At 40.9% G+C, this 144,179-nt stretch overlaps 4 protein-coding genes across 18 annotated transcripts; 1 reads left to right on the forward strand and 3 right to left on the reverse strand.

The window, feature by feature from the left end:
* Positions 1-16,042: 16,042 nt before the first annotated feature.
* On the reverse strand, positions 16,043-29,344 carry CASP3 (caspase 3). Of its 2 annotated transcripts, XM_082051001.1 has the most exons (9): positions 29,204-29,323; positions 26,749-26,801; positions 24,889-25,041; positions 23,545-23,637; positions 21,649-21,773; positions 21,013-21,141; positions 18,961-19,136; positions 18,340-18,457; positions 16,043-17,441 (listed from the first exon to the last, which is right to left on the reverse strand). In XM_082051001.1, the coding sequence occupies exons 4-9, from the start codon at positions 23,616-23,618 to the stop codon at positions 17,215-17,217; spliced, it is 849 nt and encodes a 282-aa protein (XP_081907127.1). In that variant the 5' UTR covers positions 23,619-23,637; positions 24,889-25,041; positions 26,749-26,801; positions 29,204-29,323; the 3' UTR covers positions 16,043-17,214. The 2 variants fall into 2 exon arrangements, with proteins under 2 accessions (XP_081907127.1, XP_081907126.1); XM_082051000.1 differs by lacking the exon at positions 26,749-26,801 and having other exon boundaries at positions 29,204-29,344.
* On the forward strand, positions 29,274-47,789 carry PRIMPOL (primase and DNA directed polymerase). Of its 12 annotated transcripts, none has more exons than XM_082050991.1 (15): positions 29,421-29,891; positions 30,267-30,423; positions 30,513-30,626; positions 32,388-32,572; positions 33,701-33,792; positions 34,779-34,920; positions 36,299-36,446; positions 40,577-40,864; positions 42,554-42,716; positions 43,988-44,085; positions 44,489-44,575; positions 44,652-44,760; positions 45,762-45,844; positions 45,924-45,970; positions 46,980-47,789. In XM_082050991.1, exons 4-15 carry the CDS (start codon positions 32,393-32,395, stop codon positions 47,277-47,279), a joined length of 1,737 nt encoding a protein of 578 aa, XP_081907117.1. In that variant the 5' UTR covers positions 29,421-29,891; positions 30,267-30,423; positions 30,513-30,626; positions 32,388-32,392; the 3' UTR covers positions 47,280-47,789. The 12 variants fall into 12 exon arrangements, with proteins under 12 accessions (XP_081907115.1, XP_081907113.1, XP_081907120.1 ...); XM_082050992.1 differs by having other exon boundaries at positions 30,584-30,626; XM_082050989.1 differs by lacking the exon at positions 29,421-29,891 and adding an exon at positions 29,274-29,409 and having other exon boundaries at positions 30,267-30,626.
* Positions 47,790-47,943: 154 nt separating this feature from the next.
* On the reverse strand, positions 47,944-58,022 carry CENPU (centromere protein U). 2 transcript variants are annotated; one of them, XM_082050998.1, is made up of 12 exons: positions 57,720-58,022; positions 57,402-57,547; positions 56,299-56,452; positions 55,014-55,119; positions 54,054-54,162; positions 53,458-53,530; positions 52,290-52,407; positions 51,820-51,898; positions 50,929-50,976; positions 49,581-49,642; positions 48,830-48,986; positions 47,944-48,144 (listed from the first exon to the last, which is right to left on the reverse strand). In XM_082050998.1, exons 2-12 carry the CDS (start codon positions 57,450-57,452, stop codon positions 48,007-48,009), a joined length of 1,095 nt encoding a protein of 364 aa, XP_081907124.1. In that variant the 5' UTR covers positions 57,453-57,547; positions 57,720-58,022; the 3' UTR covers positions 47,944-48,006. The 2 variants fall into 2 exon arrangements, with proteins under 2 accessions (XP_081907124.1, XP_081907125.1); XM_082050999.1 differs by having other exon boundaries at positions 53,458-53,503; positions 57,720-58,019.
* A 1,793-nt stretch (positions 58,023-59,815) lies between these two features.
* On the reverse strand, positions 59,816-101,867 carry ACSL1 (acyl-CoA synthetase long chain family member 1). 2 transcript variants are annotated; one of them, XM_082051884.1, is made up of 21 exons: positions 101,750-101,867; positions 92,421-92,648; positions 85,584-85,698; positions 85,128-85,192; positions 83,785-83,886; positions 79,984-80,083; positions 79,637-79,815; positions 75,688-75,720; positions 75,457-75,508; positions 74,551-74,624; positions 73,464-73,541; positions 70,071-70,205; positions 68,813-68,947; positions 67,790-67,885; positions 66,941-67,013; positions 66,157-66,245; positions 63,356-63,472; positions 62,940-63,083; positions 62,275-62,376; positions 62,125-62,196; positions 59,816-61,440 (listed from the first exon to the last, which is right to left on the reverse strand). In XM_082051884.1, exons 2-21 carry the CDS (start codon positions 92,613-92,615, stop codon positions 61,300-61,302), a joined length of 2,097 nt encoding a protein of 698 aa, XP_081908010.1. In that variant the 5' UTR covers positions 92,616-92,648; positions 101,750-101,867; the 3' UTR covers positions 59,816-61,299. The 2 variants fall into 2 exon arrangements, with proteins under 2 accessions (XP_081908010.1, XP_081908011.1); XM_082051885.1 differs by lacking the exon at positions 101,750-101,867 and adding an exon at positions 97,479-97,550.
* Positions 101,868-144,179: the final 42,312 nt, after the last annotated feature.

Below are 144,179 nucleotides of genomic sequence, written 5' to 3' on the forward strand. Positions count from 1 at the left end.
GTATTACTGACTCTGACCAGAGTGGAGGAGGTTACTATGCCAGCTGTGATTAGAGAGCAGTAAAGAGATTGAAAGCAAGAAATTTCTAACCAACTTGTTCCCACTCAGAAATAAGATCTTATAGTCATAATAACGCTGTGGAAGGATCGGTTTGACGCTCAGAAACTGTCACAAAGCTGTTGGGACATGCCAGGACAGACCTCAACTGAGATAATGGGGAGGGCTGCAGCGTGCCTGCCTCTGGTGGCTCTGGTCCATGTGTAACAGAAATGGCAAATATCCAGAGAAGAGCAGCAAATATAACTAAAAATATGGAGCAGCCTCAATATTAGAGTGATTCAAGGATTTGAGTGACAAGGGGTTCTTAGGCTGGAGAAGTGATAACCAACAGAAAATGGTCAGACAAGAGAGAATACACAATCATGAGTACAGAAGACTAGGGGTGAACTATTTGCTTTCTTTTCTAATATGAGAACTAGAGAGCATCACATGAAACTAGCAGGTGGCAGATTTAAAGCAAACAGAAGGAGGTGGAGCAGGTAATTAAACGGTGGGACATCCTGCTTTGAGGTGCCAAAAGTTCATCACAGGGGATCCAAAAAAAAGCATCCTAACACATTCATAGAAGAAAAAAGAAAAAAAAGAGGTGCTATTAAATGTAAAGACACCAACTCCACATAAAGCAGCCCCCTAAGCCACAAGTTTATAGGGCCTAGAAGCAGTTGGGAGGATGCCCTTGTCCTAAACCTTGAAAAAGGCCTGACTGGCAATGGAAATGCCTGCAAATGGCTCAGGACAGGGGAGGTGCTCAAGTGCTGCTTCCTCCCTGCCTCTTAGCAAAAGGAAGAGTGTCTTGAGGTGCCTTTGCAATGTTCTGTGGCTGTTGTCGTTTCTGTTATGTGCTTTTAATTGTTTACAGAGTGAGCCAGCCGTGAAGTTTATCTATCAGCAGATATTATGGGGAAAAAATGCTTACCATCATATTGATAATTTAATACCACACTCAGAGGACTGTTTATTCGCAAAGTGGCAACGCCATGAATGACATACGTTTTGGTCAAATATAACACAGTTGTCTTCCTTGAGAAACACTAGCCAAACTTTGAGCCGAATTTACAACTCGCTCTTGCCATTTCTTTCCACCACCTTCAGCTGATCGTGAGGGAGCACAATGTTCAAAGAGCTCCATGGGGCACATTCAAGGCATTAATGAAGGCATTTCCCTCTGCCTCTTCTAGGACCACAAGTTCACAGGATATAATAGAAGTTAAATCTTCTGTTGCAATTCTTTTTTTTTTTGATGATGAAAGGTAATGGGAATGGGCAGCTTTTGTTTTCTAAACCTAACTATCAGCAGTGACTCATTCTCTCCAAAAAGAGACTTTTACCTCTCATGACTTTACTGTTTTAGTTAAGACCTGGCAGCTTTAAAATCAGATAATTTAACTGAGAAACATCAAATATCCCCAGCTTTTTCTCTGCAGAATTGCCAAAGTTTGCAACATACACTTTTAATCACCTTCCTTAGGGATCCAGCTACTGGAATTGTCTGTTGCCATTAGTGTCCCGCCTTTCCTTCACAAATGAGTCACTGTTCTGGCATAGGCTTCGTTTATGTGAGGAAAAAAACTTGAAACTGGGAATTCTTTAAGTTGCAAAAGGTAAATGAGCCACACAGCTTATTTTAAAGCTTAATCGTATTTTTGAAAAGTTTAATATTATTTATGACATTTTCTCTTTTTGTTTTTGTGGGACTTCACGCTGTCTTTATGTTGGGCTGACTATGCCATCATTTTGGTTCTTAAAACCACTGTCACAGGCATTGTGACTTTTCATCTGTAGAACTGGAGCAGTTGAATTTGCTCATGGAGTTGGGCCCCAAGCTTATGTACTCACCCACAGCTGATCTGTGTATTTTTTCTAGTACGTTAAAGTATGAAAGCTTTCCAGCAGAAACCATGTTGGTAATTTGCGTTACAGGTCTGTGCTTATAAAGAAAATAAATCTATTGCAAGAGTCCTATAATTCTCACTTGAATATTACTACCCATGTCTTCCTGAGTGCCTGCACTCATTTTTAATTATGATGCACAGTGAAATATGTTTCAATTTTAATTTGTTCTGTGTAAAACATTCTGATGCTGATGTAACCTGTAGCACTGATATTTTTAGATAGGAATGGCACCTTTCTTATTAAAAAAATTTCTGAGTATAGTTAAGAATTTAAATATGTTTCAATTTTAATTTGTTCTGTGTAAAACATTCTGATGCTGATGTAACCTGTAGCACTGATATTTTTAGATAGGAATGGCACCTTTCTTATTAAAAAAATTTCTGAGTATAGTTAAGAATTTAAAGCATTTGTATATAACTCTAACACAAATAATCACCCCAAGGTAAAATGGAAAAAATGTTGGCTAATGCTTTAGCATTTTGTAGTTAATTTCTCCACTGAAATCAGTTTTATTCATTGGAGAGTTTTTGTTTGTTTGTTTTACTTTTGGTTTTTACTGTTCTAAACAAAAGGGCTGTCTGGTCTTCCGTGTTTCTGCAGTGTTCTAAATGTATTTATACTTACGTAATAATTAATAGAAACTAAAGAGTGTTTCTGCTTTGTTGCTTTCTGCTGTGACCCCAGCCTTGGCATGGTGAGGGGGACTGGCAGAGCAGTGGCCATCAGGAAGCATCTGCAAGCTGGTTCAGGTGGAGCCCTGGAGATACATCTGGGTCTCACCTTCTTTACCCAACATCTGGGGTGGGGAAAACTAACTCAAGTACCAATTGAGCAAATACTTGAGTATCTGCTTAAATGTAAGGACACGAGCAATTCCTCTTGAGTTCAGAGGGAGCCTTCACATACCTGAAGATGCATGTGCATGCAGGACTGTGGATGGGGAGAACCTCCTGGCTCAGTCTTGCTACCTTCATTTTCCCCAGGTTCCTTAATGTTTTTGTGGTCTTTCTTCTTTTTTTTTTCCCACTCTAACAGATGCAGGATGGCATATAGATTGCTGAGGCTGCTTCCATGGGGTGTGGTCTCCTGTGTGTGCCTGGTGGGGCTTGGCCATGTCATCTCAGGGGACAGAAGCACGGCCTGAGAGCCTCGTGGCCACCCGCAGCAGGAACCCATCAACAGCAGCAATACTGTATGTCAGCAGCACCACCCAATGCCATTCACAGAAAAAAAAGAAAAAACAAACAAACAAAGATGAACAACTTCTTTAATATACTTAAGAGCAAATCCAGCCCTGGGGTAATTTGTTTTTGGTTGGGTTACACCAGTGGGGAGACCTGCCCTTGAGAGGCTGAAGAGGGTGTCTAAATTAGTGAGTACTTCTCAGCCATCTCATATTCCAGCTGTGCTGATCTTTTGATTTCTAAGAATTTAGCTGGTGAGAGTGTTGCTTTGGTTTTAGTGGTAATAATTAAGGCAATAATTACAGAAAACTGTTCCGGGATGGAAAAATCTATTTGCTCAGAACAGAACTCTGAACAATGTCTTCTCAAGCTGGCGAAATGAAACTTTTCCATCACAACTCAAAGCCTTGTATACTTTCAGTAAAGACAAGTGTGCTTATTAAGGTGCTACTTTATCCAGCCCTTAGGGAATTAGGTCAGAAAGAGACAACATGATAACCCACAACAGACATCTTTTCTACTAAGGAATCTTTATACCTTCTGATGGTATTGGTCTGGCTGCACCCAGGTGCTCCAGGAGGATGGGTAAGTGGGGAGACCCTGTCATCTGAGTCATATATACAACACAGAAAAATGCCGAGGGCTAGATTGCCTATTCATTTTACTTGACACTGCTTTTATTTGGCTCCAGTACTTCAGCCCCATCGCTCTGCCAGCTCAGCTGTGTACGTAAGTTAATTTTCTTTAGCAGGAGGGAAGAGAAGGAACAAGGAATTTGCTTAACACCAGCATTATAAGACATTTTTAGTTACTCACGTCTCTTGGCCCTTGCAGCAAATTCTAGGGAGGAAAGCAGTCCTTTAAAAACATATACAGCATCTTGACATTTCAGGGCTGGAGTGGAGCTTGGCAGAGAAAACCTGGATGGGAGCCAGGCTGCTTCAGCAGATCCTACCTGAAAATGATCCTGCTTAGCCCTGCTTTAATAGAGTGTTTCACTGAAGTGGAAGCTTTTATGGCAATTTTCCCAGTGAAACTGAGGTAGAATAAAAAGATAAGTGATCTGTCGCCTATTGGCTTGACAAAGCAGAGCAGGTACTTTTTCTTCTGGATAATGATGAGAAATTAAGAGCTTTGCTTCATATCATGTGTAAACACAGGCTTTGATTTGTTAATTCAAAATGTATTTATTATTAAAATCAGGTCAATTCTCTTTGCTGTTTTTCTCTTTTCACTTTCTGTTTGTAGTGGATTTTCATATATAAAGAAGTCTTTCCAGGAACTCTTGTCACAGAAATGCACACCAAGCATATTCCCTTATCAATCACCATCTGAAACAGACAACACTCTTCTATGTACTTCGCCAAGGTCCCCGGCTTTGGTGGGGAGAAAGGTCCCACCCCATGCTAGGGGTGTTTTCCTCCCCTCCGGAGCTGGGGGATGGGAGAACAGATGGAGCCAACCAACTCGTTGGACCTTCCCCAGGCTGCCCTGGGCATCACCTGGCAGATGCACCTGTGTGGGTGGACCAGCATCCCACCTCCCATCACTGCCTCCCACGATTCAAGCCACCATGTCCTTGTGCTGGGCAGTGGCTGAGCAGTAGGACCGTTGCCCAGCTCAGGAGGAGAGGCAGGAGGCGCTGGGATGTGGACACCTCACCAACCCTTTCAAGGGTGGCAGAGAGGTGCCAAGAAAGGAGGGTTCCCTCTCAGAAGGTCTCCTGCTGGCAAAACAAGCAGTGCTCTGTGTGCCCCCACCCTGTCTGCCCCCACAGCAGCCTCTGACACTACGTGTCTGGGAGGCCACTTAAATATAGCTCAAGCCTTTCCTCTTTGGTGTGGTCCCCAGCTCACACTGCAGCACAGCCTGGGTGACAGAGCAATGTGACTCCTAGGAGAAGGAGAAAAACAAACAAACAAACAAACAAACACCCAATTATGAATGTTAAATTTCAGACTCTTCTACCTTAAGTTAAAATAGTCACTGCAAGTTACAGATCCTTTTCCAACTCAGCACCCTCTTTAAAGCTTTGGCTCTTTTGCCTTTCCTAATCAGTGTTTAATTATTAACAGAAGAGTAATTTTTGGATAATGAGTCCCATCTGCTGACTGCCTGAGTGTATTTGGCCTGGCAACCCCCATCTCCAGAAAGCTTACCCATAGCCTCTACACACCCGGCTGCCCATCCTCCCAAAGCAAGAGCAGATGCAACATCTTTTGAATGCACAGGAGTATCTGAAGCTGATATCCTCTCTTGCACTTTTGGTGCTAGCCTGTCGAGTCCAGCAAGTTCATTTTCTGAAAGGCCACAGCTGGCCCTGCTGAGCTGTTTCTGGAGCGCAGCTCACCCGTGACTCATCTCTCCTGCAGCCCATCTCGCTGCACTTCTCCTTTGACAAGTCATTTCTGTCACTCTGACCGTTGCCCCACTCTCAGGTTTGCTAAGCCCATGTAACGGAGGAGACACTCTTTCAGAGGCGAGAGGATAATCAGTGTCAGAAAGTGCCAAGAAACCTTTCATAGTGTAGTAAAAGGTGACATAAATTTTAAGTCATCTGTTCCTAGAATTTGCCATTGCTACCAGAGTATTGATGAGGCATATTTATGAGGAAACCACCTTGGGGAATGTTGCTGTAATGCAGCTGGAAAGGAGATGAGATGGTATTTGAATGCAAGAGATCTCAAAACCCTGGGCAGGGTTGCTTATCTCTTTAAAAGAAAGTTTGTGGGAGGGGAGGGAGGAGGAAAGCTGTTGGCTATTAATAGAGAATATGAGTAGGAGCTTTGTTTTGAATGGCTTCTTCAATTAGAGACATGCAATGCAGAAGCAAGGCTCTCCACACACTCTACCTGCTAACTTCCCAAGTGCGGATCAGGGACAGGCAGACAGATAAAAAAGCATTGCCATGCAGGGGAGTTATAAATAGGCTGAGCTGAAATGCTCAAATTAAAAAATAACCCAGAGATCAATCAGCCTTGATATTCAGAGAGACGGTCTCTGAATGTAGGCTAGTGGAGTCAGTGCCAGCTCAGACTTGGGAAATTTGAGTTGCCTTCCCAGCCTTACCTGCCTGCTGTGAGGTTTCCCCATTACTCTTATTTCTCACAGATTTTGTCTTCTTTGTCTATGTGGATTATATGCTCCTGGAGATAACAGCTGTTTCGTCTTACTCAGTGTTAGAGTGCCTGGTACAAATGTGTCTTGCTTTCTCAGGAACCCTGCTCTTGTATGGTACTACAAGAAATAATATTGCTCTGTACAGTGGTTCTCCAGTAGGGCAATTTATTTGTACTGGAGTTTTCAGTATCTCAAAGAAATAAAAACCAATGACAATCAGAAGCAGCTATTTAGGTGATTTAAAGCTAGGAGAAGGCTTGCTGCTTTAGCTCTGTAAGACAGCACAGCAGCTGGACCCATGAACCCAGCTGGGCTTCAGTAGTACATTAAATTAGTGGGACTATTTTGAAAAACATAATGCAGATGCTTGTGGCTACTATTTGCCTATTTGCACCTTGCTTTAAATAATTACGTGTGGGGTGGCAAATCCACCTTCTAATGAAAGAAAGGAGTACTCCACAGGTATGCATGTTATGGCTGATACGCCGCAGGCAGCCTTGCAGGAAAGGTTTTAGTATGCAGGTATCAAAAGCAGAGGTGAGGACCGAGGGCTGCCAGGCCCGGGCAGAGCTCCTCCCTTCCCAGTAAAGTAGTTTTATGGGAATGCTGACTCACCTGCTCCCTGTATCATAGAGGTGGAGAAAAAGCAATTATGCGTAATTTCACTGCATTCCTTTTCCTCCACCACCATTTCACTTGTGGAGTGGAGCTGGCTGAAGAGTCAGGAGTTCTCTGTGTTGGAATGCCTTATAAAATTATACCTTGGGCTAGATATGTAAAAACCTGATAAGCAGGTGTTAATAGTTCCAAATCAGCTTCAAAGAAAGCGTAATGTTTCGTTGCTTGGCAAGCCAACACTTAATGCACATAAACCAGTTGTAAATAGTTTGTGGAACAGTTGCAGAGCACATTTACACAGAAGCTGTTAGCAGATCTGATGGTGGTGTTTACACAGGCCTCCTCTCTTTTTTTTCTGTGTATTTAAAGTTCTCATCACATTATCTCCCCTTTCTTCCCAACCAGGGGTATCTTGTTCCTTAAGAAGAACATTTCAGCTCATCTACAAGTACTTGCTCCTCCACACAGTCCAAAGCCGTGCATACAAGAACGGCTTCTGTCCTTTGGCCAAAGCCAAATGCTACTGCATTAAATGGTTTCAGGTGCAAAGGGGAACAGCCATGGAGGGTGGCTCTGAGAAATGCTTTGTTACTTGGCCTGTTGTCCCATCCGATTGCTCACATGTCGTACAGTACTTCAACTCTGTCACTTTTCTGCCCCTTGACCTGACAGCACGGCTAAACTAAAAAGAAGATTGAGGTGCACTATTGCAGTAGCCATTATGAGCTGAGGATTTTAGAAAGGCAAAAGAAGGTGGGTTGCTCAAAATGCCTCTTTCTCCCACTTCGTTAGTGGTTCTGGTGAAAGACATGACCTCTCTCTACAAGCCCAGCACTGCAAGATTGTTCCATGTCTTCTTATCTCCCACTTCCCACCAGAACTCAGACGCTGTTGCTTGCATGCAAAGCTGCTGGTTATTTTGCTAACTTGAAGGAAATACCAAAAGCCAGGAGGCTTGGAGGGCTCGTTGAGTGTCCATCATTACACAGGGCTCCTTCTGCCCACAAGCCACCCCCATTATTCCATGCTTAGGGCAAACTGGGAATGACCTGACCCAACACAGCTCTCTTGGTTTTGGCAGGCCATAGCCAACTATTCTCAGCTGGAAAATAAACCCTGAAATACAGTAAGCCCTGATGCACTGCCAGGTTCCTCAGCAGTGAGTGGGGGCATGCAGGTAAGACCTCTCTTCCCTGACCAGCGCAATGCCAGTGAGTCTGGGTGCACCTTAAAACAACATGGAAAATCCTGGGCTAAATTCTTTACTTTTTTTTTTTTTTCTCCTTCCTCCAGATATCACTTTAATCTCATTTGATCTGAGTTTCAGTTTTCCCATTTCCCAGCCAAAATCCCTGCAGGACCTCAGCAAGTTGAGTTGCCCAACTTTTGCTGTGGCTATGTTCCTCCATACATGTTTCCAAGACATGGAGTAACAGCAGTCTGGAAATGGGCGACACCTGCAGTGATGGTGACTTATGCCTGCAATCAATGTTTGGAGTGTTTTACATAATTTTACAAGATGGCAAAACAAACAATCCTCTGTTTTAGAAACAAGGTAAATGGTGAACTCCACTGCAGATACCTTACCTCTTGCTATCATGGATAGACCAGGACACAGTCAAAACAAGAAGACTAAGGCAGAGGAAGCTTGCCTCTGTATTTTTACACTTTTCACATCATATCCTTGGGTTCCAGAGATGTGTGACATTTTGCACTGACCTTTTGCAGTTTCCTTGCACAGAGCTGCCTCATCACTCAGTGCCAGCATCTACACGTGCATCCATGCTGGAATCTCATTTCCCAGCTTAAGCTTGATACCAGCGTGGTTTTATTCCCCTGCTATCATGACTAAGCTGCAGGTTTGATTATAAGCCATGTGGCTTTCAGCTTAAACTCAGAGTGAAGCCAGTCAGTGAAATAAATTAGTGGTTCCCTGATATGTTGTACCTTTAACCTAAATGCTAGATAGCAAAATAAAGGTGGTTGATTTGATGGGCTTATTATCAATCTTGTGAAATGTAGGTTTGGTTTTCTTTTTAAATTACCTCCAACATTAAGGCAAATGAATCATAGAAGGTTGTGCTCCCTTTGCACTGCTTTCACTCTGCTACACTGTCCATTTCAACACCACATTAATCTCTGGGGCACTGGAGACCCCTGTCATAAGCAGTAAAAGAATAAATCACCCATGGCAGCTGTCACTGACACCCTTTCCCCAGAGAAGAAACATGTGTGCAGGAGTCATTTGTTTTGAGAAAAGTTTGTGGTTTGCTTTTATTTTGTGGTGGGTTTTGTTTGTTTGTTTTTTCCAGCTTTCCTAAAGGAAAGAGCCCACGTTTGTGACCGGGCTTTGTTAATTCCCCTTCTCCCTGGCTCTCAGCTTCCCACCCAGCTACATCATCCACTGCCTGGCATGAGCAGAGCAAGGAGGAGAGGTGTGGAGGAACTGCAGTGCTGGACAGGCAGGATGGTGCAGGGTCCCCAAGAAACCCTGAGGAGACCTCACCCCTCGTACGTATGGCATGAAAGGAACGTAAACAGGAAGCATAAAGCCACAGGAAATTCAACGACAGAAGTTTCACTGTTCATAGAAGCATGGTTTTTACTAGCTCTATCACTATTTCTTATGTGAGTAAAGAGTGTTTGTTTTCTCACCCTGCTCAGACCTTGGGTGGGAAAAATATGGTCCTTTTAGGCTATGGATTGCTTTATGTTCTGCCTGCCACAATGTTACAGCCTGGTAACACTGAGCGCTGAAAATTCACAGAAGAGAATGCTGAAGTCCAGCTGCAGGGACGCAGCTCCTGGCAGAACTCGTGAAGAGTGGCTCAGGGGGAATATTCAATTGATTTAAGTGGGGTTTTAGAACTTGGCATCTGTGAAAGCTGCTGCTGTCAGGTTGTGCATGCATTCAGGTGTCAGTAATAACACATCCTTCACTTGCTTTCTATGCATTTCAGTCACTAGGAAAAGGCTGATAACTGCTGCTTTGTTGGGAAGTGAGGGGAAGAAAATAACATTATTTGTAGCATCTCTTGGAGCACTCCTTTTTATCCTTCATAACTTTTTTTTGCTGTTCCTCTTTGTAAAATTCTCCCATCTATAATTACACAGATGAGCAATTTTTCTTGTAAATTCTCCTGTTCTCAGCAGTGAACAAGGGGTGCTCCATGCTTACCTCCTCCTCTTGTCCTCACACACCTCTCCTCAGGGATTTTTTCATCCACAGACACAAACCCCACTCCATCACCTGTGCTGCTGACTAATGGATCCACTCTCTCCTCCAGCACCATTCTCCTGTCAAACCTGAGGTGGTCCTCAGAGGCAGGACAGAGAGAAACCTGAAGCTTCTAGGCCTGTCTGTCCTGAATGATGTCTGTCTGTCCATCTGCCTGCACTGTGAGCTGGTGGAGAACCAGCGTGGGGGGACCTCAGCACCTCTCCACATGCAGGAGCAGCCCACGAGGGACACAGGTAGAGCTCACCTTACCTAACAACTCACCTGCAAAGAAGGATTCTGTGACCGGCCCTTTCCAGGGCATCCAAGCAGCTACAACCCTTGCTCAAGAGCTCCACATCTTGGCCACTACCAATAATTTGCCGGGCCCTCATGCAGGTGGTTTTCTCCACAGACACCTTCCAGGAGGTGGCTGTACCAGTGGCTTTCCCTACCCACTGCTGCTCCATTCCCCTTGCATCTCTCTGCTGCTTCACCAGTCTCTTACAAATACGGTTTTCTGACACAGCCCGCCTGCCTTTGCTTTCAAGGCCTTTCCTGATCCCCATCGCCCACCAAAGCTGTCCTTGCTCTGCTGCCCAACAGGTGCTCCTCCGCTTTCTTTCTAGCTGCCACCCCCATTTGGTTGATGCTCTATGGCAGCATCTTGCACAGTTCCTGGCATCTTTACAGTTTGTCCTTCAAACTCTTCATCGTAACAGCGGAAAACCCCACAGCAGGTTGATACCGCTGCCTCTTACATTGCCCAGCACCACCTCTGTGCCTCTTCTGCCTGCCCCATTGGACCCACCTGCTGTTTGCTTCCCCATCCTTCACTTATGAAGTCTTTGAGGTTGTAAAGTTTCAGGCTTTCAGGAGGCAGTGCCTTTCCTCCACTTGCTGGGACAGCACAGGTCTGGCGGCAACTCCTGCCCAAACTCGTGGGTGACATGATTGGCCATTCCTGGGGACATTTTGTGCCCATTTCAAGGTGCTGCTGCAGCTCTTGGATAGAGCAGGTGCCTTGACCTGCTGGGTCACCCAGCACTTGCACTTCTTCTTCCCCAACTCCCTTGCCCTCTCTCCCAAGCTCCATCACACACTGCCACCTGAATGCAAATTAACACCGATGTTTTACCTGGAGGTTTTTACTTCTGCTAAATATGGCATTCCCCCTGATTTTATGGTTTTGCTGGTTTAGCCTTTTTCCTTGCAGGATGGTTTTGTTTTGTAGCTCCAAGTCCCATGTCTGGACCACAATCACTTGCACTGACTGTCCTCTCTCCTACTTCATTTTCTCTGTCCCTGGCCCATTGCCCCTTGTCCCTCACCCCCAGTTTTGTAAGCTAGGCTGCTTCCTCCTTCCCCCCTCTCCCTGGAATCATTTTCTGAGTGTTTTCTTTAGCCACTTCCCTTTTTCAGGCTTGCCGTACAGCCATAGATGACTGGGGGTGCAGCATCCTGGGCACACACTGGAGTAACCCTCTGCTCCCAACCGCCTGCTGCAGCACATTTTGGTCTTGTCAACAACTGCACCAACTATTTATAATCAGCTCTCTGATTACATTCCTAAGGTCAATGTCCAACTTAAAAACTCAGAGTAGCTGACACACTGCTGCAAAGCCTCCTCTCTCCCAGGTTTTCAGAGCCACTGAGCAGTGTTTAAAGGCTGCAGTCAGACATGCCACCTCTCTCTTGGGTCTCCCACCCCCCTGCTGCCCCTCTCACTACCCCAACCCTCGCTGATGCCTCCCACAGAGGTACCTTTGGAAAAACTGATCAAAACATACCTGCATTGATATGCCCCAGAGGTCAAAGCCCCACGCACCATATACCACAGCAAGGGCTCCCCAGCTCACCCAGCCTGTGTCCAGCCTCAGGGGGATGCAGTCCTCACACCACCCAGCTGGGGACCAGCGGCACAGGTGGTGATGCTCACTGGGATCCTGTCCCTCCCTTCTGCTTGGGGTTTTTGCAGTAGGTGGGAGTCGTCCCTGCTGTCATCACAGACCCAGGTCACTTTGGGTAGCTAACCCACCTCTTTTTCTTTGGCTGATTTCAGCATGACTCAAAACTCCACAGTTTTTCCATTACTTTCTTACAAAAGTAAGCCAGTATCATCACCCTTTGGGCTTACCTACAGAAATCTGGAATCTGGTGGGTCACCAAGCCCTGCACAGCACTTTTCTTTAGAGCTGGTCTACAGTGGGACCAGGAAGCCACAGTATGGCAGTAGCCAGAGGGACTTACACGTCACATACAGCTCCTGGGAGGATTGCAGACACAAAATACGGGAACTAGTGAAAGGGAGAGAAGAGTCTGGTTTTCATTTCACCCCTAGATGCTTTCAACTAGCAGCCCTTCAGCAAGCAGCAAATACTAAATATAAGGCAGCAACAGCAGCATCCCCATCATCTGAGGGTCAACCCTCATCCAGAAAGCTCATAGCCCCAGCTGAGGCAAGGTGGGAGAGCTGAGCACGGGGAACCAGCTGAGGATGAGAAGGCAAAGAAGGGCGAACAGGCTCTGCAGAGAACCACTCTACCCAGAGAAGGTTACATCTGTCTTTAACCAGCCTTTTGCATTGCATCATACAGGAGAGGGGTGGGCTGTGTGTTTGAGGAAGCTGCTTTTAGCTGAATGGGATAAAAGGGAACCCAAAGTGTTCTGGCTTTGGTACCAAAAGTAGACAGTGAGCAAAAGAGGAAACTCCTGTGTCTGTTAAGAAGGATCCTACAAAAACAAACCCCTCTTCAAGTCAGCTGTCAAAGTTTAGTATTAATTATGTTTTGTACAGACAAGTGTAAATTGCACAGTGGTAGTTGTTTCCACTGCTCTCTTTATAGGTCTTGTGGTTAAATAAATAGAATATTTTCTTAATGGCTGCGGAACGCTACGGTAGCACTCTTCATCCATAGGTACATCTTTGCATCAGATACTCTCAAACACTCAAATAATATTACTATAACTTTACGCATATGCAGGTAAACCCGTTATCTGGTCCTGTGTTAGAGGTAGTGAGATGGCTTTGCATGACCCCTTTCTGTGTACAATTTGAAGCTAGGAGAACCTATTAGAACATTTAAGTTGGTCTTTTATATACCCCATGCTATTGAATTTCACTGGATAAGTCCCTTATCAAGCTGACCATGTTAATCTAGGCAGAAATATTTAGGTCTTGTGTGCAGCAGACAGAGACAGTGTCATTGCTGGTCCTCTGAAGTTGATGGCAGCTGTAGTGAGCTATTGAATCCAATGCCAAATCTTACCTGCAAATGCTAAACAAAAACACTTAGAAAATGACTGCTGTGCACCTTGTTTTCTTTTGAGGCACTTTAATTATGCTACTGTCTTCATGGCAGAACATCTTGGTCTCTAGCAAGAAAAGAAAAAAAAAATGGCATTTGGTTGGAAAAGTCAGGTCTTAATTTTTTGCTTTGTGGTTATCCAGGAATATCCCAACTTAAGAATTTGATTTTTGACACATAAAAATAAAATCTAAGAGCTTACAAGGCAAGTTCTTCTCTCTGTTTCCAGTAATCACCTTTCATGATGCAGGCAAAGCAAGCTATTGCATCATCCTTCTGCTTAAAGACCATCACCACAGCTATAGCAGAAGCTTTTTTGGGGGGTGCTGTGGGATTTTTTTTGTTAAATGTTAGAGGACTATCAGTGGTACAGCAGTGGGATCTTCAGGGGGAAATGCTACCTAGTCGGAAGTGTTCTCTAGGACAGCAGAGACAACTCTTTTTGTCTCAAAATGAGCCAATTCTGGTTTACTCTGACATGCAACGAAAAAGACAGAGAGGTTTTCTTGGGAAGCAGCAACGTGATGTTCTTGCATACTTTAGGGTGCAAGTCCTAGGATGTAATAAATGCTAAAGCTAAAAGCGAGCAACCATTGAGTTGTGAAAGGGTTGTTGCTTCATTCAGGAGGCTTTTGGTTTTGAATTCCCTCATTAATGTGAGTTTTGGTGCTATCTGCAGTGACACCATGTGGTGATGAAGTAGTAGTTTATCTTTGTAATCTCAAAAAAATGTTCTGCTGCAACTGTCCTGCTGCCTGCAAGCATTAGCAGGAGGAAATATACAGCTGAAAGGTAGTTTTTGCTGGTAATGATAAGCATTCCTTATAGGATAGGAGAAGACAAGTCTTCTGCTGTTACTGTTATAATTTAACCATTCTTATTCATACTGTTAATATTTCTAAAAGTGATTTCATATGTATACTGCCTTGCTTTAGCAGAAAATAAAGAAGCGTGAAATTATAGTTAAAAATATAAATTGCATAAGAAAGTATAGTAAATTACTTTAAAAGGTCAGGAGAAACCATACATACTTCCAAGAGGAATGCATCATGTCTGAAAAAGGACCTAGTAACTTGTTAACCAGTGTATATTTTGAGTAAGTTGCATGGGTTTTCTTCTGTTATGGAGTATAAGAAGTCTGGATTCTGTTGTCAAGGACAGACTGTTTCCAAGGGACTTACCAGCACCAGTGTCTGCCTTGCCTTTTTTTCCTTTAACAGAAACAGGTTTGGAATATGCACTCTCAGAGGTGGTTGTGGGGAGAGGGCAGACTGACCGCACTGCATGCAAGGATCTGCTTAGCCAGAAGGGAGTGCTTCACCTGGTATAAACCAGGCAGCATGAATTGCCTCCCCAGTTTCAGACTAGGTCTTTATTTTCTTCTTCCTTCCATTGCTTAGCATCAAATGCATTAAAAGAAAAAAAAAAAAACAAAACAAAAAACAGTTTTGCTAGAAAGCAAACATTAGACAAATGTGGACACATGCAGGCAGAGAGCTGGCCAGGACTCTCCTGGTCCCTGTCCCCCCAGCATCCAGCTCCTCCCATGGCCTTGCATGTATACATCCCACATGGCTGGAGGGGTGTAATGACCAGCAAACTATTTACACATGACCAGCCTTTTTTATCCCCTTACACCTCTATTTTCTCCACAGTTGATCCTCCACAAATCACCTAAAATCCATCCCTTTCCCTGCCTTACTTGATGACATTTTCCCAACTATCATGAGCTCAGCACAGGTGCCACCAACTGGTACATGAGAACACCAGCCCTCAGCCAGAAACACCCAGAAGCCTTCCTGGCACTGTGATGAATTTACTCACTTGGAGTAAAACACAGTTCTTGTCCTGAAAGAACTGACAGGAATATTACCTCCTTCTGTAAGCCCTGCCTCTATGTTTTTCTAAATTACTCATTTTTCATTGTAGCTTAGCTTTGATTTAGTTTTGTTCTATTTTAAAGACTATTGGAAAAACTGTAGAATCATTTTTCTTTAAAAGGACCAAGAGAGATCAAGACCAGAACGTATTAAATCTATGGGAAGGTTAAACTCAGTGACATGGCTTTCTCACAGCAAAATAACAAATAATTCAAGGAACATTCCTATTCTCAATTACTTTGAAGTAGATTAGTCCTGTCAGTCATTTATAACATATAGCTCTGCAGATACTTGTTGTAATTCACAACCTACAAGAAGACATCTACATATAGGTCTTCGTAAATGTTATTTTTAGGTATGTTTAACAGGGCCCTGTTTAGTTTTTCAACAGAAGCATGGGTAATAAATCCACTGGAACTCATTTCAGTCGGTTAAGATAGACTAACCCTCTCTCACAAAACATTTCTACAAGAGGAGACAAGGTTCCTCCTACTCACCAGACAGTCATCAGAGAACTCATCCACGATGTTTAAAATTGCATCCTCTGTATGACTTTTGAAACTGCATTTTCCATGTCTCAATCACCACTCTTATTACCTGACTATACAGTACATAATGTTTTAAAGCAGTTTCTTTTCAACTCCAGGTGGTAAAGCAGATGGGAAAAAATTAGGGAAAGCAGTATTTTGAGAAAAAGGGATGTAAATAAAGTTTAAATTAATTTGCAAAAGCTATCAGATCCTAAACAAATAATACACATGATACAAATTAGGAAACAGTATTTAATTTAAGTTAAAAAACCCCAAATGCCTCTGGAAGTGAACATCAATTTGCTAACATTGTTTATGCTACACAGTTGAAAGAGTTTGAAGTCTTGCTTTGCCAGCACCCTATGGTCATTTACTGTTCTGTCCTCCTCTGATCTTAATAAGACTGCCACGAGCTGAAATGTCAATAACAATGTTACAATTTTGTAAAAACCTGCTTCACAAAATTTGGAGTCAAGAGATAAATTTACATTTTGTTAATATATTTTAGCTAAAAGCTTAGAATTAATCAGTATTCGGCTTCAGAAGTTAAATTTCTCCAGTACCACAAATCTAGGTTTCCACACAGATTAAATGTGGTACACACACAGCACAGAGCAAACCCACTCTATGGCCAAAAAGAGGAAAGCAGACTACTCAGAATGTAGACTTCCTTTTGCACTGATTCTTATCACCCAAAATATGCCTCAACAGCTCCTCCCTTTGGGAGCTGCAGAAAAAGAAGTTTTGCAAGACTGGTCCCTTTGTCACTCAGCTTCAGGGTCAGTAATACAAAATTCATTTTGAAACAGCTTCCAGGCTGATACAATTGCAACATAAAAAAAGTTATGTAAGGAAAAAAAAAATGTAAAAAAATGCAATGGCTGTTTCCCACAGTTTATGCCCTAAGCCATAAAAACAGTTTAGGTTGGTTTGTAACCTAAATTTAAGAACTCGAGTTAAGAAGAAATGTATGACTATGCTACTATCACATTACCATTATTAGTAAACATAACACATTCTGAATCTTCTTCCTATTGGCAAAGATATGAAACCAAACTATTTACAGTAACTGTTTCTTTTCTCTGCCCCTTCAAGAAAGTGAAATGTAGCACCAAATAGTTCTGATAAGTGATCTGACCTTTCTTCAGTCTCTTCTTCCTAAGTTTCCAAGCTACTAGAGCACTACTTTCAAATTTGCCAGTGCTTCAGCTACTCAAGTTTGCATTTCTAACATAGCCAAATTATGTTTTACTTCTAATAACAGACATATCTAACTTTGAGACAGTTCATTATGCCACACACAGCAGTGAACAGTAATTCAGATTTAAAAGTGATATTCCATAAAAACATTGTGTATAAATTACAGATAAAATATTAACTGAAAAATTACAACGTGAAATTCTTTTAGCAAGGGAAGTAAAATTCTTTGGTGAGCATAGAGACAATGCACGGAATCTGTTTCTTTGCATTAAAATCCTGCCGAGTTGAGCAAGACTCATATTCTGCCACTCTGCGATTTACACGAGTTAAAATCTGCATGAGTTCAAGCTTTCTTGCATGTTCCTTCAGCATTTTACACAGTGACTGAATAAACCAGGAGCCTTCAGCTGAATTCCTCCAGGAGTAATAGCCTGTGGAAGAGAGAGACACCAAATTGATCAGACGGAGCCGCCGCTGATACAGGACAGCACAGATTAAGGGAACAATGCATTGTTTCCAGTAGCAATGTTTAAACTACAAACTCAAAACCACTAATGAAAGTAGTTTAGATTTGATAATCTCCCCAAATGCCTACTGGAAAGATTTTTCTAATCCTCTCATTCGTTCTAATCTAAGAAAACCTTAAGTAGGTAGAAAATCGAAAGGCAGGAAAACTATCTCCTGCTGCAACAGTCTTAGCTACTAATCATTTACTTTATAGAATATGCACATATGAAGAAGAGGTGACAGTATAGATGAAGACAAGACACAAAATGGATTTCAGAGTCACTATCTTCAGGACTACATGCATGAAGACTGGAGCCTATTTCTGCTGGCTGATAATGTAAAGTGCACGCTACAGGCTCTGCCACTGCTAATTTTGCTTAGGAACACAATCAAAATAGAGGTGACAGCCAAATAACATGCATGTACAGAAGTGGTGATAGATGCCAGCATCTGCAGATATCCGATTGTTCTGTTCTCTCAGAACTAACAATACTTTTTATTTCCTGCTGTAAAATATTTGCAGAACTCAGATTAACTGAATTTACAGCAAACGGACACTTGAGGGTTTGCAACTGAGAAAGATGTATATTCAGGGTTGTTTTTTTTTTTTTTTTTTTGTGGGAACTAAGAGTAGCGATTACCTCAAAAGGAAATCAAACCAGGGAGAAAAAAAGATTGAGGGAACAAAATTCATATTTCCATGAAACAGAACAAATGAAGTTGTCAGCTACTGACTGGACACAACTGCAAATTGTCACTTATGGTACCAATACAAGCTGATATATAATTTCAGAAACAAAAATTTCTTTGCCAGTCTCTCACCTGGAGCTGTAGAATACGCATAGAGGAAGTCTGCTTCTACTGGTATTTTTTGACACATTGTTTCCTCTGATCCACTGTCCGCCTCAATACCTGAATCTAATTCTGTCCCTCTACAAGCCTATTGATGGAAAGAAGAATGGAAAATAAAATAAAAAATGAGAAACAAAGGCAGCAATCATGATCAGAATACTGTTGTTGTTTTTTTTTTCCAGTTTTAAGACAACAACATCTCAAAAAAAACCTACAAAAATAACAAGAATTTATGTGTCACGTTTCCATTAGACTCAGAAGAAAAGTAAGTAGCATTTATTTAAATTAACTACATGGTTTGCTTAAGACAGATATTAATTCAAAATTGCATTCAGAAACTCACTGAACTATTGGCTAGTGTTCAGAAAGATTTGGCCTTACCTTAATTGTATGGATTAAGTAATCTCAGCTGTTACAAATACTGCCTACCTAACAGGGCGGACTGTGCCACTTCTAGGCCTGAAGAGAATCTTATTCTGAAAGTAATTCCATTTAAATCAATTTTAGAAACAACTGTTTTGCACTAATAATATGAAACATGTTTTTAAAGTATACAGCTGGTTTGATGATCATTGTTTAGCTGTACGTCACCTGAATGAAAAAGAGCTTGGGTTTTCCTGCTAAACTTCTGCACCTGTCACCTCTGAAAAGGCTTGTTAGTGCTTTCAGTTCAAGAGGGCCATCTGTACCGTAGATTAATCCTTCATCACCGTGGCTCAGCAACACGCAAACAAAGCTGCTTCGCTTGCTGTGATCTTCTTCAGAAACTTGAAAGAAAAAAAGAAAACTATCTTAACTTCCTGCATTCCCTAAAAGCTTTGAACATTTGATGCTTCCTATGTGACAGAAGTCTTTAAGAACTAATTCACAGGTTTGGAAACCTCCAGACAGTTTTTGCTTCTGAACAAAAGGAGTCAGCCTACTTTACTTCAGGAGGTTGGACACAGAAAACCCCAAATTAAAGGCCAACCATACCCGTCCTAACAATCAGATCTGGGCCAGGAACACCACGAGGAGACAAAGCGGGGTGTTCTGACAGTGTCTCAAAGCCTGAACAGGACACCTTGCTCATGCAGTAATGGTCAGTCTCATGAGCTGGGATCACACTGATGGCGAGTTCTGAGTTTTCAGAAAGGATGAGGACGTCTGACCTCTCCAGTGAGGCTTCAGCTACTTGGATTACATGGGAACTGAATGCAGTATGAAAGTTGCTGCTGCTGCAGGGACCTAGGTACTAGCATTACTCCGTCTCTCTCACTCTTGTCCTGTAGCAAGGTCCAGAAAAAATTATCAAGCCTCTGAATTTTGTATTTAAAGACATATAAGCTTGATATCAAGTGTTTGCAGGTTTACAGGATTTTTTCCATCTTGTGGTATGCAAAGAGCATAGAACAGATATTCTTTGAAATACTAAATATACAAACATGGTTTAAAAGAAGGATCCAAAAAGAATTCTGAGTAAACTCAAGAAGATGCAAGAGTTTGTAGATGAAAACTATAACAGTCCTAAAAGCTGAAGTGTTCTGTTTAGACCTTGCCAAAACATTTAATTTCTATTCTGGAAAAACGGAACTATTTAGATTTTTCTAAAGAGATGCACACTAAGGCATTTCTATAATCTAGGGACAAGCCCTGCATCTAGAAGAGTCAAGAAGGGCTATTTTTTTGGAATCTCTAGTTAGGCTGCAGTCTGTAGTTTATGCCATCTATTTGGAGGCCTTACAGAACAGGTACAATAGAAGCCTTGAGTCAGAGAATCTGACTTTCCACTTTCAGGTACAGGCTACAACTACACTAATAGATTAACCATACTTGGGAGCGTTCTCTGACATAAACATTAACTGGTACTAAAGAACCTACATCTATGATAGCAAACACATTTAAAAACAACCAACAAACAAAACAGGATTGCTGCAGGCTAACTGGCTGTTGGGAATAATCCCTGAAACACTTTTACTGTTGTAACTGTGACCTGGACCAGCCTGGGAGAGTGCTAGTAAGCATAAGCCACAGTCACGGCAGAAAACCTCCCAAAGGCTAATTAGAATAGACCATGTTCCAGGGCTACAGATAGCCCCAGGCACCCTTTAATTTACTGGCCCAGAGTTAGCCAAGTTCAAACAAAGCAGGGCTAAGACCAACAGCAGCACAAAGCTCTCACTTGACAGAAGAGTGTTTTGTTTCACAACTCTAACAAAACACGAGCCGTTTCACTAAAAGAGTAATTCGGTCCACTCACTTGCAGTTCTGGTCCCTGGATCAGAACCCCTCTTGGGCCAAATCACTAAATATATAGCACAGAACCTCACTACACAATTAAGCAGGTTTCTTTCCAACTCACAGAGCTTCAGTGATCCCAGGTTCAGAATATAAATCAGTCTGCACTTAAGTTTCGGCCTTTTTTCCAGCCTTCTTTAGAAGATGAGGAAGGCTATGGAGACAACAGTCATGGCACAAAAGATGGAGAGACAGCAAAGATGAATAAACATAAAAACTAGGAAGTACGTGTCATCCTTAGCAATAAACAATCAGTAGGTGTGAAATATCACCTAAAAGAACCATAGAAGAAGAGATTTGAGGGCTAGAGATGTATTTGGAAACAGGGGTTGATTTAATACACACACTGAATGTATTATTACTTACCATTTTTCAATAGTTTAAAAATGTCCCCACATGAAAGATCATTGTTAATCTTTATTTTATATCCCAACTTCATAAAAACTTCTCTGACACTTGCAGCATCTGCATCTGTACCCGACCGTGGTAACATCCCTATACACAGGAGAAATGTATCATATTTTATATGATATAGATAGCATAGTCTGATTGAGACAAATTATTTTCTCACTTATACCTGTATAAGTCTGGAATATTATTCCATTTTTCCAGATCCATTCTAACAGAGAAAGCATTGCACCGTTATACATGAACATCACCTCCTTTCCTCTGTACCTATGTCATAGATTTGTCTATTACTCATTTTTATAACTACCTTTCTATAGAAAGACAAAGAAAAGGATTTTATTTACAAAACCAAAATCATGACTAAAAGGTAAGACAGACTTGTACTGCCCATCAATTTTATCCCCATTGCTGCTGTACTGTCATGTGTTTGCTGTATGCATATTTGGAAGAACACACAGAAATGAATCGTACCCATTCAAACCATTTAACTTTAGACTGCAATCAAAATAACTCTGCATATTTAATTTTGAAGAATAATACATGTCACTAATTCATCTGAATTAAGGAAAAAACTTAAAAATTTGAAAGCGGTACCGGTCTGTCTGTGGAAGTTCTTATTGTTTATTATTACACATTCCCCCATCTCTGGATAATCCATTCTGTAACTGTAGTCTGGCAGAATTCCAGAGTCCATAGACTTGCTGGCAGGTAGGTTCTTTCTGTATAAAATTGAGACAAACTTTAAGTGTCAATTTCTGATGTCTCTTCTCTACTTTCAAAATAATAATAAAACAAGGTTATTTTAGCAAAACCAATGAAAATGATGAGGTTTGCTACTTGTTCCATAAAAGTTCCTTCAGCAAGTCTGCTGATGGCACCAAGCTGAGTGGTGTAGCTGATGATCTACAGAAAAAGGAGGCCATCTGGAGGGACCTTGACAGGCTAAAGGCAGGCCTGTGGGAAGCTCATAAAGTTCAACAAGGCCAAGTGCAAAGTCCTGCACTTGGGTCACGGCAATTCCAAACACAAATACAGGCTGGGTGGAGAATGGATTGAGAGCAGCCCTGAGGAGAAGGACTTTGAGGTATTGTCAGATGAAAAACTGAGTATAAGGCCAGGTTGGACAGGGCTTTGAGAAACCAAATCTAGTGCAAAGTGTCCCTGCCCATGGCAGGGGGCTTGGAACTCTATGATCTTCTAACCCAAACCATTCTATGATTCTAAGTTATGTCTGTAAAGTCAGATGGTAGATCTGATTTAAGACTAGTGAAAACTGTACTTTCCGGAGATTAAAATAAATAAAATCGCTTGTATAGTTATGCTCCCAAATAAAAGCTTTGTTTCAAGTTTGGCAAAATGTGCACATACACAAATAATTAAAAATTAAAAAGAAAAATAGTAGTTTGTATTTGTAATAACCTTCTGTGCAACTTGTAATAACATTAAAATGTATAGAATCAAGGAAGACTGTCTAAAATGATAATGCCTCTGCAAAGGAGAACATAAAAATAGTTTAAGGAAACCAATAATTACATCAACAAGTAATCAGTTGGGTTTTTTTACTATTATCTTTTGAAAGCTAAGTACCTGGAGATGAGATCAGCTCTGAGAGTGTAAATCTATTCTAGATTCTAACCAAAAGTCCCGTTGCCATTGAATTTTCACAAGTAAACATTAAAAAACCTAGAAAATTACCAAGACTCTATATGCAGGCATAATTCTGCCTTTACATGCACACCAGCTACACCACCACTCATGATTCTGAAACTGCTGTAAACTTGACTCAGTCAATATATGCTGAATTTGGTATGGATTTTCTCATTTAAGCATATGGGAAAGTGGTTACAAGACTGGGGCCCACTACCATATTGTATTCTACAAATAAAAGGTCTGTAATTCTCTTAAATTTAATTTTCATTAAAATACTAAAAGGAACAACTTCAAAAACAAATGAAGTTCCTGGAGAGACCGTAATTGATGACAGCGCTACACCATCATAACAACTAGCTGGCACTAGGAAGAACAGGCCTGTGTTTCCTCTCTTCCACCCCGTAAGCTCCCCTTGCACTTGTGCTTCTGCACATGTAACTCTGCAGCAGGTCAGCTCAAGCAGCTGAATCAACTGCCACAGGTTCAGGAAAGCTCTAGGAGCAGTTAAAGGAAACGGGTGAACAATTAGCCCAGGGTGAGACAGGAAAGCCTCTTTGGAAGAACAGCTAACCACCCGATAATACTGTTAAGCCAAGTCTAACTGCAACTCAGGTGTTTTGCTTTTTAGTTCCTTGTACATACACATGGCCTATTTTGTCAGAGACTTTATATTTTCAAAGTTAGTATAACAACTCTAACCTTTGTTTATGATTATTACAAATTATCATAACTGAATATTTTCCTTTTAGCATTATTTCTTCTGGGGCTCTCATCTCCTGTTACAGCACATGATTCCTCAAGACTTAAACTGAAGGCTCAAACCAAAAGCCCCTCACTTACCCTTTGAAACCAGGAATAGATTTTGCATCTGCCAGATCTTGCCCCGAATGGGGTCCATCTCCTGTATCCGCCATTATGGCTCCCAATTATCAGCTTGAAAACATAATAAACCAAAATATATTACAGTTAATTTTCATATGAAATAATATCTTCAGATTGCATAATTTTTCTTAGGCCGCCTTAAAACCTTACACAACCAGAGAGCAATTTTTAAATTTATAGAGAAAACAGGAATGCTAAAAGGGGTTATTCACGCAAAATAACTTTAGCTTGGGCGTATTAGTGGGTAAAAAATAGCATTTCTGAGTAAACCCTACATCTCTTATATTTGAAAGAAGAACATGAAATATTTCTCTAAATTATTGCATTCTAAAACAGTTCTGGGAAAAACAGCCTGCAGATCCCTATGACCCAATGATCAAAAATGCCTCCAAAAAGCAGGATAAGAGACAAACAAATTGAAAACAATCATTATAATATTTTTATGTCCCTACATGTATTAGTAACATTTTAGTCTTATGAATATTGTGCCATATATAGATCCTTCCATTTCGGTAAGACAGAAATTGAGGTCCAAAACCAAGCAACAGAAGTTATGGGATGTGTGCAAGACTAATACAGAAGACTAGATTTTGTGTCATGGTATTTTGAGAAACAAACGTTTTTTTCTGCATTCCATTTCAAATGAAACAACACTGCAGCCAGTCCTAATTGGTGTATGTGAAGGTAACTGCAATATAAATAACAGAAAACAACTGCAATGTAACTTTCAATAGTTGATGAAATTAACTCTATGCTGTAAGCTGCTATTAGAACACAGGACAAGAAATTATGAATGACATGCTAAGCCAGAAATTTAAAAGCAATAGACCTCCCTCTCAGTTACTCTGTGTGTACTCACAGAGCACATTACCACAAGTTACCTTTAACTCACAATTCAGAAAAGTGTTAAGCATCATGAAGTTAAATTGCCAGATAGGACAAAGGAATAAATGCTCAGACCTCAAGAAACAAACAAGGCACTATAAGGCAAGAATTTGAAAGAAACTTGCTTAGCAGATATGGTAAATACAGATGTATAAATAACCAGACAAAGTAGTCAGATTTGCCGGTCAGATATGATGAAGATGCTTATTTAAGGTTTAGGTTCTCTGGTGGAAAACTATATTTGCCATCTTACACCATCATATTACTATTAAACTGTTTCTTAATTTCATATCTATACGCCAGCTAGTATACCGTTAACATCCGTTTTCTGTGGTAACCATCACTGACACACCAGAAACACTACTCTGGGTATATAACCCTCCTTCTTTCCTTGTTTCTTGAAAGACATTTACTTACATTTTTAGCGACTTCAGAAGATTTTCAGGGTTACTCTGAATATTATTTCTTTGTATCTTGGAGCACCGATGTAATTAAGAATCCTTCCTGCTCACAAAATTATTCCAGACTTCAGGACTGTATCACATGAATTAGCATCACACAGGATATTTCCTGAAAACCAAATCCCAAAAGTATCAAATAAACTCGGTATCTTAGAAATGAGATTTCTAAAATACATTATTGCTTTATAATTTAGAAATTTACTTTAAAGACAGTATCATGAGGCAGGAACTACACCTACAATGCTGAACTCACCTGCCTAGCACCATGATCTGGATTAATTCATCCTAACTTCTAAATCTAATCCCTTCAAAGTTCCCTATAAGAAAAGAGACAAGCGCTTCCAAAGGGTAACCCAAGTACCTAAGACCTGTGGCACAACAGTGATCCAACCCTATGCCCTCTCGTTGGGCAGGGAGCATCAGCACTGACAAAGAAATCCAGTCTGGAGGGACTACTGGTGTGTCCACCCAGTTGTAACTGAAAAGCAGATCCCAGACCCCTGGGAAGAGGAAAAAATGGATTTCATTGACAAGAATGCTACAAGTTCCTCTGCTCCAGCCTCAAGGCGTTTCTATGCCTCTTTCAACACTGTCCCCACTACAACTATCCTTGACTGGCTCCCAGCTTTCCTGAGCTCTCAGCCTGACATTTTTGAACAAAACTTTATTTTGTAGGAAAACATCAACCAGACTGACCCCCAGTTCTGATGCAACCCATGCTGTTCCTTCTTCAGGAGAAGCACTATGTGCAGAAGCACAACCCAAACCCTTCACTGTGGCTTGGATTAACAGGAGAAACAGGGAAAAGGTTAACTTTCTTCCTTGTTTGTTCTTTGTCTGTCAACAGTAATTAAAAGCCACACCATATAAAAAAGCAGAGTATCACGTACCAACTCCATTATCAAAACTAGTCAGCAGGTGTACTGAGAGCAATGTGGCCACGTCCACATGGCATTCAGCTTCTGCTAAATGCCCAGGTTTTGATCCCAGCTCTCTGGCACTGGGAAGATCTGCAGGGCTGGTGCAGCAAGTACCTGAATTAGCCAGTGTACACCTACATGAGCTGTGGTCACCTCCTGCCTACCATATCAGCCAGCCTGGGCTACCAATAACTACTTAAAGACTCTGGTAAACTATAGGGAAAGCTAACAAACCACTCTCTGCCCAATAGATGGGACCTTGGAACCATTAGGGAGGGTAAGTGGGTCATGCAGCTGCCTTGGGTTCATGTCAGGTGTGCTCCAACCAAACTGTTGCATCCCATTAGGGACCAGTTTTGGTAAATTGGTAGGAATAACACTGGTGAACAGCAGCAGACTTAAGTAGGCAAATTGGAGACCTAACAGACTAGACCACTGAATGCTTCTTATAACATGAATGTTAAAGCATGCTGCAAACAGTAAAAAATACCTTCAACATTTAAGTGACCTTAAATTAAGACTTACCTCCTTGACCTTTTGCAACCTTAAAACTGCTTTCCTTGATCCAGTGCCAAAGAAAGAATGAAATTTGAAGAAGTAGCTAGCAAAACCTATGATTACAATGAGCAACAGTACTTTGTTTCTGAAAAATGTAAAATACATTTTGTAATACCATAAAAATATTTCTTACTAAAGCTTTTGAAAACCTAGCTCACAGCCTACACTCTCAATTGTTTAATGAAGTGTTAGGGCCAACTGCATTCTACTGCATCACGAGTGGAGCTTGTCTGAGAGTCTTTACAGAAGCTAGAGAGATAGCAAAGAAAAATGGAGTATAATACGCTAGGTATTTAAAACACACATGCTTTATCTTCAGAGTAGAATCTGTAACTCACCTTTAATTTCCATCAATTTCTGAGCACCTTAATGCACCAAGTCATCTGCACTTCTTTAAAGATCAAAAGACATGCACAAAGAGATATCTGTTTTGTTGCTAGGCGCTCAAGCACACGTTTTCATCAGCAGTATGTTTTCTGCTTTAAAGCACCCGTCAGGGTAACAGCAACGCTCTCTAGAGAACAGCGCTGATTCTAACAGGCTAAGAATTGCCTCATCTTAGTTTAGGTAATGCAATGATGTCATGTTCTGTCAAGCAGAATACATATTTCCCTGTAGAGAATGATCTCATGCTGTTAGGGATAGAGGAAACAAAATCAGGACAATCCATTAAGAATTTAATTTAAAAATGTTATTCTGCTCCTTGATATTATTTTCTCTGAAAGCTTAGGTAAAGGGAGTTTACAAATGTAAGGAAACTTAAAAAAACAAGTAGCTGAAATGAGCAACGGCATTTTTCTAAGCTAGCAGAATATATTCTGTAAATTTTAGGAAGCTTATTTTAACACATTTTATCTGAAAAAAATATGATTTTTTTTTAAAAAAAACCCTATAAGACAGAAATAGCAGATATAAAAAAGATGCTACAATGATGTTTACAGGTACTAAGTAGTAAAAAATGAAGTGGTTCAAAAAGGTCCAAAACTATGCCCAGCAAGCTACCAAAAATGACTAATTGTCTCAATATAGCAATAGAAGTAATAATATATTTTGCCTTACATTAATGTCATTGTTCCAATGCTTTCATTTTGATAGGAAAATTATAAATAAAACAGCCTGAACTTACTTATTCTACCTGGATCTAATGAAAACAGATTCACATAATTACATATCACCACTGCCATAAGAACCATCAGGTTCTTTTTACAGCAGTGTTTATTGGAATTGTGGACCAACAAGACAAAACAATGATAGTGACAAAAATAGTACCAAAGCTTCTCAGGCAGGGAAGGAAGCAAATAACTTAAATGTCTCTAGTTACCAACTGTATCTTGAAATATGCAAACCACAGGAGACAACACATGTTCAGTATGAGTCAGTTGCTACAAAGCAATAATTGTAGCAGTATTAAAATACATGTCCAAAACAGAGACCAGCATCCTAAAACATGTCTTTAAAGGTTAGAAAAGGGCAGTGTTCCACCTCACATGACTGCAAGAGAAAATGTCAAGCATTCAAGGAAGGTATTTTAACGTACATTAAATATATACATGGCACATTGTGATACTAATAGAGACATGTAAATTAAGAATTTTTCATGCTACAATGTATAATTATAACTAATAATGATCTGATTAATAACAGAATGAAATATAAAAACTGACTGTATGAAAAAAATAAAAAACCTGAAATATACCGCTACGTTTTCTGTGTGGCATTACCTCCCTATTAAATACTGCTACTACTGATGGAAGCATGCCAATACTGTGAGGGCCCTTCACACTACTTCTGGTCTGGATGTGGTTGTTGGAAAGCACTGACACCAGGCCAGCACTCTGATCTCCCAAAAGCAAACAGACTTTTAGTTAGTCAGCATTAATCTGCAAAATCAGCAAGAACTGAAATTATTCTGAGGGTAGATGGAACCCTTGCTTGTTAATTCAACTGTACCTATTAGCCACATCCCCACTGCAATAGATAATAGCCTTGAGACTAGATTACCAGCCCTACCCTTCAACCCAGAGAGCGACAGGACACAAGAGCCCTCGGACGAGGTCCCCTCCCCGCTCAGAGCAGTCAGGCGCAGCACTGAGTGGCTCAGGCGCGCCTGCCCTCAGCACAACACAGCTCAGTGTCCGCACCGTGCCCCCGCGACGGCGCCTCCCGCACACTCGCCCTTTATCAGCAGAGCCCTTTCTAGATGAGGTTTAACCCGCCGTCTCCAAAGCTTTATTTTGGTAGATGCAAATACTGACTTTCACCCTGTGTTTTCCTGGTAGTTAACGGTCTATCAGAGGGACGCGAGAAAGCAAATTAAAGTTAAAGCTGTTCTCCCCCCCCGCTCGCTTTTTGTTCAGGCATCTTCTCTACAAAAACAGGTTTAAATGAACAAATGCCCTGCCTTAAGCTTCTGCAAAACTAATAACTGAGGCCCCTTACTCTCCCTCGGGGGAGGGGGGAGCAGCGAGCGCTGGGCCGGCCCCGCGGCCGGTCTCCTCCCGCCGTGCCCGGGAGCAAACCCCCCACAACCTGCCGCCCCACCGGAGCCCCGCGGGCAGCCAGGGCGGCGGGAAGGCGGCTCTCTGAGCCGGTCCCGGCCCGGGTGTGCGGGGACTGCCGCTCCTCTCAGCCCGCTCCCTGCGGGAGAGCCTGTGCGGCCAGCCCCGCCGGACCAAAGCCCACGGGAGCCGGAGTGCCACGACCAGGCCCCGGGCGGGCGCCAGCCAGCCCCACCCCGCCCCCCACCGCTTTGTCCGGCCAGCCTCCGCGCCCGGTGCCGCCACCGCCACCCACCGGCTGTGCCCTCTGCCCGCTCCGCCGCCGCTCCAACCAGCCACCCTGCCCTGGGGCTCGGCTCTGTACAGCGCGGAGGAAGCGCCGCCGCTCTACGCGGTCGCGTCTCTGCTCCTGTGGCTCCTCCCCGCGCCGGGCGGAGCATCCCGCTTCCTCCAACGGCACGTAGTTCGAACGCCAGCGGCGGCAGTGTGCGGGCCGTGGCGGTGAGTCGGTATCGGCGGGACGGCCGCTCTCCCCGTTCCTGAGGCCGGCGGGGGCGGTGCTGTGACTGAGGAGATGCGAGGGGCGGCCGCCCGCCCGTGCTGTTCTCCCCGCGGCCTGCTGGGCGCTGCTGCCCCCGGGCCCCGTTTCCTAGCGCGGTGCTTGCTGGGCCTCGGGCCGCTCTGCCACACGGGGAGACGCAGTGCACCGCGGCCTTGCGACCCCCGCGCCACGCCAGCCTTGCGTGGGTTTGGGGCTGGGCCTGTCGCAGTTTAACATAGAAACAAAGCTTTACAGCTTCTCACAACAGGCACTAGCCTACTTTTTGAGGCCTTATCACCAGGTCTAATATCCTGCATTTTGCACAAAAAAAACTGAAAATCTTAATTGTAGAAGCTGTAGGAGTGCAAGCTGAAGATTTGCTCCTTGTTTTTGTTGAGGGAAGATGAATGGTGTTTGTCAGTATGCCGCACTTCAGCTCAACGTAAGGATAACTAAGCTAATTTTTGCTAATGTTAAGAAATATAGCACTAGGGAGGAAGTTGTTAAATGGGTTCCTCTAAGGCTGATTCAGTAGCTGGGAGAAAATCTCATGGATTTATTGGTGTTGAGGAGCATGAACTCTGCCATAGAGCTGTGTTGCGTCATATGCACCGGCCAGGAAACCAATGTAAATAATGTAATTTTGAGCAGTGGTTGATTTGCATATCTAAACTTTGTTTCTCAGCAGGTGTGGATAGTGTGTTTTGTCTATAGTTGTTACAGGCTTTTGAGCATGCCTTTTTTTTTTTTTTTTTTTTAACAAAAATGTAGAGACACATAATGAAATCGTGCATTTGTGTTTGTCTTTTCTCTGTAGCACAAGGGAGAAAATTGGTATATCTGAAATAGTGAGTCCGTTTGTTTAAAAAAAAACTCACCAACCAACAGCTATGTGAGGTACAGAATTACAAGATGTCTGTTTTCTTCATCACTAAAAAAGAAATAGTCTTCTATCAAAGCAGGGGAATAAAATAGTAAGTTCTTTAAGTCATCTCCTAGCAGATGCATTTTTCCCAGGGTTTTCATGCAATCATCCTGCTGATTCAAAAGCACTCATGTCCAGGCGTGTTGGTGACACAATTTTTCTGGCAAGTAAAATAAAAATCATTACTTCCCTTATTTCTGGTGGGACAGAAGAGAGTACAGCGAAGTGGGAATTTCCCAGCGAACTCAGAAGGTGAGTCTGCGCTTACACCTGGTCTGTAGTTGTAAATTGCACGTGCTCTAAAAAGATGTGTTGTGTTAAGTATAGTTTATGTAGCAACTGAAGTTACCTTGGAAAGATCCAACACATTGGGCTTCTTAGAATCCAAGGGTATCTGAACTGCAAGAACAGTTACAACTATCAGTTTAAAGTAAGGGTCATAGCCTTCTCCCAGTTTCAGATATCCTCTCAGCTGTATTTCTGCAAAATTACGTCCTGATCTAACTAGAAAGTCTAAAAGGAGTACAGAATTTTGGGAATTTTCCTTGCTTCCCTTCTTTTAATGGTCATGTTGTGGGAAAGTGCTGATGTAGGGAATGTCTTTTGCACCCAATTAATTTACAATAAAGCCAACAGCATCAAAATGAAACTGAGGGTTCTGCCAGCACTTCTGAGAAATGCTGATTGCTGTCTATGATTTCATTTTTCATTTCCAAAGAAGCAGCTAATTGCATGAAAAAGGAGGGGAATGGAGGAAATTCACAGGTCAGGAAATTGGCAAGGGCTATAGAGATAATATGTCTGACCTCTGTAAATAGAAAAAACATTATTTTATTTAGACATGACATAGGCACTAAACTATCAAAATGCAGGCAGGCTTAGACGTACCGTGGGCAGAAATTTAGGTGTTCAGGAACATTTACTACAGAATACTTGGAGGAGGATTCAGAGGATCTAAAATTTGGACTTCAGAGTCCACAAAGAGTATTTGAATACTTAAGCTTACCTTGTGGATGTAGCTTGTTAAAGGTTGAAATACTTTTGAGTATAGTCAGTTTCATCTCGATCTTTTCTTGCAACTGGGAGGTTGTTTTGAGAGCCAGGGGTTGGTAGGTGGTTATGCTGGACAGAACTAAAAGATGCCCCTTCATCTTTTTTTACTTCTCGCATCACTTCCTCTCTTTCAGTTTCATAGCAATTTGCAGGTGTTCAGAGGGGCAATGAATTCTCCCAGAAAAAAACATTAATTAAACTTACAAATAATCATACGTATGTTAATGTGTGTTTATGCTTTACTACATTACTTTGTAGCATTTGGATTACTTTATGACTAGAAGTTTAAAGGTTGCAAGATAGCAAGCATTACTGCATCACGTACTGTTTATTGAAAAGAGATAAGATTGCTGTCTTAAGTTTGCAAGAAAGTACATGAGATTTTAAAGCAGGCAAAAGTATCATTGACCAATAGTAAAGGTCAGCAGTGGAGAACAGAGCCCTCATTTTGGATTTCAATTCTTTTACTTTGAGATTCAGAGCTAGAGTGACTGAAATCTTGATTTTTCTCAGGAACTCAGTTGCTGTGCTACCCATACAAATTAATTATTTCATTTGTCTCTCCAACCACAGATAGAAATCATAGTATTTTTTCACTCTTTACTAATATTGTGTGGCTAACTAACACAGTTTGTACACATTTTGAGGAGGAATGTAGCACCGTTCTCTAAACAAAAATGAAACTTCATAGGCCTTCCCTGACTATGCCTATTCTGTTGTGTTTACCTTTGATAGTATTAATATTAAAATCTTTTACTTCCAAACTGCATGAAAAGAATTAATGTTAAAATTAGTATTCTAGCAAGGCTGGGTGTTCATTTGGAATACTAGCTACTCTTGGTTAATACATAAAGTACATTCAACAAAACCAGAATCAAAATCAGTGGTGGGTACTGGGTGTTTTAAAAGTGAGTCACAAACATAAATTGATACTGATTTAACTATTTGTAATTGCTTAAGGATAAATGAAGAGAAAATGGGAAGAAAGACTGAAGAAAGTGGAAGAACGAGCATCTCACTATGAAAGAAACCCTCTTCCTCCAGTTTATAGACCAAGACTGTCCAAACCCTCTATGCCATCCTCTGTTTGGAAAATATTTCGTCGACAGGTTGAAGCTTTCAACTATGTAAAAACCTGCAAAGAGGTAAATTATTTGATAGGTGAATGTGTCTACTTTTTACGTACTTTCAAGGTTCACTTAAAACTTGGTTAACAGTAAAGTATTTTATCAGGTTGAAAGACATTTTTTGTTTTTCCTTTTTTTTTTTCCCCCCAGTCCTGAAACAGCAATGTTTTGTTCTGGGATTTTGTTTGGTTGGTTTAGTGTGTGGGTTTCTTGATGGTTGTTAGTTGGTTGGTTTTGTTGGGTTTTTTTTGTCTTTGTAGGTGATCATGCTAGACTGGAGGTAGCTCTAAGAAGTACTAGTTCTAACATATAAATTGATATGTGGTATTCGGTTTTAACAGTAAAAGTGTTTTTTGGTAACATTGTGGTGATAGATTTGTTTCTTCTGAAGATAAGGAAGCTGTCAAGGTTGACAGGAGAATGGGAAGGTAGTGAGAGATGAGTAGAAAGAGAAGGAAAAAACAGAGGAAGAAAACCAGATAAACAGGAGGCAGAGACAAAACAAAAACAATACAACTCTCCAATGGCATCAGAGTATCAAGTTCAGATGATAAGAACTGATGAGCCAAATAAATATTATGCAAAATGTATCCTCTGTTTTCAGTTCTCCGCATTCAGTACTTTTCAAATTTATTGCTGATTTTAAAGAAAGTGTGATAGTTTCTCCCTGTTGCTTTAGGTGTTTAAGTAATCTTGACAGTCTGTTTTCCAAAATGCACTCTCACTGACTCAGCAGTGTTTGTTTGTTTTCTTTTCAGATTTCCATTATTGGATTTAAATAACATAGTGTCTAAAGAATATTTGCTATAAAGCCATATGCTGCCATCGTGTCCATGAGACTGTTCCTTTCAGGACATTGTTCCTCTTTCCCTTAGATGCACTTGCCACTGATCAGAAAAAAGAAAACTTTACAGAGAAAACACAGTTTACATTAGTGCACAGCATAGCTGTTACCACATAACTGAAATCAAAATGGCGTTCTTAATAAAAACAGATGCTGCTTGGGTTGAAAAAGGATAAGTGATCTACTTGTAGTTTTCTAGTATTTACTAACCTTTGACCAAAGAAACTAATGTCAAATAGGAACTTGTGAAGACTTAAACTCGTTCTTTGAATAAAAAAACTTCCACGTTTTTGTTTTAAAAGGATGTTCATGTATTTGCCTTGGAAAAGAAAACACAAAGTGGACAGAGATTTTACCTTGTGACAACATATAAAGAGCTTTGGTTTTATTACACGTGAGTATTTGAAAAGGTACCCTATATGTTACTGTAAGATATAGTAGCGAACTGGATACTATTACTGGATAGGTATCCCCAGTAGCCCTTTGCTGCTCTGCCTAGCACAGAGCTGTGATGGGTGGCCTGAGGTTTGATCTTGGCCCTGGGGAAAATCTTCATAAGGACAAACCAGTCTATTCTATAGTGGGTTTCAGCTTTATTTTGAGCTGCAGATGGCAATTATTTCCTGGGAATTAAGGACCCCATCTACGGAACTTAAATCTAATAGCAGTAGATTTGCTTTAGCGGTCAGCTTTCCTCAGGAGATCATACAAACATCTGACACAAACACATTTCTATGATTACTTATATATAAAAATAAGTGGGCATTAATATAAATGTCCGGTTACCAGTTTATGGTTTTGTATTTGCGTGATGTAATTTCAAGTATTGATGATTTGATTATGCACTGAACTTTTTTCCCCAGTTTTTTGTTTTAGAATAAAACATTTGGTTATGAAGTAAAAGAAATCTAAGAATCAATTTTTATATGAAAAGTAAACTGGAATTTTTTTCTCAATTTGAAAATGAGATTAATTTTTAATTTAGTTGGAAAAAAGTCTCTGTAATCTCGTTTTTAGTGCTTAAGACATATGAGTGATAACTTAGTAAGTTTTTTACTGTAGTTTCCATCATTCCTTAAATTTTCAACAGCATTTCTGTTGACAGTGTGTATTGTAAGACATGAGGGGGACGGGGAAGAGAATACTTTATGAACTCTAGATTCTAGGCCAGACAAATATCTTTGTTGATATTTGATGATGAAGTTACAATTTTTTCAAAGCATTACAGGGCTGCTACTTTTTTAATATGGGTAGTTGATTGAAAAATAAAAGAATATTTAGGACTTCTAGGATCCTTTTTCGCAGCTGGTAAGTATATATAATGTTTATTGTGAGAGGTTGTGATTTGTTGTTTTCTTTTGTTTTGTTTTTTTTCCTTAGCATAGGTTATCAAACAAGTCTTATGCACTGCTATGAAGTAATTCCTGAAAAAGATGCTTGCAAGCTTTATTTTGATTTGGAGTTCTACAAACCAGCAAATCCTGGTGCAGATGGCAAGAGTATGGTTGCGAAGTTAATTGAGGTAAACTTGGGCAAAGTAATGTAGATTAATCTAAATTTATTGTTATTTAATATGAAACTGAAGTATCGACCACTTTATCTTGATTATTCTGTAGTAAAATGAAAATGAATTGTAGACCTAATGGTTATTTTAATGAAGTAAAAAGTACTGATTTAATTAAAGCAAAGGTTCTCTCCTTTAAGTGAAAAGAAAAAAATAGAGAATGATTGTTGAAGTGCTTTTATTTACTGTAGGTTTACTGATACGATAAGTTTGCTTTCGCAGACTGTTATATGTGCTCTGCCACTTCAAAGCTGTGAAATTGAAGGAATGTTTAGGTATTCCTTAGAATAGCATCAATAAAAGTTCAATTCAGATATTCCTCGGTTAATTTCCTTTGCCAGGTGCAGTCATATATCAAGTAATTGAGTTAAGTGATAATGTAGAGAATATCAGGTGACTGCACTTAGCAGTTTGGGACCTAAAGTTAAGTATCTTTGCTAATAATAATAGTGCAAATTTCCATTTTATTGTACATTTGGTTGGAAAATGAACTCCACTGCAAATTCAGTACTACAAAGGTAGAAAATAAAGCAGGTTTTTAGAAGAATATGTTCTATTTGAGTAAAGTGTCTTTGTGAGTGGCCATTTATTTGTGAAACTTCTGACACTTACATGTCCCTAGCAGGAAAGGAAAGGGGAAAGGAAGATTGAGGGTGTTCCTTCATAAAGAACCATTCATTGATACAGATTCTGGAGCTGTTTACTCCATTGTGGATCAATTGTGAAATTTAGAGATTCCTCAGGTTAGGAAAAAAACTTTGGATTTGCTGGATGGAGGATCTGAGGTCCTAAAATCCTAAACTTCCACATCCTTAGGTTCTGAGTCCCAGTCCTAAACATGAGTTTAGGACAAGCTTAGCTTATAGAAGATTTTTAGACCTATTTTAGAGCCGAAGGTCTTATATTTTCTGCTTAGTTAGTGTTCATAGCAATGAATTAGCAAAATCATAACAGTGAATTAGCATACCAGCCCTTTATATTATGATAGCCTGTCTTCCACTCTAGGTCAGCCTGTATTACAAACAGTGTCACTGTGGGTGTGAACTGCTTTGTGATGGAAAATAAAACAGAAGATAAAGCCACTAAATTAAACTTTGACCTGAAAAACTGAAAATCTGCTCAGCTTATCACTGTTAGTATATTCAGTGACTTGCTTATTTCAGGAAGTATAGTCTATGTCAAATTTGTGATGTTATGAGTTAGTTTGAATTAAATACTCAAAATGAGTAAAAAAACCTCAAAAGAAGTTGTAGAATCTGCATTTGTGTTAGATTTCATAGATCCCACTATTAAAAATGTTTGGGGAAGAAAGCCTAATTAATGTTTATCATTTCAGTTTGTCAGCCAAAAATTAAAAGAACTTTATGATGTAAATTGCTCAGCCGAAGATGTCTTGAATTTAGATTCCAGTACTGATGAAAAATTCAGTCGACACTTAATATTTCTACCCCAGAAAACTGTATTTAAGGATAATACTCATGTTGGTAAGTGGTTTTTTCTCTTACACCTAGAAATAAAAGTGAGGGTTTTACTTTGTAAAGTGTCATCTCACATTTTAATATTTATTTTAATGGAATTACATGTGGAAACAAATATGTATTCCTAGCAGAAGTGACTACTTATTTCTGTTTCATTGAAACTCATTATTTCTTAACTCATCTACTTTCTTTTTCTATAATTAGCATATGTGTTTGCAAAAATGTGAGTTTTTTGTGCCTATATGTTTTATTTACGAAACTACTGGCAAGACTGACTTTTGCCTTGAAAATTATATTACAGTATGACTATGGCTCCTTAATTTTCAGCTTAATGTCAGTCTTAACAGTTGAAGCCAAGATTATTTGCCTTAATACTGTTGGTTTGTGCTCAGCACAGGGTCAGAAAGGCAGGACAAAGATGGTTTAAAACCATCTGTGCATAAACATGATTAATAAAAAGCCGAAAGTAATTTTACTTGTTGCTATAAGTCAGGATTTCATGTGATATGGCAACTCCAACACAAATAACTGCCAGTTCAGGGTTTTCTTGACTCCATTTTAAAGATAAGTACAATAACACCTCTTCACAGAAGTATTTTGAACATTCTTTAAAAATACTGGTTATGAAGCACTGAGGTGCCAGTGGTGAGCATTAAGTTCATGTTGAAATTCATAATTTCTCCTTGTATCTGTATTCTCTGTGTTGTGCAGTGAAGCAGGCTTATAGACTTACTTTGAACAATGTGGGTGCAATAGAAAATCAGCTGAGTTTTGTCTGAGTGAAGCAGGAACTGATGGAAAACAGTTTGACCAGTGGTGGAATTAAAATCTGTATCAACCTACAAATGCAGAAGTTTGGGTCTTTTAAAATTGCACCTGCAGGCTTGGTTTTGTAATTTCTTAATATTTGAGTGTTTCATTTTGTAATCCTTGTTCCTTATTGCCTTTGTGTCAAACAAACAAATAGGGTGACGGAGAGGAAGCAGAAATGCTGTTAGAGAGTACTGTATTGATATTCTCATGGGTTAGTAGAAGCGATGAAATTTAGATTGGTGACATTTAGCTCTACCATTTGTGTTCAGGAGGAGCTGTGACAATAGCAGCAGAGTTGCAAGAAATGCTGTGCTTTGTTACTAGGTTTCCACTGCTGTAGAACAGGAAGAACTGAGGATGTTGTGTTCATAATTTTGGTCCCACTCAGGTTCCTGATTTTATTCCGCTGTCTGCTCGGTCACCATGTGTCTGACTGTCTTCATGCCCAATCTTACTTTTCCTTTCTCACCCTTACCTTTTTTTTCTAGGTCTGTATCTCCCCTCATTGAAGTCTTGAGTAAAGATTATACTATGTTTCTTGGTTTTTATACCCCCTGTGTTTTTTAAGTAGCTTCTTACTGTGCGCTGTGTACGTCCTAGCAGGGGATTATAGAGAGCACAGCGGAGATGGGCTCTTTGCTTTTAGTACATCACACAGTGCTAGAGTTCTTTCTAGCCCGGTACAGCATTACAGAAAATCTTTTTTTCCTTTTGAATGGTCTTGTTATTTCATGGGGAGAACACGTACTGTTGGATCGAAGTTGTGTGGGGTTGACACGTGTTCTGTGTTGCTCTGAGGAATCATCTACAAAAGGTCTTGTCAGCATGAACAGCTGGAGGAGCAGAGCAAACTGTAAGGAGAGACTGGATCTTGTAGGCTTGCGTGCATGTACAGCTTTTTTTTTCCCAAATATTTTTAATATATGCATGTGCTTCATGGCTTAAACATCGCTTCAGGCCAAAATTCAGATCCTTACTTCAACACAAAGAGGCCATAGGATTTCTCAGAACCATTTTTTTCCAGCTTTTTTTTAACATTAAAGCACCTACATCTCATTCTTAGGAGCAGTGGAATGTCTGTCCCTAAACCTTTTGAGGAGTAGCTGACATGGCAAGCTAAGTAGATTGTCAAAGTTATAAGGAAATACTTATAATATTGGCTTCCAGCCACAAGCATGACACAGAGCAGTTATTTCTTGCATGACACTGTGATAACAGCTAAAAGCCCCAAAGACTTAAATGGGATTACTGCAATTTTTAGTTCAAAACTATGGCCTTTAGCTCCTCTGCCACTGTAAAACTCTTAAGTAATACATGGATAATAAATAATTCGGTATGACAGCAATTTTAGCTTGTGATCTTGACAACTAAATTAGATTAGTCAGTTCTTTCAGCAGAAGCTTGATCTGTTTATTCTAGTCCATTAATTAAGTGTTCTGCATCTCCGCAATGACATGAATTTGACGTGTTTGCTGTCAGACTTAAAATATATTTAGAGATTGTGTATTCATGTTCTGCCTTTGCCTTTTCAACAAGATGTTGAAGTCGCCGAAAAAATTGATTTTTTTAAATAATTGAGATATGTAAATATCAGTGTTAGATTCATACATGTTACCAATAATATAACACTCCAGGCTTTTCATTAATGCATTTTAGTAACCTGCTTGACAAACCTGGCTTAAAGCCTATTTGCTTTGTACTTTGTGCGAACTACTCTTCTGTAGTAAATAACTAATGATGCAGATAACTTCATAATTTCACAGAATCTCTATGAAATACATATATTATTTGAGGTGATAAAATATTTTATCTAATATCAAACTTAAGAGGGTTAATATATTTTTCAGACACATTGAAGTGTTGTCTTTTTAAATTCATCATTGTGGTGTTCTATCTAACAACAATTACTTTAAAATGAGTTAGTGGTATTTATGTGGGATAAACTAGACTATGAACTATCACTGTTTCATAAGCATTTTATGTCAGGAGTCATGCACAAAGTGCATGGGCTTAAAATTAAGTATGACTAAAAACATTTAGTATATAATACTTGGAATCAGTTACTAGTTAAAATACAGGGACTCAGTTCACAGTGCATGTAAGAAAGCACAGGAGGCCATGTAGGTCCACAGGAAAGCTGTGGAGATCAGTTAATTGACACTGATCTACACAGTTGACAAATCCCAAATAGAAAAATATCAAATGTAGTCAAGAATCAAGAGTGTGAAATGGTGGGTTCAGTTCCCACGTCTGACCAGTTAGAAGAAATAGGAAGAGAGAAAACAAAGGTGTGTGTGAATGATAAAGAACTAACTCCCCAAATCATCTTTCACTGACAAAAACCTTGCTATTCTGAGACTGCACACACACAAAAGCGCTGTCAACCAGGACTTTTAAAGATACTTTATCTTTTATGGTATTTGAAATAAACTTCAGTTCTGAAATAGGTAGATATTCTCCCTGAACTGAAAATCCAAGTAACTCTTGTTATAAACTGCAGAAATTCTGTGTGCATATTTGAACACAGAAGATTAAAACCCTTCTTATGACTATGAATCATTCGTGTGCCTCAGCAGTAGTGTAACGAATGATGAAGATGGTGATATTAACGCTTGATTCACTGCTTGATTCACTGCTGGTATGTAGCATAGGAAGACCCATATTTCATATTCTTTCATTGAAGCTTCAGCCAACAACTGCAGAATCCTCCTTGCCAGCATTCCTTCCACTTCAGTTTTTTTTTTTTTCCACAACTATATTTATTTTCTTTTTCTCTGCAAGTAATTTGGCCATGGTTTTCATTTGTCTGTCTTGCTTTTGTTACCATTTAGCAGAGTCTGGAGTACAACAGGAGTTGCATTACAGTACTGGGAGTTTGAAAAGTCATTACAAAATACTTTCGTAGAAGTGATTTGTTGTTCGAGTAGGTCCTGGTCAAACTCTTATATCAGTTAATATACCATGGAGCTGCAAGCAAAACTTTTTAATCATTCTGACAGTGAAATTAAGGAAAGCAGTAGTGAGAGGGACAATCAGAAGCTCTTCACCATCCTAAATCTGAGGTTGTTAATGCATTGTGTGCTGTCATTAAGTATTACAACAATATTCAGCTAAATGAGTAAAAACTACCTGTGATTGGATTAAAAAAATAAGGTGTGTAATAGCAAAGCTATATGAATGCTTTATTCGTGTATTGAAGAGTTCTACTGAGTGGTACTTTAAATATTAAATCAAGCTACATTTTATAAAAGACATTTAAATAAGTTATTTCTTGACTCATAAATGATGTAATCTGCTTTGGGGTTTGTTTGTTTGTTTTTAAGGTAACTTTGTGAGAACCATTTTGCAGCCTGCCATAAGGCTGATGGAGAGTGAAGCTGCAGTTGTGATTCCAGAAGGAGCTGGATGTGTTTCCCAGTGTTCTGCAGAAGCAGTTGGATTAGATGGGTCTCTTAAAAACCTCACAGCTGTCGAAGGTGCTTCCAAAGGCTGGCCAGCTGTTGCTTGCGAAACAAAGGACGTGGAAACAGCACACCAGGGAGAAAATTCAGAATTTTCCTTTCTAATAGTAAATGACAAAGAAGGAGACAAGCAACTTTTTGTGGATTTAGGTAAATATAAGATGTGCTTTTAAACATCTTTGGGATGCAGCAAAGGATAAGAAATGAGATGTTGCTTCATCTTTGATTACAGGCAGTAAGAACAACAGTGTTCTTATTGTTGTCCCTATGGTCAGAATTTAAACCAAATACAGTATGTGCTGAAACTGCCATGATAAATGTGGCACTTTAAAGAAAGCTTAGATTCTTGGTCCATGGAACTTCTTGTATTACTAAATCTCATTATTTTGTTCTGAAGTTTGAAGAAACTCTAGCCACACAAGACTCTCTTTTATTCCTAAGGACATAGTGCTCGTGTTTGGATTAAAAGAGTATAGTATGTATTGCATTTTTGTTATTTCAGTTGAATTAGAATTTGCTTAATTATGGAACAAGTATTTAAGGTGTGGCCTTCTGTATTGTTTTACACGTACAAACTGAGCCTTCTTCACCTGTTTGGGCTGGCAGTTGTTAGGTTTTAATGATAGAATAATAGAAACTTAGGGTTGGGCACTTCATGCCCCAGTTGTGCTTAGAGTATTCATGGTATTAAAATGCTTAAAATCTCTAGGAGCACAACACCCATAGTAAAAGTTTGAAAGTTCCACCCTTCTCCATCCCCGTATCTGGTTTCTCTGCTTTTTTTATGCTCTTTTAGTGAAATTAAAATAGCTGAGCATACTTTTATACAGCCGCAGTATATGTACTTGAGGACTGTGTATCATCTTTTTCCTCGGACTTCTCTGAAGAACCCCCACTCCTTCACATTCTTCTCCTGGAATTCAGAATCAGTTTTATTCCTGGCCTCTCCAGTGTGTCTGATTTGTTGAAACATAACCCCACAGCTGGGCCTCTATTAGGCTTCTCCATTCCTGATTCGGAAGGATTACTTTGCACCTACTGTTCAAAATTCCTTCAAGCATATTTGTGAATGGAAATTAGAGAAAAAGAAATTGTTTACTGTGTCACTTCACCTTTTAAGGATTTGATTTTAGTCCCCAAAAATTAACCATCCTCAATATTTATGTTACACACTTTAGCTCAAATCTTGGAAGACATTATTCCAGCTATTTTGATATTAAGAGTTACATCATGAGGCTGTAATGATAGAAAGGGATGTGACGTTCTCACTGTGTGAGATCTTTTAATTCCTTTCTCTTCATGAAACCCGCAAATAACACGTAACATCCTCCATGCATTCTTAGACTAAGCAATGTCTAACAATGCCTGTTCATTTTTTTTGGTTAGGTTTTGAGATTGGAATTACATTTTCCTGAGGCAGACTTCAGTGTGCTACACAGAAGTGGTGTCTGGTACACAGAACCCCAGAAGTTTGATGAAGTACTTGCTGGTTAAAATAATTGTGCAGCTTTTTATGCTCAGCTGTATTTCACACAGATAACGTGAAAGCACCATTTTTTTTTTTATGCTGAAGAAACATTTAGTAATGATAATGTCAAAATGATTAAAATGCGTTTGTAGAGGTGTTTCTTAATTCTTTGGTAACATAAAAATGTACATGTGGGCCTGATCTTGCTTTGTTGCGTTTCTTCTGTGGGAGATGCAGTGAAGTCAGCAAGAATTTTTGTCCGTTTCTTAGACCTTTAGCTGGGTCTAAGGAAAATTGTTTAATTTAGAAGTGCTAAGTATCTTAAATCCTAGCCAGCATTGTTATGTTAAGAAATATTTGTTTTCCTGTAGGCGTTTATACAAAGAATAGAAATTTCCGGATGTATAAATCATCAAAAGCAGGAAAAAATGTGATTCTGAAGATAGCAGAGGATAATAAGTTTGTCCCTAACTGTGAAGAGAATGTTTCCTTGGAAGAAGCATATTTTCTTTCCTCATTGATCTGCAACATTAGGTAAATCTTTAATTCTAGTGGAATTGATCATATTTTTAAATATTGATTTTAGTGATTTTTTTTTTTTTTTTTTTTTTTTTTCCTGCAGCAGTTACAAATGACAGCTATCAATGGGCAGTTATTTCATGAGACATTGTTACAGTGTAATTTAGGAGTTCCCAGTAGAACTCCTTCTTCTGGAGAAAATATTTCTTTGGACTTCTTTCTTTTTTCTTTTTCCTAACCTACTTTCAAATGTTGAAAGAACACAGAACGTGTGGTGCAGCATCTGAGTTGTGCCTCATTTCTCTATACACATTCAAAATGCAAAAATGTAGTAATTATTAGGTTTGGTTGGATTCTGTACAGTTCTGAAAGGAAAAATGAAATACTGTCAATTAACTACAGAGAGTCTAAATATTTTGATGTATGATAAAAAAAATTAAAGGATTTTTATACGTGTTTACCTGCATACAGATTTCCGATTTGATACTACATATACCTCCTTAGGCTGGATACTGGTACATATAATAATCAAGTTTTCTGTATCTAAGCTAAATGTCTGACATATCTTGTCCTGCACTGACTGTATCTTAAGATGATCCTAATCGTTACTTCAGCAGAAAGAAGGTTAAAATGTTACATGCATAGGTATATTACGTATAATATTTTTTATTCAAAACATATTTGTTGTGACTTCAATTTTTATATCCTGACACGTTCATTATCCTGAGCTGATGCCAGTAGCCCCAGAGCGTAACTCATGTGGTGTGTTCAGACCACAGGTATCAGCTGAGTCTGTCATAAATATGGATGAGAAATTCTGTGTGATTGTCTGGCTCCCAGCTCGTCATACAGCAAAGCAGTTCATTGTAGAGAGTAAAGAAAAAAGAAAATGAAAGCTTTTCAAGGGTCTATAAGCATAAATATTATACCTAGAGCAAATATTGTTCAAGGAATAGTAGAGCAGTACAGTGGACCAACAGTCTTTAAATGCCTGGATCTTGGGAGTTTTGCCAGGAACCAAATTTTGTTGTTCTGGAGGAGGAAACCTGGTCCTCTGTGGGTACAAGTCAGGGGAAGACAGCAAAATGAGAAGAGAAAGTGCTACAGGGCTTGTGAAAGGTACAGAATCACAGGCTGAGGTTGGCAGGGGCTTCTGGAGTTTCTGTGGTCCAACCCCCCCGATCAAGCAGGGCCACCTACAGCTGGTTGCCCAGGACTGTGTTACATTATACCATATTATGTTATGCTGTAAAAATCACACATTTTCCTTGGTATTCTCTTTTCAGAATAAGGGATGACACCAAAGTTCTGTCATCTGGCTTTTCAGGGGAGGAGAGAAAAGTGTCTGCTTTTTTCAACAGTAAAACTCCCAGAAGCAGTAGAGGTACCGCAAGCCCTTTCTACTGTATAGAAAAAAGTACTCTTAAATTAGATGTACTATGACTTCCACACCTGATGACCTCTAGGTGAGCTTTTCCTCAGCAAGCTGTCTGCAGGAGGCAGAGTACAGCCGTCCCGAGGGATGCTCTGCAGTACCTGAATTCCGTTTACCCCAACTCCCGCTCCCAGTCATGCTTTGTTCCAGTTCCCTCTGTACCTTGTGGCAGAGGGGGGAATGCAGTTTAAAGATCTACAGGAAATTAACGTTAGATTTATCCCTGGTTTTATTTAAGGATTTGGTGTGATTCTTGTATATTTTCTGTCTGTGGTCTATATAACATGTAACAATTACATATTACAACGACAAAACCAGTAACAGTATGGTTCTGTGGCCTTTGTTTCAACAGATTTCATGGAAGGTTATCAGGATTCACCATATCCAGAAGTTGATCATTTTGTTCGTTCTTTGGTTAATAAAGATGGGGTGCAAGGAGGTAAAGACCACTTTACTGTTTACAAAATAATATTTGCAGCAGTATTTTTAAAGAATTATTTTTTTGTTCCCCACAGGTATACGACGATGGAATTATTTCTCTCTAGAAGAACTACTTGTATATGATATTGTTGGTTACCGTTGGTGTGAAAATATTGGAAGAGCTCACAAAAGTAACAACATAATGTATGTTCTTTAATAATTAACTTTAAAACAGCTTTATTTATTTCCTGCTCAACTGTTATTCTATAAAAATCCTGAAAAACTGTTATCTCTGTGAAGTAATCTTCATGCTATTTAAAATATATGCTTAGAGATGCTAACATACAAGTCAGAGTATGTTAAAGTTATTAAGTGGCACTATGATGCTTCCTAGCTAGGAAGCTGAACAAACAGAAATAAAGAAAACAGATCACTTTTAAATTCCTTTACAATATATTTTAAATTCCATTCTTATATTATTAAAATGACAAACCTGCCCCCACTTGAGTCAAGATGAGTTTTGCTAGTGACCCTTCAAAGACCTGGACTCATAGTTTTAGCAAAATAAGTGTTGAAGAGTCAGAGGGTTTAGATGACCTTAGAATTGCAGTAGATCATTAGCAGAATTTTTTTTGTCTGAAAAATAATGCTACATAACATTTAAAATAACCGAAAGATAAGGAATGTGGTTTTGAGAAATACAGGTATAAAAAGCCACTATGCCATAGATGAACTTGGTGTTTCTCAAGCAAGTTGCTTGAAGCCTCGTGTTTCTAAGGCACAGCTGAAAAAGCCGGCCTGTCTAAGCAGCTGACAGGAAATAGTGATTTTATCTGGGTTCTGTAATGAAATAATCTGTAACAGCAGCAGCAGCAGCAAAGTCTTATCTTACAGTTACGTCCCATATAGTAATCTTACTTCAACAGTGTCTTCTTCCAAGCTTAATGTAATGAAGTTGACTGAAGTTCACTTTCAAATGTTAGTCTTAAAATAAATATATTTTTATCTTAGGAATTTGGAAGTTTATTGAAAAAAAAACCTAACAGACTGTACAAAACAAATATGTAATAACTATGTCAGAGTACAAAAGCAATATCCATAGATGGGGACAAACAAAACCTGTTCATTTAGTGTCAGAGTTTCTTACTGTATGTGTTCACTTCATTTATGTACTGTTACTATAAACTAAATTATTTCCTCCTCAGGATTCTCGTAGATCTAAAGAAGGAAGTTTGGTATCAAAAGTGTCATGATCCAGTCTGCAGAGAAAAAAACTTCAAATCACAAAGTATGTATTCTGTGACTTCAAAGCAATTATTCTTAATGCTTTTTGGAATGTTAACTTTAATGCCATATATTTGATTTAGGTTTTCCATTACCACCTTGGATATGTCTCCCTTTTCTTTTCAAAGAGGTATGTTTTTGTCCTTTCAATATGCTAAAGTTTTTGTGAGTAAATCTGTCTCTGGAAATTGTTGAAAATCCCTGCTAATGCAGTCTCTTGAGCTCCATACAGTAGTCATGCTCATATAGAACAGCTCCCTATAACAGCTGTGCTCGTGCAGTAGCTCCATATATTCATTTTTAAGTTCTCCAGCAGCACATTTAGCACAAAAACTGTCAGCACAGATAAAGCTAATTCACTTCAATAGCCTCACTTCACCCAGGACTAAAGATTTTCTTCTCGTTTGGTCTGAACAGCAGTTCAGTGCATGAACCATAAGACCACTGCAGGTGCAGAACAGAAAAACTGCCCAAGTTAAGCTCTGCTCTGCTAGGCCAGATAAAATAGAAGTGCTCCTGGAACAACACCTGAGTCAAATTTAAGTCCATGACCCTCAAACTTGAAGTTCACTTGATTTCACTTTAGTTTATTAAAGTAGTTTTTACTCACTTGGGTAGAATATTTAAACTGACTTGATATTGCACCTAGATTCTAAATCCTGAACATAGTAGTTTTCCCACTGAGTAGGCAATAAGAGTTGGCCTCTTTGCAACTTTTTAATTTCATACTGCAGAATGGCACATTAAGCTGTGCTTAAGCAGAGCTTAATTATCAATAAGCAAATTATCAATATCTATTAAATTTTGTAGAAAGTGTAATTTAACTGAATTTTCAGATCCTGATAGTATCTTTAAACAGCCACTAAAATTAGTTTTGATCTTGTATTATTCTAAGAAGCTGTATACAACAGAGTAGTTGTAGTTTGCTATAAAACCAGGAAATTTCTATTCCTGTTAAAATAGGCTTCCACAGGTTAACATGACTAGAAATTAAGGTGCTGGAAAATCTGTCTCATTGGCCAGCTTTCTGTAGTATCCATTATATGTGACAGTATGAGTTTCAAACTTTCATAGCTGAGCAGTTAAAAGGCATGAAAGCCATTTTCATATGAAATAAATAGTATTCTTGTTTTTAAAAGGAAGAAGAGCATACACTAATGGATGAAAGGGGGAACACAGAAGTAAAACCACCTTCTAATGATTCAGACTTGTCAAAAAGCTCCACATCTCTAGAGGAAAGCTTGTCTCAAGTGTTCCTGTTGTCAGACAGTGAGTGGGACGATGCAAATGATGATGCCTGTTTCCTAGAAGCTACTGAAGATGTGGAACTCGCTGAAGCTGCAAATGATAGTCTGAGTGATGCCATGGAAGGAATTCCTGATGAAATTCTTTTGGAAGCTCTAGGGAGACAGGACACCTGCAGCAAAGAGGGCAGCTAACCACAGACTTGGCCAGCAAACAGACCACTAGCAACAAAATCTGCTTTAACAGTATCTGTGTATCACACGTCTTCTGGGAAGGACACTGCAATGTAGTTCAAAAATGCTCTTCCAGAGCTGTAAGACACAAAGACCTGAGTACCAAACCAGTATCCTCATAACTGGATGACCATCAGCTGGCACGAGGAGATCATGGACAGTTACACAGGTGCTGAAGAGTATGGGCCTGAAAACTCATTAGGAACGCTGCTCCAAGTTTAGCACTTTTAACACTCGCCGCTGTGCGGTTTCTATTTTGTTAGCCATATTTCTAAGTTTTACTGATAAGACAAGTAAAATAAATTTCTTTACTTCCAGAAATGGGAGGAAATTTATTTCAAATACAAATTAATAAAGAGATCTATCACTAGTTCAAGCAAAGTCTATGTGTTCTTTTTTTAAAATATATATTACTTTCATAGCCTAAGATTAAAAACCAGCATTGTTAAACAGTGTGTATAAAAGTTTTAGTACTTTAAGTGGAATTGCTACTTCATTAATTTCACTGACATTCTGATTAAGTTCTTACACAGACTATTTGACAGCAGAAAGCTACAATCACTGATAAAGTCACTGCCTTCTTTTAAACACTGAAGCAAAATAGAGCAGCAACAATTAAACAAGATGTAAGCACTGTCCATTTTAATAATTGTTCCTAAAGAATGTTGAGAAGTCTATTAAAATGCACTTAACATTTGTTTGATAACTTCCCTCTTGGTACATCTAGAGCCTCTTCCAGTTTCATATTGATGTTCTCAAAGTGTCTTTCTGCTCCTAGAATTCTCCGTGATTCCACCAGAAGAGCAGGTAGGCTGGAAGTTCCATACTGTTGTTAAGGAAATCAAACCACAAAGCAACATTTTGAACTCTTGGAAAAAAAAAAAATCGCTTATGTATCTTTATGATCATGATTCTTAAAAGTGAAGAAGAGCCAACATTAGAGAGTCTTCTGAGATGGCAGGATTTCCTTACACATGGTGGGCACGTGGCATTGCCAACAGAAAACACCACACCAGGTCATAAGCCACAGTAAAAGGGGAAGGAGTTCTAAGACTATAAATTAATCTGGTCATGGAATACAAGCACTGTTCCTTGCATTAACTACCTTACAGAACGGACATATAAGTACCAGAGCTTTCCCTACCTTTGAAAAATAACAACAAAAACTGATTTCTTGTTTCTCACTGTATATCTTTCTTCAATTTCTATTAAAAAAAAAAGTCAGGCCTGAGGACAAACGTTACTCTTCTATGTCCTCTGAATTCCTGGACAGAGACAGCAAGGTAGCCAAATCCTCTCTGAAATACTTTTGTTTCTAACAAAACCAAAAAACCAAGTCAGGTACTGCAGTGTTGTTGCAGCAGTGATTCTCCAGTTGCTGCCACAAAGACAATGAACAAAATATTGCTAGTCAATGTAAGTAAACATTAACAGAAATGTCCATCAGTCCAGGAAAACAAAAGGGGAGGGGCTTATCCAGAACAGTTCAGAAACACAAAACATGTACTTACTACCAATTTTTCTTCTGGGTTTTTCTCTCTATAATCCAGACAGTCTTGCTGTAGCTCCTTTAAATCAGTAAGTAATGCAGTTGCTTGCCTTAAGGAAGATTTCCGTTCTTTTATCTCATTATATTCTCTTTGTAGTTTTATCAGTTGTGGTTCAGCTCTGAAAAAGATCAAGGCTTTGATGACTGTATCTACATATTTATTTCATGAGTAACTATGAACATATTTCCTCTGAAGAAGACGTAAGGGAAATGTTGGTCAGAAATACAAAGCATAGGTTAGTATAATATACTATTTAATCAGAACAATGAGCATATTATTTGAACAGGAGCACAGTTCCAAATCCACAAAAAAATCCCGAACTTCTTTCCACATCTCACTTTTAGTGAGTCTGACAATACAGCCACTCTTTCTCAAGCACCTGAGTTTTTCAAGTGAAGTTTCTTAAGTACCCGATGTTCTGCTTCTGCACAGGCTGAGGTGTTCTGTGCTTACGCTGAAGCACATTCGGGATTTACAAACTCGATACACCTCCGCCTAAGTAAACTGAAGGGCTTAATCTGTTAAATCATCACTCCAAAAACTGAACACCAGCAGCCATTTTCATTTAATAGTGTTGCAGCAAAGCTTTCTTAAAATGGTCAAACTATTAAAACCAAATAAAATAACAAAAAAGTTACTTTAACTTCTCGGCTAACAAATACCAGACTTCTTAAGTTCTTCAGGCTATTATTGTGCATCAACACAAACATACCGAGTGAGCTCTTCTCTGAGTTGCAACAGCTGCTGCCTTTTCTTCTTGATGTTTGTCATTACCTGAAATAAATAGCGAAATAGTGAGGAAAGTATTTGAAACGGTTTCTGTAACTTCAAAGGCAAACAACTCAAATGCCATTGTTTTTTTTTTCTTTGAGATTTATGCTTCTGATTCTGGGTGTGGACGATTCCAAGATACCAGACCTTATTTGAAATTCATATTTTAGACATTTTAAAGAACTTTAAAGTGTCAAACTCTGATGTCCATCAAAAATTTATTTTAAGGAACATTGGATTTACAAGCATAGGAGTTTGTGACATTTCAAATGCAAACATGATCAACTCTGGCAGGTTCTTTGTTTCTGTTTGAAAAATGCAGAGAAATATGAATGTATGCTCAGTATCATTGCCATAAATAAAGAACTAAGGATAATTAAGCTGTCTTTAGTACAACATCCAATTAAAAAAAAAATATAAATTTAGCACCTAAAGATCTGATTTTAAACAAATGCATAAGAGGCAAAATAAGGGTAACTGAGTGGCTGTGAATGCTATATGTTTATTGCAATTTTCATTTTACATGCAGAATAGCAGACCATATCACTTCAAACTAACAAGACTTCAGCACAAAATTGCTGCCTCTCAGAATAAGCTCTCTCTTGACTTGTTAAAAACTATTTTGTCACCAAAAATTTTGCAGAAGAGGTTAATCTTGGCAGAAAGCCTCTGGCAGACAGTGCCTAATATCTCTACATAAATATCTCTACTGCAGGGCTTCACCTGATGAAAGCATTGCAATGCACAAGTTCCTCCTCCTGTGGACACTCCATTGCATTTTCAGTCAATTACTGCTCACTCTGAACGAGCAGAGGAACTGTCTGCCCCTGAACAACAGGCTTGCATCTATGTAGGGAACGCAGCTCCCCCGGACTGCTCTCCTTCAGACTGAACAATCCAATTCTGCCCTCACAGGTCACCGTCCTTGCTGCCCTCTTAGATTTTATACTCATCGATGTTTCTTGAAGGATAGCTCTCAATATTTAATTGTCTCTCCAGAGGCTTCATCAGTGCTCATTAAAGACTAATTCACACACACAGGTACATCCTAATGTGTACTCCTCCTTCTTACACCAGTACAGCAGTATATGTATGGAGTTTGCAAGCCATCATATTTCCTCAGATCATTAAAAAACAACCTCTATTCTCTATTTGTGCAGTTGGTTCTGTAGTACAATACACTTTTTTGTGGATTATTTTCTTTTTTAAGTCAACTTTTTCAAATTCCAATGCTCACCTCTGTATGCTGCACAGTCTAATGACAGCACGTCTTTCAGATATGTATTTACCTTAGCATTTTTTTTCTTCATATTCTTTAATTCCTGGACTTCCACTATCTACAGAGGAAAAGAAGGATTACAGATTTACTATGGATCTTAATTTCATCCTTATCCTCCTAAAAACACAGTTGCAAGAATCTTGCATCAGTTAGTGCAAGTAATACTCCTTGTACCAATTAGTGTAATACTACCTAGCTTAACTTTTCTATAACTTCATATAAAACACATAAATCTAGTAATTTTAAAAATATAGCTTTAGTACTTATCCATTGTACTTAAGATAACTCTCACAAAGTCCTGAGTTTATTTTACTAGTTGTAATTAGTAAGAATAATTCTCAGCCTTCCAAGCTAACAAGCTTTTTACTGTTAGGTTCAAACTATTAATTAAAAAGGGTGATTTTTCCTGAAGTATGTTAGAGGCCATAGTCAGGCCTCTACACAAGTGTCACTGAGACACAGTATAGAGATTAAATTGTCAACCCTTTAAAAATCCAGCCCACAAGCTGTTAAAAACAATGTTTTACATAACTGTGTGCTTATTCAAATTATGCAGCTTGACAGTTTTACTACATAATGCTTTAGATAGGAAAACACTTCAAGATTATTATATGCTTCCCTATTCTTAAGAGCCGATGATTTTGCATTGTTCTTGCATGACAGCAGTGTTCCATCTAAAGGCAATTATCATTAGTCAAAAGAAAATCAAGCAAAGAGGCAGCAAATCATAAGCTACACACAACTAACTGATTTTGTGTATTATTTAACAAGAGATAGAAAATATAGTCTCATAAAATGAATGTGTAAAGGACAATATAAAACCATACATATTTTTACTACAATGTAATATACAGCTCTACAATCACTACCACAAAATTGTTTTTATTTACGGTGTACTTACAAGATCTGTGACTTTGTCTGTGAAAGCAGAACAGAAGCTATTGATGGCTTGTCTGCAAACATTTGATTCTATGCTTTGCCTGAAGAAGTCAGAGGGACAAAACACAACCCATTTGGGTTAGTTAAGGAGAAATTGCATCCAAAAACCATTCCTTTGAGTAATGACTAAAACACCATGTTAAGCAGCTAGTAGCACAGGCCACTACGGATCTTTCGTGTACTAGCAACAGTTTAATTTCTACATTGAAAAACATCAGCTGAGATGTGTTGTTCTTATGTTTGGAAAAATATCAAATCCCCAGAGACCACCTCAAGATCACATATGAAAAAATATTTGTATCACAGAAACCTAATAATAATTAAAGTAAAACCATGCAATACTGCATGGCCTAAAGGGCAGCCCATTAGCAAAAATGCAGGTAATTCGGTTTTAAAACTGAATACTCAGCCATAGGAAAGCTGAATATTTACCTGTAATTTGCTGCTATCTTCTCAAATTCAGTAAGAACAACATCCAGTTCTGTAATATCTCTAGCAGATCTCTTCAGATCTTTGGGACACCAAACCTGTACAGAAAGTGGGCTATGAGCTGAAAAGACAGAATAAAGATAAGCATTGTACAATTCAGGTATGTTTTCTAAAATAATGACAAAGTTATTGTGGTCACCATTAAAACAACCATCTAAAAGTTATGAAAATTTTAATATTAAGCTGGAGAAGAGGGATATATGAATTATTTCATCTGTCTTTGATGATGCAACTGTGATAGACTTACCTGGCAACACTTTGAAGTTTGGATGATCAATCATATACAACTTATTTCTTATCCTTCATCATTTCAAGCAAGTCCAGGAGCATGTTAGTAAACCAACTGATATACTACACAGTGTACTGTGCTGTAAAAACTATTAGCCTGAGTTTGGGCAACCTGCATTCTCAAAGACTCAAGAATGGCTAGATCATATTTGTATGTGTTTTGTATTAATATCATATAACCCTCAAAAAAAAGGTATATACAAATGTTTGTTTAAACTTTGCAACTGCGTTATTAATGAATTCCACAAAAAGTTAAACTATGTTTCTTCACACACTCCCAAATGTAAATCTAGTACTGGAATGTGACAGGGTACCGTTCAAAGGAAGCAACATGACAGCTGAGAAACAGTTTCTCTCTACTGAAAAATGCCATGACCTCGAAGCTCCCAATCTCAAAGGTCCTTGTGCCAACAGCTGTGCCTACGCTGTGAGTCAGCGGCATCCCAACCTCTGCCCCACAGCTGGAGCTCCAGGCACCCAGACCAAGGGGTGCACTGAAGCATCACACAGCTCCGCACTCAGAGCTGAGCTTCCCTCCAAAGGGAACCGGGCTGCGTGCGAGGGACAACACACACCAGTGCTTTACCCCTACAGGGGAGTAACAGGCAAGTCCAGGGTTGTAAACCATGGGGATTGGAGCTGGGTGGCACACCAGGTCCTCAACCATTGCTAATGAGTGTCTAGACCAAAACTGAAATTAAGACCTCCCATTTCTAGACACAGGATGTTGCTATATAACAGAAATGAAAACAACTGAATTACGGAAAAGCATTCATTTTGAATGAGGAAAAGAGACACGGGAGTTTTGAAAGGTCTACTTTACCAGGAGGATCTGACATGTTCTCCTCTAAAGGCTGCTTCTTCTTCACCTGGAATTGAATTGCATTCAGAGCCTTCTGTCATATAAAAAGCAGATTAACTTAAAAAAAAAAAACCCACCGCCACCACCCTAGGTTCGCTCATTTAAAATTCTGAGTTATGGCATTTAGGTAGAATGCAGGAAGGCATTTCCTGACTGAAATGTCAGTAACAATTACAGTGGTTTTTGTTTGATTCTAATATGTATCTAAAATCTATTTTATCAATGAAAAATCCAGTTATGGCATAAGTATGTTTTACTACAATATGCCATTCTTTAAGAAGACATATTCCAGATATGAAGAAGATATCTGAAAGAAGGAAAGAACACACTCCCAAATGAGCAACAGGATCCAGGAACACCTGGCTATTGTGTTCCCTGTTGACATGACAACTGTTCCTTTAAGCATTTCACTGGGCCATCTCACAGGAATACTTGGAGGATTAATGACTTCAGATACAATTAAGTACTACAGCAGTAGTGAGAAACAAATGAAAGCTCTTCCTCTCCCCCCTGTCTAATGCAGGCACAACATGAAGTTAAGTTAAATTTAAACTGACCTGCAACTTCTTCTGTACCACATTCTCTGTAAGGGATTCATCTTCAGGATCAGCTGTGTTGAATTTCTGAACATTACTGGCAGACGCTTTTGAGCTATGCATTTCTTTACTAGGAAAATAAAAATATCCACGTGTAAACTCACTACACACTGAGAAAGAATGACCTTCAACCATATACAAAACAAAATCTTGTGTTTTGGGGAACGTTCTGTACTGCTTTGCCATTTACTTTGTGCTTCCTAAGTAGACTACATAAAAAGTTGCAAATGGCATATAAAGGGAACAGAATTTTTATGCCTCATCAGCAAAACTAACAACGGTTTAGCAATCTATTACTAGCTGACCGCTGGGATAGCCGCGTTGTATTGAGCAGGAACTTTGAAACAGACAAAATTATTTCTGAGATTATTTTAGCAGGAATAGAGGCAGCTTTCTTGGTGGTGGGCAGGGTTAATAAATAATAGTCTCATGGAAGTACTGTTATTGTCTGGCTATTTCATTCAAGTAAGTATTTCAGATTTAAACCAAATTTGATCTAACAAAGAAGAAACATGCTAAAGCTTGCTTTAAAAGCTTTATTTAAGTAATTTTTTTTGTTACATATAACTTAACTGTTTTATATTTATTTTTCAATTTTTCTGCCTTTTATCTTTAAAGACACCAACATTTGCAGAACTAATACCTCACAGAGGTATTTTAAAATCCTTTCATATTATAAAAATATAGTAAGTACTTTAATCAATATACTGCTTACAGAAGACAGACTCTAATTCATTCTCCCATTTCTTTCCCATGTTCCTCACCCTTAATTAGTCTTTTGGTTTTTCACCTGGGAAGTCTTAAGCTAAAGCATCTGTTTAATAAGCAGCTCGGGGAACCTGACAAACACAACATTTTTCCCATCTAATCTAAAAATCTGAAGATTAACGTAAGTGCCAACAATTATTTTTTTCACCGGACCTTCTTTCTGCATTTTTCCTTTGTGGAGCCGAAACGTGACCCAGTGACCCGCTCGGTGACTGCTCCTCTCCATAGGCATCCACAGCGGTGCTGTGCAAAGGGTGCTCTGCAAAGAGCAGAAAACAAGCCCTGTGAAACCTGTTCCCACCTGCTTAGGCAAAGAGCACGGACACGGCACCACTGCCTGCCATTCAGCATTTAGAACTTGGGTGCTTTGCTCACTAGTACAGAGCAAGCCTCCTTACAAGTATTATTTGAGGATTAGGAAAAATTTATACAGTGAAAAGCTTCATAGTTTCTATACTCATCCACCTGCTATTTCTTTACAAACCGAAACTAAAGGTGCATGAAAGCTCAGCATGTGTGTATGGCATATAGCAAGCAAAACATTTTGTACAGTTTATTTAAAGTCTCTCTTTGCTATGGCATACATCAATCTCCTATACATTTAAACAACTGCTTTCTAAATGTTACCTTTTTTTTCCCTAATACGGATTTCTCACTGCTTTATTGGCTGCTGTAAGAAGACAGTTATAGGTGCTACCGAAAGTCTGTAAATGTAGAATTCTTGAAGGTAGCTACCAGAATACATTGTGAATCTGAGAACGTAAAGCTTTTAGGCTGCCTTCCATGGTAAATATTTCTTTTCCAAGCACGTTGCCACAAAAACTTACTGTTAGCTTACATTAGTATTGGTGGGCATCCTTTTAATAGTTTTTAACACAGACCACAGAAGTGAGGAAAAGAAGAGCTTTTTATTTTGCAGACTTTCCATTATGACAGTCCTTTTGCTATATTGTTCTTTATAGCTCATTTTCAATGCTGTTCCTAGTAGTTATAGATAGATTTCCATTATTTCTTTAGAGCAATAAATACTACAGCTGGGAAAAGGCTCTTAGCATTTTCTCTACAACTTCTAATTACGTATTTTTTCAAATATTTTTCTTACTGACACTTACATACAAGAGTTATATATATTTAATAAGAGAACTCCACACAGAGGTGCCTATTCCATCTAACCTATTTATCTTCCAGTATAGGGAGGCCTCATTGCACAAGTCCCATATGCGGCATGAAAGTGGTTTTAATGTTTCATCAAAACCAGTGTGTTTTTGTGGTGTTACTTTTTCAGTAAAACAACATCCCTGTGAATGTCTAAGCTTGCTGCCATGCATCCTCTCCAGCAAAGAAACAAAACCTTTTCCTAGGTAAGCACTGAAATATTTTGCCCATGTGGTTTGTTCAGGAAAATCATACATTAAATAACACTGATTTTAATACTCACCAAATGAATCATTGATCTCCTCAAGGTGATTTGCTTCCGCTACCTTCAATATCCTTGAGACATCTGGTTCCTCAAGTGGACACAGTTTCCGGTGAGGATGGGAGCCGGCTTTGCGTACCCCGCTGGGCATGAAATTAACAGCTGGTTCACCCAGCTTTGTAAGTGTAAAACAGATTCAATACGACAATGAATTTCAAGAACATTTGACTAGAAATACATTTAACCTAGACCATACTGACTACAGAGCTATGATATAAAGCATTTGAAGCATTTGTTTTTTTCATCAGGCTATGGTTTTTGTTTCTCCTAAGAGAAGTGATAGTAAAAAACTGACGTATTCTGCTACTTGATACCATACTGTACCATCACCTTTGTCTTATTTTATAAAACTAAGTGTATAAGCTTAAAAATCTTACAACAGTCTAGTATCTAATTTTACAACAGTCTAATATCTAATTTCCATGACCTGTGGCCCTTTTCAGGCATTAAAATAATTCTTCTTACACCTCTGTATTACATGAATTTCCATGCCGTTCAATCTAATGATTTGCACTTCAAAAAAATGAAAATCTGTCTGTAGCTTCTTATAAATGGCAGATTTTATAAGTCGAGTATTACTTGGACACTTCTGTAAAGCAGAAGTGTAGAACAGCATTAGTTTATGAAACATTTGTCAACGTGTCATTCACACCTTAAGTGTGGCAGTAAATACCCTCACTCCTTTGCGTGTGTGCATGGAAAGGGAATTACAAGAAGAAGCAACCAAATTCCTGAGCTTTTACTTTTACCAGCACTTGGCAGCGCCTCATGAGTTTTGCTATGGTAGCAAGGACAGACACATCAGCTGCTTTCTCTTTAAGCTGTCAGGTTTGAAAGTTAACGGCCTGGTTTGCCTGATGATGTACTACTCCTAACATTTTTTAAAAAATTAAAAAATAAAAAAATAACCCCCCGACACACCGAAAGCTGCAGGAGCAGGGACCGCAGAGCGGTTCCCAGCAAGGCCCCATGTTAACACCTGCACATCCACCTCCTGAGCCAGCGTCACAGTAAAACAGCACAACACTTGCTCTTGTAATTCTGCCCAAACTAGAAAAACCTACCTTTAATTTATTTCCAGAGGGAGTTATCTTCATTTTCTTCTTTGAGGACATTTCACTGTTCAGTTTATACTATTAAATATCTAACTGAGGATTAAGTTACTGAAAAATTGCCCTGGATGCAAATCTGCTTTCTCTATCTCGATAACCTGGGAGAGAATGGGAAATATTTGTTAATTCAACGTGTTATGCATAACTCACTTCAAAAGCAGCGAAGCTGACTTTATCAGAGCAGCCCGACGCCCGCTGTAGCACACAAAAGTTAGCAACCAGACATACGTATTAAAAATAGAAAGCAAGACAACGCATAACGCTACTTACACCTTTACTTTTCCTTCAACGCTGCCGTTTCCCTCACGCAGGAGACCCCCGAGCGCCGGGAGCGCGAAGCCGGGCAGGGCAGCCTTGTTCCCGCACAGGCAGCGCCCGGGCCGGGCCCCGAACAGGGGTTTCCGCCGCCTGGCAGGAGAACCGGCGGCCCCCGCGGTCCCTGCCCCGCCTCACCCAACCGCCGCCGCTCGGCCTGGCCCCCGCAGACGCCTTCCCGCCGCGGTTCGAACGGCCGCGCAGCGCCGGAAGGGGAAGCGGCGGAGGCGGCGCGGCCGCCGGGACAGACCCGCTCCGCCCCCGGGCGCAGGCGCGGTGCCGGCCGTCGCTCCCCGCCGCGCCCGAGGAGCTGTAGCGGCGCTGGGTGGGCGGGCAGGAGAGGCGGGTCCGGACGGCGACCGTCGCGGGGGGTGCCGCGCTCCTGGGGCGGCCCCGGCAGGTGCCAGGAGGAAGGAGCGGCCGCTTGTAGAAGCGCCTTTGCTGCTGACTGATCATTTTAAAATGGAGCGCCAAGGTGCGTGACACCAGCAGCTGCCCTCTCTTCGTTTTAAAGAGGCGAGAGGAGAAAAGCCGTTTCCTCATTCCAAATATTAATCATTTTTTCCAGTACCCAGGTTGCGTGCTGACCAGTAGCACATTGGGGATTCAGTGTTCCAGAAGAATTCCATGTCCAGTGCTCTACTGGGTTTATTTTTATTTTAATCTCCCTTACACAGTACATGACAAAAACCCCAATGTTTTCTCATTAACCGATGCTGTGCCAATGTGGCATCATATCTTTGACTTCCTACCTATCTAAAAAAACCCCAAAACAAAACAAAACAAAAAAAAAAAACACCAAATAAGATGATTTATGCAAAGACAACCTGAAATCTCAGGTTAAAAATGCGCAGCAGTCAAATTGATTCAAAACATACAAATCTTACTGCAATAGTGTGCAAAAAAATCAGGATTCAGATTAAAAACTTCTAGCTCTCTGGCATTTAGCTACTCAGCAATTAAATTATGATCAGCAGATGTAGCAATTTGTCGGAAGTCTTCACTAGTTGGAATGGCCCTTTTCATCCACAGGTGGCTGTGCTCTTCTACAGGTCACCTGCTGCCCACCCTCACCCCACACCTCTGCCAGCCAAATAAAGCACAAAAAACGTCACTTTGGGATTAACAAGTGGCCTCTTTGTACTTACTAGTTTTCTGGCTATAGCACCCAGCCCCACTTAGCAGTCCAGGAGCCAAAGGTAAGAAGCAGTAGTACAGACTCCACACAGCACAGCAGAAAGCTGCCTTCGGTGGGAAGTGTTAAGAACACACACCTTAGATCCAGCTCTCACCCATCTCTTGGCCACTTCCTTTAGGAGAGGTACAGTGCTACTTCACTCCGTTTCCAAGCAGCATACACACATACTTGAATATAATATTGAATAAGTGACAAATATTTGGTTTAGAGTTCCTTTAGTAGGGAAGGAATGTATAAGGAACACACAAAATTACTCAGAAAGACTACCATGGCTAGGAACAGAAGCAGGCTTATTATTTCACAATAACATCCGTGTTAACATTGAGCTCTAAACATTGTTTTGGTCGTGATGCTCCATCGACCCTGGTCTGATAAATCTGCCCATGAAATCTTTCATACCATATCCCCAATTGAAGCCAGACGCCCAGTATAAGGTAGGAAGGGGACAATGATGACCTAACTAGAAGGAAAACCACTACCACCACCACCACTCAAAAGCACCATAAGAGTTTAAGAAAACTCCATATTTCACTCAGGAGTTGTTTATGACAACGGTAAGAATACTGCCTGTCAGAAACCATACTGAAGACAAAAATAAAAGATTGTTTGTTTAAGAATACTGATGGTGCAAGTTAGATGTAACAGCATCCCATTGGCCAAAAACTTAATACACAAGTATTAGAGCAAAGCAAAAAGTTACCTTCCAAAAGCGAGATGTCACCAACCAGCATTTATTCTGTGTTAAGTTGTGTGTTTGTGGCAGTGGAGTTTTAGAGCTTGTCAGAATTACCAAATTTCACCTCAGGCTGTTAGTCAGCAGCATCTTCCCTTGATAAATAAACACTTCACAGAGTTGAAATGCAGAAATATTTATTTTGATTTCCTTCATTGGTTTTCAAAATTGTTTTGGTTTTATAAAACATAGAAATAGCCAAGACTACGCAAACATTTGAATTCCAATGTAACAAACTACTGCTCTAACAGCTGACTTGGATTTGTGTACCTTAATTGCACACATGTATGAAATTATGCTACAGAGTAGTGCATTACAATCACACACAAATCTTAGTGCAAACCTTGTTGTGCTTGTATATTTTACATTTATCCATGTTTCCAAAAATCAGCAATGAATGCTAATGAAAAAACAACTCTGTTAAGGATAGCAAAAGACTTAATGCTGTAATAAGGCTTATTTCTGCTGATTTCTCAAACAAAAGGTAACTAGTTATTCTGTAATTTATCTGGGAATTAGGTTTTTATCCCTGAACAAACACCTATCCTGTGCCACACAGCTCTGTTGGTGTATATAAATACTTCCAATTGCTGCAAAGCATCAGGCAAAAACATTCTACCTGACCTATTTTGCTATTCAGTGGCTCATACATAAAGCACAGAAAACTGAAAGGTTATGTCAGAAGCTTATAGAGGACCTGGCACATTTTTAAAAATGCATTTAAAATACATGTTCATTACATGGAAACAAGTGGCTAGTACAGGTGCAGTGTTTACCTGACTGTTAGCATAGCTCAGCCTCCTGAATGATTTTGATTTTAGGTCTCTAGTGTTCTTGCCAGAGTTGGGATCTGTTCATTGACAAGGCTGGCACCACTCTGGAATTGTGTTAATGTAGCCAAGGTGACGGTTGCTGAATTAACTGCATCCACACTTTCAGTGCAGAACCACCACACGCAGACTTACTCTCAGGACCTTGTATTATTTGGTCTTCCTTTATGTGGAGTTCTGACTTATAACTGATAAAAGTACATCTCAGAACTGGCTGCAGATACAGAAAAAAACCCCAACATTTGGATGCCTTACCCATTAATATTAGGACTAATGCAAGAGGTGATGCCAGCTACACAACTGTAGGGGCTGGGGCTTTTTTTTGCTGGCTGGTTGGTTTTTTTTTGAATGGATTAAGTGATCCTTCTGAGGGGATACAAGATACTTAGAGGCTTTTTCAAGCCTGCCAAATCCTTGTGGAATTGACAACTGCAAAACACACTGCAGACAGCAAACATGCTGTCAATAAGAAAACCTTAGCTCCTTGGTGAAGGAGAGTCTCATTTTTGGCAAAGTCAGTCTTAAATAAGTTACATATAGTTACTATTTCTGGTTAAGGCTCTTTTTGGAAATTGTAGGTCACCATAAAAACAGTATGCAACACAACTTGACAGTAAGGCAGTGTTCCATTTCTTCAATGTTCCTATGGCAAGTACCCTTTTTTGTACAGGTTAATGATTGCACAGTTTCCTTCCCTATGTTTGCTGTAGTCAGATTACAGATATGAAGGCCAACAGTAGACACCAGACATGTGCCACCTTCCTCACTCTTCAGTTACATTTTGTTATTGGCATAGAGTTCATCTATCTGTGACTGGAAATATTTTCGCAGTTCTGGTCTCTTTGCCTTCAGTGTTGGTGTCAGCAGGCCGTTTTCAATAGAAAACATTTCAGGGTGCACGACGATGTCTTTGACCTGCCAAGTAAACAGTTACTAGCCAAGCAACATTCCTGGGAATAGACAAGGCTGTTAAAAAGATTGCCCAAACATCAGAGAATCATAACACTGTTTTGGTTCGAAAAGACCTCTAAGATCATCAAGTCCAACCGTTAACCTGACACTGCCAAGTCCACCACTAAACCATGTCCCTAAGTGCCATATCTACACATCTTTTAAATACCTCCAGGGATGGTGACTCCACCACTTCCCTGGGCAGCCTGTTCCAATGCCTGACAACCTTTTCCATGAGGAATTTTTCCCTAATATCCAATCTAAACCTCCCTTGGCACAACTTGAGGCCATTTCCTCTTGTCCTATCACTTGTTACTTGGGAGAAGAGACCAACCCCCCCTCGCTACAGCCTCCTTTCTGGTCTCCCCTCAGCCTTCTCTTCTCCAGGCTAAACAGCTCCAAATCCCTCAGCTGCTCCTCTTGTGCTCAAAACCCTTCACCAGCTTTACTGCCCTTCTCTGAACTTGCTCCAGGACCTCAATGACTTTCTTGTAGTGAGGAGCCCAAAACTGAATGCAGTATTTGAGGTGTGCCTCATAACAAAGCCCATCACTTTAAAAAATTTCCAGATTGCAGTTTCTGCAGTCGTATTAGATTGGTACTGAAAACTTTAAAGAATTATGTGTTCAGTTCTTATTGGCATCCTACCTGTTCAAATGACTTCAAACCGGATTCTTTCCCAACCCTCACCATGTCTTCCAGAATGTGTTTTTTGACGTCCTGTGGATACAGGAATACATTGTATAGCTTGCAAACGCTGATGCAAAACAGCTAACTGTTTAGTCAGATATGACTCACCTTGTTTTTGCATAGCTCTTCATATGAGCCTTCAAATCCCTTTTTCTTGGCCCAGCTGTGCAAAGTGTCAGGATCAGGTACCACAATAGCTACTAAGAAGGCCTAAAAAGGAATTTTTGTCAAGCTTTTATTTTTTCTTTTAAAATTAGCACTAGTTCCTACACATTTCTTACTTGTTGTTAGGGTTTGGACAGCAGTTCTGATCCTGCTGTAAAGTCAGCAGCTTTCTGCTACTTGAATACAGGAGTGCAGTTCAGAAGCTTGTGCTTCAGAGAATTACTCTTGTTAAGACCCACATTTCAATATCCAGTTGCAAAAAAAACGGACATCTTAGGTTTTGTGTGTTTATTTTTCTTTTTTTCTTCCTTTGTAGTGGTTTGTTGTGTTTTGTAAGTGAGTTCCAGCCCCCAACCCCCTGCCACTGTTAGCAAATTACATACAGTCATTAATACTCAGTTAAATTAATCCAGCTCTACTATCTGGTCTGAAACTAAATCCACAAACATGTTACATAACTTCTGGAGTTAAAAGTGCATTCAGAACCAATATGTGTAATGTTAATTTTAACATTTCAGTCCTAAAGTTTGAGGTGAAGGGAAGAAGGAAAAGAAGACTCTTTTCTGCAATCTCATCTTATTTTTTAAAATTACCTGAAGAACGCTTACCTGCAAGCTCTCTCCATGGACAAACACCTGAGCAAGTGCTTCACAACTCAGATACACATTTTCTATTTTCTCTGGTGCTATGTATTCTCCCTGGGCTAGTTTAAATATGTGCTTTTTCCGGTCAATGATCTTCAGTGTACCATTCTGTTGACAGAAATAACTTCCACTCAGATGAGGCACTTCAAGTGAAAAACCAATCTACACAGCTTAAGCATGCTACACTAGTACAGTAAAATAGTGCCTCAGGATTGGCACTGCTAACACTTTTTTAGTTCTAGAAACACATTAATTACCCTCCTCCTAACATTACTTGTCTTTCAGTTAATTCATTATGTTCAATACCACATTTTTTTATTTTGTTTGTTAAATCACTGCTAATGACTATGGAAGTACATTTCAGCCATAGGTTCACTTACTGGTAGCCATTTCCCAATATCTCCTGTATGAAGCCAGCCATCTTTGTCCAGTGCTTCTGCTGTTTTTTCTGGATCTTTCAAATAGCCACGAAATACACTTGGCCCTTTCACACACACCTGAAAACAGGGATTTGTCAATGTATACTACTATAAAGGGAAGTTAACAGACATTATTTGCAGTGAATGCTTTCTCTAACGGTTATTGATAAACCCAACCAAAAAGACAAGATTAAGTATATGCATTAAGTACAGAAATCTCTGCTTGAGGTTTCTGGAGACCTAACATTTTCCATTGGTATAAAGTAACATAAGAAGCAACTGGAAGCATCTGTTCTCTTCCAGTCTAGCAGCAATGTTCCTCCCTGCTATTTGAATAATCCAATTTGTCAGAGGAAATTTATTTTTATTTATCTGAAGAAATTCTGCTCAATCCAGAAATATCACCCCTCAGCCTGGCAACATGTTTGTTGCAGCTTTGGTAAGCAGCAGGGGCATTGTGCTAAAACTAGTGATGACAAAGCTGTGTATCAAGCAGTCACATGCTTATTGTAGGAAAGTAAACCAGTTAACAGCTTTGAGCTTCGAGCACTCAAGACTTCCCTATAAAGGACATCTGCAATTTCTTTGAATCAAAGGTTGTTGGGATTTGTGTAACAAGTAGAAAACTAAGAACAACTTCTCTGGGTATAACTGGATGCATGGGGATTATTGGGATCAAGAAACAGGCTTACAAGGTATGAGAAAAAGGACCAACAAGATTAAAGGTTTATAGATAAAGAGGTTGTAAGAGAGCCAGATCAGACCTTACAAGCTAAATTAAAACAATTGGTTGAGTATCTGTCAGTAAGAGAACAAAATTAAAGCAACTAGTCAGGAACATGGAATAGACCCTCAACTATACAGAGATGATCCCAGATCATGTATTTTCAGTGTTTCCCTCAGCATAAAATATAGGAATGCTGGTAAACTACAGTACAATGAACAGCAGATGTTGTCAATATGAGGGAGGTCAGAGTATTAGTGAGGGTTCTAATGACCTTGCAGAGACAGTACTAAACTCATGACCAAAACAAGGTCATGTTTTAAAAACCATGTAATTTCTGCTGTAAAAGAGAGCTTGTCTGGAAGGATGTGAGTAGAGGAGAACTCTGCATGTCCCAGTCAAGTCAAAGGCTGACTGACCAAACGTCATTTTTCACAGCTCCTACAATCACAGGATGGCAGTAGGTGACACCTTTTCCCAGTAGAGACAGCAAACCATTTATCTGTTTCCTGCTAACTGGCACTAAGACCTCATCTGCATATAAGCATATATCATTCTATTCACAAATTTATCCTTCTTGAACATGGATAACAGGCAGAAGTGAAAAGCAAGGGCTGACAGAATGGAGAATGTTGAAAGCTTACTCTCAGGAAGGAGGACTGGGAGTATTTAATCCAGCTGAAAAGCAGACAGACAATGACGAGAAAGATCTATTTTAGGCAAAGGATAATGAAACCCACTTCTATAGCTATGGGTTCCTGTTTTGTGAAACACATTACAATACTTATTTGGTAAATCTGAAATAGTTCACACTGATGAAGTTAAGACTGAAAGAGTAAGATGGTAGCTGATATATTAAGGGGCTACCATACTTATTCAAGTCCAAAGTAATTCCTAATGCAGAAAACTTTCACAGTAAGTGCAAGCAAAACATTTTAGAAGTTTTTCTTAAAAACTACTTAACTCTCATTACGAAAATGTATACTCAGTTCCTCTAGCAGACCAAGCTTTAAAATCCTATTTGAAGTGAAGCAAAAATTGCAGATGAAGGCTAAACTTGGGGTCATATGCAAGACAGGAAAGAATCTTGACATTGCTTTCAACTTGCAAATAGTTTCCCACCACCAAGCCCAATTAAATCCTTAAGTATTTCTGGGAATTAAAGCCCTATGATTTGTTTCTAGTCTTGTACAAATGACAACCAAAACAAATAAAGATTATATATTGTTTGCAGTAACAAATTAGTTACTTGCTTAAGCTACTTTTTATTTATCCATTTCTCACCCCCCAGCTGCTTCCAAGGCCTCTTGAAAGCACATGAAAGACACCACAATTAAGTTGCTTTCAGGGCTAGGGGAAAATACCTTACCACATGGACAACTGTTCAAGGTACATCCACAAAGTTCAAGCTGCATACATTTTACTTGTAAAAAAATTGAAAGAGACAGCATATAGCACTACAAACAAAGCTGAATCCTCAAAGCGCAATTTGTAAAACATACATGTTCAATTTGTGCAGGCTGCAGAAAAAAGTTTAGAAGACTGTGTGGGTAGTTGTCACAAGTGATTAGCATCCTTCATGGCATTTTATCTCTATTTCTCTTAATAGTGTTCCAGCCACTTTAAATTACCTCAGCTCACACATCACAAGCTGAGTAAGAAGGTACATGGATCAGCTGTTCTCCAGCACTTGATGGGGTGGGAAGCCCTCTGCTAGCATTTCCCTGAGGGATACATGCAGCATGAGACAGCTGGTTTCTCAGCTTTCTCACAGCTGGAAGATGGTATGTTGGTCATACAAGCACAGTAATCTGTTATCCCACGGTAAATTGCTTTTTCTCCCCTCCAATACACTATTTTCTGTTTTGCCTCTGTGAATTGTTAGCTGATAATGCATACAGAAAAGCAGGTGTCTTTGATTTTGGGTAGCAGGCCATGTTTAGCGCTTTACTAAACTCAGTTACTTGTTATTTCAGGAACAAAAAACATTTTCCAAGATTTCATAAGAGGCTGGCATCGACCTTTTGAAATTACTTACCTCACCCTCTCCTTTGGCAGCCAAGTAATTCATTTCTGGTACATCAACAAGTTTGATGATACTGCACGGCATGGGTGCTCCAACATGACCTATTAAATGGAGTAACACTTCAGTAGCTTGAACTGCTTTTTAGTCATGTTCTTGAAGTAATAAGTTGGTTACATGCTAAAGTAAAAAAGACAGCAAACTGATTTCTGGTAATGTTCTGCACCAAAACCAGTACAGTAATAGCTTAAATTTCCTTGGAAAGAAGCATTACATTCTCAGATATCACTAGAATGTTACAAGCCAAACCATGTACTCAGGTTTGCTTTTTCTTATAATCAGGATCCTCAGTCTACAGACACATTTAAGTAGCAAAAGTTCCACTATAGTTTCAAATACCAGTATTATATCAGTTAGGGAGCTAGAGATGTAACAGCTGACAAAAATGCTGACTGTTTGCTCCAACACCCAAAAATGCCATTTAAATTTCGAGCACTGTCTATGCAAAGCAGATTCCTATTATGTAAAAATTACAGGAGTCGATACTATGACCTCCTCTCTCAAATCCACTTCAACAAACAAGGACAAAGCCAATTGTAAGTTTGGATTACTAATTACTACATTTCTAGCTATTTAGGGGTAGAAACTTCAAGGGATCCATCCAAAACTTTCTTACTTCACTTGAAGAAAAACACAATCTTATGCTTCATAATTGGTGTACTGAAGACTAAATAATGTGATCAGGGACCTCTACAGCATCCTGAAATGTAACAGGCAGGCAGACCATGAAAAACTGTACCTGCTGTCCAGTCACCAGGAACTGACAGGGAGCATCCCGCTGTGCATTCAGTCTGCCCATAACCTTCATAGAACTAGGATATGAAATCAAAAGACTTTTTAAAATTTGAACTTTTCAACATACATTTTCTTAAATAAAAAGAAATTAATATTTTGCCTCCTTTTCTAGTTGTTTGAGTTTAGCAAAATCCCCAGCATCTTCTAAAGAGAGTATCACTAGAATTTTACCATGATACACAATTTTAAGTGCTAATAGTCCACCTTCATTTCCAATATTTACTCAAAGTTTCACTCAATTTCACATGCTGTATGACACCTGTACAGATCAAAACAGAAAGCAACAGAGAGAGCAAGACAAAGAAACTAAGAACCTTATCACTAGTAATTACTTCGTTCACATATATTAAGGACAGGTTTGCCCAAGACAGCTAGGAATGGAATCCCTATACCCCATCACAGCTCTGTGATTATTATATACAAGACAGGTTTCCCTTTTCTGTGCAGAATTCACTGCTACACCAGCACGCTTCTGAAGAACTTCAAGAAGTCACAGAGCCTTCACATTTCAGAGTGTTTTCATGTTTTCTATCCTTGAAATTCATTTCAACATATCTGTTCATCCTGTGCCATTATTATTCAGATTTTGCCACAAAAAGCATATACTTTGAAGAAGCTCTGAAGACAAACACAATGTGTGCAATCTGATTCTCCCCAGTCTCCAAAGCAACAACACTACAATATCATCACAGTGATCAGATTCTCTACAGTAGTTATGAATACTTCTGGAAGCAAGAGAAGTCCCAGAAACTTAGTCCAAGAACATTAATTATTGCTTACAGCAGCAACTCACCTGACAGCCAAGAGCTGCTCTCAGGAAGGTCAGTACACTTGCAGACACAGGGGCTGCTCCTGTGATCATGAGCCTTACTTTTCCTCCCAAACTTGCCTACAACAGACACAAGATACTGTGGACACCAAAAGCATTTTAGAGAAGTTTCTAGAGTCTTTTTCCATCCCACCCTCAGCCACTGTTCACCTACAGTGCCACCCACAAATGTCAGAGATTGAAGTTTAATCTCCTATTGCAAGCTGTCTCTCTTGCAGTTTTTAGATCTGATTAGTGGCTGCAAGAAACAATATTTCAAACATACAGTTACCTACAAACACTATGCTGTAGTGCAACTGCAATGCACACTTGGCCAAAAGTCTAAAAGAGCTTAAGTCATGGCCTTACAGCAATGACTATTTTTAACTGCTTTCTATCAGCTTCTCATACATCCTGACTGCTATAAAAAGCAGCCACAGGGGCATGTTGTACAACCAAGGTTAGGGCTGTAGCAAGTGAGTGACAGATATAATAGCCAGCATAACTTACTAGTGACCAACAGTGAGGAGATGGGGAGGCTACAGGTGGCACTGAGTCACATTCAGCATTCCTCCTTCAGAAGGACAGTGTTTGCTTTCAAAGTGGTAAGAGACAAGCACTCGACTGCTTCAGAGAAACAGCCCTAATACAGTTAGCTGATATTATTAGAGCAAATGGAATTGAAAAGTCAAGTTGGAAATAAGGCAGTTTTGGTTTTTATTCCGAGTAGCCAGGTAGTCTTTAATCAGCGATGAAAGCCATACCAGATTGTAACCATTCATATGAAATTCAGCAATTGCAATCTGATGCCCATAAACTAGTAAGCAGATAGGATATATATAATGATGCCTCAGACTTCCAATATTGAAAACACACATCAAACTGCTGTTCTGTAACACAGTAAGCATATTTGGAGCCCTGTTCTCAAAATAATAATGAACAAACAAATAACGTAATAAAAAAGTTCCAATATCCACCATACAAAGCTTCAGAGGCTTTCAAGCATACCTGTATTTTGCGGAAGATGACTTTATCCCAGAAACTGTTGTTTCTAACTATACCACTTCTGAGTTCTGCTTCTTTCCTCTTGGAAGCAAAATCCAGCATCCACCTCTTTAATGAAGTATTTGCCTGTGCAAAAATCTATTAAGAAAAATGATCTGTGGTTAGAAGCCTCACATACTGCCATTCTCTTTCTTACAGAAGTATGCATAGTGACAGTGAAAACCAAATAAATTAAACAACCTTTATTGGTAAGCATCTTAATTCTGGTAAGAAATACTCGTGGATTTTGATTTTGGCCTTTTTACCTCAGTTCAAGAGATGTTCACCAAAATTACCACTTAACTAATGCTTGTTTCCCATCCAACTGTGTGATGCTTTTTCAATGTATAGTTTTTTCATTAAAATGTATGAATAAAAGTGGATGTTTTACTTTTCTACACCAGTTTTATCAAAAGCTGCATTAAGTATAATCCTCAGCATAATCTAGAGAGCACACCATCATCACATGTAATGTCACACAGGGTTTTCTGAGGAGATGAATGTCCCTTCAGAAATACCACACAGATCTGTCTCATATATACAAATTTGCTTTTTAGATCACTTTTCAAAGGCTCCTTCTGGTTGGTCTCGGCAAGTCAGAGCAGACTCAACAGCAGATCACAGATTAGTATATTCACCTGGGAAGAGACAGACCCAACAGCTTACCAGCATGCATACGCAAAAGGATGATTTAAAATCTTAAGTTCAAGAAACAATCTACTTCTGAATTCCCATCTCAGATGACCCTGAACACGCAAGCAGCAAGTGCAGGAGAGGCTGGGGCCGCTGACACTCCCTCTATCCTGCACTCCGGACTGGTTGGCTTGCAATTCACCCTGCTAGAACACGCTGGCTGCTGTGTAGGAAACTTGTATGTGTCCGTGCAAACATAAGCAAACACCTGACCTTGGTTTGCAAATTCCACTCCATGAGTCAGATGCTAAAAGCGTGGCATGCAGATGCTAAGCCTCATGTCCACATTGTAGACTGGACTTAAATAACTTGCTCAGAGCAAAACAGTAAGTCAATCAAGCTAGAGAGAAACAGGCTTTTCAAGCCTAGTATTTGCACTTTCAGGTCTCTTTTAGAAAGAGATACACCAATTTGTTAGCATGCCAATTTAACATAACGGGGCATAACAGTTTCTCCTACCTTGTCAGCACAGACTTCATGAAGTCTCTTAAAACCTTGCACAGGTCTGAATTAATGCCTATAGACTTACCTTGTCAAACATTCTGTTCAACAGTCTTGGTACTACAGGAAATATAGTTGGCTGCAGTGTTTTTAGGTCATCCATAAGTAGTCTGATATCCCCTTGGAAGAAGCCTATCCGAGCTCCGTGGCACAGAACCACACACTGTTAGGGAAAAAAAATAGTTTAAAAAGTCTGAAAACACAGCATGTATAATGTGTTTACGCTGGGTTAAGAACTGGCTGGAGGGCTGGGCCCAGAGAGTGCTGGTGAATGGGGCTGCATCCAGCTGGCAGCCAGTCACTAGTGGTGTTCCCCAGGGGTCAGTGTTGGGTCCAGTCCTGTTTAACATCTTTATTGACGATTTAGATGTGGGGATTGAGACCATCATCAGCAAATTTGCTGATGACACCAAGTTGGGAGGAAGTGCCGACCTGCTGAAAGGCAGGAGGGCTCTGCAGAGGGATCTGGATAGACTGGAAAAATGGTGAAGGGACTTGAACATAAGACCTATGGGGAGAGGCTGAGGGAGCTGGGGTTGTTTAGTCTGGAGAAGAGGAGGCTTAGAGGTGACCTCATCACTCTCTATAACTACCTGAAGGGAAGTTATAGCCAGGTGGGGATTGGTCTCTTCTCCCAGGCAGTCAGCAATAGGACAAGGGGGCATGGGCTTAAACTCTGCCAGGGGAAATTGAGGCTGGATATTAGAAAGAAATTCTTTACAGAGAGAGTGGTCAGGCACTGGAATGGCCTGCCCAGGGAGGTGGTGGACTCGCCATCCCTGGAGGTTTTTAAACTCAGATTGGACATGGCACTTAGTGCCACGATCTAATAAATGGACTAGAGTTGGACCAAGGGTTGGACTCGATGATCTCTGAGGTCTTTTCCAACCCTGTCGATTCTGTGATTCTGTGTTCTAGCTATATGTGTATGACAATCCCATGCAGAGTAGACAGTGTGTTATCCACCTTAAATCCTCTCAACTTCTGGACAAGTTCTGCAGCATTCTCAGACTACAGGTTGGGACTGGAAAGACCAAGTATCAAGACATGCCTGGTGTCCACACTGTCCACACAGGGCAAGGACTTTGACAGAATGAGGTACAGCATGAAAGCCCCTATTCAAAAAGGGGCAGTTGGTCAAATAAGGCAATGTTAGCAACTCAGAGGTAGCAAGAGACTGAAAACCAGAACTTTCTTATTTTAAATAGTTATCAGGCTTTTTAAAAAATACTAGAACTTGGTTCCCTGCCATACACTAAAAAAAGTCAGTACATGCCATGTACCGGTCCAGCAGGGAATTCTGCCTTGTCTGTCTTGATTTTCATTCTCTTGTGCTCTGGCTTTCTTTCATGTTTTGTAGGACTGATGCAAGCAGATTTGTTGTTAAGTGATCAAGATGTTCTTTGGAGGATTCTAGCAGAGCCACTGATTATTTTTTGCATCACTTCAGACCTACACCAAGGAAGGCAGACTTTATCCTGTTGTGTTCTATAGTTTCTATGTTAAAGTCTAGAAGCACCATCCCCCACACCTATACAACCCTCTTCTTCCTTTTTTGTTTGGGGGTTTTATTTATTTTCTTTTTACTAACATCCCTACTCTTCTTGCATTTCTTTATTCCTGTTAGTTTTTATTTCTTCTGCTTCCTCCATAACACCTCTTCTTTCATTCCCTGCCATCCATTCTCATCTTTTCTGCACATGAGACAAGCTAAAGTGTCACTTTACTCCTTCACCTGTGCTTTGCCAACATCTGTTAAAAAGCTGTAAATCACAGAATCAGAATCACAGAATAGCTGGGGTTGGAAGAGACCTCTGTAGACCATCTAGTCCAACCCACCTGCTAAAGCAGATGCATCAAAATGAATCAGTTCAGATGGAGTGACCAGCAACTGCCTTTGCTAGGCAGGAACACATTTGTCCTGTCAAGTTCACTGACCATCTAGCTTCCTTAGGAAGCCAAAAATCAACAAACTTACTTCACAACAGGAGCAGACTCTAAAGACTGCTTCTCACAGAGACTGTGTTCATATCCGCCCAAAACAAATATTTTCTCCTTTCTACCAAAAGTGTGCTTGCTTAATCTCCTTATAAATATACAGGTAAACACGTACTTTGTAAAGACCTCAAACAGCAGAGGAGTACTGAGATACAAACACTTTCTTCTCATTTTACCCTTTATAACACAAGTTCCTATCCTGTTTCTACTTCATGATCAAGAACAGGGCTGTTACCCACAGAGCTTGTAACTTCTGGTGCAAGGCAGGCATCAGTAAAACATACATTGAAGTCTAACTGGCATCCAGGTCACCAGGACTGAAAAAAGAAGAGCACTGAAACCCTACTCCTACATTTATACAATCCTAAAATTACGTTTGGCCCTTTGAAGGCAACTGCGAGGCTGATGTGGCCCCCAGTAAAAATGAGTTTGACAGCCCTGCCCTAAGGGGACCTGTACACCTCAGTTAGGCTCTATTCCCAATCTTCATAATATACATATATACAGATGCATATGCACATACACACTTTACATGTATATAGACACACTTTTTTGGTAGAAAGCTTTCCTAACTGAAATCAGAGGACAATTTCTAGCTCTGCCTTTTCACACTTACATAGAGGATGTTTGTTTCGCTACATAATTAGAATGTGACTACCTTCAACACACATATTTACAAACTCACCTAACGGAGACGTGTTAATTCAACTTCAATAAATATGGTAATTAAACACCTGTGCCCTTACTGTATATAAGGTTGAGGAGATTGCAGCCTTTCAATAATGCACATCACTCAACTATGGGCTCAGAGTCCTTATTAAGACTGCCAGTATTCAGACAACTTGAGCCCCCTCATCCTCAAAAATGAAGCCCCAGGTTTTGCTATATGGTAAAAGAAGCTATCCAAAAGACCTTCAAAGTTTGTCATTAAATGGCATTAAAAGCCATTCTCATTTCCTCAAAGAGGACTCAATTGAAACAAAATCCCTCTCTTTTTATGAAGTTTCTTGGAAGCAATGGTAAGTTTAATCAATTTAAAACTAGTGTTGTGTAAGCAAACAGGATGCCACATTACAAAGTAAGTTTTTAAAGTTTGCAGACCAAAGAATGGCATGGATTTTCAACAGTGCACTGATTACATTAAAGGGAATTTCTAGGCAGCGTACATGCACTAAGAGATTGTCTCATGTTCTAGCAAACCAGTTTCTTATTAACTCCAGCTCTGAGGTTCATGACATTAAAACCAGTTGTCTAGTACTCACTGAATATTGTTTATGGGTTGTTTTCCTCAACCTTACACCTCAAGCTTTCATAGACATGTGCAAGAGTCAAAAAGGAACAGTGTGTTATCACTGGGATTCAAGAGACATACATTCTGTAAGAAAAGGAAGCTTCTCAATAGTTCAGTACAATGGATGCTTACCTCAACAATTCTCTCAAACATATGAGCCAAGGGCAGGAATGATATCAGAACGTCATCAGAGCAAGGACTAAATGTTTTCTGAAAGTGTCAGTAAAATAAATTTTAATTCTCATTTATTCTCTGTTTTGCTTAAGTTAAACACAACAATGAAATATAGCATCTAAACTCTAGAGCACAGCGCTTACTTCAAATTTTGTTTGTAATGAAGCTGCATTGTCTTCCTTTTATTAAAAACATCACAGCAATGACTTCTAGCATGAGTAAACACACATTGCAGAAGTGGTAAACTTTTAGAATTGAGTATAGTAACCAGATTAGTACAACTTCTTACGACAAATTCTGAGAGAAACCACAAAAAGTTCCATTACAGACACTGGGAGAGAGGGGGAACAAAAAAGTTACAGTAGTATGCCTTCGGGGTTTAAAAAAATACACACTTTCATCTTAGATCAGAAAATTTGCTTATGCAGTTTACTGTAAGGTTGATATCAGAAGTACCTTACATGATCTAATTGTGAGACTACTTGCTTAATTTAAAAACAATTCTATATGCAGAGTACTTGGCAAAATAAGTATAACTGTACTTTTAATTACATCTGTATGTGTTAGATCTGTCTTGGCTAACCTGCAAATGAATTGTAGTAGTCTACTGTGAACTAAACGTTAACACTGTATTAAATAAAAACAGAGCTACACTTCTTGCTCATTTATGCAAGGGCTGTGATTATTTTGGTGTTAAAATACATTGTAGCTTCTCCCATCCCTAGTGGAAAAGGTTAGCCTCTGCATGAACCCTCTGATACAGAGCTTGCAATAAAGACAAACATCATGATCTGAAGATGATTCAAGATCTTTATAATATTTTGCTTGGATGAGACCAAACTGTAAATCTGCCAGGTTCTTGACCCTGAGAGAAGAAACCAGTAACACAGACTTCTGACCTAGCATCGGCGGAGTGCCATCAAGTTACATTTTCACCTGGACCTTACTAAAAGTTACAACCAAAGTTAATGATATTTCAATGTTGGTTTTACTCCTGAGATTCTTCCCTTCATGCAAATCCACAATGTTAACCTTTGCAGTTTACCTCTGTAGTTTTCATAAAAGCTGAAGCGTTGCTGACTATGTTTTCATGAGTGATCATAGCTCCTTTGGGGTTCCCTAATGAAAAAGCACATCAGGATGCAACAGTGAAACTTTTAGATCCTTTACGTTACCAAGCAGTGGTAAAACTAATAGCATTTCAATCAGTCCCTTTTCTGATATTAATAATCTTTCTTTGTATATCAATTAAACAAGGGCAGAGAACTTGGTAAAACACTTTCAAGAACAGTTGGTAACAGTTCTAAGCAGTAAGTTTGTGTTGAAGTCCTCAAATTCCGTAAGGAGAGCAAACCCTTAAGAAATTGTCATGTTTCTTGAATAAACTTCTCATTCAAAAGTCAACACTTTTGTGAAGATACAGCTATCAAACCCAGACTAATTTCTGTTCTCACATCTGCTTTAAAAGTATAGCTTGTCATTGTACTCTTCCCTTTTGCTCCCTGCTAGCATTGGCTATTAACTCACAAGTGTCAAGCAGGTGTTATCTAGACAGGAGCCTTTCTGGTTTGATCTGACACCAAGGTTGCATAGAGCTAGGGCACAAATTTTGCTAATACAGTAAAAAAAAAAAAAAAAAAAAAAAAAAAAAAGACTGCAGAAGAAATGGAAGTTTGAAGTCTGATGCAGAGTCCTTATTATAATAGAAATACAGGTTCAGTACTTATTTCCAAGTCCAAAAATGTAACACCTCCACCCTCCAATACTGCAAATCTGCATTTATCAACGGGAAAAAAGTATCAAAGGGAGCCTTACCATAAAACTTCCCCAGCTACTATTTGTCAAAAAGATGCAGCAGCAGGGGACAGTCTTGAAAAAAAAAGCAGGAGGGCTTTTGAATTAGTTTTGCACATACATGATAATAAATTCTGCATAATGTAATGAGCTGTACCTGTCGTTCCACTGGTGAAACAGATGATTGCTAGATCTTCTGGCTTTGGAGGCTATGAAAGTTAAGAAAGGATTAGTATGGTTAATATAGGAAAGAAAAATATTTTCTTGGACAAAACACTGAAATACTAGTGTTACTTTTGAGCTACGGGGGATAGGGAGATTTGCTAGCTTGATCTACAGAATGCTATCCAGCTTCAGATAAAGTAACTTAAACTAATTTCATACTTACCATAGGTTTTTGCCTGTGTGCTCTTCCCAGCTCCTACAGAAAATCAAGAAAGGTGAGACAGACAGTTTAGCCATGAGCATGTAACCTTTTCTGCTTTAAATTTACTAGATAAGCATTACCAAACACCATAATATTCCATTAGACTGTCTGTTAAGGCATTTTAACTTATAAAAGCATAACAAAGGCTTTAAAGCAGGGGTGTCAAACTCATTTTCATTGGGGGCCACACCAGCCTCACAGTTGCCTTCAAAGGGCCAAATGTAATTTCAGGACTGTATAAATGTAGGATGTGGCCCCCGGTGAAAATGAGTTTGACACCCCTGCTTTAACGGATGTTTTAAAGATGTATACAATAACTACCATGTCCTGCAAATACAAAAGTGATAACTAATCTAAAACTCGGTTGTTTTTATTTTTTTCAGCTAGCAAAGCAGAAGTCACTCACTAGAGAAGCTGAAGGTTAAGCAGCGTTACAAGAAGCCACAGCAGGCAATCAATCCAGTCCAGTCCTATTTAACATCTTTATTGACGATTTAGATGAGGGGATTGAGACCATCATCAGCAAATTTGCTGATGACACCAAGTTGGGAGGAAGTGTCGACCTGCTGGAAGGCAGGAGGGCTCTGCAGAGGGATCTGGATAGACTGGAAAAATGGGCTGATTCCAATGGGATGAAGTTCAATAAGGCCAAGTGCCGGGTGCTGCACTTTGGTCACAACAACCCCCTGCAGCGCTACAGGCTGGGCGCAGAGTGGCTGGAGAGCAGTCAGACAGAAAGGGACCTGGGGGTACTAATTGACAGGAAGCTCAACATGAGCCATCAGTGTGCCCAGGTGGCCAAAAAGGCCAATGGTATCCTGTCCTGTATCAAAAATAGCGAGGTCAGCAGGACAAGGGAAGTGATCCTTCCCCTGTACTCTGCATTGGGGAGGCCACACCTGGAGTATTGTGTTCAGTTCTGGGCCCCTCAGTTCAGGAAAGACATTGAAGTGCTGGAGCGAGTCCAGAGAAGAGCAACAAGACTGGTGAAGGGACTTGAGCATAAGACCTATGGGGAGAGGCTGAGGGAGCTGGGGTTGTTCAGTCTGGAGAAGAGGAGGCTTAGAGGTGACCTCATCACTCTCTATAACTACCTGAAGGGAAGTTATAGCCAGATGGGGATTGGTCTCTTCTCCCAGGCAGTCAGCAATAGGACAAGGGGGCATGGGCTTAAACTCTGCCAGGGGAAATTGAGGCTGGATATTAGAAAGAAATTCTTTACAGAGAGAGTGGTCAGGCATTGGAACGGCCTGCCCAGGGAGGTGGTGGACTCGCCGTCCCTGGAGGTTTTTAAACTGAGATTGGACATGGCACTTAGTGCCATGATCTAATAAACGGACTAGAGTTGGACCAAGGGTTGGACTCGATGATCTCTGAGGTCTTTTCCAACCCAGTCGATTCTGTGATTCTGTAATCCAATACCTCATGCAGAAGATCTGTGCCACTGACAAGCATTGGACAGATGAAGCAAGATTCATTTCAGTGAGCACCTTGCAGCAACTTCACTGCTTGTGAGAAGGAAGACAGTTTCCCCGTGAAGGGACACTGGTGGTGTGTACTCTTTTTATATTGAAGATCAGAAAGCACAAGAGTCTGTCCTGCAGAACCTCTTCTCTTCCCTCTGCCTCCTTATAGTTACTCAGGCCTGACCATTAATGATGCCATCGGTCTTTAGGCAGAAACAAATGGATACCATGAAGATCTTTTTATCATCGAGGATATACTGATTAAGAGGAAAGACTTGAAAGCTGATGTTCAATATCTATGAGCTTTAAAGTTTCAAATCAAGACTTATTGCTGTCATGCCTATTTAAGACTAGAAACAATACTAGCTTAAGGACTTAAGCAAATTAAAATGGACCTTTGTTAAATATAGCTTTGGAAGCACCCTTTGAGGGCAGACACATCAACTTCACCATTGTCTTTATGTTCCAAGTACACAACAATAGCACTGTGCATTCCTTTCCTAGCCCTAGACTTCCTTTAGAATGATGTCCCTCTGATTACCCAAAGAGGCTTAAGAGAAAAGGAATGCCTGGAAACACAGTCAACATTCCCCCACCTGTAAGTTTTCCCTTTCAAAACAGTGCCATCATGCAAAAATCTGCCACTATTACAATGCAGCTGTCTGCTCAAAACAATAGCATCTGCATTTCAAGTACCACCAGCAGTTCAATACTTCCCTACAGCCTGTTTGGAGGAAGATCTGGTATTTACTGAATATACAGCTAAGATCTCCACACACTTCTTTTGATCTCCTAGAACAGAACTCAAATTATCTCTTCCCACCAGAAGAGCCATTTATTCACAGCTACTGAGCTCTAAGTAATGACAGCATACATACAGATTAGGCATCAGAAATCAAGCTTATGTATTCTGGGAGGTACACAGAGGAACTGGTCACATAACCTATGAAGCACTGCTGAACAATAAGCTTAAGCCAGAAATCCAGAAAACAAGTACTTAAAGCTAGAAACAGTCATTCTATTCTAATCTAATTTCCTAAATACTTCATAGCTGCCTTCCAGGAGACAATAAAAGCCCATACCTCAAAAAAAAAAGTGACAAAAATCTATTCCTGCTCATTGAAACACTACTAGAAATATTTAAATTTGCCTAACTTCTGAGATTTAGACAAGAGGTTCTTGGAACACCTATTACTGCATATCCAAACATCAACTGTTGTTATTAAATAAGAGCTACAAAGTATTACTGGAAGTCACTACTTAAGCACCTAAACTTCCAACTTAAAGATAACATTCACCCTTGGTTTTGTTTTTCTGTAGCTAGTAGATCCAGTGGAAAGCATCTTCCCCTGCCAAGAGCTGGAGGTCAGCTCAAGGAAAGAAGCTGATTTTAGTGTACCAACTTGCAGTTGGGCCAATCCAGGTTTAACCCAAGCCTTATGCCAGTGAGCTACAGCACAGTCACTTACTCTGCATAATGTTTTTAGCCCCATTTTGACCTGGCAGTTTTGCTGAGGCTAGTTAGCTACCATACAGTTAATCACCTCTTAAAAGATACACGGGCATTTTCGTGTCTTTACCAGAAGGTGGCCCTGTTAACACAGCAGTTCAGACTACTGTGAAAACAAGTTCAGTGAAATGAAGTATTTCACACCAGTTCCTGACACATGCACAACACAAGCACACTGATTTAGAGACACTTGAGTCCTAGTGAGTCAAGCCTTCACCAGAACTCCAGCTAGAACCAGGCTAAACCTGGTTCCATGATCTCACAGTAAAGATGTACTTTATGCAATCTGATCCTGGGACAGAGTTCTCCAAATAATGAGTGAAGTTATGAAATAAACTTGCATATGAGATCTATGCAGACAAAATAACTACAAACAAAACCAAGACTTGAACATTACGTGGCTAAGCAAAATGGTTTCTTCCAAAACCTGGAAGTCTCATTGCCCTACATTACCATAAGCCTTACCCCGGAACAGCTGACTGTCATTTTCCTCCTCCACCAGGAAACATTTTGTACATTCATTGTACAGGGGGAAGATGCCATTTTTCAGAAGACCAAACCCTACACAGGCTCTTTTTGAAATAAGTATTTCTGAAGTATTAGTCACAGCATATAATTAGCACGTTACTGTTTCACATGAGCAAGCCTTAACACTCAGATCTGATGTTCAGTCTGGACTATGTTAACAAGCTTTTGTTCCGTCATCTTGGCATATACGCTTTTACATTTTGAACACTGTGAAGTACTATTAGTAAGTTGTTTTCCTTTTTTTTTTTTTTTTAATATTTTTAGTATTTTTTTGTGTAAACTTCAATCCAGGAGATAGTTAAGTATTTTGAAACTAATCCACCACATTTTGTTCATAGTCCTAAAGTCTGTTCAACATATGCTGTCTTCCTCATCTACAGGAGTACAGGAGGCCGAATGTGCTTACCTCTAGTTCTCTCATGCTGAAAATTTCTACTCCACACTTTTTGCCACGTTCCACAAGATCCTTGCTGAAGGACTCCATGATTACAATGGTGTTGAGTATGGGAGTTTCCCCCTTTTCCACATTGGTTAGCAGAAGTTTGGCCTTGTCAGGTTTGTCACAGAAAACCAATGACAAGTCAGCTAGTGAAAGAGAATGACATTTTCAATATGACAAGCTGAGTTTAGACTAGATCCATACATACTTCAGAACGTGGTAATGGATGACTCTTCTGAAGAAGGCTACAGTTCTGCCCTCAGTCAGCTCTGCCATCATACATGCAAGTTGCTGAACTTCTGAAAGCATCCTACCTTTGTTCACAATGTACGTAATTGCTTCAGTTCCCAGCGTATCATAGAGCGGCACCACCACCATGGAGAATGCATAGCACCCCTGTTCAATGATAACCCACTGCACAAAAAGAAGAGATGCAAGTCACTATGTGTTTGCTTATCATAACAGACCTCCAAGAAAGCTTTCTTGTTAGAATCCAAATATGAGTCTAATAGGACAGAGCTCATTTGGACAAGTCTTTAAAAAAAACAAGTGGCAGTTTGTATCATTTGTTTACTTTAAAGACAAACTACATTTTTACCTGTGGAAGAAGAAAAAAATAAACTATAAGTAGCTATGGGAAAGAATCCAAAACAATAAAACTCAACTCTGCTCCTAAGAGTAATTTTAAATACTTTTCAAAAACATTTAACATTAACTGTCTTCTTTGTTTACCTATTAACAGAAAGAGACTTGGAGCATAATATTTTTTCTTGGTTTTAAGTTACCAAGGTAGCCAAAGGCTTCAATATTCTATATAACCATGGTATCTGAATCATTGAAGGACTTGCTCATGTCTTGACACACATTATATTTATATACACACAATATTCTTACCACTACATTATCTGCATCTCATTTGATGGCCAGACATGCAAAATACGCAGTTAAATTACAAGTCCTTTGGAAAGTCAGTCCCAGAAAGTTTTTCAATATTTATCAAGACTAACCATTCTTCTTTAAAGGAATCTAATCCAAAAACTTCTATTAAAAAAAAAATAATTCCATCCCTGCAAGCTTCAGTAAGAAGGATTTGCCTGCTAAGAAGTGCAATACTCAATAGACACAATGGATATTGCAGCCTTACTGTATGTGATGCAAGCTGACAATGCTTTACAGCAACCCTGATTTCACCCAAAGTACCATCAAGGTAAAATAGTCATGCAATTATAGCAGCTATTTAATATAGTTTGTAAACAACTAGCTACACCAAAATCCATGGGAGCCTCTGGGCACATGAAGAGGCCAGTGGAACTGAAACATTTTAGCTTTTCCCATCAAATGACAGTGACAAAAATTCTGAGACATGATACGTTTAGTCAGTTCCAGTTACAGGAACAAAACAACATACATTTTAAAAAGCTATCAGAACTTAGGATTCAACAAGGATTACACTAACAAGGGTGCTTGTTTCCCTTCCCCACCCCCAAACTTTGTCACACTTTCCAGTGTTTTTGCAGGACACTGGCCAGTTACCTCACCCCTGTACGATGACAAGTTTAAGCATCATTCAGCTGGTTATTCCATATAATATAAATCATATGTTAAAGTTGCTAAATCTCAGTTTTATTAAGTTTATTATGGGCAAGTTTCCTAAAGTCAGTTCTCTACTGATGGACACAGCCTTAAATGCAGGGATTTTTTTCTGAAAGCAATTACACAATAAGTTACACACCTCTCGTCCAAAAAGACTTCTTATAAAATTGGTACAAGGCCAGCTAATAGGTGACTAGACATTCATGCAGACATTAGACAATGATAAGTCTGAGCAGGCACACCTACACCAGCCATGAAAGTGTCCACTGAATATTTCTTCCTAGATAGCATCCAACTGTAATATAACAAGTGGGCAGCTGTATTGCTCTTCAGCAGCCTGAAGCTTAGCAGTTATTTTAATAGGGTGGGGGTCCAAAGCAGCAGACTTCAGAAGCCGCACACAGTGATAAAAGCTTCCTGTTGCAGTCTCCAATGACTCTTGCACATCATCATTCTCAATACAACAACCAGCATCTTTATTTTCCAGACTAGCAAGACATTTTTCTTCCATTTTATCTTAAGTAAGAGTATTTAAATACTAATATCAAACCTTGACACTTGAGTTCTCTCTCAAAACGCCAGCAAGCAGCTAGTACTGAATATAGACAGCAGTCTGAAAGTTTCAATTTGTTTTCTGACATAGCTCTGATCTTCTATTAAGGGACAGTGTATTTCACTGTCCAGTTTCCTCAATCCAGAACACAACTTTCCTTCCTTGCACAAGAGATCATCCGTTTCCCAGTTACTCAAAGAGAAAGTAATATTTTTATTAATATTTTGTTGTTGTTTTTTTTTTTTTTAGTGAACATTGAAGCAGGGAGCATGCTAGGATTTTCCCCATTAGGGGGATTTCCCCAGCAGTCATTCCCTGAACTGAGAGATGTGAGTCATTTCACACAAAAAAACCTTCACATAAACTCCTGTCTGGATTAGAGATTATGTTGGGGATGTCACAACACCCATCCAGTAGGTTTCAGCAGGGAAAACCCCGTATTTGAAACTGATGGTTTAAACAAGTCTGTCCAGCTCATTCCTGATGCAACTCAAATCCCGCTGGAGCAATGCAATTCAAGCACATTTTATCTCTTTGGTCCAAGAGCAGACCACACGACCATGCTCTCCTTCAGAAATCCACTGACCCAGCAGTCAAAGACTTCGCATCCGAAGGAACCGTTCAACCTGGTAGAATATTAACATCTGGCTCCCTTTTTTACTTCCAGTTCACAATGTTATAAGCACAGGAGACTGAAGGGTCTGTAACATAATGTGATTTAACAGCTTCCTAGCTGGAGACATCCCAGCCTTTCTTATTACAGAAATAGAACCCTTGCTTTTAGAACCAGAATTCCAGCAGGAAAATACAAGGAATAAACTACTGCAGATTTAAGAATCTGGAAAAAGTGTTTTTCTTCATTGTAAACAACACTAGAGTTAAGGCTTTTTTTGTGGTGTGGGTTGGGGAGGAGGAAGGGAATCAAGGTCACTTGTCACACAGCTTGCATTTTAATGACAGCAGGGAAGGCTCAGTGACAAACTGAAATCAGAAGAGATCAAACAGCAAGCTGTTGTCCAGCACCACCGAGACACTGATACAATTTCTAACCCTGTCAACACTGTAGATGACTCTAGATAACAGCATCCAGCTTGAAGGGTTTAATCGAAAGGGACAGCATATTTTTGACAAAACTTAAGAACCAGTCTCCTGTCTTCATACAGGTTTGGATGGAACTAGCTTAATGTAGCAAGTAACAGCTCAAGCTACTAAGCACATAAACACGTTAGAAAAATTAACTCCTAGTAAATACATTTAATAGACAAGTCTAAAGAATAAATATTTACTGAATATTTCATGATATTTTTAAAAACAGCAATCTAGAATGACTTCTAGGTTAAAATGGATAGACACTAGCTAATCAATCTAAATATCCTCATAGTTGTCTCAGGTTCATAACATCATTTTGCTTTGTCAGGTGATTTTAGTTAATTATGTCACTTTATTTAGTCTTTTTGCCCCTTTATTAAACTGCAATTAATTTTCAATTTTTGCCTTAATCTGCAGTTTTCCCTCCCAGAATCTTGTGCACAGGGCCTTTGGCAGACATAGAACTATCACCTTTAGCCATCTTCTATCTGTGCAAATTTTAATCACTAAGTGTTTCTTCGGGTTTTGAAGGATTTAAAACATCCCCTTGTAACTTCAAATCACTTTCAGTTACCTTGTACTCCAATGTCACTTTTTAAAAGAAAGCAAATGAAAATTACATTCACTAAATACTGCATTAGCTTCCCATTCCTCTACAAACTGTAAAGAGGAAGAGAATGAGCTAACAAACTAACGGTTGTGCCAGTGATCAGTTTTGGTTCTTAGCTAAAGATACCGCATCTGTGGTTCTAAAATATCAGCCTTTAGCCTCCTCCCAACACCAAATGGACTCTTAGCAGGGAAGTAGGGAAGCTCAGTACACTACCAAAAAGCAACAGATATAAGAGTGGACCACTTCAAACACTGTCAATTAAATTACCTCAGGTCTGTTTTGTGAAAAGATTCCTATATATTGAGTGTGAGATGGTTTGAAGCCTCTGTAGAGTAATGCAGAGCCCACATACTCAGCTCTGTCTGAAGCCTGGAGGGGTAAAAAAGAGAGAGAAGACAAAAATTGAGAACAAGCTCATCAGTACACACTTATTTTACCTTAAGTCTCACAAAAAGGTGGCAAATAACTGTTATTAAGTAGACCGAAGTTTTCTGAGCTATTTTGGATGTGCTCTGCAACTTCGATAGCCTAAACATCACAGCACCATTACACTGGAGTGACTGTAGATACCACACTTGCACTCATTATGCAGCAGAAGAGACACTTAATCCAGTTGGACTTGAAAATCTTAAGTGTAAGCTTAAATGGTAAGTTCACATACACAGAAAAGGCCATTTTGTTCAATCAGAAGTGACCCTGCAATGATTCAGTACTATATTTCTGCTTAACCCCAAGCACTATATATGCCATCCTTCTGCTTCATTCCGTGCCTATGGGAATAGCATTTCTCTCTTAAAAAAGTGGGAGAATAAGGAGGCAAAACTCAGCTTGTTCTATAAACTAAGCTTCGGAAGGCAATTTTCTACGTTCTTTCCATATAGCACATGACCTGAATTTCACATTAGTCACACAACTCAAACAGCAAAGCTTTATTAAAAAGAGGTTGCACCTAACAAGTGCCCAGCAAAACATACAGAAGGTGTTTAATGACCTTAACAGTATGCAATAGGCAATGTTTATACAAATTTGAAAAAAATAACTACTTAAATCAGGAATGACCTAAAAGCACAGTTGAAGATTTGCATAAAGATATTTTTAGCAATTGTGAAGGAACATTCTACTAGTTAGAAGCATATCTGTTAACACCCTAAACAATCATCATTCAGCATTATGGGTACAAGCTGTCAAGAAGCACAAGTAACACCTGTAGATAGGACTTCTCATAGTGTAAAACAAGCCTCTCAGCAGCAAGCACCTCAAGTAGTACAAGTCCGAGTGCCTGAATATTACTTCAAAGCTGCAGCCCCTCAGAGGCAGTGTCCAAGTTCTAAACAATTGAGCAGTGACATACTAAAAGCTGCCAAAATTCCAAAATCAAACCATTAGTCAGCCAAGTAAGTGCAGGAGATACTCTTTTTCTCCCCCTTGCATGTATTTGAGGCTGTCCATTTAAGACACTCTAACAGGAACTAGAACCTTTCTGCAATATTCTGCTACTACTTTGAAATATCTATAAATAATTAAGATTTGTTTATCACATTACTAGATGTTGTGTCAACGGTCTCAGCAAGCAAAAGCATGTCTAGTACTAAGTTAGAGAGACTACTTACCTCTTTATAGGAGATCCACTCATATGGCTGGTTTGGTTTTCTAACACCTAGACAGGGACCATTATCTAAAAAATAATAATCAAAAGTTACTCAAAATTTAACCCCTGACTCCCCTGTCCTGATCCCACACTAACTATACTTTCAGTGTTAAGCCTCTATATTCTTTGCAGATACCTTCAGAAGACAAACTTTTTTGTTCAGAGCAGGGGCAGAGAGGGAAGCTGGGGAAGGACACAGAGGCAACAAGGTTGATTTAGGCTAAGGGACACAGCACTGACTTTATTCACACAACTCTTCTTCACAAGAGAACACAGTTTTGCCTTCAAGAAAGCTAACATCCAGTATTTATCATATTGCTAGATAGACATCCCCTATCCTCAACTGCATTTCAAAAAGAGCCCAGACCTTTAGTTCTTGACAAGCTGTTGCAAAAATTATCCTCAATTTTAGACTTACTTGATACTTGCACACCCCTTTGGAAGATATCGTACACTGTTCTTACATCATCATAGTAGTAAACCAGCGGTTCATCACTGTTAAGAACACAGGACCTTCGAGCATGCTCACCACCCTATGAAAACCAATTAGAAAGGTTAGACACACTTGTTGGTTATAAATGAACAGGAATTTCCTGAATAAATAAAAAACATCTCATCCATTAAGTTTTCTTATGAGCGTTGGCAAGTTCTACTTGAGAGAACTTCAGTTCTTTTCACCACCAGGGAAGAGATCTGCAAGGTTTCACAGGACACAGTTTAAAAGTCAGACTTCTCCCTGCATTACTAAAAACCCATCAGGCAAAATCTTATCCCTCAGCTACCTATGATAGCACAGAACAAATGAGAATTGCAAAAACACCCTTTGACACTCCTTACTACACAGAAATGTTTTACTCTGTTATTGCAGTATATAGCATAATTAATTCCATCAAGCTTTCTAAATCACTCCAGCCTCAGAGCTCTCTAGATACAATATTAATGCTAAGATCCTAATCTATTTTTTTTAATTAAGATCACAAAACATAATCACACTCCAAACTGTGGTTTTAAAACCTAAACAGTTTTAAGGGTGGTCAACACCACCCTAAACAACTATATCAGATAAAAATTGAATCCTATAATCCAATTTAAAGTTCCATCTTATAGAAAAGATTTCCTCCTAATCTAGTTAGAGGCAGTCAAAGCAACACCACCTTAAGGATTAAAATTTACCATTTTTCAGCAGGTTAGCATTTATATAGGCTACAATTGGATGCCAATACAAGAATTCAATACTTCACAATTTTAACATAGCCTTTTATAGAGTGACTGATTAAATAATCTCATTTCATGTCAATCAAGATTCACAAACTGCAGTAATGCAAGTACTATTGAGTCACATTTATGAGTCCTATGATGACAGACACCTACAAGCAAGTTCTTAGCAGGAAGAGCCTAGCTGGTTAAACAGAGGGGCTTGGGTAACATTGCATAAGATTCTCTGTCAGTGGTTGTAGTCAAGTCCTGGATCTCTCAAAGTCAATTCCTGGACTAACTAAATCTGTGCCTGAATTGTGCCATCATCCAAAACAAAAACAAAAATCTATTCATATGCAATCACAGGCTCTTCCCAGCCATTGGTTTATTTTTTGGTTTTCAAAGTACCCTGGAAGACCAGAGAGTACCTGTTCCTGTATAAACTAGGTAAACACAGATTTATCTGTAGAAGATGTTAGCTCCACAGGAAGGAGATAACCCATTAAAGGCACCTCAGAGAGGGAAAAACAAAACAAACCAAACCCAAACCTTCTAACACTAAAACAAGTCTAACTTGTTTTAGCAAAACACTGTGTGTAATGCAGTGCTTGCCACTCCTTTGACAGTAAGCAGAAACCTACACTGTGAACATGACCCAGAACAAGTTAATGACTGGCTTACCTCTAAAAATTCGTAGAAATTCAAGAGCATACTTGCACTCAGACCAACATCTACTCTATAGGAAATGAACTTATCACTAGTATATGTCTCTGCCTGGAAAGAAGTGCAAGACTCTTGCTTTATTGCCCCGATCTTGGAGAACCAAGGTCAGCTTCTAGATTTTCCCAGTTTTACCACCTCTGGAGCTAATCCAAGGAAGACCGCACAAGGTAGTTTGTAACCACAGCCATAGGTAACTCAACAAGCACAATGTATCAATACCACATTTGATGTGCTACAACTCCTTCCTCAGGTGAAATATAATATCCTAGGCTGTCCCTCGGCAACAGTCAAGAAATACTTGTTTTCTCCTCACCTGAGCTACTACTGTTTTGTTTACATGCTCTATTACTCAGCAGCATGAAAGCAGTTTGTGCCATGCCTGAGGCACTAATCACATTCAAGGATGAGACTTATCAGACAGCACACTGCTTAGATACAAGACTAACTGCACTGCCCTTTTGGGGTGGAAAAAAAAAAATTAACACCAGAAGTCTGTAACAGATTGCTATTGAAAAGAGCCCATCAGTTCTCCTGAGTTTTCAGTAAAGGGAAACATATACAACTTATGATTCTGCTCGTTTTATTCTCTTTCCCAAAGTAAAGCAAAATTAACTGAATTTTTAGCAGCCCTAGAGGAAGAGTTTTGCTGAAAAACATCCAGCTCCTCACGGGAAGACCATCAGGAGTTTAATATTATTCTTTTTTCAAAGATGCAGTGAAATATACCTGGATATGCTGAAGATAATTTAGTCCTCATGTTCCCAGTTTGAACCTGTCTACCATGCAATATTATGGTATTGGTCTACATTTTGCTTGAGAGTAGCAAGAACTAATATTTTAATAGCCTGTCCAAAGGGTCCTTACCAAGAATATTTGTGCAACATCAGGGAAAGTTCTGTTTGCAGCAAACGTTTCTAAAAAACTCTGGTCATTACAATCACAAAACATCTGAATCTCAGGACTCGAAGATCTGGCTGATTTTGAGCCAGGCAATAAAACCTTATTAACGTGAGAACAGCCTCTGGTTACCCACGTCAGGCAGCCCTTGCAGCAGCAGCTCAGGAGTTGCAAGGAACTGACCCATTGCACAGCAAGTGCTGGACATTAAGTGAAAACCTTGGCATTAGTTCAGAATACCAACAGCTGAAAAAAAACCACACTTATTCTACAACAGAGGTGTATATTACTCTATTAATGCCTATTTGGGTCACAGAAAAGAGAGCTGGTTTTGTTCAAGTCACAGGTTGGCTTCTCATTTACCCAGGCTGTTTAGGATTAGCGGTACTGCCAGGACACACCGTTGGCTTCACCACACCTCAGAGGAAAGAGACCCAATTTCCATTTCCCTGAGAGGGCAAGTACACTAGTGAATGGTGCTTAGGTCACCCACAGGTCTATTCTGAGCAGCAAGAAGTATAAACTAGAGTTTTCAAACCAGTCGTATAATTAATCATGCTAATCCCTAGGTAAGCACAAAACAGATAAAACTGGTCACTTAGTAGCGAGACAAGCCTATGTTTAATCAGCCGATTCTTGAAAGACAAGGCAAGCTAGAGTTCTGGGTAACGCATCAGGAGAATGCAAGTAGGTTTAAAAGTTTTCATGAGTTTAATACCTCTCTCCATATTTGAATGCCTTTTATTAAGGTAAGAAAAAAAGGACAGAGTCATAAATCCAAGTGCTTACTAATAGAAAATGCTGACCTCCTAGTGTATTTGTATGTTGTCCTACATGCTTTAGCACAACTTGAGCCAATAGAAGTACTTGGGGTTTTAAAACAAGATTTAATATATTTGACAGCCATACACCCACACTCAAATCAACAGCCAGAGTTGTTCAGCTGTCAATCACCAATGGAAAGAGCAATCTACAAGCAGACAGACCCAGGTGTGACTACAATTATAAACATTAAGGGTGCACAACCTTTGCAAAACACAGAACTAATGCTCTATTTCTACCATTACTGTAGCACTGAAATTCTTAACAGGATAGTGCACAAGTGAATATGGCACAAGTCTCAGCAATGCAGTCTCACACTAGTCAGATTTTGTTTACAATTACTGTTCATTAATCTTGTTGCCCCTCCTGCAGACAAGGGATTCAAGTGGATCCTGAAAGCTTCTCACCTATACCTCTGAGATGTTCCCCTGAAGTGAGATCAGGTTGGGAGCTTTCAAGATTAGAGGGTTTATTTCAGTGAAATGTAACTGTAGTATGCAAACTTTAAAGACTGTAGTCCACATATTTTAATTGTGCCATTTACTTTAGAAGAGCTGATACTTTCAGTAACTCTTGGTATCCATATTCAACTAAGTGTGCAATCTTCACACTCACTCAGTGATGGTTAAAAATGGGTCACTGGGTGCTGGCCTACCAAATCAAAGCCTTCCAGAGATAGGAAGTGACCTGAAGAGCAGTAAACAGGATCTTTTTCCTCCCATATAAAGTTACAAAGATTTATTATCAGAACATGTAGAAACCCTACTCCAGTCACTGACTCCATTTAACTTCGTTAGAGGCCAAGGAAATAAGTCAAAGTAAGAAGTAAGTAGGAGCTTATTTATAGTTGAAAATTATTATCATTAATGAACAGGTAGATTAGATATTAAGACACTAGAGGAACTGCCTTATGCCATGTCCTTTTTGGAGCACATTTCTTACTCCCTAGCCCTTTTAATATTGTATTGCTTGAGAGCAGTATCTGATATTTTTCTTCTATGGAAGTGACAATCCATCTTAAAACATGTACGAGAGAATGGATGGACTAAAGGCAATAAAACCTTATTAATGCGAGAACAGCCTCTGGTTACCCACGTCAGGCAGCCCTTGCAGCAGCAGCTCAGGAGTTGCAAGGAACTGATCCATTGCACAGCAAGTGCTGGACATTAAGTGAAAACCTTGGCATTAGTTCAGAATACCAACAGCTGAAAAAAAACCACACTTATTCTACAACAGAGGTGTATATTACTCTATTAATGCCTATTTGGGTCACAGAAAAGATAGCTGGTTTTGTTCAAGTCACGGGTTGGCTTCTCATTTACCCAGGCTGTTTAGGATTAGAGGTACTGCCAGGACACACCGTTGGCTTCACCACACCTCAGAGGAAAGAGACCCAATTTCCATTTCCCTGAGAGGGCAAGTACACTAGTGAATGGTGCTTAGGTCACCCACAGGCCTATTCTGAGCAGCAAGAAGTATAAACTAGAGTTTTCAAACCAGTCGTATAATTAATCATGCTAATCCCTAGGTAAGCACAAAACAGATAAAACTGGTCACTTAGTAGCGAGACAAGTCTATGTTTAATCAGGCGATTCTTGAAAGACAAGGCAAGCTAGAGTTCTGGGTAACGCATCAGGAGAATGCAAGTAGGTTTAAAAGTTTTCATGAGTTTAATACCTCTCCCATATTTGAATGTCTTTTATTAAGGTAAGAAAAAAAGGACAGAGTCATAAATCCAAGTGCTTACTAATAGAAAATGCTGACCTCCTAGTGTATTTGTATGTTGTCCTACATGCTTTAGCAGAACTTGAGCCAATAGAAGTACTTGGGGTTTTAAAACAAGATTTAATATATTTGACAGCCATACACCCACACTCAAATCACCATCCGAACAGTCAATAAACAAAACTCAATAGATATTGCTCATCTCAAAATGTTCTCAAAGTTTGAGTTCTTTTATCACCAAGACATGATAACACAGCTGTTTTTCATTTAAGTTTTACTGCTGTTCAGTCTTCCCATTACAATGTTTTTCTGAAGAGGCAATGAAAAAGAACAGTTACACCTATTTTGCTCTGATCAGAGTGCTGATGTTAATTACGTAGTGCAATATGGATCAATGATGCATTAAGTAGTTTAATGAAGTATTACGTTACACCAAACAATTGTTTCAGTCACAGAATCTAGCAGCGACAAGCAATTTAGCTTGAAGAGGTAAAGGCAGTGAACTGAGACTGCTGTCAAGAGTCTCAAGCAAATAAGCATTTGTCACTGTATACCAGACTAGGAAGAAGATTAGGAAATAAATGGTACTAACTAAACTTTTGAATGGAGGGGCCAACTAATGCTTTATTCTTTAATCTCAGTATCATGAAACACTGCAAAGAAAGTTCCTGATTTGAGGCTATGACAGGAGTTTGCTTTGCTGAAGCTCATGGAAGTTTACCTACTGTAAATTCCAAACTGCTCTGCCACATTTACTTACATTAGTTTGTAGTCACATCTACTCTTAAGCACAAGATGTCATATTAACTGCATTTGATACAGGACAACTAGAGACCGTGTTTATCCACACAGAAGAATGTGCTGTAATGGGAAATTTTGGTTGGAAGTATAAAGAAAATCTATAGTGGTAGCTTCTGACTAGCAAGAGTAATGCAAGAAAGTGTCAGCCTTACAATCCTACATTTTCTACATATCTCTCTTAAAGATCGCAACCTTCCAAAGCTGCCTTGTTTCTTCAGAAGGACAAAGCACCTCACCTGCCCTGAAGAAATACAGAGACACTCTTGAAAGAATGAGGTAAGTGGTAAAATCTCAACTCTGTCCTGAACAGGGGAATTGATATAAATGCTGCTCAGGGAACACTAACCATGTAATCTGTTGTTCATATTTGCTTCTAAGCAACAGTTCCCAGTCAGACTGTTTCCATATTTGACTGCACTGTTAAAAACACACCACCTAATAGCAACTCTGCCTCTAAAAAGCATAAAACAAAAGCTAAGCTAGCACGACCAGAGTTTAGCAGGTGGTTGCTTTAATTTCAACTTACTTTGTGGCTGTGATCTCTCTCTTGGCAGGACTAATATATCTTTCCACAGATCATGTGAGGTCAGTTAGTACCCACCTCATGCCTGTAGCCCAATATAAAGTCTCACCTGTCAGCTATTATAAACTAAATATTATAACAGAAAAGTATTAGCCTAACCAGTACATGCTCACATACATACTCTGACCCCAACACCTAATCTAATAGGTCATCACCTAAACATGTTGTGAGGAATTGAAAACTACACTGTGGCAATTCTAACATTCACAAGTTCCTTGCCACCAGTCAGATAGGAAGCTCAGTTCTCAGCAGAAAGTCTTTATCTCCCATGCTAGTTACTATCATTTTGACCTCAACCCTCAAATTGGTTTTCAAATTCAAAAGTCAAAAAACTGAGTTCAAGACATATTCCAGGAAAAAAAAAAAAAAAAAAAAAAGCCCTGAAATATACTCCCCACAAAACGCAAGTTTAGAAACACTCTTAAGTAAATCAGTGTTTGGTCTCCCTCAATGCTGCCTTAGGCTTCAAAATTCAGAGAACGACAGCATCCATCAAGTGACACTTACCTCTACTTCCACAGACTGCATTGCTAGATCACATGCTGGTTTTAGTGCTTTTGGTCTTGTTGCATACCAGTAGGTTGTGAGAGCTGCAAAAGCACCGAAGCCCATCAACGTATTTGTCGGAAGGGTGCGCACATACTGTCTGACATCCCCAAGTTCTGGCATTCGTAGGTTTCTAAACAACTCATGTGCTTGCATTGCAGTTCAGTGTAGTTTTCCTAATGTTGGAACCTGTTGATATGAGAGAGAGTTACACACAAAGATTTGAAATCCCCTTTCAGTTCACTGTTGTTGCAGGACAGTGATGTATGCTTTGTCCAACTATCAAAACAATTTGATCTGCTACTGGGCAGGCAATACCTTCAGACTTCTGTGCTGTGACTGAGTAAGCAAGTCATTACTGGTTCATACTCTAGGAAAACAAGCAGAGCTGAGAAGAGGCAATTTCTGTGGGGTCTTCATATTGCTTTTAACAGACACTGACCTTTAACAAAACTTTTGCCTTTTTTTTTTTGAAAGACAGCTTTTCACAAATGCAAAATAGTTATTTGTATAGTAGCTGTACTATTAATATAAGGCTGTTTAAACAGTGAGTGTCAAACAGGGAAGTCTGGGAGAGGGAGGACAGGGCTGTAAGGTGTTAACTTGCCTGCATTAACCCAACAGAGAGCATCCTAACACTATCATAGCATAGCAGGAACAGGATATTTTCATCTTTTAAGTCTGGTAAGATAAACTCCCTCTCTTTTCTACTCTCCCTTCAGTTGTGCACAGAAAGCACACTACAGCAAGCTGCCTTCGCAGCTGATATCCTCCCATAGCTCCTCTATGCCAGCAAGCTTCCTATTTCACCCAGCACCATGCCAGCAATTTATCTCTGGTCATAAGGCAGAGCAACGCAGCACCTCAGGAGGCCCAGGGAGCAGCGCACAGCAATACAATCAAACACAGGAAGCACATTTGATTTGTCACGTTCACACAGAAGGAAAAGCCAAAAGAGGCAGCTCCCCACCAGCACTTGCTGACATGGATATTCCACAGCAAGAACCAGCTGGGGGGGGGAAGAAAAACAAAAAAAAGATTGCAGTCGGCTCAGCTGGTGCTCTCCTCTATAGCCAAGGTCTCCTGGGACGTTTGTCACATGCCAAACCCACCAGCTCCTGCCCACTAGGTGAAAGGTGAACGGCAGGCAGCCGGCCTGCCCGGGGCCAATGGCAACCCGCTGCCTGTCACCCCACCGCCCGCTGACAGGTCCCTGCCCGCCTGTCTGGCAGGGGCGCTCAGCGCCTGTCACCAGCCCAGCCTCTGCGCCTGGGGCGGCTGGGAACGGCGGCTGTCCGGCTGGGGTGGGGGGAAACAACACTTTCCTGCTTGCTTGAAGAGCCGAGATGTATTTACTTGGGTAATGTAGGTCCAGCCGTTGTTTCCTATGGACAATAAAAAAATCAAACAAAAGACCTAAAGAATGTTCAAAATATGTGTTTGAACAGCTAGAATGTACTGTGTAACAATACGCCGCTGCAGGATGGCAGCGTAGGAGATGCAGAAATCCAAACAGGCAGAATGACATGCTTATTAGCTTTTAAAACCAACCACACCAGGCTAAGATTTCATTTTTCTACAGGAAAACCTCTAGAGTTTACAGTCTGCCCTTGAAATCTTCACTGCAGCAATCAGTTATTCAACCAGCAACAGCAGAGTCGCCTAGTTCACAAAAAGTCTAACCAGTATTTGGACGAGGATTTGCTACAGCAAAAAAAGCCACGAAAACAGTTCAAAGGGCCCATGGTTTCACAATGTTAGCAGGAGGACAGGCTGAAGTAAGGTCACAGATGAGGGCAGCATCAGGGTGGAATCAAGTTCCATCTCTGGAAGGGTCCTGGGCCCACTGAGCACTCCCCAGGCTGCAGGCACTACCCCCTAGCCCCCCACTTCTCTTTGCTTTTATGGCATAGCCTCAGGGTACAGGGCTGCATCACCTAGATAGGCAGCACAGGTCCACCACAGAAATGCCGTTTGGTTATTTGCACTGTGACACACAGCAGGCTGTGCTCAAAATCAACAATACATCAGGCTGTAGTAATGGAAGGTAGAGAAGAACTAAATATATTTATGAGGAATCTCTTCATCTTCCCTTGGCATTAAAAAAAAAAAAAAAATCAGTTAGCAACTTAATAGTTAGGATTACTATGCTGTTGCTTTTTATGCATCAAATCACGCTCATTAGCATTGCAGGCACAAAATCTCCCTCTGAAGTTTTAATATACACAGATGAACAGTGAGAATAAAAAGTCATTCCAACAAGGAAGTCTTGGCTTACAAGTTAATTTTGGGTATATCATAGACACCATGTTATGAAACTGGAAAAAGGGGGCTATAATGCACGTAAGGGCTAAGAGCAAACTCAGCTCTTTGCTCCTCAAGACCCGTAATAAGTACCTTTGACTTTTAAAACAACAGACACTTGTTTTCCTCTCTGCATTTGTCATCTGTCCTGCACACACACACTATATGATTTAAGAATGCAATGTAATTAGAGAGTTACTCTATCAAAAGGTTGTGATGCCATTACAGCCAACAAGAACTGATGTAAACATGATCAGTTCATTCACATGAAAGTCCCATCATAGTCATGGAGCTGCTCAGGTTTCAGCCTAGGTGAAAAGAGAGGGACATCACTACTTGTCATTTGCTTGTCCAGTTGTTTGTAGAGCAGCCTGTAACACGAAGCATTTCTTGAGCAGTTATACTGCAAGTTACCAGATACCTAATGATACATTTTACTACTTAGGTTTATATTGAGGGATGACTTTTTTATTACACCTTCTGCCTCATCAGCACAAAAAATGAGGTTAGGATAGAGCTTTCTGCAACACTAAGCAATTTCCAGCTTTAGCACTAAGTGCTACGTCATGTCAACTTGTTTTCTGTATTTAAGACAAAGCCAGATGCAACAGGGAGAATAAATTAATATTCTTAGCATATACATCCAAATGCACCCCATCAAGAAAGGAGGCTTCAACACTTCCCAGCCTTCTTTGATCCATCCTCAGTATTTATTTGGCTCATGCTCCAATCCCATCAGACATCTAGAGTCTTTAATGTGACCCAGGAGAGCAGTTTAGAGCCTTTAGATTGAGATACAACAATCTTCCCAATGGAGCTAGGATCTGGCTTTCAGTCCTTTTCCTCAAGGAAGAACCCAGCTAAATCTGTTCATTCAAGACAAAAAAGCTACACTGTCTTCACAAACTCAGGCCCTGCAACTGCTTCTCATCCAGACAGTATCTGGACCACAAGAAACAGACTCAGAAACTCAGCCACAGTGTGAGACAGGACATAACCAATGATTGGAAGTCACAGCTGGAGACCCCAAGGAAGAAGATCCCAGATAAGAGAAGTACCAGTCTGTGATACTCAGGTTGCTACATGTAGAAAAAAAACTTGGAGCAGAACCCACAACATTCGAGGTCAAAAGCACTTTTTCCTCAATGCAATCAGTAGACCTTGGTTTGTTCTTAAGTTTAGAAACAATACCAGACAGATATGGGAAAGTGGTTTTAATAACAGGGCAAAACTGCTTCACAGGTAACTACCTGTCCTGGCCACCTCCACAGAAACAGCAGCTCCCAAAATCCAGCCCATGAAACCATCGTATCAATTCAGTTCTGTAAGGCTCAGACAAAGCCAGCTCTCTCTGCTCACACACACGCACCCCACAGGACCCAAAGCTCATTCTTTACAGCAGAGCCAGTATCTCAAGGCAACGATGCAACTTGGCAGGACTCTGCGGTTCTTTGCTGCTCCTACTCTGGACATACAATGGGCTATTTACAGCGGGCAGCAGCCTGCCTATTGTCTATCCATAGCCAGACATCATTCGAGCGCAACCGAAGTGAACAGGAGAGCAGTCGTCAGCTTCTGTATTGCAAAGAAAACAACCCCAAGAACCAATGGCCTCTCCTCCTCTCTCTCCTAATATTTAGATGAATGGCACACCAGCACTGCAGTGGCCTGCCATAAAGGCAAGCCCACCTCATGGTGTAAAAGAATTGGCTGTGTTATTCCCACAGGCTCTTACAGGCAAAAGAAAGCCACAAGACAAGTTGCCTCTCTTTTACTATGAGCAATATGGCCCTAGGATGCTTTCACTATGATATGCTAGAACCCATATGCCACCCATATACCTTGCAGTTATCCTGAAAGCTACTTGCCATTGCAGTTTGTTGTTCTCTTACTGTTCCAGGTTATGCTGCATAGCTCCCATGGATCTCTGTTTTCCTTAAGTCTTTCTCCACTCATCCTTTGAAAGAGCAAGTGCAGAATCATGTTCTAACTCCTTTATTTCATATAAAAGAGGGTGTGAATAGTTTTGGCTATTAACAAGGGAAATCCTTTTGTCTGAATAAAATACATAAACCTAATCTCAGAGTGCATTTACAATGAGTTTAAATTTGAGACAGTCCAACCTACGCCAGATACACGGTCCCACAACCCTCTTCATGCTGGCCAAGCACTCATCTGGTTGTGCAGTCACACTAGGGAGGTGACCTGGGCAACACCATTTTGCTGGGCTAGTTCTGATGCTAATTCTCAGCTAGATAAACTCTCACCTGGGTGACCAGACAGACATTAGTTCCCAGAAGGAAACAAGACAGCACAGCTGGGGAAAGGAATAGACACTTTAACACTACACCTTAAGCATACAACTCCAAACACTGCATGCAAGTCTTCCCAGGATTTTCTTCCTCCACCATGCAGTCAAGACTGAGGCCTTGCAACCACCTGTGATAGAGCCAAACTGTAACCACCAAGGAAACCACAAACACCCTCAAGATACAGCAAAAGAGCACAGGTAATTGAGACTCTAAGGAGAATCCTCAGTTTAAGTCCTGTATAACACGAACACAACGGCAAGATGTCTCCTGTGGTAAGACATGACAGTCTCCCCTTAGCCACAAAGGACTTTCTTGAACAAATCAAGTACTGTTGAACTTTTTAATCCACTTCTCTGTCCTCCTCCACCCCACCATCCTAAATTAAAAAAACTAAATATCTTACCCAGAATCACCTGGATCACTCAGCCAGGCTTCAGAGCTCTAAATCCTCCTTTTAAAGCAGTAACTGACAGATTCACTTTCCTGCAACAGTAAAGAGGGAGGAACTAAAAAGCTGTTAGTGAGGAACCCATTCCACGCACAAGAGAGGAACCAGCAGGTCCTTAGTATTCAGCTCCCCAGTCTGGCTCTGGGCAACCACAGGGCACCATGCAGTGGCTCAGGTTGCCTCTGCTGGTTCAATTTCTGTTCCTGCATTTGGGGCAAGGCAGGACCAGAGGGAAGCTGCCTACAAGCTAGATTCAGCCCCATCAGATGGGCCATGGTGATGTATTTCATAAGCTGTAACTGAAGTTAAGATTCTTACTGCAGCCTTTAAGGAGCACTACATCTGATATTGATGTGTCAAGGCTCTGTCCCCATCAACACAGAAAGTCACAGCTCTGTCCTCAGACATTGGGCTACAATCCTCTTGCAATAAAGTGGAACAACACCTGGATTCTTGCCTCTTAGTGATGTCCTACAAGTAATCCAAGTGAACACCAATGAGGTCACTGGAGTTTACTCAAGTTCAGAAGCTCAACCACGTGACAAGAACCTGTTCAATGCCTTTTGTGCAATTACAGTCCTTCAGCAGCACTCGGTAACCCAAGGAAAACCAATGCTTCCCACTGAAACCTTTGAGACTGTGATCAATTTAAGTTTCCTCTGATCTATACCTATACACACGCATATCACTAAGTCTTATCAGCTTCTCATCTTCAAAGATGCTTACAAATATCTACTTGCAGCCTAAATTACCGTCCATTAGAACTGCAACCCTACAACTCTGATTTGTAAGTACATCATGGCACAACTCTTAATTTAACCTCAATCCAACTACAGTTTAGATGAGGATCACCCTACAGATGCAAATTGCTACAAACCAGCAGCTTTCTGGTGACTTTAACAGCTTGAGTAGATCATACCAACTTATTCATTCTACTCCTCCCAGGACAAAGCTACTGCTCAGAAAGCCTAGTATGCAACATCAAGTTAATGCATGCTTCAAGTGCTCATCTGAAACTCTGCAAGAATGAGTTTCTTACTCATACTTCTGTCACCTGAAGTCTGGCAGAAGGCAACCTGTGTCAGGCACACTGAGCTGCATTGCATCACACTGGATAGTGTTTACAGTCAGAAGGATCCTCTACAAAACATAACCCTTAAAACTATGAGACCAGACAGAGCAGTGAGTGCTTAGGAGAAGCAACTGGTTCACCGAGTGACCTCCCAACACCAGCATAACAAGAAAGAGTATGACAAACCAAGCAACCCCTTGACCTCAGGTATTAAAGTGTCCCTGTATTTTCTCTGAGTCTGTGAGAGTAAGCATTTTATTCTCGCTTTCCTAGGAAGTCAATCCATCCTCACCAGGCTATTAATGCATCCCAACTGCAGAGGCAGAGTTTTGGAAACAAGGCACATGTAGTACTAACGTAAAAATCTTCAGAGTTCTGGGTTTAGGAACAATAATTCATATAAAAAGCCAGAAGTCCTTTTCTGCAAACAGAATAACGTGCTTCTGCTGTAAGCCTTAAACAGTCCAACTACAGAAACTGTCTTTCCTCTAAATCATTATGAAACCATGCAAGCTGTTTTCAGTCAGTTTTGGACAAACTACCAGTACTATTAAGCTTCAAATCTTAACCAAAGAGGAGTATTTTACTATCATATTTTACTTTCTGTAGATTAATATCTCCCAACATGAAAGGCAGCAAGAGAAAGCAGATGCCTTGTGTTATTGAGTGTCCTTGTTTCAGGAGTCAGGCGGGATCTGCAGAAATGCAAGGCCCCATCTGCAGCCAGGGTTCAGCCTGCCGCCTGTAAAGGTCAATGCTGTACAGCAGGGCTTCCCAGAGCCACATGGTATTGTAAACTCCCATGCAAAACCACTTACCAATGAACAAATCACCTCCCCTCCTCTTTGTGAGGATTTCTAGGGAGTTACCGCTGGTTACATTTAACATATTAAAATATTTAACATATCTGAACTTGTAATTTAGCACAGCAGGGAAGTAGGATGTAGCAGGCAGTCTATTCATAGGACTACCAAAAGCCAAATTTATCAAACAATATATCCCCCTGGGCCAGAATCTCTCTCCCTCTCTGCTGCACTTTTGAAAAATTTGGTGCTATTAGGCATTTTGAGTCTACCCATTTCAATCAATTGTAGTACCATGATTTAGAAAAAACAAGCAAAATACAATAACCTACTATTATCTGCTATTGCTCACATTAGTCAAAGTGGTCTTTTTTGTGGGGGAAAGAGAGAGAAAAGAAACCACTTGCCCCTCCCCACTGGAGGTTAACATACCTATGATAAAGAAGGTATAACCCACCTCTATCTTCTCAAAAAATAAATCCCATGAGGTATTAAGTTCTAGTGGAGCGATGAGGTAGGAAAGTCAGCTAAGGAAACTCAAGAGACAAGAGTCACTTACCCAGATAGGTATTTTCAAGTTGCCTTTCCTTCCATTTTGAATTACTGGTTTTGTTCTTCTGATACCAACCTTGTACTTGCCCTTGAAGCAAAAGGCTACTTGAGGGTTTGCTTCTCAAGAACTGAAGACTTACTTCCAACCAATTGGCCAATTTGTAGTTGTAAAACAGCATCCACCAAATTTAGAAGCTGTCTTTTAGATTCATTATAATCATGCAGTCCTCAGAATAGGCCAAGGCCATTTGCTCAAGACCTTGAATTGAGTACGCTACACATAACGGCTACTCATAATTACATGCTGTAGATTTTCCCCATCAGCCATCCTCAGACATTTCCATATTCCACTACAAGCCAGCTAGATATCCTTGGACTTCAAAGAATCAGGTAGTAGCATTACGGTTCCATGAAGAACTTTGTGTCTCAGGTTTTGCATTATTTATGGTGCTACTATTTCAAGAGGAAAAGAATGGTATTTTTCAATAAACTAAATGCCTTCTTACACTCAGAATTTCATGATCCAAGAAACCTGATCCAAGAATCTTGAGGCAAGAAACCTCGGCTCACGAGTTTGAGAACACGTTCCAGATAGGCAAATACAAACACTCCTGAGCAGGCTCAGCAGACTGCAGGGTTCCCTCTAAAGCAACAAGGATGAAAAAAGTCTGCTACCACCACATGGAATAGCTCAGGTACGGATGCAGAACCATCAGGTTTCAACAGCAGTTTCTTTAGATGTCACTCTTTCCTATCACAGGACATGACCACCATACCTCAGACTCTAACCCACGCGAGGCATATGTTCAGAGGGATTACTAGGTCCAAAGAGGGTGACTATAATACCCCAGACAGCTCACAGACATGCCCTTTAGAAATTCTGAAGGCTTCAAGTGTTGCAATTCCTGTTCAACAGGAACAAGAAATGTATGCACCCGAGAACAAAAGCATCGTGTAACCAGGCTAAACTCCTGTGCTGTAGCACTGCAAGACCTACCTAACAGCAGAGAGGAGGCCTGCAAAGTCAAAGTCAATCAACCTTCCATTTTAGGCCAGTTCGCCTCATACTGTTGCCATACATGCTCTGAATTGCTTAAAGAAAAAGAAAAAAAGGCTGCTCCAAGCACATGCTGCATTCATGCCCGTAAGAACAACCTTCTCAGAGACAAGGTCCAGTAACTAAACGTTAAACCCCTCCGGGTCAGACGGCGCCGCGCTCCCCGCACGCTGCGGGGCCGGGCAGCGCTTCTCGGGGAGCGGGGCCGCCCGGGGCCATCACCCCGCGGCCCGAGTTGTTTACCCCGGGCCGGGCCGAGCCGGGGCAGACGGCAGCGCTGGAGCCAGAACAATGCCCTGCCGCCGGGGCTGCCGCAGCCGCGGGGGGAGGCCGGAGGCAGCCGGCTGCGCTTTCCTGAAGGCTTTTGCGCGGGTGGGAGCCCAGCCGGCTCTGGGGGACGCTAATCCCACCGCAGGGCAGAAGGGAAAACGCTTCAGACCCAGAGCGGCAGCCTGAGGGCACCGGCGGCGGGACCGCCCCGCCGGCACCCGCCGCCCCTCACCGTCGCCCGCCCGGCCCCGCAGGTGACAACGGCCGCGCAGGCCGCCCCAGCCCCACGGCGAAGGGCCGGGCGGCGGCAGCTCCCGCAGGCCCCGGCCCCGGCTGGGCAGGTTGCGGGCGGCGCGTCCCTGACAGCCCCCGGCCCTGCGCCGGCGGCAGCGCCACCCGCCCCTCAGCGCGGCCGGGTGCGCGGCCTCGTCCCCCGCCCCGGGCAGCGGCGGCACCGCCAAGCCCCGCTCACCTCCCGGCAGCGACGGCAACAACGACCACGACTCCGCGCGGCACCCCCGGCGCCACCCTATTTAAGCCGAGGACGGCGGGAGCGGCGTGTGCGTGTGCCGAGCCCGCCTCCTCCGCCCGCCCTCCCGCCCCGCGGGCGCTAGGGCCCGGCCCGCCCCAGCCGCCTCGCCTCCCGCCCCGCCTCCTTCCCCGCCCCAGCCCGGGGGCCACGGCCCAGGACGGCCCTGTCGCCCGGGGCGTCGCTCGGGTGACTCAGGAGGCCGGTCTGCGGCGCTACAGTAATTCATCCAAAACCCCCGTGAGGGGGGTGGAAATACTGTACTTCCCCTGTCATTTATGCCCGCACGTAGAGGGAAGTGAGCAGAACACAGGCACTGCACACAGCACCCTGCACCTTGCCGAGCTGAGGAGACAGCTTGCAAGGGTTCTTATGGCTTTGCAAAAGACATCTGCATCCATATAAATAGGCTAAAAGGACGTTATGTTTCAGTACAAAAGCACTGGATGAAGCCAACGACCTTGTTGCAATGCGGGGAGCTATCCCATCACCACCAGTGAACTTTGTGACGGGGCCACAGGTTTGAGATGCACCCTGATAAAGGAAAGGCTCTTGCGGTCATATCAGTGACCTCTGACAGTTACCTGAACCTTGGGCTGGCCCTGTGCTTCATCACTCCATTCGACCTGTAAATCATCAGCCTGTAAATCTCAAAGTCCCGCTATGCTTGTTGCACACTCTGCATTGACATAGTTCTGTGTTTCATGAGTAGTAATTTGGGTTAAGTGTGTACATGAGTTATGACTATACACATTCATATATATATAATATTTTGTAAATTATTGGAGGTACTTTTACATGAAAGTAGCCACTGTCTCCTGATGCTACAGTTTATACTGGAGTATAGCCAGCATAGGACCTTCTGCAAAATAGCATTTTTTAAAAAGGAATGAGCCTATATTCACTTTTTAGCACAGAGGAGTGTACTTGTGAAGCTGCTGATAGTCCCATTTTTAACTGCACTTGGGTTCAGTTGTGGAGGGGCTCAGAAATGCAAAATAAATTCCTTTATCGGGAAAGGAAGTGGAAGCACATCATCCAGGAACGCGCCTGATTGACTGCAGCTCCTAATGGGCACAGACTCCACACCACTAAAGCAAGTCTGAATAAAGCCCCAAAGCACAGGCAGCATGGAGATCAGCTGCTCTGCAGTTGGGCTCTGCTGGTTTATTCCCGTTGCACCATACTTCGTGTAGACATGGCCAGACTCTGACAAGTGATTTTTCACATTACATCCACAGTTTTGGATGAGGAAATCAAGTGATGTAGAAATACACCATCTCAGACACTGGTGACTTTATGTTTTGTCCTGAATGCATCTAGCTTCCATCTGCCAACCACCAAAACTCATTATGATTTTATCTATGATGCTAATTAATCCTTCATTATCACATCTATCTCCACATCTGGGTTTCTAAAGGCCATAAACCACAGGTTTTAGCCCTCTCTCAGAGAAACTTCTGTGAACTGATTTCCGCTTGTCTCTCACTGGAAAGAGGGTTTCTTAAAAAAAAAAAAAAAAAAAAAAAAAAAATCTTTCTCATACATACCTTTTCATGAATCCTGTCATTAATGTGAAATTGCAAAATTCCCAGCTATGCAATATTTAAACAGGCATCTCACTAATGCCAAGTATCATGTCTCTGCTCCCACTTGGCACTCACCAGATTATACACCCAGGGATGACATTACCCTCAGCTTTTTTCCAGCTGGTTGGAAAAGAGAGGGACCCAGTCTCAACCCAGCTACTTAGAAAAACATATATAGAAACCAGGAAAACAAGGCACTGTATATAAACAAAATCTACAGGGGAGGTAAGGAACTTGGCTCCCAGGGAACAGCATGGGCTGGGATCCTTTAACAACTACATTTGCATTTTAATTACATTAGAGATGCCACCAACTCTTTTTATCGATGTACAGGGCACACAGGCTCTAAATCCATTTCACTAGGGAAATCTGCTCTCATTAAGTACATCAGATAAATCAAATAAGTAAATAATAATATCCAACAGGAGATTCTGGCAATTCCCTGTATTCCAGTCTGTCTCCATTGCCTCCTGTCCTTTCACTGGGCACCATTAAGAAGAATCTGCCTCCATCTCCTCTCCACTCCAAAACCAGCACCAGCAAGATTCCCCCCTAACCTCAAGCTTTCCCTTTCTGAGGCTGAACTCCCCTTGTATGACAAAATCTCCAGTCTCTTTACCATATTCATGGCCCTTCACTGTCCTGTCTCCAGTATGTCCATGTTTCCCTTGGACTGGAGAGCCCAGACTGGACACAGGTCTCCAGGTGTGGACTCAGTGGTGCCGAGCAGAGGAGAAAGATCATCTCTGCATGGTTTCCTGTACATGGGGATGGACCACTGCTGAGTTTGGAGAAGGTGATCCTTGAAAAATCAACCAGCTTTCTTGGACCCCTCTTCTCCCCAGGACCATTTCATTAATGGGGTAATTATCCTTATAAAGAGATTACCCACAATAGAGGATTTCCATTTCAGCAACGTGTGGATAAGATAGAATTTTCAGGACCAGCATTTGCTTTTGCCAATAATATTGATATTGAAGTACTGTTCTTATATGCATGCATTGGCTATAATTGACAATGTAAATTAAGCGTCTGCCAGAAGAAAAATCACTTAGCTGTGTTCATCTTGATTTACAAATGATGCACATCACTCTACTGAATTGGGTTATCCCAAGTGTACCATTTGAAAGCCATCCCAAGTGTATAATTTTTATACAAAACAGACTGCCTAGCCTTCTACCATACTGTATCTGCATCTGCTCACACTTGCATAGAATCTTGAGAGAAGAAAAACAAAGAAACGTTATGTAAATAAACACTTCAAAATGTCTAGCATATATTGCAATTAAAAAACATGAGCTACCAGGTCCGTGGAGCAGGCATAGTTATTTATGTCTTGTCAGCCTTCTTCCTAGTGGGAAATGGAATAATGTTTGGTTTACATTCACAACTTTCATACACTTGAAAAAGGAAATATAAATCCTGATAGGAAATGGCAGGGAGGGTGAGTGTGGCCGCCCCATAGCAGGGAGGGCAACTCTGGCAGAGACGAGGCTCTCCCCTGAGGAGCAGTCCCAGGGTACCCATGTAGGTGACACCAACTGCCTCTGCTGACAGCCCCCAGCAAATTGAGATAATGAGTCAGGGTTGGGATCCACACAGACACCCAGTGGGGAACAGCAGGAGCCCACACCAGGACTGAAGACAAGGCCAGGACATATCTAGGGCTCATCCAGGAGACAGGGCTGAAGGCAAGCTGCCTGCAATGTGCCTTCAGGCTCCATCCAGGAAAAACAAATCAAGCAGCTGGGAGAGCAAGGAACAGGGCTAGGAATGGCATGGCCCAGGCCTGAACTTAAGTGGAGCCCCTGGACCACTGGGCAGGGATGTGGGTGGGGGTCCCAGTTGAGGCTGCTCAGAGACGTTAAGGTCTATAGGTGTCCCCAAGGCTCTGGCAGTGACACCAGTGCACCCCATGCTCACTGAAATACATGGCAGGTCTATCTCACTATATAGGTGCATTTCACCTGAACAAACACCACATTGTACTGAGCACAACAGCAAATATCCCAAAGATAAGAGTCTCCCAGAAATAAGAAAATCTGTCCTAGTTCAGAGAGAGAAATATATTTGGGGGGATTCCTGAAGACCATAGTCATCTGTCTCCCTTATAAACAAATGAACGGAAACTCAAACATCCTGATGTCATGAAGGAGCTGTGCTGGCAGATGAAAGTCTGCCCAGGGCCAGCCTAAACCCTGCTTTGTCACACTTGTTATGTTACCTTAAAAATTTCTTCAACTTAGAAATACACAAGTAAGGAAGTCATGAATGTAATGAGTTCCATGAAATATAGGTCTTCTAAACACTGAGATATCTAGCCAGAAAAATACAGTGTTTATGAAATCCTCTGTATAAAAGCACCGGAAAAAAATTCAAAACTTCTATTGCAAACAAGAAAAGAGATGTGATGCATATATACACAAATATATAGAGAGATTTTTCAGAAAAATATAGAAGCAAAACTAGAAAGTCAACTTAAATAACAATCATGTTTTCAAACATGTAATTACTTCATTGGGTTTTGAGGATTTTGTGGATTTTTTTTAAATACAGAAGGGATATTTCAGCTATGCGTACCATTTCTTCCACTTTGTGTTACTGTCTTCATCACATATTTCTCCTTCTTCTGCTCCCTACTCCCTTGAAGATAAATACACGGGCTTATGGTTTGGGATTTTCTGATGTCCAGCAGCTGTATGAACTGACAAAGTCCCCGTTTAGTTCACACTCAGCACACAGAAACTGCCCTTCCCACAGCACTGAGGAGCCAGTTTGAATATGACAGAGATAGAGGAGTCCTGTGGAAATAGTATTCTGTCCAGTAAAAAGAAGACAACCTGGCTGTTACTGATTCAGCTTGCTAATGTCAGGCTCACAAGAACGTTATTCCTCAAATGACAAGGTACATTATGTAATGGCACAGGACTGGAAAAGCCAGCATAAAGCATCAGCAGGTTAAATTGTGTTAAAGCCAGTTTGTTTGCCACCAGTCCTTTTTCTTTCTCTGAATTTTGGTTCACAGGCTGTATTTCCCTCCTTCCTCCTGCAATCGGTACATGTGTGCAAGACTACTAGCAAGTTTACTACTTGCTTCATCCAAACAATTAGCATGAAGCTTTTCAAATGTGAAAGTTATTTCAGTAAAACCGCAAACATAAGAAGGATGTTCTCTTGTTTGTTTCTGCCAGCACAATGCAAACAAGCCAACCATACCCATTTGTTCACTTTTCTTGTAAAATATTTTCCCCAATCACCATTCCTCTGCATATCTACTGTTTGGAGTAGGGTCAAAGGCATCACACAAAAAAAGAGAAAAGTTTACATTCTTCTAAAATCTACTGAGAACAGAAGCTGCAATGTATAAAGCTGCATTACAGAAATACATAAATGGACAATAAAGTTCTGTTTGTTTACTGAATATTAAGTAAAATATTACACAGAAATAACCAGAGCAGGAAAGCTTAGAAGTTAAATATTTATTATGTTTAAACTCCAACTGAGAAATGAAGTGCCTGTGTCAAAAAATAAAATACCATCTCTTCGTCTGGAACATATCCTGAGCACAATATTTTCTGGGTGACAAAAGGAGTAAGTTGTTTTATTAGCTACAGTTTACAGTCAGCAGTGCATGTTCAACACAAAACTGAAGAGCAGAGCCCCAAATAGTACCAGACTACAGTATTGAACATCCCTTGTCAGCAATGACCTCCAAATGCACAGCATGTTTTCATATTCTTCACATACCCACACCTCCTTGCAACTATTTCAGTGAGTATTGGTGCACAAGCCCTGGCAGCAGGCCAGATGTCATGGCAAGGAACATCTACTTTTAAAGGATCTCTCAAGTTGAGCTTGCTCACGTCCCCAAACCTGCCAGCTAACCAGTGTGCTCCACCACTGCAAGGATACATTTGGGCTCCAACTCAATGTTAGTGCCTACAGGGGCAAGAAAGGGAACGTAGAAAGAATTAATGAGGACCAAGCCCTTTCCAAAAGCCAAGGAGCTTGTACACGGCAATCTTTAAATTAGTGCCAATCGTTCAAAAAAGCCTCAGTGAACCTTATTTCTTATAAAACACCTCTGCATACTGGAATATGTACATCAAACTTGTCATTTGCATTTTCATGTAACACATATGTTGCAACGCTTAAAATGTGTGTGTGAATAGAGCTCCACTTTTGAAAGGATGGCTCCACATCTCATTTGCCTGAGCCCATCAAGTGCCAAACAGGGCAAGCCTGCAGATGCCAGTTCAGGATGATGGGTGAGGATGATGAAGCACAGATTTCTGAAAAAACCTTACAATTTCCACGTGTGGCAAGCCCTGCTCCTGTGCCTGGCTCCTGCAGGAAGAGGGGACTAAGTAGAGGGAGCTCAGGTTGGCAGCCAGAGTAGCTCAGGCTTTAGTTAATCTACCTTCTTGGCTACAAAACTGAGGTTGCACACTCCTTCATGCTTCCGTGCAAGGCTGCATTTAGACAGGGCAAGGGCTAGTGATATGGAGAAGAGAAGCCATGGGAATATTTTTAATAAAGGGCTTGTAGGACATGGATAAGATCAGCTTGGCTGGCATACACAAGGTATGTCAGTAAACTATATCTTCATTTGGGATAAAAGCCAATCCAGTGATTAAAAGAACAACTTGTCAAGGCACCTCATCATAAATCACCTGTATTGCCTCTCGAAATGGGTGGAAACAATCCCACTCTCCAGCCTGTGACAGGCTGATTCATAGATTTGTTGCTGCACAGGAAAACAAATGGGTCTGGCTTGTAAATAACAAACTTTCCAAAGCAAACTGACTTTTATAGAAAAAAGATGTTAAAAACAAAACAAAACAGGTTAAATATGCCTCCCTTTGGTAAAATGGTGTTAATAAGTGGAAAATAAGCATTGTTTGGCCATTTCTACGTCATCAAGAACCACCATTAATCAAATTGAGCATATATCCAGTTGTCCACACAAAAATAACTACAAGGTATTGGCACTGTTCCCCAGCCAGTGAGCAATGGCTAGCATGCTCTGTGCCATCATGCGCAGACCCAAGCACGCTTTAGGGTTGGGATGCTGAGTAGCATTTGGAGATGAAGTTCCCCTATCCCATTCCTGAACAGCAGGAGCAGGTCAATCCATCACTTCTGACCTGGTGCTTCCTGAGCCCATCCCACTGCCATGCTTATGACACCTACCACCCCAATCATCCACTGTGGAGACCTCACTTTATCCTACCCCTGATCATCCCTGGCTCCAGCCATGGCCTGCCAACAGTGTCACCCTCCATTGCCTCAGGCAGCACCACAGCCCAGCCGGAGCAGAGGGATCCCTGGTATGGGATGCAGGAGCCTCTGCCCTACACAGGAGCACATTTATCCTTGCAAGCTGTCCTCCCCCACCTGGTGTTCAAGCTCTTGCCCAGAGGCACGTGCGAGGCTGCTTCAGGTTGTCTCCTTCCTCCCACTCTACACAAGGCTGGAGGTTCACCTCAGCGGTCACTACTGAGGAGTGAAGAGATGGCGTGCAACCTCTTGTCTTGTGGGAGGGGCTCATGAACAGATCTGGGGATATTTTAGTGGTCTAAGTTTATTCTTGGTTTTGTTTTCTTATATTTCAAGATGCAACCCTCTCAGAGTCAGCTACATCCAACACTGTTTAAAGTGATGGGTAGGCACTTGTCTTTGGAAAGGTATCTTTTACTCTGCATCTTGCTAGTGAAATTCCTATTTCTTATATAAAGATAGACTTGGAGCAATATTTGAGTACTACTTCATGTAACAAACTGCTTAATGATATTAAACATTATTATTTCAAGTGCTTATCTTTATTTTAATGTAACATTCACAGACAAATACATATCAGTACTTTAGAAAACTCATTTTCCAAAATCTGTCTAGAAATATCTAGCAGCAACAGATTTTTACTAGAGACAAAAGAAACTAAGTTTCTCTGTCTCAAAAATAACTACATTAAGTTTCTTCCTTATATTTTCTGCTGTGAAACAGTGGCAGATCTCATTGCAACGTTGTTTAACCTCTGTGTGCTAACACAAATTTTATATGACTGTATCTGTTACGTATTTCTGAGACTTTAATCACTACCAGATTAAGAGATCACTCAGATTAAGAGATCTGAGTCTCTTAATCACTACCAGATTAAGAGATCACTCAGATTAAGGGATCTGAGTCTCTTAATCACTACCATAGATTTGAAATCTATAAAGTACATAGAGACCCTAAACCGAAGTGAGATGGCACTTACAGCACGTAACAGAGCACACAGACAGTTTGCCACTGGCTGCAAGTGCCACACAGTCACCAGCAGACCAGGCAGACCAACACCAGCCAGCTTCTGCCTGGAGCAACACGTGAGCTCTTCAAAATCCTAACCAGGCTCTCACCATATGATATTTCTCATAGTTTTTATGACACTTGAGTCTTTTTGTTGTTGTAAGCACCAGTAAGGATGTTAGTCCTTGCCTCTTTCAGACTTCAAGATACCAATAAAAGAAACAGAACTATAGCCTCTAGAATGGACTAGCAGGCCCTGGATGCCCCCAAACAACACAGTACAATCACTGCTTCTCAGTAGCTAGAGCCTGTTCTCAAGAAAACCATATGGACTCCTGGCAGCGATGACAACACGTGAAGCCCAGGCTGCTCATGCCAGTCTCAAGTGTTTTGTGTACTCCAAACCAAACCACTCTGCCAGGGCGCTTCACTGCCCTCCTGGGCTCTGTCTGCTTCTCCCTGCACAGGTCAGCGCTCACTCCTGCTGGCTGGCACAGGCTGCTTTTGTGTAAAAAGGGCAACAGGTGGCCATGCTGACCCCAAGGTCACTGAGGAGCCCGTGTCTCCCAGCTGCCTGGCATGTAGGTGGCCAGGGAAGGAAAACTGCATTCACATTCCCAATCTCACCTGCCTGGCAGCAGGTACTGCTGCAGTTAAACTTGTGGTTTCCATTATATGAGAATTTGCTGACAGAACTTCAAAAAAACCACACATTTAGGGCAGGTCTGGGGTTTTTTGTTTGTTTGTTTTTAACCTTAATTTGACTAAAGTGACTGTGGAAAACAAGGGCCTGGGGGTATTAGTGTGGAGCACTGAGTATATTTAAAAAAAAAAAAAAAAAAGGCAAGATTAAAGCAGACTTGCAGCTGAAATTACTAAGGGTTGAAATATATTATTGGGCACAAACCATTGAGGAATGTAGTAGATATCAGTTTGGCTTGACTGAGTTAATGACAAGCTGAAAATGATCCAATAAGCCCAGACAAGGAAGTTTTTGCTTACTCATTTTTGTGCTTCGTTTATTAACTGCACACCTACAAGGTTAAATACAGGTGCTGCTCTTCTCACTAAACCCATGGTGTCTTAGAGCGAAACCATAAACTTCACAATTGTTTAGCAAATCTCAAATGTGGTAAAAGTTCAGTGTCCTATGCTTCTATTTCAATTTTTGACATCATTTAAAAAAAATATAATTGCAAATGTGCAGGTTGCATAGGCTCTTTCACATTATGAGAGTGCAAATGCAAACTTTTGTGTGCTCACTTTGACTAGTACACCTTAACAGGCAACAAAAAGCAGAGGTAACCTTTAGATAACAATTAAGATATTAGCTGGCAACAAATTAGAAAACCTAGAAATTTAAAATTAGCTGTTAACAAAAAAAATAAAGGAAAAAAAACATCCAAGAGTTAGTAACCTTTCCAGAAAGTGTGGTAGTATTTTTCCCCTCATGGCATGTGCTGCACCCCTTGTAATGGCACAGCCTGACTCTGCCTTCAGTTGGAGCACGACCTCCTGGCTGGGGCTGCAGGGCACCCACGGGCCAGCACGTGTGATCCCCGTGTTCTGTATCCTCTCTGGAGAGAACGCAACGTTACTCCAGGTGCATCCTGCAGCAAGTCCCTCTCACTATGCACAGGCTCATCTTGAACCATCAGTGGGAGCTGCTGAAGCTGAAAGATATCTTTTAGCTTTGAAAAAATATGACTTCATTAATTTCCCTTTAGTACGCTCCATAGTCTCTTTTTTTCCTCATTCAAAGGCTTGAATAATGCAACTTCCTCTCATATCTACCCCGCTAAGCACAGAAAAAAGCCCTTTCAAAGCCCAGGCTATAAACCCTGGAGCAACCACAGTCACAAACTATGCTGAGTTATCAGAGATCTTGCTGGGATGAAAGGAACTTTATTGCATTCCCAGAAAGCAGTGGAGGGCATGGCTTTGCCCATGCAGAAGTTTTCCCTCTCATGAAAGGCAGTCTGAGCTTGCTTAGAATGCTACAAAAGTATGTCCACATCCAGCAGCATCGTGCAGTCATTCAGAACACAAAGTAAAAGCTACATCATCCTAAACATCAGGAAAACACACCCAACCAAAGCATGGCAAGAGATGTTTCCTGAAATTTGTTATCGCCTACTGTAGCATGGGGTGGTGAACCATGAGGACTTTTCTGACAGGTTAATTTGATAAGAACTGTGAAATGGAAATACAGAGCAGGGGAAATGCAGAGATCATCTCAACCTCTTTTAACCAGTCCATATAGGTCATATACAGTAATGGTCTCCTCCTTGTCACTATAGTGACTAATTAGCCAGCACTCCATGTTTAGTGGTCCTTTAGCATGATTACGTATACACATGGACACTGGGGCCAGCCGACCGCCTCATTCAACTTCTGCTGGAGTTGATGCAGATCTTTCCCCCAGCTTCAACAGAATCCAGATTGGGATATTTATAATTCACAGCAGGTGCAGTGCACTGCCTAGATTGCTGCTTTTATCTACAGTAAGATGGCACTGGTTTTCCACACTCATACCTACCCTTGGTACAATCAGATTTTAGATGCACATGTAACTTGAGAATGTGTATGTCTTAAAATGCAAGTTCTTCAGCAGGTGAAAAATTCCCTTCAGCATACATAAGGGATTCCCACAGAGATTTACGGTACAAAAGTAAATGGCTTAGACCAAAGTGTCTCTGACAATTTAAAAACTTCAAGTATCCAAACACTTCGTGATATTTTAAAAAATTCTCAAGAACAAATAATTACTGAGCTTTTTGACTGATAGAGCATGTGGTGCATTGGCAGAGCAGCAGCAGTCTCCTGCCAAGCAGTGACTTCTCTGCAAAGGGCCTCCTCACCAAATTGCAATTTCATAGTAACTCTGGTTAGAAAAAGAGCAGTCTAAATCCTGGGAAGCAGAGCTCTAGATAGGGGTGGGTTGTTTTTTTTTGGAGGGAAGGTCTTGGTTTTTGCTCATTTGAGACCACAACTGTAAAAGTAATCGCAGAATGTTAGGAATTGGAAGGGACCTTGAAAGATCATCTAGTCCAATCCCCCTGCTGGAGCAGGAACACCTAGATGAGGCTACACAGGAATGTGTCCAGGTGGGTTTTGAATGTCTCCAGAGTAGGAGACTCCATTCAAAGTGAAAGGTCAAAAATACTGTTTCAAATTTATAGGAAACTACCTGTACCTTTCAGATAACACTCCAATTTTAAGATTTGTGTAATTATGTTTGTGCATCAAAATTCTTTACAAATGACTCCCAGTCCAATAGAAACAAGTAAACTTCTGGTGCTGAGGGAATTTCAGGTTAATCTGACTTTCTCAGCCCTACTTCCACTGAAATAGAGTTATGTCAGGCTTGACATGAGTCACTACTGGGGTTCTGCAGGGATCCATCTTAGGGCCAGCGCTCTTCAATGTCTTTATAAATGACTTAGACTTAGAACTTGAGAGATTGCTTAGTAAATTCACCATTGACACAGAACTGAGGGGAGCTGTCAACACTCTCGAGGGCAGAGAGGCCCTACAGAGGGACCTGGACAAATTGGAGAACTGGGCAATCACCAACCGCATGAAGTTCAACAGGAGCAAGTGCAGGATTTTGCATCTGGGACACGGCAACCCTGGCTGTACATACAGACTGGGGGATGAGAGGCTGCAAAGCAGCTCTGCAGAGAGGGATCTGGGGGTTCTGTTCAACGGCAAGTTGAACATGAGCCAACAGTGTGCCCTGGCAGCCAAGAGGACAAACAGTGTCCTGGGTGCATCCAGCACAGCATTGCCAGCCGGGTGAGGGAGCTGATTGTCCCGCTCTGCTCTGCACTGGTGCAGCCTCATCTGGAGCACTGTGTGCAGTTCTGGGCACCACAGGATAAAAAGAGACATAAAGCTACTGGAGAGTGTCCAGAATAGGGCTACAAAGTTGGTGAAGGGTTTGGAGAGGAAGCTGTATGAGGAACAGCTAAAGTAAATTGGTTTGTTCAGCCTTGAGGAGACTGAGGGAAGACCTCATCATGGTCTACAGCTTCCTCACAAGGGCAGGAGGAGGGGCAGGCGCTGACCTCTTCTCTTTAGTGACCAATGACAGAACCCAAGGGAATGGCAGGAAGATGTTCCAGGGGAGGTTTAGGTGGGGCATTAGGAAAAGGTTCTTCACCCAGAGGGTGGTGGAGCGCTGGAACAGGCTCCCCAGGGAGGTGTCAGGGCCTCAAGCCTGACAGTGTTCAAGAAGACAAGGCCCTCAGACACATGGTGTGAACTGTGGGGTTGTCATATGCAGGGACAGGATTTGGACTCGATGATCCTTGTGGGTCACTTCCAACTAAGGACATTCTATTAATCTATTAATTCCATGAATCTATGAAATCCAGGCCAAGATTCCCCTGGCTTTCCACATGGTAAGGTCTGGTAAATAAAGAAGGCCATCTACAATTTGCTTAATGTTTCCTTGTTAAACCCACAACTCCAAATCCAGACCTAAATCCCTAAAAAAAAAGTCATTCTTCTTCAGACACCCTTGCTCAGCTCAATGTACACTTGCTCCTTCTTTCAGGAATTTTCTGGCACAAAAGTGTTCCAGCTTCTTAGTTAGGGAAAGCATGGGGATTTTTTTATAAAGCCTTGTATTAGGATTCTTTCTTTTTTTCTTGTGAAGTGGGAAGAGGGCCAAGAATGAGGAGATGTGGTCAGCGGGAAGAACCAGGAAGGATTTGCAGCCCTGTTAAATTCCCCTTTCTTCCCCAGGAGCCACATTTCTGCCCTGCTTCATTCGACGCAGAAAAACTGATTCTTTTCCAAAGCAAGCAAACAAATGGATTTTATTTCAGTCCTTCAGGTCGTACAAAAGCACTTGCTTGGGATGTATTACTCAGGATTAATAATTCTCTTTCCTGTTTGCAAGTTTAGAAATAGCTCTAGAACTAACATGCTGTGTTTCAGGATGGTTATGAAACATTAATTTTCAACATGATATTTACTTGTAGACTTTCATTTTCCTTTACCTGTTCTATTCACACACAATTTGAGTATGTAGGTTTGAAGTAGACTTATTAAAAAAAATAGATGGATTTAATAATATTAGACTTGCTAAAAATTTCATAAGCGACAAGAATACTTGGGCTGAGTGAAAAGAAAAAATGTTCAACCAATATCCAGGTTTGTCAAGGGACCAAAGTGGAGAATATTCTCGTTTATATGTATGGCACTTGAAAGTGCAAATGAAATTCAGAAAGATTATGGAGAGATGTTTAATCAATAGATCTCTGCACAACTGAGAAGCATGCAATCGGTATCTTACCATGACTGAATGGTCTTGCAAATAAGTACAGGAGCAACTACACACCTTATCAAGTATTTCCATATCAGAACACTTCATCATAACTAAAGCACCAGGCATCTAATGCTATATCCGTCCTACGGGCTACTTGTCCTGATAATATCAAGAGTGCTTTCCAGGTAAAGTTAATAGCAACAGCAAAATCTTTGGATTGTGGATAGGTAAAAGATATTGTCAGGGTAAACCCATTACTCAGTGAAAATTTGTTTGACTATCTTAATTGTTACTTCCTAATATAATGACAGGATCTAGCCCCCAAATCTAAACCCAGCACATCCAAAGGCAGCTGTCTCACATCCCTGCACTACTGATGGCAGACATCAAAAACAGACCATCTTCCACATAAATGTAACAACAATGATAAAAGTCCACCAAACCCTTGGCACTTAGCCCCTATTATGGGTAAAAAAAATCTACTTGGGGGTAATTTCAAGAATTTTGTATGTTAATAGCTGGGAAGGGGAAAAGTGCTTAGGGTTAATTTGTTTCCAGACGGGCTATTCCCTCCCTTTCCTGGCTGAAGAGAGGAACTTAGTGCTGAAAGGTTTGTTTATAGGGCTGACACCTTTTCAGAAGGGATGGAGCAGCCCAGTTCTGAATTCACCACCTCTCTCTGCCGTGGTGTTTCATAGCTTCGCCACTTCACAGCCATGCTGCTGATGTGCACTTCACACCAGAGCAGTCTGATACAGCGAAGGCTTGAGCTACACATGTATCCATGCTTCCTGTGGAAGTCCAAGAAAAAAAGTATTTGTTCAGGTTTTTACATGCACCAGGATGTTTGTTCAAGGACATGTCAAAGAAACAAGGACCCCCTGAGCTGTCCTCTGTGGTACAAAGAAATCCTAATACTACAGCTGCCTTTAAGGATGAACTCCTTTCACTTCAGAAGGCTCGTGGTGCAAGGTGGGGTCTGAGGGCTGACTGGATTAAGTTTTGTTACAGCAATCCTGAGACCAAACTGCCCTGACTAGGCTTCAGGCACTCAGATAAACTCAGCTAATTTACACATGAGTGTGGGAGGGAGCAAGAAAGCTTTCAATGACATCAGAGGAGGACGAACAGAATAAGAAGCAAAAGATGCCTATGTACTGCAATAAGGTCAGAAAAGTTTGGACGCACCTGAAGTAAGTGCACAGGCTCTGTATTTTAAACTATTTATCACAGTTTTGAAACAGGAACAGAAATAACACCTGATGCAGAAATCAGGAGGTGGAGAAGTACCTGACCCTTGCACAAATCTAGGCTATAAATCCCTGCTCTAAGCAGCAGTCTGGACATACAGAGGGGAGAATAAACACACAATAAACTTATCCCTAACTGCCTTCCCACTTGAGATCAGTATCTGAACAACAAGGGTGACATCAACATGACACACTTCTGCAGCAGCAGCTCTGGTCTCCACTTTGCAGGGACTGAGCACACCCCAGTCAAGCCCTGAGGACATCGTGGGGAGAAACCACAGCATGAGCACTAGCGTGATGCTCCTTCCAGCGTGCTCCCCAAGCCCAGTTCTCCTTTGTGCTATGGCTTACAAAACCAGAACCCTACATTCAGTGGGGTTACACCTCCCGCTCCTCCCTTTTCAGAGAGATGTAAGGACAGGCTCTGGTTCTTACAGTCCTATGTTGAGCTCCTGATCTGCATGGAGGTACAACCCAGAAGTAACTCTGGGAGTAACAAACTCCTGGAGACAGCTCTGCAGCAGCAGCTGCCAGAAGAAGCCACCTGCTTCCATGACATGGTGCAATGGATGACCAGCCCCTGACGCACGGCATGCAGTAAGAGAGAAGAGGAAGCCCTGACCCAGTCTGCGTCAGCACAAATTTCTGACATGTTAAGAAACTTCCTGGGGGCTGTGCAGCTGGCCAGCTGTGGTCAATGGGAGCCTACAAATCCTAATGGCTTAAAACTGAAAGGAAACAATTTTCACCTATAATTTCAGTTCTTGTACACATCGGTTCTCTCATGACCCCTTCCCACCCCAAAAACCATTCAGAGACAAACCGAGAGTGTATCAGTTGCACCAGCCAGCAGTGATGCAGCAAACGCTCTGGCACAGAGGCCTTGCAGGGCTTGCGTGGTGAATGAAGGACTAGAAACAAGTATATGCAGGGACATCATTCTCCTATCACTCCAATAGATGCTCTATGGGTTTTTACTTTTCAGGTAACATCACGTTAGACTAAAACCCCATGGTATGTTAAATCTCTTCTACAGACACTTTGTCTGATCTCTTTTTGCTGCCAGGGAAGTTTCAAGAAAACAAACAATCTGCATATAACCTGAAGTGGAGTCATTTAGATACACTCCGTTCCCTTCAAAGCAGAAAGGAACAAGGGCAATAGAGTAGGGAGCTTAAAAGCCACTCTGTCAGGAATACAGTTTCTTACAGTGCAGGTGCTGCCTGCAGGTCCAGTTATCTTTCCAGCATCTCCTCCCAGCCTTAGATGGGACGTGGTGGGGTTATAAACAAACCTGCACAGCTTTACAAGGCTGCCCAGAGGGCAAGCCTGAGTGTGACTGACAGATAGAGTTTGATATAACTGACTCAGCCTTTCAAGAGCTCCCTTTGAAATTGAACATATCTTATTTCCAGTCATTAAAGAAAATGGTCAATTGCTGTTTTCCTATAGAAAAAAGGATAATCATCTCCTAGTGCTCTGGTCAGCACTTTTTTTTTTTTTTTTTCTTTCTCAACCACATTTCCTAATTTCCTTTCAGATCCGTGCTACTAGAGAACCAACCACAACACACATATTTGATTACATCAAAAGCACATCTTCTTTAACAATGCTGATCTTTCTTCATATTTCATGGCCTTACCATCACTAGTAGAAAAGTCACAGTTTCAGACATACCCTCCTGAGGTCAAATTTTCTGCTGACACATACCCAGGCCAAACCAGGACTGTTCCCAACTAAGTCACAGTGATGCTGACTCGTTTAGGTTTCTGAAACTGCCCTGGGATTTAGCCCACAATGGCACTGCCCAGACATCTCAAATCTCAGAGCAGAGTTACCTCCATTTCACAGATTGAGAAAGAAGGGCAAAGAGAAGTGCACTGATTTGTTGACACAGCAAAATAAATAACAAGAATATGAGCAAAACCGAGAAGTGTTTCTGCCTCTATGCCAAGCTACTAGCTATGGAAAGCTACAAGATAAGAGTAGATAGTTGTTCTGTGTTACTCCAGTGCCTACCCATCAGAGCATAAGCCTGAAAACCTAAGGATCTTTGCTTCTATTTCAAATAAAACAGATCAGATCTATGTTGCAAAACTTCCCTGATGTAATTCAGGGATAAGTGGCAAAAGATAAAATCTCATATCAACACAGTTCGGCAAGGGTCCCTGGTATCAACACAACAACACTCAGAAGAGGTGCCATGGTTTATTTCACTCAGAAAAATAAGGAGTCTGCCCATGTCTGTGGTTAATGTGTGCCCTGGCAAAACACTCCTATCCCAACTGTGGCTGTGGGATGGACTGCTGCAACTGATATTTTCGTAGCACCCTTTAGTGCTAAAGTAACACCACAATTTGAATCACACTGTCTACTCAGCATCAAAGTTAGCGGTTCTCCTATGTTCAAGTACACGGCAAAGTTGTGAACTTAACCCTTGAGCTTTCTCTACTTACTAACACATCAGCATTTAGACCTTTTTCTAAAATGATACTCGGACCTTTGTGCCCTCCATGACCTTTCAGGATTTCCGCAGTATAACAAGAGCCGAGCGCAAAATGTGCTCATCCATGTCTGTATGGTGATCATAGCAAACAAAGCAAAAAAGATTTTCCTAGCTGTCAAGAAAAATATCTTCAATATCCATGCTCAGGCAGAAACTACTGGTGGGACAGGAGTTTCTGCTCTTGGGATTTTTCATTACTTTAAGCATAATTATGTGTTGAAGCTGATGTCTTATCTGATCTTTCTCCATTAAAAAAACAAAACAAAAAAACCCTCCAAAACAATAAAACATCTGAAGGAAAGAAGCTACGGCTGAATGTAGAATGGCTAATGTCATCAACACTGAGCTAATAGGTGACTAAGCTTTGACTGATGTCGGGCTGTCCCACAAAACTCTTCTGTGTCCTCTTCCTCTCGAAGCTCCCCAGCAACTTTTGGTGACACTTGCCCTTCCCAGTTTTACCCCAAATTAGGTCAGAGTTCATCTGAGGAGGGGAGGGACTCTATTTTCCTCTCTTTTCTGCTTTCTGTTTGCACATTGCCAAGGATGGGAAGATCAGGGACTCCTTCAAGTTGTGAAAAAAACTAGTGTTAGGATCTGTCAGATACACTGGCATAAAGCCAGAAAAACTCTCCAGAATTAGTGATAATTGAGTGACGAGATGCAAATTTTGGAGCTTAGACCCAGATTTCCCCTTGTGCCTACAAAACCCTAGGACACCGTTTCTAGCACTGAGCTCCAAGAACTATTCTCACTTCAAACTCATGAACAGAAATCTGGAGTTTCAGCAGTGACATTTATTTTTTGTCCTTTCATAGATTATTTTTTCTGGTAAACTTGGAGGTGGGGTATGTCACTTGTGCTGAAAAATTTATTTATCTTTTTTTAAGGGAATGTTAGCTCATTTGAACACCCTGGTATGTATTGGAAACTTGTTCAAATTAGTCCCTTTCTGTTGTAAAGCCTCCATCCTACACTGATCCACTATGGACAAACCTCTTGGCCAGCATGAACACCTTCTGGATTTTCAGGAAGAGTGAATTACAGGAGGAGGCAGAGTTAAATAAACAGCATCACGTTCTTTTAATGACCCACTAAAAATGACGCAGTGCTACAAGAAGATATGGTGGAGATCACGGAAAGCCCAGGTAAAAACAGTAGTGAAGGGACTCCCAGATGCAAGTTTTGGGTAAAAACTTGGGTGCCACTCATGTGATAAGAGGTTCACCAGACCCTTATGTGGCATTCCCCGCACAGTCATCTCACCACTGGAATGGGCTTGAGACATCATTAGGCTGCACACGGGAAGAACAGCAGAGATTACCACAGGAACAACAGGATCCTGGGAAAAAAAAACATGTCATATTTGAGATTCACCTGAAAAATACTGGGGGAGGGTCAGCAGGAAAGAGCAAAGGAAGCCAAATGCAGCCCCACAGGATGCGAAGCAAAAGTAGATAAACGTAAACTTAGTTTCTACACTGTGCTGCTTCCTGAGCTGGTTTTCTCACAGGCAGAATTGGAGTCATGTTCAGTTTGAAAAGAAATATTCTTTTTAAAAATCATGCAAACTGCCTAATGAATAAAGAGATCATGGATTGAAAATCCATATCTTTCAGGGGATGGCAAAAATGCCCCCAGGTCACTACAAAGCCACTGTTCCTCACATACTTGGCATTCACTGTTTACAAATATCTGTGAAGTTACAACACTGGTTAAGAGTAAATGCAGAGATTTCACCCAGTGTGCATGATGGGAGCCTTGGTATCACTCGAAAGTCAACAATCCTCTTTTGAATGTGACAAAGTTATGGCCAGATGGAAAACAAAGAGAAGAGAGGGGAAAAAAAGAGTAAAAAAAAAAAAGAAAAAGAAAAAAAAAGTATCTTCTGAATGTCACTGGAAAGGTCTTTTTGGTAGAGTCCATCAAGTCCATCAGGAGACATCACTACAAGCATACAACAATCCTAGGATTATAAAAAAAGATAACCCAGAGGAATTTTGGTTATGGAGACATTTCAACTTTATTGCTTTGCAGAAAATAATGCCACCCCATTTAAGGCAAAGCAGTCTCCCCACAACCAGTTGTTGAAAAGAACAGACACTAGATAGGAATTTATACAATAAAGTAGTCATCAACACAGGCTAATGTAGATGCCTGTAATCCAGACCACTGCAACTGTTCAACTATCTCTGCTTTCTGGAAGCAACCAAAGCCTTGCAAAATAATTGGTGAGCAAAAAGGACACAAAAACTGACTGAGATTCCAAGCAGTGTAGTTAGAGGAGGTAAAGTCCACATCCAGGAGGAGTCATGCATAAGCAATTTCAAATCTTTTTATAATACTGCTTGTTTTAGTAACATGAGCTCCCATCCTGTCTTCAGCTATTAAAAAAAAAAAAAAAATTGGTAATTTTCTGTTTTCGTGTAACATCTGCCCAGCACCATCAGGGTGTAGTAGCAGAAGCAACTCATCTGGTGTAAACTCGTGCACGGTACAGGGGCAGCCCCTAGTACTCAGCTCTGCAAGGCTGCGCTCACCATGCTGTCTCCTTCTCAGCTTTTAAAGGTGAAGAGCAGGAAAGCCAAATTCAAAGAATCCAAAAAACCTGAGAAGACCCAACTAAATTCAAAATGTATCTGCTAATACGTCACTATCCAACTAATCTGTAATTTCAGGGTATGTGCATCCTGTTCTTGTAAACAACACGGTTTACAGGGAGCAATCCTGCTGCCTGTAGTCTGTTCGTTTTATGAATAAGGGTTTCTGGATTCTACTCTTAAACAGAAAACTATTAAAGACACATGAAGACTAGACCAAAAGGTGAAGTAGCTACAGCACAGCTTGCAACTTTTTTTCATAGGACTTGCCTTCACACGGCTTTTCTACCCACAAGCCCACATTATTATTGCTTACAACAAAGGTGTATAATAGTCTATGGTTTAAAAACCAAGAATATTTTAAGATTACTGAGCCCTTTACAGGGAAGAGTCTCCCCACACGCTGCCTACAGAAATGTATGTAAATATCAGTCACCCACTATTTTTGGGCGGAACTTCTTAGCAATTTGTTAAACTCCTATTAGAAATCATATGGCACACACATATATGTGATCACACATATACCCGATATATATACACAGAAATCAGACTGATGCTTCTGAAATATCCATTATCAATCTACAGAAATCCCAGATTCACTAAGGCCAAGAACTCCTTCCTAAGGAAAAGTCATCTCAGATGGTAAAGCTGAACTGGGGATTATCTTTATACGGCAAGATCTTGGCTGCATGACAGAAAAATTAAAGGGGCTTGCCGATCAGCTAAAATACTACAGCTCCAAGTATGTTTGGACGACGGCCAAAGTCGTGGAATTGTTTTGCCATGAAATCTGCTTTTAGGCAGGAAGAACAGGAAAGTTTTCAGTCTGGAAGAGGCTTCATGATGAAAAGCTTGGAAATCAAGCCCATTATTCACATCCAATCAAGCCTGCCCCTCCCTGCTCCTTGCTCCCTTCTCCATCCCAGCACAGGCGTGCCCGTGCATACAAGTGCACTCCACACACCACACGTTCTGTGCCTCTTACATGCTTTTGGATGTCGTTTTCAACCAGCCACTCAATATTTAAATCAAAATTATATTCCTGATTAGCCATTTGAGTGAGCTATGCTTCATTCACATACTACAGGTTATAGAGATGACTGACTTCATTAAGAGATTTACTCATGTATTTTAAAAATAAGTTCTTTGCCAGTGTTATGTGAATATATATTATATCCACTTCAAACATTCTGGCTCCTAAAGACAAAGAAAGTTCAGTCTTACAAAGATGCTCTACCCGCATTTTTCCTCTGTCTGCTTGCACTGCAGCTTTGGTTTGCAGTTGCATTTCAGACATCACATACTCTTATCTGATACCTTGGTTTCCATACAGACAGTGAAGCACAGATATGTACTTAAAATGCAGATGACATACAGAACTGCACTGCTTTTCTGGCCATAATACAGGGAGCTCTCCATGGCCACTGTTGCTGGTGAATTATTGCAGTCATGCTCTCACTGAAGGCAGCAAGAACACAGTCCAGGGTCTGATCCTAGAAATCACAGGCAATTAAAATCATAGCCTGCACACCCACGAAATGCTCCCTGAAGCAGAGTATCTGTCCAGTTTTGCTTCACCTGGAACACCCAAGGAGTGCCCTCTATCCCTGCCCAGGCCTCCATGCAGGTGGGAGCTAATCCTTTGCACCCAGCAAGGGCTGGATGTGGTGGAGATGCAGCCCCAGCAGTTGCAAGAGCACTTGCTCCGCACTGATCCCATCTCTGTTCCCATATAAACTGTTCAAAGGGTTTTCATAACACCAGTTTGTCACCACCCTAGGTATTGGACTGTATAGATGTTGTTGTGGTTTCACAGTACTAAATCTAGTTTCACAACTCCTGGCGTTGAACCAAAATTACCTTGCATCAGATGGCAGCAGCCTCAAGCATGCTAAGTCAAATTTCTGCATGAAGTTAACACTGCAGTGACTAGCTTTGGGCTAGCGCAGGTGCTGTCCCCTCCTCTTTCATGCTGGCATCAGAGCACATGGATGCCACAAACTCCATGTCAGCTGCTCTAGCGGGCTGGATGGACAGGCAGCTCTGTGTCCTCAGCTGATCTGTGCTGAACTCGTGCACATGCCTTCCCAGTACCGCTGCGGAAAGCTGTGATCACTGACACAGAGCCCTGCCACAAGGGCTGCAGTGCTGCTGTCTGATTTGAATCCACATCTGATCAAGCCTGTCTCATATCCAGTCTTGCCCTCCCTCCTTTTCTCCCTCCCACAGAACCACCAACAATTTAAACTGGATCTTAACTCTGAATTTCAAGTAAGCCACTCTTTTCCCATCCCCCCCCACAAGTGTTGTAATAGTCACTTGTTCTAGAAAATTAACTTTATTAAGAGATTTATTGGTGTAATTTACATGATTGAAATACAGATTTTAAACTAACAGGTATAGAGAAAAAATTTCAAATTAACACAGAGATCGTTTGCCTCCAAGTTACTTTTGTTGCAAGCTTGGGAGGGTGTGAAAACTGTCATACGCACGTATGGCAGGGAACGTGGCAGGGGATTTAGTCACCAACAGTTAAGCATGACTGAGAGACATTTAGGCATTGCTTTGAAGCCTTTTGTCTGTGCTATGTCTATACTTAGCAACCTATAGGCAATTTCATAATTACTGTTCTAACCAGCTGTCTCTAGGATCACTTGCAGCTACTACAGAAATACTGAACCAGTCACACAGCCCCTCATGCCTTTGAGAACTGGAGAGAATTCATTATGGCCCCAAACATAGTTAATTCACAGCTACTGAGCATCTCCCTGGCAAGCAACAGAGGCAAAGTCTATCTACCTTGGCTCACAGAAGCTGTTTAATGCCTCAGCTGCTTGATCTCACCTTGTCCCCTCAGCTATCAGGAGGAAGAAGGTCCACAGAAAGGACAACACAGCTCCTGTAGCTCTGAAAGAGACTTACAGAATTGAACAAGGAACAAGTTATCCCTCCATGACCTGCAGCCCCTCACCACACCTTCTTTCTGCCCAGGCAGGGTACTCTCACTTACAGCCAGCCCTCACCACATAAAGAACATCTTATGGGCTTTGAGGAGACTTCTCGATGGAACCCCTCCAGCACACTTCTCATTTGGCTATATGTTTTATCTATAAGACACTCTCTTGTTACAGAATCATCACAATCCATGGATTTTATGCATATACATCCTATACCGTACTTCATCCAGGTCATCAAATCCATCATGTAGGTTTTTCAGATTTTTCTGCCATCAGCTCCAGGACAGCAAGTGAAAAGGGTGGGTGGGCCACACCACTCTGTAGTGTGGGATAGCATGGGATACCTGGTTCTCTAATCCACTCTGGATTAGGGTGGCACAGATTTGTCAATGGGTGGCACTGAGCAGCTAATGGTAGATAAAAATCAGGCATGAACCACTTCCAAAGACATGAACTTTCACATCTTGGGTATGTTATTATAACATTTTCAGGGGAGTAGAGGAAATTGAAATTGCATCTATTCCTGACCAACTGCTGCCATGAAGCCTGTTTACATTGTCCTGAGAGAGATTATTTTTGTTGCAAGCAGAATGCTAAATTTCTGAAGATGACCAGTTACTGACTACTTTATGTTACACAGGGTGATATGCTTATATATTATGTTGCATACCTTCAGGGAATATTTTGTTCATGAAGTTATTTTATGGCTTCATAACTTCTTTTTGATCCTGAATATCCTCAGAAAACAAATATTCCATTTAAATGTGTTGTCTGCCTTTTGAAACATGCAGAATAAACCATTACAAATGTTCCCAAAGGCAATGCCTCGAAGCGTGGTTTATTTCCTCCAACCTCCACTAAGGTTGTCTGAGTTATGGATTTTCTACTTAAGTCTGTAGCCTATTACCCCTAAGTACAGTGCTGAAGCCCAGTGTTGCAAGTCCAAGGGTTTCTGTTTCCTTCTTATGTAAAACCAGAGATTTGACTTTGCTCTTGCAGCCCCATTGTACCAATCACACATGGTTCATCCTGAGCGCTCAGCAGTTCTCAGTGGTCTCGGCAAAGCTGAATTGCGCTTGCTCTGAGGATGAAGCTGGGTGGCACTTCTTGCTCTCCCCTTTGGAGAGGTCAAAATTCAGCTGTACAGGGGTGGCAGAAGGGCTCTGACAGACACTGCTGCCTCAGAGAGGCTCAGGGTGCTAAAGCTAAATGAGTTCCCTGATCTCAGCAACAGGAGGCCACAGTCTAGTTCAGCTCTTTGCATGCTTACACATCCACAGTATTCAGCCTGTGCTTGTTTCCCTCCTCATCACCTGCAAAATATATATTACATGGTGCTGCTGACCTGGGGAGAAAAGGGTAAAACAATTAACCTGCTCCCCATCAATGCTCCCACTCCATTACTGGCATAACCTGAGATGTGGAAGGCCTATATGCTTGCTCTGTGTGTGCATCCCCCAACTCCTTCTTCAGGACATCATTTTCCACCCACATCTACCTACCCCTGGGCAACTGTCAACTTTGCTTGCATCTAATGACAGATTTAGATAGCTCAGTTCCTTGTACTGCCAAATAGTTTAACATACTATAAAGAGGCAGAAATTTGGATATGACCTTGAGAATTATCACAGTACTCCTGACCAAGACACTTGGAATCAGTTTACCCCTTCTTTAAAATTGAATGACAACCAAGTTCTCCATTGCAGACCTCTGTGCTGGTACTACATAGCAGACATTGTTTTGTTTGCAGTTAAAGTACAAAGTGATCCCGAATCATGCCAAAACCCAACCCACTTTGGCTGAAAGAGGCTCACCGCATTTGAAAGCAAGTCAAGGAAGGGATGCTTAATCACGCTCAAGGCTTCTTCATTCAACCACTGCAGCGAGACTTACAAGGACAAATATACCCTGACCTGAAAATCTAGTACAGTATCTAATTTTTCTCACACTTTTAATCTTGGATCAGACCCAAGAAAGGGAGGAGAACAGACTTAAGGAGGTGGGTGGTCTCTGTTGTATTGCTACTGCTTGCTATCTCCATCATCCTCATATAGCCCTGTACAATCTCTTCTCTGTTGTGTTATTACCTGAACTTCACCTAGCTCTTTCCCCCCAGCCTTCTGAGTCAAGACTTTTCATCCTCAGTTTTCTCAATTTGTCAAAATCATTCACAGCAATTCCATTTTATGCTTGAAGAATCACCCCATACCTCAGGTGCATGTTTTATTATCACCACAACTTCATTCAACTCACAGCCCTTTTTTTCTTCCGTTCAGAAAAAGTGTGGAATTAAAATGTCCTTTGCAAACTGCTCTTTTCCAGTTCCTCATTTAATAGCTGCTTTTTGGGCATTATCTCCCTAAGATTTTTCCTGAGACATTCTTTCACTCTGTGACATCTGGTTTGTAAGCAATGATGACGCTTTGACCCTTTCTTCTTGGCTACACCTTCTCTTATTCATTAGCATGGTGCTACTTCTCACCATTCTGTATCCTTTTCTACTTCTGATTCCTCTTCCCTTCCCTCCCATTTCAACTTTTCTCCAGCAAACCCAGTCCTAGTTTATCAACATCCATTGCTTGGATTGATGCTACAGATTACATCTGAGAGAAACCCTATAGCAAGGATGGTCTTCCTCGTCACAACAGTGTTCTCTTCCAGACATACCATCTCCCACAGTTTGGCCCCTACCTATAACATCATGCTTTTCCACAAGATCTTGCCGATTTCATCTGAGAAAATGTAACCATATTCATTTGCCCAGAACTCTCCTTTCATCTTCCCATGTCAACAGATTAGAAATTTTCCATCTTCCCATACATAAATGCCATCAGTACACAAGAGCAAAACAAAAAATCCCAGCAATCCCACTCCCCACAAAACAAACAAAATCCATCAGTCAGACCTTATTGCATAAGCAGAAGAGGAAAAAGAGCGTTCAGATCCCTGAACAAAATTTCCCAGCATCCTTTCAGAGCAAGCATCTGTGCTTCCCTCAAAATAATGCAGAGAGGAACCGCCAGCTACAAACATAGTTCTTCTGCAGGGCCCTTCCCTGGGCAAACAAGCAGTCCTGAGAGAAGCCTCAAACCCTACCTGCTCCTTCTGTGCTGAGGCCCGGCATACCAACTGGGTATCATGCTCCTGGGCTCACTCCCAACACCTCTGTGCTGCTCGGTTAAACAGGACCAGCTGTTCCCCTGCAACCTTAAAAGCTTTCCTTCTTTTCATTCCTCATTGCACTGGTGACCCCATCCTATCTGAGTGATGGATATAGCTCACACCTGCTCCTCCCCCCTCCCTCACCTTGGTCCTAAACTTGCTGTTCTCCCCTCCCAACACGGAGCTTCGAGGCTCTCCCAGCTACTGATATCCACACATAATCACTGCCTTCCTAAGATGCTTCTACATTTTCCTCCTTCCTTTCATCTCAATGTTTTCTTAATGCACTGCTACACTAGGAATGCCTTCAGAAAGACCTTTAGAAAAGGTATGCTGGGACCACCATCTATCAAGCTGTACTACAGCTTCTCAGCTTCCTTCTACCCTGCCAACATGCAGGGTCAGCCTTTGACCCAGGCTGAGCTCCTAGGGGTGGGAATATTTGTTTTATTATTAGCACCGGGTTCAAGAGCAACCTTCTAGGTGCTACAGTAGTTAATAACAAGAATTCAGTCACTTATGGCAGCACATTTCACAGCTTGACTGCTTTACATAAGGAGATATTTCTTTCCTAGTTTGTTTTTAAGACTTGTCTCATTTTTCTTACTGGCCCTCAGGCTAAGTGGGAGGAAAGGAGAAGACCGCACGAAATCTTAAGATGGATAAGCAGAATGGCAGTACTCCTTGAAGGCAACAGCCTTTGTGCTGAAAATAATTTCATCTGAGCAATTACTGTTTTAATTCCTGGCTCGGTACACAGAGATTTGAAACCCGTGATCTGTAGGTCATTGTGTTTTTTTCATGCAGCCCAGTAAAACTAGTCATAAATTTGCATCAATTTCAACAGCTTCAGACATCTACTTCACCATTTACTTGCCACTACATTTTCTGTTTTTCTTTTGACATATTCAATACAGGAGTTCAGCTTGCCATTTCAAACTACTCTTTCAAAGTAAATTCAATTTTAAAATAGACTGAAAGAAAAAAAAGAGTGTTTTATTCAAGCCAGTGCAGAGTTGTGTGATCTCTTTTTTAGCAAAAAAATGAAGACAAAATTACTTCAATTTCTCCAATTTTTTCCCATTCTCACCAACCCCCAAAAATGTTATTAGCACAACTGCGGTCTGAAAGTTACTGCCCTAGCCTAAGTAGTACATAATCTTCTCTTGGTTTCCAGTGCAGAAAAAAAAAAAAAAAAAAAGGACAGATTTTAATGTTATTTTTGCACCAACACTACCAGTGCCGTTGCCACAGGAAGCCCGCTGCAGATTCCTGAGTGCCACCTGGAGGCCCTCTCCCTTTGTGCCCTACACCCGTCCCAGCACACCTTGGTGGCATAGTGCTCCACCAAAACATGGGCTTGGGCTACATGCCCAAGAGCTGCACCTGCACGAAGCTGCACAGGCAGGATGTCTGGCAGATGTCCCTCCAAACCCTATGGCTCATCTCTATGAACTATGTGTGCAGCATCCAAGACATTCCTGGTGCCCTTCTCATGATCATCCATCATCCACTATTCAGTTTCTATGAGAAGATGAGGTCAGGTCAGTGAAGCCTGGTGTGGACGCAAGATGGATTTTAAAGACACCATTCAACAAAAAGCATCTAAGGTGCATCCTGACCTCACAGATCACATTAAATCTGCACAGCTAGGCTGACCCAGGCTCCTTTCTCTGGGTCAGCAGCATCATGGGCAAGAGGGTCAGAGCACAGCTTCCCACACTTGAGAGCAGACTTGGTGACCTTTATGCCTGCTGAGGCTCCAGCAGATCAAGTTTCCTGGGGCCTGGACTCGTCCTCTCCACAGTCCCAGTGCCGTGCCTCTGGCTCACCTCTGCCTGACTTGCAACACCGCTTTTTCCACAGCATTTCGTCAGGCTGCTGTAGCAATTCAGGCCCATACACACTCTCTTTTAAGCTGCCTTTGCCAACCCCCTTTTGATACTGCATGTTGAAGCAACATGTACCCATCCGTAAACTGCAGCACTATCCAAAGTACTCATCTCTGCAGTTTCTTTAGCAGCAAAAACTGCAGAATAACACGTCGGGGTGGATGGTAGTTTGCAAGTAATAAGTGTACGGTCTTTGCACATAACAAGTGTTAGGTATTTGCTGGGAATACACCCCAAACTTTTGCTTGGCATGCAAGGTAGATAGAGCAGAGGGAACTGCAGTTGTTACGTGAAAAGTTATGTGGGTAAAAGGTTAAAATAATGTCATTGGCTCGGGCTTCCCACAAGTTATCTGAGATCAGAGTTAACCATTCACAAACGATGAGGTGCCCTGAGGGGACAAAATAGGATTGCTCTGCTCCCATTGGAACAGATAATTAGAGGTTATTTGGGAGAGGATCACTGGGACAAGAGATAACCTAATAAAGAAGGGAGGAGGTTACAAAAGCCAACTCTAATTTTCACAATTAGGGTACAACATGCACAGGATTCTACATTAAAAAAAAAAAAAAAAAAAAAAAAAAGATAAAAATAAAAATCCTCAAGTCTCCCAGGAATATGGCAAACCCAGTTTTTAATAAAAACACACAAACATTTATGTTCTTGCACATTAATATTCACACCCGCCCATTTCAACATGCTAACTCACCCATGCTTCTTACTGTTGGCCCAGGGCCCACATAAATATGATTATACATATCATATTTTATAGGAGGGCCCATATATCAAAGGCTAACCAGGTCAGACCAGGTTTACACAGTCTGGTCAAAGACTAGAGGAGTCCTTGCGCAGCTGTCTGGCAGCTAAAGCTGCTCTTTGGTCCCACTGAAATCCTTCTGACAGCCTTTATCCCAAGCCACTAAATGTTCTGTACATGTCGCTGAGGAAAATTGTGCACCTCACTCCAGTATATATAATTTTAACTCAATTATCCTTTTAAAATGCATCATTCATGTCCACTGCTTATAAAGCTTATTTGTATTACGTTATTTGTAAAAAAAAAAAATAAATCTGTAAATGATGCTATGATTTTCTATAAAACAGAGATTGACATATTTGCAGGAGAGTATGTAGGCAGAGGTACCCCAAAGCACCGTTTCATTATGGCATTTTTAAACAATTTTTTTTCCTCAAATACATTTAAGGTTTAAAAACACCCATTTGTTCTTAAAATCCCTTATTACATACAGAGAATTTTTAGTGAAAATTTCAGGTCAAACTGCTTCCATTTTATCTAAAATGCAAAGTGCAGACTGACTCAATCATCACTATATGCATTCAGTTAGAATTCCTGATTTTAATTACAGAGTTTCTTGAGTAACAGCAGACAGCTAAATACCTAGCTTAAAAGCTACTTTCAAAGCAAGTAAACGAGCTGATTTAAAGATCACCACACCTTTCTTATCAGGTGACTATCTATTTGCAAGGCACAGATCAAAAAATCACCTGGCAGAAAATCGAGAAATTACAATACTTCTAAGCATCTCTCAGTAATGCCTGCAAGTAAGTCCTAAGATATCACATTTACACTGCATATGCCTCTTTCTTTTCACTTCTGCAAAAGGGAAAAGAACTACCTAAAGCAAAAGAGGAAAAAAAAAATAAAGAGGTATGATTGTAAGTGGACCAATATTATTTTTCAATGCTGAAATGTCAAAACAATCCTTGAGGTTCTCCTGGATAAAATACTCTACCCCACTTAAAACATCTATTGGTTCCATCAGCATTTTCCAGGGGTGGGCCAGCTCACCGTGTTACCAGCCTAAATCCCTCAGTCCAGCTTCACCTTCTCCACAGCTCAGTTCCTCTTGAACCATTGCACCTTCCTTTTCTGTGGTCCTCACTGCTCTGTCCATCTCACTCGTGCACAGAGCAAGAGGGCAAAAGCAAGTCACTCCTGTAGGGAACCAGAGCTTTGTGAGGCTGCTGCTAAACTAGTCCTACTGCTGTGTAGGTAGAGCTCAGACACCAAAAACCAAATCTCTGTCACATTCCTGGGATTCAGTGTTTATGAACCCTGGAAAACAAACCAAGAGAATCCTCTTGGAGTACACTTAACCTATGTTTTACCTACAAGCCCCGAGTCCCAGCAAAAAATATTCAGAAATTAGTCTAATTTCTGTTAACAGGGAGCTCAAAAGCACTTTGTAGGAGCTTCCAGTTAAGCAAGGCAGATGAAGCCAACTGTGAAATGTTATACAAAGGAATGAAGAGTAAGGTGCCTCATAAAATTGAGGCCTGTAAGCAGTATGGTTTTGAGTACAAAAAAGGAAGAGGAAACAACAAGAGGACCTATGACTGGCAGAACGTAAAGAGCTACCTTTGAGAAGCTCAGTGAACCTCTAACAAGAGACAATAATTTAGATGTGAGACAAGGAGACGTAGCAAGATGCTACATGGTCCAGGTAGATCCAGAATTAACTTGGGCCAAAGCAATGGAAATTTGCTGGCCAAAGAAAGGCACCCTCATCACACTGACACAGAGCAACTTCACTTGTACAGCAGAACTCTGATACTGTGGGCACAGAGGAGAATCTAAAGCAGCAGATGAAAGCAGATGTGAATTAGAAAGATGTGAAGGAAAGCGGTGCCAGAGTCCACAAGAAACTGGAGAATACTCTGGAAAGGTGGCCAATGCCAAGTTTTTTTCTACACTTCACATGTCAGCATTGTTGTGCTCTTAGGACGCAAAGCTGCTGCAAAAGGGCCTCCCTTTCCCTTGCTGCCTTGAAAAAAGGTGACTTTTAAAATCCCCAAATAGATTATTTGCGATTTAGACTATGAACTTTTATAATACACAGAATGGAAGACCAGTGAAGGGCAAAGACCAGAGCTGACATGCCAGTCCAAGTCAAATACATGCTGTTTGGTCTCCCATGGACTGTGAACTACAGTTATCAGAAGCAAACCCTGAGAAAGCCACCAAATCTCCCAGCATAGGATGGGCTGGCCATCATTTTTGGGGCCTTATTATGGATCTAAAGAAAAGCTCTCATAATTAAACCAGGTTTCATCTAAAGGCACCAGGAAACTGATTCCTGGCATGAAGAAGATTGAATGGCAACTGTGCAGAACTTGAAAAACCTCACTGAAATGCCTCAGCTCGCTGATGGAGCTGTAGAAGCAAACACAACCAACAAAGAAAACAAAAGAAACACAGAGGAAAAGCTACCCAAAGGAAAGGGGGCACCGGTGCATGGTTCTCAGAAGGAATGTCACCACTGTCTCCTACGACATTCCTGGTGAGGGTAACCACTGGGTTATCCTGCAGCACAGAAGTGTTTCAGCTCTGGATCCTGTTTTGAGGGATGTAAGTTACCCCAAGCATCGCACAGGGCGTCCCTGTGATTAACTGAAGGGTCAGGGCTCTGCTTCTCCAATAGGACAGCTGGGGTGAGGCTCAAAGCTCCTTTTCAAATGCAGCCCACAAATATGGAAAAGGCCAGATAGAGAAAATATGATTTTTCTACCAAAAAAGATAGTAAAAATTAGGTCAAATAGTGGAAAAACTCAAATCCACTGTTTATTTTAGACCTCGTATGGCTGCAACAAGCTTGTATCTGTTGGAAGAGCTTTCCTCATTCTGTGGGAGATACCCTGAATTGTTTACCAGTCTTCACAGCATGTTTAGAGGTCAGATTGTATCACCTTTCATGCATATTCTTTTGCAAGAACCACAGGAAAACAAAAAACCTGTCAGTAACAGCTTATTTAGCCGTTCAGTTGTTTGCTTATCCAGTTAAGCACTTCACCAAGAAACCTTTCAAACCAATTTAAGAGTACAAATTCCATTGAAAAAGAAACAGTCTTAAATGCAGTCTTATTTAGCAAAATACTTTAAAAAGTACCTGAGCTTAGCTGCCTTTAAATTTCTAAAAATCTTAAACTTTCTGACCATATGTCTCATGGATACTGAATACTGGCAATTTGCCTTCACCAAGCTATTACAAAATATATTTCTGTGTGTCTGGAGACTAAAATTTGCACTGCTAAATAAAGGCACCCTAACTCCCAAAATAGTACTGGAAAATTAAGTTCTCAGAAAAAGAGGGAGAACTGTCTGACCTGAAAAAATGTATGACTTCTGCTATCACGCTGCTGTTAATGCTCCATGATTAGGGTGAAATTTAATAAGGATTACAAATGAAGAATTGCTTATTAAGCAATTTACTTCTCCCTTTTACCAGGGTTGGACAATTCCCTACAGCACTCTCTTGAGCTTTCTGCCCAGGGTGTTTAAAGATAACTCTGTTAATGCAGCTTCTTTGAAAGATTATGCCTTCGTGTAATAGATTTAACTAAGAAAAACAGTCTGGATTTCTTCCTAATTTTTGTTTTAATGTCTTCATCCTTCTCCCTTTACCTGCTTTGCCTGAGGCCACATTTTATCTCCCTTTCCAACTGCCTGATAACACAACAGCAGTAAATAAAAAAAGTGCTTTGAATGAAAGACAAGGTACCATGGTTTGGTAAACAAGACAACTTCTAGTGAAGAATGTCTGTATAAAAGTCATGAATAAAAGCTGCTTTTTTTTTTTTCTTTCCTGGACTCCTGCAGCTTCACAGCTTTGATCTTTGATCCCTTCCAATCCCTAACATTCTGTGATTCTGTGATTCACAAAAAGCAAAACAGAAGTTAAATATTTTCAATCACACTTTCAAAAGGCCACAGCCTGGTCTTTTGCACTGATGTCCCCTGAGCGGTACCACGTTAAAAGTTCACAGGTATGTCCCAAATGTGCTGTACAGCACGGTACCGAGATGTTCACAGTACTGCGATGTTCACGGTACCGAGATGCTCAACCTGGCTCACAGGCTCTGCCACTTCTCAGACCGGAGCTGGTACCTCCACAGGGCACCGTGGAGCATCCATCCCAGCTGGGGTCCCTATCCCATGCCCTGATGCACCGTACACATTCCTGGGCTTTCAGATTGCTGGTAGGTTTTCTCCTCCTGGTACCTCTCTGGCAATTGCTGGTGCTGAACATCAGCATTAGAAAATATTATTGCAGCTGAAGCAGCCTTGTATGTACCCAGTAGCTGTGAACAAACAAGAAATCTCTCCCTCTGTTAACAAACAGATCCCCAAGACCTATTTCAGAGCTTTTGTAACATCGAGGTTAGAGAGCAGAGCAGATTGACAGCTGCCCAGAAACATTTGCTCTAATATCTTCCTAATGTAAACTCACTACATTCAGAAGCAATACAGAAAATGTGAATTTAACCTATTGATTCCACATATATCTGAAACCCACAGTCTTCTTCAGACATTAACTACCTTGAAAAATAAAGTTGCATTTTTCCTGGAAACAAATATTTATTCAATGCCAAAATCAATATAATAATTAACAGAGAAAGTTTTTACTGACACTTCAGTGTTTTGACTCCATGTTTAGAAAAGCAAGAAGATGAATGTGCAAGTGTAAAGAAAAACATTAAACAGTCTGAAACTGCCAACAAGTGAAAAGGGAGGACTTCAGTGCCACTAGAGATGGAATTTAATGCCCTCTGGTGCTAATGGAATGACTCCAATAGAGTCACATGGATTATTTTGGAGTTAAAAGGAAGAGTGATTGTGAAATAAAATCAGTTTTAAGCTGAAAGAGAACAGCCAGGACCGGGAGCAGCAGTAGCCATGGCCCTTTTTCTCCTCCTGCTCATTGCCCTGCACTGTGCAGCACCCACCTCCTGTGGCAGCACCCGCAGGATCAGACAGAATCTAAAATAATAATATCACAATAGCCCCCACACATATTTACATTGTAAAAGTTAATGTCCTGACTGGGGTTATTCATAAGACCATCTCCGCTGCAGTCTGGGAATGGTTTGAGAAGCACCCAAAGCGAGGCAAGAAGTGGCGATGCCGGCTCATGCAGAAAGAGTAATGAAGACCATAAACACAGAATCAGAAACTCTGCCTGAAAAGACAATGCCGGGGTCACCCATACCAATAAAACATAGCACATAATGTGTATGGAGTCAGTCTGCACTTCTGGAAAGGAACCCAGAATGTCTTTTGAATGACTGACACGGCTGATGACAGGAAAGGATTTCTCTTGACCATGATCAAAATACACCTAAAAGGTCCAGCACCAACATCAATAACAGAATTACTTGGTCAGTGTATTTAGTCCACACATGCCATGTAATGAAAAGCTGGAATTTGTTTATCACACAAAAAGCGAAATATCCATAGGCCAAGGTTGGCTGAGGATCCAAGAAACAGAACTTACAATGCAGAGATTTACAAAATTATGAATTAAAATTACTGCTTAATAATCCCATTCCAGGTGCCATCAGGCACAATTGTGTCAGTCCAACCTCTCCTGTACATCCTGGACTTACTTTTCCTGTCCCTCACCCCTGTCACAATGGTGAAAAGGACAGCACAGATTTTTCATCGATGGTAATATAAAATTAATATCCTAGGTATTTAATCCTGCTTCATAGGACCTTAATATTCATCAGTCTGTCAGTTCATCAACCTATTTCCTGATAGTCTCCTTCTCATCCTGCAAAGTAATGTAATCTGGCTAACATGACATTTTAAATAAAGATACTTTTATTATACATGGTTGTACCAAAAGGGAAAAAAAGCCCTGCGCTCTCATACTTTCACTTGCAATTTCATTAATGCTTTTAGCTTTCATCCAGTTTGAAGTGTTACAAGAAAAAAAATCAGCCAATGCACAGTGTAAAAGCATCACAAAAAGGAAAAACATGTGAACGTGACTTCACATGACCCTTCAGATTTTATGTCAAATTCTGTTTATTTTGCAGTTGACTTTATACTGATGCATGGGAATTAAGAGCAGAACTGTACCCACAAGCAATGCTCTCGTTTTACACAGCAAAAGCACTGAAATGCATCTCTCTCAGCCCTGCTGGTGCTGCTTGCCTGTGCTCTTCACTGCGCATTTGCACGTGAGTACCATCACAGCAGGCAGCTACACATGCTTTCCCATTATTATCTCAAAGCAAATTCTTCTCAAGCAGCATAGATCCCTAATTGTCAAGTAAATATCTGCTTGCTATAGGTTTTTGTTCACAGGTCTAACACAAACAGGGAAGGCTGTGACTTCTACCTCCACGAAAACACTGGGGAGAGGAAATAGCAATACCCAGAAGACTGTTCATGTACATCCCAGCCATGGGTAAGAGGATGGAGAAGTGGAGGGAGGGATTCCAAAGCACAGAAGAAAGGACAGAAAGGGAATGGAAAATGGCAGAAAGATGCTGGGAAAATAGTCTTCTTCGCAAACCTGATGATCTTCCCTTCCCAATCTACCTCTTATCCTTTCACATCTGCTATTGGATATCCTATGCACCTATGAATGGTGCTAAACACTATTTACTCCATCTGTATAAAATGCTTGTTGAAATTTCCTAGGACACCTTGTTACTATGCTCATAAAATGCAATGTTTCCTCTCTGCTGATCTACACCATTTTGGTAGTTTCCTGAGACAGGGACTCAGTGCTAGGAGAAGCTGGCAAGCAGCTGGCACTGGCCAAGAATCCCAGCATGTTCACCATTGACATACAAACAGCTGTCACACCTCCCTGTGCAGCAGGAACCAGAGAAATCTTACACTGCTTAAACATGATTTACTCTCCCAACTTTAATTTTTCTCTCTCGTCAATCTTGTGTCTTGTTATTTAATTAGCTGAGCAGATGAACCTGCTGCTGCTGGCTCCCATCGCCCTCCCCATGGAGTCGGAGCTGCTGCAACCCAGCCCAGCTCCACAAGTCAGATCTGCTGTAACAGGACTCATCTTCACCCAGCTTCTTCACATGGGATTGCCAGTTGTCACACTAGGCAGAAGGGATAACTTGTGACAATTAAATTTTTACCACTCATTAACTATTATAAGGTTTCTTCTTACCAGGTAGAGCCCATTGGCAACCAGGAAGAGGGCAGAGAGAAGTTCGGCTGAAGTCAGCCTGAAGAAACATGGGGCTTTGCAGACCATGGTCTCCAAAAGGAAGAAGAGGCCAGTGATAGCACTGGAGAAAGCTGCTAAGACACTGTTCCCCGAGATGAGCTCTTGCTTTCCTTCCACTGTGTGTTTTTAGGTGGCAGCACACACTCTGTTGAAGCACAGTATGCTGGTCCTGTATATTTGACTTGTGTGTCACACACCTGCAAGTGCTTCCACAGAAACGACAGCCTGGGATGTGCTCAGGCAGCAGCAGAGTCTATTGCTTCATTGAGCTGCCATTTATTAGTTTTCCAAGGATTTGGGACAATTCTCCTTGGACTTCCCAGTTGTTTTCAGAGCAGCCTGACTGATGCATCTGGAGCAGCTATTTGTCCAAGGTGAACAAGATTTTCACATTTCAGATGCTGTATTCCTAAAGATACCTAAGAGATTCCTCTCTGTCTGGCAAAAGGCATTGCCATGAAGCGATTTTAGTCGAAATTGGGTTTTTCCAGATTCCTGGCTTTTGCTGGAATCAGTATGACTCTGGTAAGAGTGGGAAAAACTCTTATCAAGTTCTTTCTGCACAGACCTATGCAGCAAGCAGGGGAAGGAGCCTGTCAGGACACCAGGGGGGGAAAAAAACAGTCTGAGTCAGGTTTAGTCAGATTATAGAAATCCTGAAGTTACTTTAAAGTTGCTACTTTACCCCATTACCTGGAAAAATCTGCTCTGTTGGCACTGCACTTGGTGAGATCCCTGTTCACCTTTTTGAATGACACAGTTGTCAGGTCAGGGGACATGAGACTCTGCGGTTGTCAGCCATAAATGGAGTTAACTTCAGAGATATCTAGAACATACTCAAAATCATAGAAATTGAGAGGATGCAGTTTTCTAAAGTACTGGATTGCAGCAGACAAACATCATCTTCCCATGGAGATGAGGGTAGAACATTGCATCACATAGTAAATAATTTCGCTAACATCTTAGAGAAATTACTGGAAAAATTGGAATCTCCATTACCACGCTATTTTTAGGACCATTCAATATCATTTCAAGACAAGTAATGTTGATTTTGGAACAATCCTCAAAAAACAGAGTAGCTGTCAGCATGGCTTATACAGAAATTATTCAGAATCTGAAACATGCTCTCCCCTAGTTCACCATTTTTTCCACCCATATTTTATTACTCTTCCTCTTCCCTCAGCTGAATGGTGAATCACTATCTTCTGACAATCTCATGTTAATGAAAAAACATTCGCTTTCTATTTGCTCCAGAACATTTTCTTGTAAGTCATATAAATCTGGGCCTTGCAAATCATCCTCACGCCTTTGTAAGGTTTGATTTAATAAAGTTGCCTCAAAGACCTTTTTTTACAAGAGGCAATTTTTACTCTGTAGGAAGTAGTCTCATCAGTAGATAAAGCAAATACTTTGTTATCCAAACATATCTCTGAAAACACCAGTCAGTTACACAAGAGACTCTTTGCCGCTGCTGATTTCCTCCTACGTCATATGGCAGATGACAAGAACTTTTGTAACCTTTGCCCTACATAATTCTGAAGGAAAAGTGATGAAATACGAAGATGCTGTACTTAAAGACGATCATATGCAGTGTTCATTGGCCTAGAAGCAAGAGCACAAAAGGTGTGACAGAGCAAATAAGCTGCACTGTTCACATGTGTGATGGTCTCACATCTCTGAATCAAATAACAGTCTGTGTAGCCCTGGAGAGGATTTAAGCATGGTAATTTTGCTAAGTTGTGTTGCTGAAAACAAGTCAAAGGTGTTAACCACCCAGTTAGTCTTCCAGGATAAAAGTAAAGGTGTCTCTCTTTCTTGTGTGCTTATTACACAGGCCAGTTAGATCAACACACTTCTTGCTTTGGGGATCTCATAACTGCAGCCACTCCACCTGCAGAACTACTCAGCTGTCCCAACCCCTGGTTGTTGCTGTTCACTGATGAGCAACTCAGCTGGGTGCTAGGCTTAATGAGACAGTTTTTCTTAATTGGCTGTAATGCATTTAGGCTGGGTAATAGAGTAAATATATCTTTGCATCAGATCCTAGCCCAGACCGAAGTGCAAAAAAAATCAAATCCTCAAGAGTGCCCTCTAATGCCAAGAGTAGAACTCTGCTCAGACAGCACTTGCATTAGGTAAAACTCAATGAGAACTTACCCAGGGAATCCAGCATTTTGAATCAGTAACTTGAGTGAAAAAGCACACATCCTACTTCTTGAGTAGCAGACAGTTGCTCATTTTAGAACAGAGGCAGGAAAAAGAAAATTCTACAGTGTTACTGACAAATTCTCAACGAAATCATTACTTTGAACCAAGTATTCTGTTCCTCAGTGATTTACATATTATAACGTTTCCCAAAAGTCATCATTATTACCATAGAATCATAGAATCGTTTTGGTTGGAAAAGACCTTTAAGATCGTCAAGTCTATTATTACTATCATTTTGAAAGGAAGGTGACTTTCTTGTTATTACAAGGTGGTATTTAAAATGTAGCAATGCTTTTATTTAAGGAACAAATCTGTAAATAAGTTTATTTCAAGCAAGGTATATCAATTTGTAAAGGACTGAGAAAGAACTAACTTAGGTGATAATGTAAATACCTAACATAGCATGCTTGGACTGAATTAACTGTATTTTTAGAGACGTATCAGCTGGTGTTCACACTAGGGACAGTCTATACTGTCGCTTGGTGTCAGTCATGAGATCTCGTGAATCAGGCACTGCTTCATAATACAGAATTTCATGCATCTGATCACATACTAAGTTAATTTTTAGCAACTTGATTAGGAAAAAGTCAAGTTAGAAACCTTAGATGACGGCGAAGATCACTAGAGGGCAGTAGCCAACCCCTAATCTCCCCAGAGTTCCCCACAAAGCTTGGAAGGTTTCACAGGAGGAGCAGCCTGTGCCGATGTGTTGGGAGGTGAAAAATAAACCTGCCTTTTTCCTACGAGTGTTGATACCCCTCGACATCAAGCTATTTTTAAAAAGCTCTCGGTCACAAGTAACACAGGCAATGCTGCTTCTTTATCTAGGGGTGCCTGCCTTTAGCACCACAGACGGGTTGTGGAAGCATTGAGATGTTTCTAATTTGCAAATGCCAGGAGCAAATTGTGGGTCTAATTATCCACTCCCTCCTATCTTGTCAGCTACATGTGACATGGCAATCTGCATTTCATATCAGTCTTTATATATGTATATAAAAGAACAGTGCAGAAATTAGTACTTTCTATATCAAGGCCATATATAAAATTGCTTCAGCGAAACAATGCTTTCCTTGAAGCAGGACAAACTAAACTTTCCAGAAGCAGGGCACTTTTCAATGATCAGCCAGAAAGGCAGAACTTTCACAGAACAAAAACTCAGCAATGGAAAGCCTTGAACTCTTGTAACATACCTTTTCCCAGCAGCATAAAGAACAGTGCTTCTCAGCGCTTCCTTTCTGGTTGTATCCATCTCTTCTCTGAATAAATGACATACACAAGAAACTAGATTACACAAAGCTACCACAAGATTCAGAGAAGCAAGGGATGACTGAGCCCTCAGCAACAAGGACCACTCAGCATCCAAGCAAAATAGCCAGCAGAGAGGCCACCCACCCACCCAGCAATAATGAAGCTGCAAAAGGCAGCTGGATGGGGCTGCAGCCCTTGCCTAGAAGACACAACAGACTCTGCAGGAACCCCAAGGCATCAGTCCCTTTCTCCTTCTTATTTCACAGTATAAGCTTTACATTAGCTGCCTTCACAAAGTGTCTGAGATCTTACATTTATCCTGCTGACACTGGATACGATCACAAAAAAGTATCACAAAAGCCAACGATCAGTGTGATGTGCAAAACCAGTGGTAGCACCCCGCTCTTTCTGCAGAGAAAGGGAAATGAAGGGATGGTTCCCCTCATCTAACCTCTCTTTCTGCATTTGTGCCGTGACTGTTACAAGTCCAACATTTAAACTTAAAAAGCTGGGCACAGCCTGTCTACAACGCAGTCCCAACATCCTAAGTCTCTCAGAGTTAGCAACAAGGACACCTTTCAGAAATAATTATCTGGAAGCCAATGTAACAGGGAGTAGAGTTTGGTCCACTCAATCTCTGGTAAGTCAGAGCAAAGCTGAACTGGCCCTAAGGTTATCACTTTGCTGAAAACAGGTCCTTCAAGTTCCTACTCTGCGCAATATGCTCAGTACTGAGGGTTCATAATAATAGGATGCTTGAACTATGGCATTACCAAATTAGTAGGCTTTGCTGGGTCCATAAATCTCTCACAGGGGTCCTCTTTTCCACTTCAGCTAAAAAGGGAGTCATGGCTAGGAGTTACAAAGGACTCTAGAGGGAATTAAGCTCTGAAGTCCTATTGAATTAGCATTGTTTACAAAGAAGACATAAGTATAATGGATGTTAACGAGTCTTTAATGAGTCGAGTTACAATGCAACACGTGGTGAAGTACAATAAACAAAAAGGCTGTGCTTCCCTCTCATTTATTCTGCTTGACACAGGTGTAGAAGCCCTGAATCTAAATGAATCACTTCCTATTGAGAACAGAGTAAAAAGCTGAATCTGCTCTCCAACTTAAGGAAGTTAAAATACATTTCTTTTATACCAAATCAGGACTAAATTGCATTGGGACTAAATGTTCACAGAGGCAGCTGACAGAATTACAGAATCACAGGATGGCTGAGGTTGGCAGGCAGCTCTGGATGTCATCTGATCCAACCTCCCTGCTCGAACATGGCCACCTACAGCCAATTGCTCAGGACCATGTCAAGATGGCTTTTGAATATCTCCAAGGATGGAGACCCCACAACTTGTTCCAACAATTGACCAGCCTCAGAGCAGAAAAGTTTTTTTCCTTGTTTAGACAGAAACTCTTGTGTTTCAGTTTGTGCCCATTGCCTCTGGTCCTGTCACTGGGCACCACTGAGAAGAGGCTGCCTCCAACTTTACACCCCTCCTTCAGGTATTTGTACATATTGATAAGTTTCTCCCTGTGTCTTCTCCAGTCTAAACAGTCCCAGCTTTCTCAGTGTCTTCTCATATGTGAGGTGCCCCAGTCCCTCAATCACCCTTGTCGCCCTTTGCTGGACTTTCTCCAGTATGTCCATCTCTGTCTTGTACTGGGCAGCCCAGAACTGGTCTTAGCTCTCCAAGCGTGGACTCCCCAGTGCTGAGTAGACGGGACAGATCACCTCCCTCGACCTGCTGGCAACATGTCTCCTAATGCAGCCCAGGATCCCATTAGCCTTCTTTGCTGCAAGGGCACTTTGCTGGCTCATGTTCAACTTGGTGTCCACCAGAACCCCCAAGTCCTTTTCTGCAAAGCTGCTTTCCAGCCACTCATCCCTCAGCATGTACTGGTGCAGGGGGTTGTTCCTCCCCAGGTGCAGGACTTTGCGGTTCCCATAGCTGAACTTCATGAGGTTACAAATAGCCCATTTCTCCAGCTTGCTGAGATCACTCTGGATGGACGCACAACCCTCTGGTGTATCAGCTCCTCCTCACAGTTTTGTGTGACTTGAGAACTTGCTGAGGGTACACTCTGTCCCATCATACAGGTCATTAAGATGTTTAACGGGACTAGACCCACTATTGATCCCCTGGGTACAACACTAGTTACTGGATGCTAGCCTTGGTGCCACTGATCGTCTCTGAGCTTGGCAATTCAGCCAGTTTTCAATCCACCTCACCAACTGCTCATCCAGCCCATACATCATCGGCTTCTCTATGAGGACGTTACAGGAGACAACATCAAAAGCCAGGTAGACAATATCCACAGCTCTTCCCTCATCCACCAAGCCAGTCACTTCATCATAGAAGGTTATCCGGTGGATCAAGCACGACTTCCCCCCATGAAGCCATGCTGAGAGAAAGTTTTCACTCTTTTTAGTTCATACGTTTTTAGTTTTTACTAAGACTGGGGAGGTGGAGGTAGACATTTTATCAACATTATATGTGGTGTTGTAGGAAGAGCCCTGAACCAAATCTTTCAGACTTTGTTCACACCAGGCAGCCACTAAGTCTAGCTATTTAGCTATTTAGACCACCTCAGTCACAAGCCATGAGAGGTACACCCCACCAAAGATTCAAGACTACCTAAATCCCACTGAAATAAATTTCATCACTCAGTTCTCATTTTAATGGGCTGTCATTTAAAGAGAAATGCATCCTGTTTCAATGGTGACATGGCTGAGAAGATAGCTGTCATCAGGAAAATTGCAAATATCTCTGCACCACTTTGGGGCAATCACCTTGTACAAACACCCAGCACATGGTCTCAAGTTTTGCCATATATATATAAACATTTGACAGGTAACAGCTGTGTCAGGTTGTCTGCTGATGTAAATCAGCTTTTGTAAATGGGTATAACAGATACGATTACATCTGGTTTTAATCAGTGAAGCATCCTATATAATTCTGTATACATTAGCTCTACAACACATAAGCCTGAAATTTAATGCCTGACAAAAAAAAAAAAAAAAAAATCAACAAAGGAGATATTATGAACTACAGGAACATATGAGAGAGCATAACTCTCAAATAATCCATAATGCAAAAATCATTGCTTTTTGAAGCCCTGATTTCTGCAGGTGCCATCTAGCAGTTCTCTTTTCTAACTTTTTATTCCTGTCAAATTGCACAGTGCTGTCAGACAGACTGACAAACAGCACCTCTCCAGAAAGATGGTCAGTAGAAGGCCATAGTTCAGCAGCAAAAGAATGAGACTGCAGGCAAGGCAGTAGTCACCTCTGTGTGATCTCAGGGATGGATCATTTTGGGGATGACCAAGCCAGGCTGCTGAGTGGGTGGGTTTATGCATTTTGAGGAATTCTGTGCATCCATTGAAAC

This window comes from Streptopelia decaocto, assembly GCF_964273445.1.
Source record: "Streptopelia decaocto genome assembly, chromosome: 4".
In the NCBI taxonomy this organism is placed as follows: domain Eukaryota; kingdom Metazoa; phylum Chordata; class Aves; order Columbiformes; family Columbidae; genus Streptopelia; species Streptopelia decaocto.

Coding starts and splice junctions, on each gene's coding strand:
- CENPU (XM_082050998.1), bottom strand. CDS start 57,452: ATGTCCTCAAAGAAGAAAATGAAGATAACTCCCTCTGGAAATAAATTA. Junction 55,120..56,298: donor GGAGATCAATGATTCATTTG/GTGAGTATTAAA, acceptor TGCTCTTTGCAG/AGCACCCTTTGCACAGCACC. Junction 52,408..53,457: donor GAACATGTCAGATCCTCCTG/GTAAAGTAGACC, acceptor CTGTCTTTTCAG/CTCATAGCCCACTTTCTGTA.
- PRIMPOL (XM_082050989.1), top strand. CDS start 32,393: ATGAAGAGAAAATGGGAAGAAAGACTGAAGAAAGTGGAAGAACGAGCA. Junction 36,447..40,576: donor TAAGGATAATACTCATGTTG/GTAAGTGGTTTT, acceptor TTTGTTTTTAAG/GTAACTTTGTGAGAACCATT. Junction 42,717..43,987: donor TCATTGATCTGCAACATTAG/GTAAATCTTTAA, acceptor TTCTCTTTTCAG/AATAAGGGATGACACCAAAG.
- CASP3 (XM_082051000.1), bottom strand. CDS start 23,618: ATGGCGGATACAGGAGATGGACCCCATTCGGGGCAAGATCTGGCAGAT. Junction 21,142..21,648: donor GAACTTCCACAGACAGACCG/GTACCGCTTTCA, acceptor TCCTGTGTATAG/GGATGTTACCACGGTCGGGT. Junction 17,442..18,339: donor TGCGTATTCTACAGCTCCAG/GTGAGAGACTGG, acceptor TCTCTTCCACAG/GCTATTACTCCTGGAGGAAT.
- ACSL1 (XM_082051884.1), bottom strand. CDS start 92,615: ATGCAAGCACATGAGTTGTTTAGAAACCTACGAATGCCAGAACTTGGG. Junction 73,542..74,550: donor CTTTTATGAAAACTACAGAG/GTAAACTGCAAA, acceptor TGACACTTTCAG/AAAACATTTAGTCCTTGCTC. Junction 68,948..70,070: donor TGAACAGAATGTTTGACAAG/GTAAGTCTATAG, acceptor TTTTCTTAATAG/ATTTTTGCACAGGCAAATAC.